Genomic DNA, 144,179 nt, shown 5'->3' with positions numbered 1-144,179 from the left:
CTGCCAGGGAAATGTCTGAATGTAGAAATACAAAAGCACATCGAATCACAAGAAAGTGCAATGATAACAAGTCACTAAGAAAGCAGAAAATATTTCAGTTAAAAGTAATCTCAAATACCACCAGAGCAATTTCAAAATTAGTATCTGCACTCATCAAAAGTCATCTTTATTGCTCATTTTGTCTTTTTGATTAGATTACTGACAATTCAGAAATGTGGTTTTGATTTATAATTCAGTCTACTTGTCATCAATAGCAGGTCTGAAAATACATTTGCAAAAGGAAAGAGTCAATCAGATGCAGAGGGCAAACTGCCAAAAGGCAGCCAGCTATTAATTCTTAGTAGAATTTGGTCTGATTTGATGTTAAATAGCTGACTCAATAGTTTCCTAGCATGCAAAGAAGATAGAAGATAATCATTGTTGAATCAGAGAATCATGAAAGTATTTTTAGAAAGAATTAGCACCCTAATTCTCTTTCATGGTATTTATCAAAGCTTCAACAATCTTGGGAGAACTGCGATCTTATTTATCATGTGATTTAAAAAGCCCTCTTAACATTGACTTGAAGATTATTAGCTGCAGCCATAACATCATCTTACTAGACATGAGGTATTCACAGGGATGCATTTCCCTAAGGCAGTCAATTTTAGGGCAACAGAAGGACAGAGCAGGTTCTTGAACTACCAGCAGTCTCTACCTGGAAAGCACATGGGATAAAGTCTATGGATGTTGCACACTGTTTTCATCCAGAAAAAATACAAGGATAGACTCCATGAGATATTAGGAACTAAAACATTTTAAACACTCTCCTGAAACCACAAATTACTAGATTATTTGGGGCCTTTTCTCTGCAGATTCACTTTGGTGTGTATCACATTGGATTCTACCCTGTAGGCTTTCTTAGCCAGGCTGTCTTCATAAATGTGTGTGGATTTACTACCAGGCATAGTGGCACAATTGATAGCTCTGCTTTGAACTTTACCACAGACTTGCAGCTTTCATCTTAGAATTGGGCATTTCTCAGGAAGATTGATTATCACAAACTGAACTTAAGCACTTGGCTAATTGTTGTCTGGAGCCCTGCTGAGTTTCAATTTTACTATTTGTCTTAAATTTAATTCCTTTTTTGTAGGAGTGTCAAATTCAATCAGATTAGTTTTTTCCAGTATAAACTTGTCAGAAAATAAAAAGTAGCTCCATTTCCACCAAGGCTTTTGTCAGTACAATAGAAAAGTACATCTCAAGTGATGTATTTATACAAGAAAATTACATTCCAAGCTCAGTCTTTTATGTTTAAAGTGTCAGATTTAATCCCTGAACAAATTAGAAAGCCAAAGTTTGTATTGTTTTCCAAAGTCACATGCAGATTTTACTGCCACCCATGAGTGGAGATAATACATTCAGCATTTCCTGAATGCTCCTTACACTCTAAGTAATGCAATTAAATAATAAGTACTAATGACTGCATTCTTCCTAAAAATATATTTAGGTTTTTAATTGAAGAGATTCATCTGTGGCTTGAAAAATCTAGACTTCTTCTAAAGAAAATTTAGACATAAGCCCAGAAGCAACCAAAGGCACAGTATTTTCTCATCATAATAAACCAGAGAGAAAAATAGAATACTGTTGGAAAAGACCATTAAATATCTAAAATATATGAGTCCCATTTTTGAGAGCTCTGCCTAAGCACAGACTACAAGGACAGTGGAAACAAGACAAAGCTGATAAGTGTTTACCTCATAACTGGTCGTTTTTCTCTTCTCTTGTCACTCTTTAATTCCATCTCTCATGCTGTTTTACTGTCTCTTCCCCTGCCATCCCATTCCTCATGCCTCCCTGCACAATGTTCTCTTCAGCTCTCTTACCATCTGAGTGATTTTTTGTCCTCTCCAGAACCAGAACGTTGCATTTTTGCTGTGCCACCCTCTTTCTTTTCATTCTTCCATCAAATATCTCCAGCCACAACCCAAGAAAAAACTTTTCTCTCCTACCAGTGCTTTTCTCTTTATTTTCCCATATTTTTCCACTCCAACTATTTTCCACCACTGTTTGCCCATCAGCTTCCATTTTCTTTTCTCTTATTTTCACCTTGTTTCTTGTATTGTTCTATTTTCTTTCCACAGGTACCCCAGATTCTCCTTTCTTTCATTTCTATAATTATGACTTATCTTATAATTTTCCTGCTTCTTTCACAGGTCTCTATGTTTTCCAAGATTCTCAATATTCTCCATATTCTCAGTTTCAAATATCCTTTCTGTACCTTCTTCCATTCCTCCATTCTTTCTAAATCCCTTTCCTCTCCTCTTTATCTCTCTACCATCTCGCCCTGTTCAGGTTCTGTTTCATCACTGATGTTGTAATGCTTCTACAGCCACACTGGCAGACTACAGAGGGAAAAAGGCAGCATGTCCATGGCAAGGAACCCAGGGTAACTCCTCACCTCAAAACTCACCAGCTGAACAAGAAAGTTAGTTGAACGTGCATTGAGAGCTTCCTCCTCTTCCTTAGAGAGCACAGAGAGACCTAGACCCCCAGGCTCCTGCTGTGCATAACTCTTTGGACTGTGGCTTATTTGAGTAATCTGTGTAAGTCTTAGGACCATATGCTCAGAAGGCTTACTCAGCTTCTTTTTTTGGTTTTGTTTTTTATTCCTGACAAATACTGAGGGTTTACAGAGAATCAAAGAACATTGCAAGGAACTTCATGAACCAGGGCTAGCCTTGATGTTTTATCAGTCTGCTTGAAGACTCATTTGGATACTCTTATTTCACAGTAGTCCTGCCTCATGAGCACTGCACTATGCAGATAAGCCCTCTGCCTTGCTGCCCTACTTGTAGTGCTTTCACTCCTTTCTTGAATGTTTGTCCCTCTGTCAGTCAGAGACATGCTTGACCATACTATGGAGAAACAGGTTTTCTTCCCACATCTCAGCTCTGATGAGACTTGGAGGGTACAGGAAAGCCAAGTTCTGCCCAGTGCCAGCCCACAGGAGACTCAGAGTTTCTTATCCTCCTAACGATGCTACTGAACTGCATGATGCATATTTCCTGCAACAGTAGAGTTATTCTCTACCTTCCTACTATTCCCCTTGCTCAACTGTACTGGTGTGAAACAAGCAGCTCTTGCTTATCCTGCTACATCTCTTGTATCTACTACCCCAGCTGAAGCATTGCTGCTACTAGGGTAACTAGAATTCAGAATAGATAGTCTTCAAGCCTATCTCTACTTCTTCCTTTATGGGACCATGGAGACGGTGTATGAAGCAGTCAGAATGCAGAGCATGATCATTTGTACAGCCACAGATGGTCCTAGATGATTCCTAATTATTAGTGAAGCCAAAAGGATTCTAATCTTTATTGAAAAGAGGAATCTCTAGCATGCTTTTTATATAATTCTTTCCAGTTTAGCTCTTTTAATGATTTTCTTGCAGCTGCTGCTGTGTGATGGTGTTTGTGGAAGATAAACACAAACAGTGATGGACTGTAGATGCAGGGGTCTAAATCAGGTGGATTTTGATCACACCCTGGTTGGTGAGAGCAATTCCCATGCATGATCAACACTCTCTGGGTTGCCAAGGAGCAATATTATTACAGTTAATCAAGCAATTTTTTGTCTTTCTTCCTAGCTATATGGTAAAGGGCAAGAAATAGTCAAGTGTCAATGAAGAAAAAAACAAGGGATTAAAAAAAATAATTTGTTTTTGTAGGATGACTCCTCTCCTTACTGTGATATAGCTTCCCATGCATGGTAGATTCCCCTGGGCTCTAAAGCTAAAGGCTGAAAACTGAGTTTAAAAATCTCAGATCTCAGCATAGAAAGGTGTCTGCTTCTGAATTCTCCCTCACCAGCTGACTTTGCCAGTCAAGGGTAAAGGGGCGACTTATCGGCTGTTACCTGTAGTACTGTATAATTATGATCCAAACTATAACCTCTCTATAATTTGAAGCTGCTCCTTTCTAAGGCTTAGTTTTGGTTTGGACTGCACCCCAGTCTGAAGGGAGAGGAGCAACCCATGTGAACATGAAGCTGGAATGACGCTAAATTTCCCCTGAGCAGAGGGGTCTACAGAATTTCAGCCTAAGGCACAGCAGCACAGATTCAGTTCCAGAGATAAAATTAGGGCAAGAAGGGAGATGTATCTGTTACAAACATCAGTTCTTTTGTCCACTCCTCCCAGAAACCTGCTCTTCAACACCTTATTGCCACCTACAGAACAAAGCAGACACTTATGTGAGTCAGCAGTGCACTCTTAATGAAAAGTATAGGGCTTTTTGGCTTTGCAGCTTTAGCAGTTCTCACAGCTATCTGTAATGAACACTTTTCAGTGACAGAAAATCATAGGAAAGGACATTTGATTCTGCACTAATCTTTCCATGAAAAAGGATACTTAACCAAAACAAATTATTTTTGTTACAGCTGCTAAAGAGGTGTGCAGGTGGCCCTCTCTTGCCTATCCTTTAATGTGAAATCGTTGCCTGCTCTTTGCTTTCTGAGTTGACAATGTGTACCTTTAGCATGTCAGACATTAAAGCTCAATCTTTGTCACTTGAACAGCACAGAGGAGCTATGGAAGGTTACATTTGGGGAGGGAAGGATGATATCACAAAATATGCTGAAACCAAGAGAAAGATGTTGTTTCTTTACAACAGAGTGCTATGGGTATCAATTCTTTCCTCAGCTGTTGTATTTTACTGAGGAGGGCAATGATAGCAGGTCTGGGGATCCATACATTGCAAGAAGGTAACAATAAGACATGAAATATTTAGGATCTTTGCAAGAAATAATAAGATTGCTACCAGCATTTTCCATTCTCAGCATATCTGACAAAACTGAGGAGCCAAAATGCAGGAGGGGCAGGTCTACCTTTTGAAATGTATGAATGGGCCAAAAGAGTTACTATGGACTTAGATCTAATAAATGCAAAATGCTACACATGAAAATGAACTCCATGTATTGGTACAGGATGGGACTATGCAGAAAAGGATCCTGAGGTCGTAGGAGGAAAGAAGTCAGCTTGAATCAGCAGTAAGCTCTTGTAGCAATGCAAAAATATCAAAAGTAGGTCAAAGGAAATGATGATTCACTTCTACCTGGCACTTGTGAGGCTACATCTTCAGTTCTGGGAGTGAGTCTAGAGGGAGGTCAGTAAGATGGTGAGGAGCTGCAGCACATGATCTTTGAGAGAATAAGGGAGGTGGGGAGAAAATAAAAAAATTTTATTAACTCTCTTCAGCCATCCACTCAAGCTATAGAGAAGACAGTTGTAGAGAACACAATTCTAGCCTTTTCTGAGACATGCACAAAGGACAATGGATAGTTATTACAGTTCACAGGAAACAAAGCTCAAACTGGTCATAAGGAAAAATCTTCTCTGTGACAGTGATTAAGAACTGTGACGGACTGATCCCTGTTCTCCATCCCTGGATATTTTCAAATTTGAGAGGAAGACACCCTGAGCAGCTTCATATAACACATCAGTCTGCTGTGACTTCAGCAGGGACACTCCTGACATCACTTCCTACCCAGAGTATTCAAAGACATGTATAAAATGGCAGCATCTGGAGAGCTACTACAGAGCACCTAGCAGGTTTGGGGCATGGGGCTGTTCAGTACTATTACAAATTGAAAGAAGATGGATCATGTTAGTTTTGTAAAAAGGGCTAAGCTTGGAATGGTATCCATGGCATCAACTGTCCTCTTTAGCATCTACTTTAAAATGGATGACATATTATAGTTATAAATGCAGATTTGGAATGACTTTGTAAAAGGATTACTTATAAAGCACTGCAATCTATTTCCTTCTCACCAAGCCTCTCCTCATGGGTATGACCTTTTTTAACGGTTCCTGAAGTGATTTGGGGAGAATTTCAGATTTTGTTTATAACAAAACATCGTGGAAAAACACTCTGGTAAATGTTACCATGAAAGACAACTGATTTTCTAGAATAAAAATAAAGACCTAGAATATTTTAAAACCATAAGGTATGCCAAGATTTTCAAGTGAGTCTCATGATTTTTCAAAGCTTAACTTGTGGTTGTGTGATACCTGTGATCCACAATATCGTACAGAGAATACGGCTGAACAAAAGTTATTTTGGAAATGTTATGTTGGAGTTCTTCCATCTCAAGAGCACGAGGACACCAACTCCCCAGGCTGTGAGCACCAAAGGCCAATGCAAGGTCCAGGAGGGAATCAAGAAATGCAGGCTCACCCCCAATATTTTAGGACCTCAGCGTTCCCATCAAAGTTGCTGATGTGACTCAAAGGTCACTTGAGATTTCATGAGGCTGGAAATAGAGCAAGAATCATTGTCCTCTGCTTGTAAGAGCAAGGGCCCTTCAGGCAGTGTTCACTTGGGCAGTGCTGTCAGAAGATGCTGACCTAGGGTAATTTTGTTCCTAGCACAGAGTGCTTCAGCAGGTAGGTGAGTGGGATGAGACAAGAGTGCGTAGAAAAACACTGCGGGGAAAATGAGTTGATGAAACACTTTTAGTTTCACTTTTGGAGATGGAAGGACTCTCTCTCACTGACTGCTTTTTTACCCTGTGATATTAAAAAAAATTAAAAACAGAAGAAGAACTTCCTGAGCAGTCTTGGCATTAGTACAGCATTTACACTCATTTAATTACCGTGATGAATTACATGCCTGACACTGCCCCAAAGTAGTTACAGGATATTCATTTTGCTTTCTCAAAGTACTAAGTTTGAAGTGAATTTCTGTTTACTTATGTTAATAACTAATCAAAGGAATCAAACTTAGGTGTACATGACTAATTGGCCAGTTTGTTTTACTGTCATCCATGGCAATGCTGATAAGGTTTTCTGACAGCATGCAAATCAAGCTGCTGTCAGCAAAAGGCATTCACTGTATGAAAAGCTAAAGAAGCAGTCAAGCTGCAGTTATTTTCTAGGAAAGACAGAAGCCACTTGGGAAAAAGGAGCTGCCTTTCGAAGGAAATGTCAGGGCAGGGAGGGGAATGGGATTTAATGAGATGAAAAGCCAAAAGACCTGAGGCATAATTAAGTCCCAGAAGATCTCACTGAATGTTCAGTAGAACCCCCACTTAGCAGTCCTTCCACCTTCATTGGAGTTAAAGTTTAATTTGGAGAGGGAAGACCTGCATTATCAAGCACAGAACTCAATGAAGCACTTGAAGGAAAAGGTCACACCCCCACTTGCAGCACAGAAGGTCGAGAAGGAAAAGGTGAAGATGTAAGACAGCTCAACACTTATGCTCAGTGTTGAGAATGGGAGAGGTGGAAGTTACCCCATAGACTTGTCACTACCTCTCTCACCATTAAAGAATTTCCATTTCCATTGAAGAGGGCAATATAGAGGTTTTTCTCTGTGCTTGTGGCCATTGTTGCTGTTTTTAAAGTCCAAGATCTGTTGCAGAACTTTTTACCTGGTTTAAGGCAGCAGACAGATGAAACACATTTTCATACACAGTGGACTTAAATATTTCAAGACAGCTCAGTGAATTTTCCTGATTCTACTGGGTACTTTATCCTCCCAGCTACACCCACAAATAGACCACCAGACACCCAGATTCTAAGTTTCCATGCAGAAACTTTCATGAGTAACAGCTAGCAACCAAAATTAGAGAAAGTCATGAGTAGCAGGTAGGAGCAAGAAGAGCAGACAATATGAAAGTACTTCTCACTGTCAAGTGAATGCAGATTGCCTGAACCCCATGCTTTCCCCAAAAAGGTGGAGCTCTCTCCCTGGGGAAACACTACTACTGAGAACAGTGGAAACCCAACAAATACATCTGCAAACTGGGTTCTGTTGGGTGTCACTACCATTCTACTGAAGCCACCTTTGCTCTTCCTGTGCTATTCCCCACCAGCCAGCCCTCAGCTCTCATTCCATGTCGTATCAGCTGCAGATACCTTGGACACTGTTCTACCACCTGATATTTTCCCAACAGCATGCCTGGGTGCACCATATATATAGTATTCTCATTATCCTAGTACTTGGAAGCTAAAAAATATTTTCATTCATTTTCAGAATGAAGGGAATATCAACGGAAAGAGAAGCCCATGTAAAACAGGTAATCACACAAACTCTCCCCAATACCTGGTCCAATAGGCAGGTAGCTCTTAGGAAAAGACGTTGGCTTGATCCACATGGTGGCCTTAGAAATCACCCGCATGGAGTCACTTCATGGATTACCCCACACAAGGGTGAGCAGCCAGCACTCCACTTTCTATTTGTGCAGAAGGCTGCCTTGAAATCAAATCAGCTAAAGTCTCACTGCTTGTTTTGCCAGCAAAACAAGAGGTATGGTTCATCCTGCAAAACACGTGTATGCCTCAGAGTGCAGAAAGAGTAGCTTGCCATTTAGCTTAAAAAATACCATATAATCTTCTTATAACAGAAAGGTTTCCTAAAGTGTTTTTCTTTACAGTTTCCAAGTACTTTGTCATGCCCAGGGGAAAGTGATTAAAAAAGGGAAATCTTGCCTCCATGTGAAAGGATTTTTCTGAGCTGAAATTCACAGCCTCAGCAGGCCATAGTTTGCAGGATGTCTGCAGCTGGTCTATCACCTTTGGTTGGATTTTCAGCACTTGTACCCCATCTCCACTAGAAGGTTGAAGTTTCTCATTTGCTTCAAAGCTTTCACCATGGCAATTGCTCACAATTGAGGTTACCTGGTCAGCATTGAGCTTTAGTAGGAATTCTGCTTCCCTCTGCCAGATCCTCCATGCAACAGACCTGCTACTACAGTTGATTTAGATGCCAGATTAAACTTTTACATGAGCTGTCCAAATTACAAACCTTACTGCCCATCCCTCACAAAATAGAGTGTGTGCTGTATTTGTAAGACCAAGCTGTAGTTCTCACCTTAGCAAGTTTGGCATCCCACATAATTCCACAGCAGAAAGCTGAAATAACTCCTATTTCACCCTGGTCAACGACACTGCTCAGACATGGATAGTTCCCCCCCAAGTCTGTCGGATCAAACCAAGCTTTACTCTAGGACTACAATAGAGCAAGCCTACACTTTTTTAGCTGCAGTTAATCAGAGTTCATCAGCCAGCCCCTGAATCACTTTCAGAATTAAATCTTCTTTTCTATCCTCTTGAGCAATAAACCTGGAATTAGACCCAAAGAAAGCACTAATCCTGCTACAACTTTCACCCACTAAAAACCTGCACCAACTTCAGAGCTCTTGATACATGATTGTGATGGATTTTAATTTCTTGGGTGTAGAGAAGGCCTTCATAATCATTTCACTGTAGACAACATAATGTTTTTTCAAGTGTTATTTCAATGCTTCCATAATTATTCAGATTCATTCATCCGATGAGAAAAATGTAAAAACTGAAATCAGCATCCATTCTCAAATCTTTGTACAAAGACTGTTTCAGAATCGGAGCCATCAGCTTACAAAAAACAAACCAAACCAAAAACAAATAAAAAAACACCAAAACAAACAAACAAAAAACCCCCAAAACCAACCAAACAAACAAAACCACCAAAAACCAATAACAAAACCAAAAAAATTCTGCTACTACTTTGACTTCCCTGCAAAATTCTTATTACAAATTTCATTGTACAAAATCAGATTTCAGTCATTTATTTTTTTGTGAGCCACACCAGTAACAAACTAACAACAGACTAACACAAATACTCTCAAAATTCCAAATATCCTTGTCCATCAGAAAAATGTCTTACTTTTCTTAGAACAACTGTAGAAAAACTATAACTTTCCAGTGAAATACACAGCATGTGCCAGTAGGTTTCCACAAACTTACAGAATAAATTAATTTGGGTACACAAAGAATTTAGCCAACAGCAACAAACCATTTGGGTAAGTATCAAAAGTGTCTATTAAACTAAATAAAGGAAGTTTTAAAGATGTTTGTTTGACAGACCTGTATAACTACTCTTCTCTTGAATGTGGCTAAAGTGTGAATTAGAGTTAAAATTGTAATTAAAACAGTCATTTTCATTAGCATGCATCCAAACTGACTGTGTTACCACAAGCTTGCTTTAATGATTTTTATAATCTTTACTTGCTTTCAACTGTTTGGACAAGCAAGACCTAGTTCACAAGAACATTTCCAGAAAGGTTTCTGAGTTAGCTCAGGTTATAAATTTTTGCAGTCACTTCCACTGCATAGTGCTGGTTTCAGATGCAGACAGTTCTTCGTCAAAACCATATTTATTCAGTGCCCATCATCCCACAATGACACTGAATAATTAATAATGCACCAAACAGTCTTGGCCAGTTGCCTATGGACAGCTAAAATGAACCTGTAACAAACACTCACTGTGTATTCTGGAGTACTAAATGTCTTTAAACCTCTATATAGTTATTTTGCAAGCAGAAAAATGGGCAAAATTCAAATGAAAGGGCGAAAGAACTTTTTAGGCCAGCATGGGTGGCCAGGTACAGAGGCAGAGGGTGGTATGACAGATCTCAGTTACATCCTATTATGTGTCCATACCAGAACTATTTGCTGGAAATACTGACTTCATTATCTATCCACTCAGTCTGTAGAAATTCAAGCTAGAGCTTCATTTACTTTTGAATTTTTCTACAGTGAAATTTGATCTTCTGAGTTGCGTAATTGCTTGTGCAGTGTTGAATGCAAAGCCCTCCTAGCCTCAAAAGACAGCAAACTGCTGTCTTGCTCCACTCCCACTATCTTACAGTGGGAGAAACTGATTTAAATGTAAAACTTTGCTGGGGGGCAGGAACAAAAGCTTCTGCAACAGAATGTTAATCTTAGCTTGAGACTAAAGGCAGAAGCACAGCCAAAAGAGCTGCTGTCCTCAGAGAGAAAGACAACTATTCCCTACCTTGCTTCAACTAGCACAGTCAGCACCTTCACAGGATCTTTCCTTCACCCCTGTGTCCACAGAAAAAAGAAGCACACACAAGTATTAGGTCATTCCTCAGCAGAAAGCAAGACATAAGGACACCACAATTCTGCTGATGGACAGTTGATGCGTACTGAGTCTCCCTATAATCCCGAGTAAATGAGAAGAGTTAACATAAGATGTAAGACCAGGCCTGTGGCACCAGAGCTACTGCTTGTGCTGGGGAGCTACCCAGGTGAAGAAAGCTGATCTCTGGCAGGAGGGATCTGGAAGGCGAGCTAGAGTGGGAGTAGTAGATTTTACATCACAAATAGGTTTTCTTGCATTTTTCCCAACATAAATATAGTTTTCATAGAAATCACTTATGTCAAAGCTGGTCAAAACCAAGCAAATGGCTATGCTTGGAGTGTGCACCTTGTGAAGTGCTATAGAAGAACTAAGACTGCTGTTTGCAAGCATTTAGCCACACAACGTAGCTACATCAGTCCCACTGCTTAAGTCATGCATGAAAATGAACTCTGGCTAAACTTTGTCTTCAGTTACCAGTGTTACGCCACAATGAATGGTCTAGTGCTAACTGTCCCTGCAGATGATGAGTCTTCATACTTCCTAGGGTGTATATCTCCATTTACAAACCCATGTGGAAACACTAACCAGGAACAAGTACTGCATTGCTTAAAGGGATGCTGGACCAAGCAACAAATGGAAGAGGTAATGCCTTGAGAAATTTTTGCATGGAAAAGGAAACTAGCACAAAATCTCAGGCTACATCATGAAAAGAGAAACTTGGAGGGAACTGTTTGAACTAACATTTTTAGTAATAAATTTCATAGACACACAACCTAAAACATTGTTCCTGTCATTGTTTGACACTGCCTTGATGCCAGGCACCCACAAAAGCTGCTTGCCCAACCTCCCCTGCCACACCTGGGCATAAAGAGAGAAAAACATTAATGAAGGGTTCATGTGTTGAGATAAGGACTGGGAGAAAACACTCCAAGGACATAACAGGCTCAAAGTAAAGGTGCAAAGAGAATTTATTACTAACAAAATCAGAGGCAGATAATGAGAAGTAAAATAAGACCTTAATACACCTATTGTTCCCCCAATCCCTCTCTCCTTCCCACCACCGATACAGACAGGTTGTAGGGATTTTTGTCAGTTCATCACCCGAGGTTTTCTTCTGCTGCTCAGGGAGAGGAATCCTTCCCCCGTGAGGCCATGAGGTCCCTCCCAAGGGACACAGCTCTCTGTGACCTTCCCCAGCACAGTTCCAATCTCACCAGCAGCAGTCCTCCCAAAACTGCTGCAAACTGGGTCCCTCCCACGGGCAGACAGTCCTCCCAAAACTGCTGTGGTTGGTCACTCTTCCATGGGGTGCAGTCCTCCAAGGACAGGCTGCTCCAGCCTGGAAGCAGGGCCCCCTCTCTCCACAGCCTCCCACGGACCACAGCCTCCTCCAGGCATCCACCCGCTCCAGCATGGGCACCTCCCCCATGGGCTGTGGGTGGATCCCTGCATCCCCCATGGATCCCCAGGGGCTGCAGGGCACGGTGCTTCACCATGGTCTCACCAGGGCCTGCAGAGTTATCTCGGCTCCGGTGCCTGGAGCACCTCCTCCCCTCCTTCTTCCCTGACCTTGGAGTCTCCATGTTGTTTCCCTCACACATTCTCATCTCCTTCTCTTCTCTGGCTAGAAAAAAATCCTGAGTGCATTTTGTTTTGATTTTCTTCTTAAATATGTCATAAACAGAGCCATTACCAACATCTCTGATTGGCCCAGCCTTGGCCAGCAGCATGTCCATCCTCAGAGCCATCAGGGACTGACTCTGCTAGACATGGTGGAACCTTCTAGCACCGTCTCACCAAAGCTGCCTCTGCATCCCCCGCTGCTTCCGAAAACCAGCCCATGCAAAACCAACACAGTTCCCCTGGGCTCATTGCATACCCAATCTCTTAAAATGCCTTCCACAGCCAAGTGAAATTTACTGACTGGAGGAACTTGTAGCAACAAACTGCAGCATACTGTTCCCCCCCCAATTCATCAAGTAAAATTAATAATGTGGAACCCGATACACAGTCTACACAAGGCAGTCAGAGCTTCAGCCCCTCAGTGGATGAGTCCCTCAGTAGCCAGTGTGGAGTGAAGTGGATCCTATTTCTGAGATGAAGGAAGGAGATAGTCTACCACTTCCACCCAGGCAGGTGCTGTGAAAAGAGGGACAGCAAGTATTACAGCAAGCACACTGCTACTCTTTTGATTCCCTGCATGGGGAAGAAAGCTCTTTAGACGTGCCAACCTACACAAATCCTGCAGAGTCAAGCAGAATGCAGCTGCTGATTGAAAAATAACAGAGTCCTAGATAAGCCAAAACACTTTTTGAGGGTTTACCACAGGGATCCACCCTCAATAAGAACTTTTGTTTATGCATGGACTCTGTTACTCCATCTGCTGATTACTACTTGAGACATGCATGCCACAGAGCAAGACAAACAAGTGCAGCGAGATCACTGGGAGCCCAGCTGATTTTAGATACTTTTAGTTTCTTGTAATTTCTCAGCATCAGATGTGGTGTATGGCAGAGCTGGGGTGTGAGCTGGGAGACAGCACTCTCTCCAGAGATAACTTCTGCCTTCCTCACATTGAGTCATATGCATCTATGTGATGTTAATACTGAGCTGGTCAATAGCCTAAGGAAAATTGCCTCCTAGGTGTAAAATAGTTTCAGGACAGTTAGGATAAAGCACAGACCTTAATACATAAATAAGTTACAATTTCAGCTGTTTATTCCATGTTGCAAATATTTCCATTCCAAAAAAATGACTTTGTGGCCTTAAAGAAAACTGATTTCTAAATAAAAACATTAATTATCACAGCTATTCCAAGAAGTTCTTTGAATATGAAGTAATTAGTGTAACTGGGTAAAAGAGGATGAGACCTGTCTGTAACAGAACTGTTAATGCATAAAGGATAAGAGTTAGTTTTGTCATCTGAAAACCACATTACTTTCTTTGGTTGGAAGTAGGTCAAGTGCCCTCAGGAAATAGCTATTTGGTTCTCACCAGGAAGTAATCTGATACTCACACATCTCCAGCCTTATTAAAACCTCAGTATGAGGTAAAGTCAAGGATGTCAGCTTAGTTTCTTTGCATTGAAAGGACAAGGGTGACATTTGAAAGCAAAAGGTTTATTATTTTTAATCAGACACTCAGGCAAATCACACTGTCAGTGAATCACATGCAGTGCTGTTTAGCTTTCCAGCAGCCCACACAAGACCAATAATGTGAGGAAAAACAGGGCAGCTAGAGGATGGATCTTGCAAGATAGTATACACTGAAAAGCTGTGCAAAAGCTTAGGTGTGTGTTTCATTTAAAGGCCATGAGCAGTCCTCACTACTATTTTTTCGATAGAAGCACTTGCTTCAACAGCTGGCTCAGAATGGGATGACACAGAGGATATAAGGAGAAACATCCCTGCACGCTAATAAAAGTGGTCATTACTGTGGAGGTAGCTACAAGGGGGTTTTATGGATGCTGTGTGTCAAGCCATCAAATTTTGCTTCTCCAGCTAGAACTGATGTAATCTATCAAGCATTCTCTCTATCCTGAGCCATGTTTTTACTACTATTAATCTTTACTTCTTCAGTGCTTGCTTTTCTTTGAGAAGAGGCGTTGAGGACCAAAATCAGGTGAGGAGAGTTAGATTAATTATGTAATTGTAGTGTGTGTTTCATCAGAGGATTGAAAACTAGGCCAAATGAGCTTCCTGCCATAGGTTTTATATTTTGACTTGCCAAGGGGAATAAAAGTGTTTGGTCTCTATTCCTCCAGTTTCAAAAGAAGGCAGAACCATTCATGTTGTTTTCAGATTTCATGCAAAATTCATATGATGCCTATGGGAAAAAAAATCCTATGAGAGAAACAACATAATGCATCTTCTAATGAAGATTAGTTCAAATTAGTAGCAATTCTCATTTCCCATAGCACTTTGCCAACCTACCTTGCCTCACTTGTCTTGCTCTGAAATGTCTTCTCCAATCTATTTTGAGAAGTCCAGTTTCTTTGGCCATTCAAGCTTCAATACACTACCTGAAGGCTACCATGAGGATGCCACCAGACATTTATAGTTGAGGACTTGTATGTCACCCATTCAAACTGAGCCACCCATCCCCTCCAGAGAAGGAAGTTCTTCGTGGATGGCAGATGGAGTAAGCCAGTGGGGATCCCAAGGCCTGGTAGGTCCTGTATGGCACATCCTACACACAAACTGATCTATACCTTTTCTGCAAAGCCACAGCAACAAACTCAAACCAAAAGTGAGGATCAGGAACCATTCCCTGGGGATAGGACGTGGGGAAGAGGTGCTACCCACCCTGCCCTGGGGGTTTGCAAGTGCAACCCTCCTCATGGCCACACTCAGTCTGGTGGCTGCACTGTGGCTCTGTAAGCAGGAAGATCATCTCCACTACCCAAGCCTATTTATTCCCATTGTGCAGCCCCTTTATAGAAGTTCCTTATGTTGAACCAGAGGGATGAGCCAACACCAGAGAGGGGATTAGTGCCAGAGTATGGGCTGGCTCTCACTGTGTCCTCTGATTGTACCTCTTTATCATGTGAGGTCTGTTTTTTGTCAAACAATATCTGAGGGAGAAAAGGAAAACAACAAAAAGACCAAGAGATTTCAAAATAACATGCACTACTTGTCAAAGACTTCTACATGTTCCCAGGTGCCAAGCCAAGAAACTCTCTTTAGCAGGTTTTGTTGAAAACAATTAAAGTTGAAATTAACTTCACTTGATAAAGTTGAAATCAACATTTCAACTTTATCTTTTCTTTTCTTTCAGACAGCTATGAAAATTTTGTCAAAAATAACAATACCAGTGTTCACTGAGGCTGGCTCAGTCTGCTGTGTTTGAGCCATTGCCAGTACATGCCTCTGCTAGGAGTGGGCAGTCTGAAAAGCTCGAGGAGACTATTTCTCTTGAGTTGGATATTCCTAATGTCAGGAGGGAAAGCCATCAGTGAGATGAAAGCAGGCCAGAGCAGGAGTGATGGGGCTGTGCAGATAACGTACAGAGGCTAAAAAAGAAATGGTTTCTTAAATGGCACTTTAGGCTTGATTTTCAGCAATAATGTTTTTCCCCATATTAATAGAAGATGCTTTTATGTAGATGTCAGCCCATTTAACAGCTGGCACTACTCTCAGGGAATCTGCTGAATCAGCGAGGCTGTTCTTTAGATGGGGTCAAGAAATATGAAGAGAGGGAAAACAAAATCAGGGTGCCTAACTCAGGGCTTGACCTAATACAGCTTCTGAAATGTGTGAACTGCAATTACTGGTAGAATTAATGCCTATTTTGCCTGCTAAAGTAGAAGTCAAAGCAGGTTTGTATGCATGAAATGCTGATTTGTCAGGCTTTGTTTTGCTTGGCTTAGCTGTGGTGATGGGTGCCGGGCTTATCTTTATGTGACCAGGTCCTCACAACTGTAGCTTGTCAGGGACAGCACCCATTTGTGCTTGTGACTCCAGCGTCATGTCCATTGTGTTGTGATTTTCTGGTGTGGATCTGAACTTTTATTATTATTTTAGGGGTGCACTTATAGCTGTAGCACCCTGCAATGACAGACACTGCTCTTAGTGACTGTGCCTTGAAGCCGTTCTTCTGCAAGTATTTAATTTCTGTAGTCTTTGTCATTCCAATAGTTTGTCATGGTCTTAAAATGGGAATGAAACTGATACAAATCTGACCACTAGGGCACAAAGACCTCCTGAGTGAAACAAATGGCAAAAATGGGACTTTTCTCTAAGAACATCTTGCCATCAAGTAAAAAGAATTTAGATTTGGAAATAAACAAGGTGAAAATATCCAATATGAGAAAAAGATCCCTGTCTCTAACAGTAATACATCAGTAATTTGAACATCTTGTTACCCTATAGTTTAACCAAAGTTTAAATAGTGGTGACTATTTCAGGCACATTCTCTTCACATATAGAGATTTAATGTTATGTTATTTAATTTAATTAAAATTAATATTTTGAAAAATGTATTGAACCAACAGTTCTAGAACATGTGGAATAAAAACAAACATGACAATGGCCACAAGAACAGCAGAAGCACTAATTTCATCAGTCCTCAGCTAAGTCAGTCTGATTAACAATACAACAAGATCCTCTGGAAAGCATAAGGAGGCCAATACAGAAACCTGGATCAAGGTATGACATACACACAGTAGCCTATGCCACTCAGGAGCCTGGCAGAGAATTATGTCAGAGCTACAACTGCTCAGTGAGCTTCCCTAGGGGAGGCACCAATACTACTGCTACTGTCAAAATGATGAGACCATGAAAAAATACAGGAGTGTTGCTCTTGAGAGTGATGTTTGCAGCCTTTGGGCTGGGTGCATGCATTGAATGAGAGTCTGGTAGCAGCTGTGGGTGCCTCAAGATTGTATTCTGGCAACTGGCAACATGAAATTGAGTGGGAACTGTATCGCATAAAGACCTGTGAGAATATGCATTTATGGATGCTGGGATTGAAGCAAATGCATTAACTTCACCCCTTTGGGGGAAGCAAGGAATGCAGCCAACATGTAGCAGACAAAATCATTAACATGCATGTAGATTTCAGTGCAGCAAAGACATGTACTGAAAAATATGAAATAATGCTGAACTGAGTAGTGTTATGCAGAGCTCCCATTTACTTTACTTAACTAAAAGAACTCCTTAGAAGTTCTGCCTGAAACAAAATGAAAATCTATATATCTTTAAAAATAAATGCAAATCTGTGTTAAAAAGTTATAGTGGCAAATTTTATGGGAAATTATACTAATAAAGAGCCTTGCTGGTGATATGGGTTATCATTTTATGGTATCAAAAACAGGTACTAGTGAGTGGGTGAATAACATGTCTCAGTTTCTTACAGGTTAAAATAAATCCATGAGATTTAGAGTGGTTGTTAAATCCAAAAGAAGTTTCAGATCAGTCCTGGTGGAATTTAACTATTTAAGATTTAGTTTGATTAATAAAAAAATCTAAAAACAAAACAGATCCTACTCCACACATAGCAAATAGCAATAAAAATGAAAATGAAGTGCTAGTCTTAGACCCCATCTATTAAACCACTGAGGTAGAACAAGTTTCTGTAATTAATCACTAACCCAGAGGGCAGGGAGTTAACTTCTGTATATTCCCTGAATATTGTTTTATATGGTATTCAGAAGGAAAGGTGACATGATGCATCTACAGAATTGGTCTGAATTTATCCTACTGATGTTCCATTTTGCTATAAAATACTTAACTACTCAGAAAACAAATGGAAATAAATTAACTATAATCTCATAATAAGATGGATGCTCCTTTTAGAAGTAGTATATGGAATTCTATATTAACTTTGAGAAAGATGTTCTGCAGAGTGAAAAAGCATACACAGAGGCGATTGGGGGTGAAACAGGAGAAGCCTGAAGAAAATTCCTACAGCTTCAGGATTGAGGGCACCCTCTGAAATGAGGGCAACATAGAGATTTGAATTCCAGGTATCATAGACAAGCATGCTCACTGCTCTCTGTTGAAAAGAAAGGGCAACCAATGCGTTCCCTACTTCTTGAGTGCAGAGAGCAGAAGGCACAAAGAACCAGCAAAAATTGTTCAGCCTGAAAAATTTAACTTGAATCCATAAAATGAGTTTCCCATGAAGCCAAGAGATTTGCACTGGCACAAAACTTATTAGTCACACTGGAAAATGAGGCTTTCCATCTACTAAAGAGATTTCACAACTGAGATTGACATGCTTTTGTAGCCATGCTGTTTCTCTCTCTCCTGATTGAATCTCCTGGGCTGTACAGTGGGAAGATTTACCCTTCTGCTCTTCTGTCTAACATTCACTGACTCTCTAGTTCAATTATAAATACTTGATCACCTCTGAGGACTGGACTATCAGACTGGAACTATACAGCTATACAAATTATCTTGCTTTTTGTTGAGAATACAGCTACAGCATGTACCCTAGTGAATCTCATCTTGGGACAGTATACAACATAGAAGTCACTAAATAAATGGTGACATGATGGTATTTGTCAGAAGTAGCACATTAAAGGTAACAAATAAGCTTATTAAACAAAATTTTTCCTCACTTGATGAAAAAAAAAAAAAGAAGGTATGCAAAAATTCCTTTCTGCTGTACATACCTTGATTAGTCAAAGGATTAATAGCTACTTACTGTTTTTACTGTGTGGATAGCACGTGATAGCTAGATGTCAGCTGAATTTCTTGAAAAATTGGGTCCTCATGATTTTGTTTAGCTTTTAGGATTATATTCAAATTCAGAGGATGTTCAGACAGTGGGCTAATATAAGAAGATTAGGAATAAAATCTCCCTGAGTATAGTGAAGTAGAAGGGATGCTCCAGCTCACATGTGAGGCAAGACCCTACAATAGAGATCCACCTCATCTCTAAGCTACAGTCAATTCACTGATTGATTTGTGACCTTATTAAATCACAAGTCCAGTTCTGGGACATCTTCCTAAATCTTTGCATGCTCTCTCTGGCAATAGGCACCATTTCCTGGAACATGAGAAGGAATGAGACTTGGTGAGTAGTCACATTATGTTCCATGTAAACTGGAATAATCCCAGTATCCAGTCCTTGTAACCCTTGTAATAACCAATCCCATAATGTAATTAGTCACAGAGTGAAAAAGTACTTCTTCTGCTTGCTGTAAACCCTTGTTAAAATGTTATTTTTCTCTATAGCAATACTTCACATGTGCAGAATGGGACTTCACCCGTCACTTTTGTGTATGGTCACTCAGATACCTCAGATCCTTCCTGCAAAAAAGCTTAGCACACAATGAGGTTCTACCTTGGGATAAGTGTATGCTAGTCTTTCATAACCCCAGACATAAATAATCTCAGTAAAGCAACAATGCAACAGTGTTACATCAACTGAAGGTGACCCAGCATTCCTTTTTTGGCTGTAAGGGGCTAGGACTACTAAGAATATCTTGGTTTCCTGTCAAAAGCATTTTTTTAGATGCTATTTTGCTCTGGAGTTTTGCCTCATGAGGTTTTTTCCTATCTCAGTCCCAAGCCAGGGCTCTGGAAAAAGGCCTTTTCAATTACACTGAAGTAATTTCATCCCCTTAACTCTGCAGTTAACAAAAAGCTTGTGTCTCCTAGGAAAGGTTGGCTTTACAGTGGACTTTTATGACCTGCCACCTTTGGCTCAGGAAAGAGCCTCTGAGTGAGGCAGAAGGTCTCTCAAGGTACACATATATTCACTATAGTCCACACACCAATACCAGTTTTCCCTTCACATGAAGTTGGTGACTGTAAAGCAGCACAAATTATTTTTTGTGCAATGGAAATATCCACCCTGAGCTTGCTGCCTAGGTGCCATAATATGGGCATCCTATAGGTATACTCACTCCAAATGGGAGCAGTACCCATTGCCTGTTGTCTGTCCATAAAACAGCCTGCATTTGGTAAAGTTGGATCATATTGAGGTAGAATTTCTCTTAAAAGCAATTGAAGATTATACTTAGTTATCAGAATCACTTTAAAGAACTTCTGGTTCAATGGGAATCAGCAGGTCTTCTTAGACTATGGCACTGCCCATAGGAGGTAACAAGGCTGGGCTCCAGAGTTGCCAGCTGACATCTACCAAAAGATAAAACTGGAGAAAAATACATTTCAGCTTGTGTTTACAAATGGGCAGAGAATACCCCTGAATTTGCAAAGGACCAGCAAGCCAAGCATCAAAAGACAGATACCTGAAAGCGTGGGAACTGTTGTTCCTACTGACTATGGTGTTAGTTGGCAGTGTTGGGACTAAATGACTTTCAAAAGCAGCATCATGTGTTTGCAGACTGACTTGCCAAACTTGTACCTGCATCTGTGGCCTAAGCAGGCTTCCACTTAATGATGTGCCTATTTCCATAAAAACACAGACGCCGCAGTAACGCAAAACAAGAATGCATTAAGTTGGAAAGAATAATGTCTGTTGCTTCAACACATACATTAATGGAGTCTGAAGGGACTTAGCAGTGTTGTCAGAGGTGATCTGGCTGCAGAGACATTGAAAGGTTGAGTGGAGCAGCCACAGCACAGTGCAATACTTGCTGTCATTGCAACACCACCAGCAACATTCTCACTTACTGCAATAGCTGGAGCAGAGAAGTGAACACAATAAGATGCTGCAACATGTCTAGGATACACAAGAGCAGGCCACTGAGAGTGAGATTCTGGCCAAATACATGTATTAACCTGTCATGTCATGACAATGTCTGAATTTCTTAGATGCACCTCTACAGACAGGTGGAAGTGCATCTGGTTAATCCTCTGCATTAACCCTAAAATGAGAAAAGGAAGAGAAAATCCATAGAGTAGTTAAATGAGAGAAAATAATCAAATGCACACCAGCTTTAACCCTGGGCTTTTATTGTGCATTTGCTGCTAGGAGGAACACAGCAAAAAGAGTAACTGTTCTGTTTGCTGAGGAAACCCAGAGACCAGGAATACCCATGCAATTAGCCCTGTGCTGAGACGGTTGTTTACTAGAGATGGTAAGAACACAATTTAAGGAATTTCATAAATGAAATAAATAGGCATGACATAAATAGGCAGGGCAAGATCCAACTCCAGTGACACAGGCTCTGATCAGCTGTAATAGGAATCACCTCTTTTACTCTTTGACCTAAATCACAAATGCTACCAAATTCTTCCCACAATGTTAATAAAGAATAAAGTAAGAAACTATGCTTACTTTATTACATCTGAGATTAATTTTTGAGACACTAATAGCACTACAGCTATCCTTGGCTTTCTAAAAAACATCAACTCTGCCCACATGCTGATCTAACATTCATGGGGACAATTTTCTGCCAAGCAACACTAAATTTCTATGGTCACGCATAAGTGCAAGTTGCTAAAGCAGAGGCACATGTGTAGTGCTGTAATGATGGCTATTTATTAGCAGTCTTGAGAGCTGAAATATGCCATTTTTAAAGCACTTTAATGCCATGGGAGGATTAGATGCCTCTTTCCACTGATACTTCTCTTACTTTATGTACTTTCCTATTTCCACTATATGCTGCATGACAGTTTACATCCTAATCCATCCTCTGCTTGTGCTCTCCTGGCTCCATATAGACTCTTTATCTCCTGTCATTTTTACTTTCTTTTCCTAGTATACCTCTAAGGTATTCTATAACAGCAGCAGACTGTGTACATCCTCCAGGTGGGCTGTGATAATGCAGAACAGAGGAAAGACCCCTGCCTTGGCATGCCTGGAGTGACATTCTCCATGATGGAAAGGTCCTGAAGAGCTGCCACAGCCTTGTGAAGCAGGTCTAGAACTGCCCATTGATTCTTGTGTGGTACCCTGGCTGCTTGTGGAAAGCACCTCAGTGGTACCTTCATGCCGTGCAGGCAGCTCTTTTGGTCATGCAGGAGTCTTACTGCAGATAAGAACAGTTCAGCAGTAGGAACAATCTCCTTGCCTTAAAAAACATGCTCTTCTTTCCCAAAGGCAGGAGGGAGGGAGGGAGGGAGGGAGGGAGGGAGGGAGGGAGGGAGAACAACATATGATCAGAAGGTTCAGGGATTTCTTCATGTTCTTATGAAATATCTAGCATTTTTCAGAAACCTCCTTAGGATCTCCTTTTCCTGCAGCTTCCACATTCAGCAATTGTGTTTACTGTCAATCTCATGCAGTTGTGTTTAGTGTCACCCTACTGTTCCCAGCACCTGAAAGAACAGCACTGTTCAGAATGCTTGAGGAGGCAGCTGGCAGCATTGCAGCAATTTCTCACCTCCCAAAACCCCTTGGTCTACAGACTAAAATGTTTTGTAGTGGGTACAGACCTGCTTGCTTCTTCACCCTAGCTGACACCAAGTTTATTCTGCACTAGGCAAAATCTATGGTAAAGGGGAAGGTGGGAGAAAAGTATTTTGAGTACACTTCTCATCTTTTCCCGTTGGAAATCAAGAATAGCGAAGACAAGGAAGTAAGAACTCCCACCTCACACTGTGCTCTAATATTTTAGAGCCCTCTTTGCTGCAACATTTAGTTGAACACTGTCAACTCTTGCATGTCACCAATGTCTTTCTGGTTCTTTTTACAGCTGTATGGCTGCCTATGTTACACATGACAACAAACTGCAATATTGCACGCTATATCAGCAAAATTTTTCTTTTCCAAGGCTTCTGTTGTTCTACTCTAGCAAATGATGCTCCACTTCTATGCCTCAGGAAAGGTATTTTTTCCATTCTGCAACAAGAGGATTTTCTTTTTGAAACCTCAGTTCTTACAGGAACTGTCTACACTACAGCTGCAAGTCAAATCAAATCAAATCAAACCAAATCAAATCACAAATAAGTTTATTTTTTCTACTTTCGGCAATGAAATGTGAACAAAAATAATGTTGCCAGGAAAAAAAATAGTTGTTTTGTTTCAGGGTTTTTTAATGAAAAAAGCAGGCACAAAGCTATCATGTTCAGGCAAATGAGCATATTCCTATTTCACCCTAGAATTAATTATTTTCTGCTAAGTTTAAATCCATTCCTTATTACCTCCCATTAAATCAATAAAGCAAATTTAAAAAGAAATTATGGTGTCAGAAATTACATCAGTTCAAAGTAAATTGTTTCTGTTTCTCTCTTTTTTTTTTTAATTTAAACTGATGCATCCAGATATTGAATAATTTTAATATACAAATACATACACCCAAGCACCTTATGGGATTAAATTTGTTCACAATTGCATGTGCATATACAGTTGCTTAGGCCTGGAAATAAGCATGTAAATTCCTGCACTGCCCACAAAGAGGTTTCTTACCCTGGAAGATGAATTAGGTTTTGTGGTGATTAATTCCTCTACCAAAGGTTATTTCTGCGGGAAAACAATATGGTATTTCTGAGATGGCATTCTATCTGATCTATTGTTAAGACAAAGTCTTGAAACTTCTGTTTATATTCAGGCTGCTTCCTCCCACCATCTTCAAGACAGCTTTGCATTGCCCTTTGCTGAATTTAGAGATGAAGCAATAGTTTGTTTTCCTAAGGGTGAAAGGCTTGTGCTGTTACATTGCCTATGTATACTCTCCAAAATGAACAGCTCACAAACCCTGTGAAGCAGTTTCAACACAACAGCAGAGCTCTCACAAGTGTTGAGTGTCTTATATTTCATGAAAATAGATGGTGTACTTATCACAGGGTATGGCTGGTCCAGGGCAGCTTGCTTCCACTCTGTTTCCACTCTCATTTTTTCACTTCCCTGCTACTGCTCTCTTGGGGAAGAGACAGTCAAAAAAAGGTAAGAGGGAAGCACAAATAGAAGGCAATGGTCTAAGAAGGAAAAGGTGCAGATAGCAATCAAAAATATGCACATGGACTACTCAGCTCATGACTTCCATCCACTCTACATCCATAATTTCTCCTGACAGACCTTACATCACATACAAATGCAATCACTGGCACAGGAGGTACACCCCAGATGCAGCAATGTGTGAACAAAAGGATTGATGAAGGGACAACAGATGAAAAAAAGAAATACCCTCTTACTTGTTGGCATTAAAAAATATTGCTCCCAGAAAATTTAGAAGCTGTGTATAGCATAAACTTGACTGGACACATGCAGGTCACTGTAACAGTTCAGCTGGATCTGGATTCTAACACTTTTAGTTTGTGCCACTCCACTCACAATCAGACATTTAATGAAACCTTCCAGCTGTGCAGTGAAGCCATTTCTTACTATCCTGTGTAATCATTTGGCTTCCCTGAATTGGGATGCCACACAAATACTCACTGTGCAAAACACAGATGCTTTTATTTGTTAGAATAATGTCTTGCTTTGCTGCTTCTCCAAAAGGAACTAAATTAATACATAAATTTTTAAAAATTAGAATACTTGTTTCAGCCAAAAACTATGGCTGCTTATTGGGGTATGGACACATGTTTGCAGAGCCAGAAGCACATTTTTCAAGAGTCACTTTTCTTCGTTTGCATCATGAAGAATATTCCCCTTTAAATACATACTCCAAAACTGCACTTGGTGGTTGCTAGGTGGTAAGCCAAGTAAACAGTATTGTCCATACTTGCATACTTGCATTGTTCTTTTTCAATCATATTTCAATCATATTTTCAAGTCTGGTAGACTACTGACTGGCATCATGTATGCACTCAAGGCTCAGAAATGAAAAATCACTCTGCCACAGACCTTCAACTCTAGGTATAGATACACAGATGAAGAAATACTCTATCTTCACACAGGAAAAATCTTGACTGATTGGACTGTGTCTGAATACACAACACCAGAACTTTGACATGGCTTTTCTCCTGCCCTACATTCCCAAAGATGTTGTCTGCATCCCTAGTGTCCCAGGGTGCCTACAGATAAATGCCAGTAAAAACAAACTGGAGCTCACATAAAACCAAACTACAGCTCACATATCAATCCTAGATCAAATAATTTCTATACTGTAGCTTTTGTATGGAGATTACAAACAATCTATCTGTGTTGCAACTGACAGGGCCTACATTTTAGCTGTTTTGTCTTTGGTATTATCTGTGAGCATCCAGGGAAATTCTCTATGTCCACTGCAGATCTCTAAGCATCCTACTTCTGCTGAAGTACTAAAGGTTTTGGTGAATGCCAAGTGCACTCAGTTTCCATTTACCCCAACTACCTGCTAAGCAGCTAGCAGCATCCAGACTCAAAGATAACTTCTGGCCAGTCTGCATCTAAACTTTGCCACTAAGGCCTAGGCTCACATGAAGTTAATGCTCCTCCTTCATTGGTATAAATATCAAGTAAAATCTTGAGATGAGAAAAACCCTTGCAGCAGAATAATTTGAGACAGTTAATGGTTAAAAGAAAAGAGAAGTGCAATTTGAAATCACTGCTTATGTAACAAGAACCTGAGAACAGCACTAATATTTAATTGAGGGAAAAGTAACAGAAGGAGAGTTGCTTGGAGATCTGCCAGAAGGATTTTAACAGCTGGAAGTTGAAAAATTATTCATTTTGACAGCAATAAACACTCCATGCCCATACGCAATTACGTTTAGGTTTCTGAGCTGTTTGAATTATTTTCTGTGTACTGTTAACATTTTATTATCCAGATAGGAATTTGGATTAATGTAATTTAGGAAATTAATTAAAACCCACATTTCCCCTAGCAGAAAAGTAAATGTATTCTGGAATGAATAATTCCTAAAAACTGGTCTCAGCGAAAAGTGACCACACTTAACACCATCTCTTGATAGAAGACAAGGTATGACTGCCAGGACAAGCCCAAGAAAAGAGAGAAACACAGAGTTCTCTTGAACAGGCAGTAGCTGCAATATACCTGCTACCTAGCTTTGGTATCTCTCCTGACATACAACATTGGCTACCAAAGCCATAGAAGTAACAAAATACAGTCTCCTTTGAACAAATACAAGCATAACCCTGACTGCATCAAGACAGAGAGAAAGGGCATTAAGGGTAAGCAAAAATAATTTTTTGAGTGTACTACCTAATTATATACAAGCATTGGAGTAGTTGAAGTGAAATACATTGACTGGACTTACTAACTTCATGGTGGACCTTGAAGATGCAGTGGAAACAAGATATGGGGAATGGGAGGTCTCAAAAGATAGGTATAAGGGATATCAGGTGAAGGGAGGGCATTCTCAACCATGGAACAGCCTGCAGGCATTAGTTAGTGGAAGATGTTGTATGGTCCTAGCCATACAGAATATTTAACCAGTAAACAAAGCCTCCCTGGACATGCTCTGCCTTAAGCACAGTCTGGTACAAACCTCCAGCCAGCCAGGAAGGATGGCCATCCTAATTACACCCCATTACAGGCAGACTTTGAGATTAATGGATACAGCTCTCCAGTTGTACATGACCATCTTCTGAAGCCCATCCTTAAAAGAGGACAAGGCACCACTGACAGTCCAAGTGGAAGAAAAGACAAAAGCTAGTCCTGCCCTCCTACCTGTGTCTGAAAGAACTTGTCCAGATGGCTGGGGATAAAAGAACCCAGAGGAAACAGATAAAACAACCTCACTTAGGGAAGAACATGACTGGGAATTTTCTTTCTTGCAAGTATTATGGTTGCAGCTGTAAGAAAGTTCTTCAAAATTAATAGCAAGAAAGAGCTGCTACAACAGCCAGTTCTGAGGTACTGCCTGTTCTGAGGTACTGCCAATTCCAAGGAGCTCACAATGAAATACAACCTCCTTCATCTGCTCATATTGGCTATGTGAAACAAAAGCATGCTCAATTTGCTGTGGTTTTCATAGGGAACAAGTTGTACTGATAATGCAAACATCAACCCTTAGGTCTGCCATCAGTGAAGCCTCACCACACCTCCTGTGGGACTGAACAGAGCAAGAGGTGGCGCAGCCTCATGTGCAGGCTGGGGAGCAGCAGCTCACAGAAAACGAGGCACAGGGTGCTGCACTGGCATAGCAAATGATAGGCACACATCACCTGCTAGATAAAGACGTGTGGAAGGAGAGACTACTTCAACTAATCCTTCTCTCTCTGCTGCACATCACCCAGCCTTTACAAAGCTGAGTATAGGCTGATTTGTTGCAGTGCACTTTTGTCCTATGATGGAAGACTCCCAAATTCGCATACAATCTCCTGGCTTTCTTCCTCATAATAAGATGAATTTAAAATATTTGCCAAGCCCTTGGCATAGTTCTTGAAACCAAGAACTAGTACAACAAGGTGAAGAATGCAGTTGCAGGAGGACAGTTACATTTAGGAAGTGGTACTTGGGAACTCTCTGGTGTTACTTTGATCCAGGCATTTGATGGGTGTTTAAACTGGTCTCTAAAGACAGTGATTTACTTAGACTACATACATTGTTCTCAGAGGGCTTTATTTCAGGAAGATGAGTTAGTTCACAAGTTGTTTTGTAGACTAGGTTGTCACTGGATGTATAGGAAATACAGTGAACTAAGAGGAGGATCATCACAAGTGTTCCTTAGAGTGGACTAATGCATGCTTAATTACACCTCCATCTAGTCAGTTTAAAACAGAAAATTCCTTCAAAATGCTTACTTCCACCTCCATTTTGCTCATTTCACCTCTAGATGCTCCCAGGTTCAGAATATAACTAGAAAGAAAGGAGGACGCAGTGAAAGTAGGAGAGAAGAAAAGGACAGGTGAATTATGGGGTTTGTTGGGATACACTTTATTTTTATGGGCATATTGAAATCAGGCAGAGATTGAACACAGTGTCTATCACCAGGTTTTTCCTTCATGGGGAAAAACATGGCCCCTGTAATTTGTCAGAGATCTTTCACAGGTGGAAGCTGAGAACAAGAGCATCAGCCCCACATGTGGAATGCCTGACTCACTAACAACATCTGTGCTGAGCCAGGGGGTTTATTGGGTAAATCTCCAGACAGTGTCAAAATTAAAGTTTGTTTAAAAGAGAAATCTGAGAAGCTGCCAAGAATGAATGGACATTTCTTTCTGTGTAACCTCCCAGGGTTTTATTTCAGGAAGGGCTAAGCAGGGTCTTGGCATTTAGCCCCAGGAAGCATCATACTTATTCAGTCCCATCCAACCCACCACATCCCTGCATGCATGGACATTTCTTCCATTGTAATTTCACAGTGTTTCATTTCACTAGGTTACTTCAATCTTAGAAAAAGAGGTTTTAACCAGGAAGATGGTTACAATGAGCATCATGTGCTATTAAGTGCTTTTGATATTTAATGTCATGGCATGTATAAGCACCGTGCAAATTGGATTCGATTCAGAAATAGACTTCTTTAGAGTGCACTAGTGCATGTTTATTGAACCTCCATCTAGTTAGTGTCAAACAGCAAATTCCTTCAAAATGGCTGTTTAGCTCATTCTATCATCAGCTTTTTTCATTAAAGAAGGAACAGTTGGTAAGAAAAATGAACAGTTAATTCAAAAATCCTCTTTTAAATACTTTGTTTTCTCTTTGCACTTTGGGGCTCACAGCCACAAAGAGGGTTTTATGTGAAAAAGGAACAATTCTAGTTTTCCTACTTGGACAAAATAATTTGAGTAAATATTTAGGCATGCCCAAATAAGTGCAACAATTTACAGTGGCTCCAGGACCAAACTTTAACAGACATGACACAGGAAGAAAACCTAATTACAATCCTGATACTTGTTTTGTTTACATTGATAATATATGTACCTCTCCTCTGGCAACATTTCTTTCCTTCCTCCTTATTAATATAGAGTCTTGTTATAGCAACTATCTAGTAATCAGTTCTCAGCAAACTATTTTTGCAGCCACTGCAAAATGCAGCTGCATGTTTGCCTTTCAGAGAGTGCAGAGGGGTAGGATTCATTAGGACATGTCACAGAATTGCACTGCTTTCCTTGCTGGCTGTTAGTTGTCTTAGATAATACCTAATGCTGGCTAGGAAAGCTAGCTCAACTGCTTGGAGCAGTAAGTGGGAATTTTGACATGGCCTTCAATAGAGCCAGTGTCTCAGGTCAGCTGCAAAAAAAGATGTTGCAGGATGTTAAGCATTTTGTCTTCTCATTAAGAATTGAAAATATTTCATGCCTCCTAACAGCAAAGTATCTTTGATGTGTTGCATTTTTTACAAGACCCATGTATCTAAAAATCCTATTGTCAGCTTAGCACTTGTTCTCACAGAATCACAGAACCATTGGGGTTGGAAGGGACCTCTGGAGATCATCCAGTCCAAGCCCCTGCCAAGGCAGGGTCACTCAGAGCAGATGACACAGGAACATGTCCAAGTAGATTTTGAATGGCTTCACAGCCTCCCTGGGCAGCTTGTTCCAGTGCTCTGCCACCCTGCAATGTCTTCCTCATGCTGAGGTGGAACTTGTGTTTTTAGTTTATGGCCATTGTTCCTTGTCCTGCCACTGTGCACCACTGAAAAGAGTCTGGCACCATCCTCTTGACACCTGCCTTTCAGATATTTATAAGCATTAATGAGAGTCCCTCTCAGTCTTCTGTTCTCTGGACTAAACACACCTAGTTCTTCCAGTCTCTTCTCATAAAAGAAATGCTCCAGACTCATTGTCTTGGTCACCTTTTCTGAATCCTTTGCAGTAGCTCTTGTCCTGAGGAGCCCAGAATTGGACATAGCACTCCAGATGTGGCCTCACTAGGGATGAGTAGTTCTCATTCTCCCTCTGACTATAAAAAGACAACATCTATTGTTTAATGGCATTTATAGAGAACTCCAGTAATATGTAAAATAAGCTATCACTGGGAAGTCCTCCATCTTCTTTCTAATGCTGTCTTTCAGGATGCAGCAGTGTCTTCATTGCCTCCCATGCTCAGTAACTCTGTTCCATCTTTATTATTGCAGAGATATCTTGGCTTTCTCCATGGAGGTAGTTAATAAAATTTATTGTTAGCTACAAACTCTTTAAATCCAATCTCTGGAAGATAAGCCAATGCAATATGCTGGCTTTAAAGCTGGCAGGATCAAAGTAAGCAGGATCATTTGGTGGGTTTCAGCCTGTAAGGGAGCTGAATGCCAGCTCATGCAAGGTTACCAAAGGCAAGTTAGTCGTCTTGTATTGCAAAGAAAGCATAACTTGAGGTCTCCTTTCGTCCTTGAATCTCCCAAAGTGAGGATGGGGTTAAAATAAAGGATTTTCTAAATCAAACTCTGTTCCAAAAACATTAGAGATAAAACTAGGAGCAATTATCTACTGTTATTAAAATAGCACCTAGAGCTGAATACCAGGAGCCTCACTAAACACATTGAGATGAATCCTGTACAAAAGAATTTTCAATATGAACAGACAAGACAAAGACAGTACTGTTATTCTCATTTTACAAACACTGAACATAAACACTGAGACACTAAGTCACCACAGCATGGTGATTAGGTCAATTGCCAAGGTCAAATAAGGCCTCTGTGCTACAGCCCAGACCTGAGTCTATTTGTGTAACTCAGTTACAGTTCTGTGCTTTGGAAGAGCTTACTTAACTTGAGTTTCCAGAATTGTGTTGATCCAGTTTTGATTTCCAGAATAAAAAGTCAGAAATCTCTGATTCCCACTGTGCCCAATCCCCTCAGCAAAAAAGTCTGAATACAGGAAGAATACATTTCTAGACAAAATGCCAGCAACAGGTCATCTAATCTTTGCTTGTTGTGCGAAATTTCCCATTTTTCATTGTTTACAAAATAGTGATAAGGAATCCTATCTAACAACAGCCTTGGGCATCTGGTCTGGCTAAAAGCTTTTGAAGTGATTTATTCCAACAATTTTATAAAGATTGTTTTAATGACTGTCTTACTTCAAAACAAAACCAAAGCCAACTCTTTATAATCAAAATCTCCATTCTGTGGTCAAAAGTAATAAACTGGAGATTTCAAAGGAAGAACTGCCAGTGTTTAAGTCTCACTTGCTGTCAAGGGCATAAAGAACTTGATGACTCTCTGTGTCCCTACAAAACTTTCAATATTTTGTGTCTTGCATGGAGAACACAACTGAGAATTACCCACACTTAGAATGCTGTTGGGCTATTTGGAATTACTGAGAAGTCTTTCACTTTAAACTCAAACTGAAATATTTTAAGTGTAGTCTACAATAAGACATTGTTCTGAAACAGATTGCTTATATCTTCTGGTTGTTACTGTTTTCTACCTTACTATTTTACAGGGGAAATTTTACAGGAAATGCATGGGGATGAGATAAATGTTTCTCCCCCACCTGCATTCCTTGCTAAAGAAGCAAAACTGTTTTCTTCCTAACAGGTATGACAATTCACAGCAGTAATTTCTGGTGAGACTTGTACAACTTGTTGACATGTCATTTTTTTACTATGAAGAGGGCAAAACAATTTATATTACCATATTTTGCAAACATCATTTCAGGTGAATTTTTGACCTCCACTACCTCTTTCACCACCATCTCTTTATTTAGAGATCAAGGTGATTGGCTAATTTATTTCCCATTACAACTGATAGCTCTTTTCTGATTATTCAAGGTAGCAGGAGTAAGAAAGGATTTCTGCTTTTCTTCCGGCACTCATTCATGCCTTTAGATAGAGCTACACTAACTTTCTCAGGGATTGTATGCCCCTGGTTAATGGAAACAACCCCTGAAAACAACCTATTTCTGCCTGAGACCACACATGGAAAGCAAATGTGAGATTAGCCAGTTCTGATGATGTAGAAGCAGAATCCCTTTTGTTCCAAGTTCTGAACCTCAGTGTTAAATTCACCTCTTAAATTCTACATAAGGATGAAAACAGGAAGGAGGAAATTATTTCTGGAAGTACATTATTGCTTATTATTTCAACTTATGTAGAAATACTATATAAGCTTGTGTCACATTTTAGAAATACTACATAAGTAGTATTTCCAAGTAATTATATTTGTAGAAATACTACGTTTGTGCCACATTTTTAAAAATTAGCAAATTCATATTTAATTAATAATGTAATTATTATTATTTATCATACAGACCACCTGCACATGAATCAGTAATTTCCAGCATGACTGAGAAAGAGTCTGCAAGGAAGTCCAACCTACAAACAGGAAATCCAACTCACTAACATAATGATGGAGGTCTGGCATCTGCAAAGATATCAAACAAAACCCCAAAACTCAAAAACCCCAAAACAAAACAGTGCACAATTGTTTTCTCATTAAATCATTCCAGCTTTGCAGATAGCATCAAACCATTACACAGGTTATGCTGCTTTTAAAGATGTAATGTTTCATTATTGATTAATATAGATGTTCAAAAAATCAGAAGGGTTTTGTTCACTTTGAAGAATGCTAACAGAATACTAAGCTGCAAATTAGAATATCAGATAAACTAATCCTTATTAACAAATTAATTATTTCTAAAATTCATTACGCTTTTTTAAAATCAAAAACTCATTAAGTCAGTGGTTGAGCCATCTGAGGAAGAATAATCAGAAGATAATCATGCCAGATATTAATAATTTTATCTCAGCTCTTCCACTTTAGGCTTCTCTAGTGATCTAAAGGATGGGATTTGAACTTCATTACAAACTGCTTATGAATATAATTCAGATGGATGGGAAAGTAATTTGAAGAATTTTCATCCTGTTAATGAGTTGCCTTAGAAGCTTGTGAGCTGGTTGTTGGACAAATTTGTAAACAATTAATGTTTGTGTACAAAGAACTATGACACTAAAAGTTTTGGATTTTATTAATTAAATTAGTTTCTAAGCAAAGACTAGAGAACACTGAAAACAGCTTTTTCTTTTGTCTTATTAAATTGCCCTTTCAATGCTCTGATGGCTGAAAGAGTTTAAGTCCTCCATCTCCCTGGGCTAAGACCATGTCCCTTTTTTTTCCAAGCTACACCCTGATAGAATAAAAGAGAGACTTTTTCACTTTACCTCCTTTACATCACTCAGATACTCAAAGCAACTTCATCAATATTCCTTTGAAAACCTGCTCATGCATCATGTGCTCACCCAGTGCTTTCACAAGGGCTGTATCTGCAGATCATGTTACCAGCACTATTCAGCTGCCTCAAAAGACACAAAAACCTGGCCTGGTGGTGCATCCTGATCACTAGAAAGGAGTGGCTGCACAGCATACATGCAGTATCAGACTCATAACCACTACCACCTGTTCATCTAATTTACCTTGCACAGAAAGGGTTTTGCAGTGTGTGCTACTAGGAGCAGGGATTCTCTGTACAGAATGACCCAATGCAGGCCCTGAGGATCCATCTCCATGCAACAACAAGCAGGCACCAGTACTGACTCAGTCTTGTTTGAGTCTCTCCTAACACTGTGCTCTGCATGACTGCTGCAAAAGAGGAAGGTTTCTGTAATGCACACACACACACAGACCTGCCACTCGTGGGCTACTCTCATTGAGGCATGCAGTAAAGGACAAAGGACACCCACAAACCTTTTCAATAAACCATTTTTCCTGCAGCTGGCCTCTCAGCACCCAACAACCATGCTGTAAACCTTAGGGCCATTCTTGGACAAGCTCCTTTTGCCAGAGCATGGCATACAGAAGTCCCAAGGCCTTAGACTAACAGCGGTGTCCTCAGATTAGTGCAGTGCAGGTTGGGCTCAGCTTAGCACTTAGTACCTTCAAGAAAGGAGTCTGAACAACATACTCCTAGCAACTCCAAGCTTTGGCAGGGCCTGAGTTTTGAAAATTGCCTGCTTCAGCTAGCTGTAGTCATAAAAGCACCAACTCAGTAACTGAGTTTTAAGACACATTCCAGTGTATCATACTAAGCCACTAACAGCCCTCAGGAGGCTGTCTCAGCATGTGTCAATGCTACTCCCATGTTCACACACCTGGCAGAATAAATGCTTCTTTCAATTAAAAATGTCTTTAGGAATGCTTAGATAAGAAAGAGGTACACAGTGCTCATTTGTACGCTGGTATCTACAATTTTCAGCCTCAGACTATCAGGCAGGCACAAAGAAAGCAGCAAACACTGAATGTGTCTATTATTAATACCCTGGTTTTCCTCTGTGCACCTGAAAACATTTTTTCCTGGAACACATACATAACCATCAGTACATTACAGATGTAAAATTCCAAAAGACTGTGGGGTCAAGGCTGTCCAGATAACATGTTTTTAAGTACAAGCATTCTGGTCCATGCTGAAGGCAACATCTTGTTAACATGCCTCTTAGCAGTTTTTGAGAAAATGTATTAGCTCATTACAGATAAGCAGTCTGGGCAATCTACGTGAGAGAAAGAATAGTGCTTTTCAAAAGGATGAGCTGACTGAAAGAGGAAATTTAACTTCACCAGTGAGACTGTCTCAGCAGCAACTCCTATAATACAAATCACAGAAATTTCAAATGCTTAATGTTTTTCCTTGATTTTTCTTCAGCTTGCTGTTCCTAATGGTACTGAGGACTCAGACAAATTGTATAGTCTTGGAATTGGTAACATACAAAACCTTTTCAAATTTTATTTTTAAACTTAGTTTCTACCTTAAAAATATCTAAGGTTCTTTATAAACCTTTGACAGGTCACTTGAAATGTTGTTAAAGGCTGTTTCATTTTTCCTAGTTAAAACCCTCTTAATTCCAAGCCTAAGCCCATTAAAGCAGGACGATAAGGTTTCTGCTAACATGAAATTCTGCATCCACAGAAACTAATGACAAAATTTCCACAGACCTTGGTAGGTCACAATATTGCTCCTTCAGACTTGCAGTATATGAATATTAATTTGGCAAAATGTTGAGCCAGAAATATATATTTGAAATAAGACTATGCAATATTGCATGCAAAGTGCATTATAGAAGGGTTAGGAGAGTTTATATGAGTGAATATATTTAGAGCTGTACATCAATTCCTGAGCTTTATTACTCATCCATGCTGAGGAGAGTTATTATTAATTGCTACAAATTCTTCACTTCTAAAAACATACATTGTCAGTATGTGAAAATAACTGATGCTTTCTAAAATGTTTATTACTGTCCATTATAAAAGAGAGCTCTAAACAAAAATATATTAGAGCAGTGTTCAAAAGATTGATTAAAAATGGATAATTAATTATTCTTTTTGAAAATTTTAATTGTCATACAAGAAGGATATGCATTTGTTTCATAGAATTTGGTAGTTCTTTGCTTCATCTTAGTAATCAGGTTGCTCCCCATCCTTTTTATATAGCACCCTGTACCTTGAGACTGCTTTTTCATCACACAAGGTGAAGAGAGATTGTTTTTGTGAACAGAACTGCCTAGATTTCTGATGGGATTTATAATACTGCAACTTTAACAATTTTAAATAAACCGGTACATTTTATTTCTCTGAAAACATCCCTGACACCTGCTGTTCCTTACTTACAGCCGTACTTGGGTTGTTTCTGTGCCAGCAGCGCTGAGGCAGCCGCCGCTGCTGCGCCAGCCCGCGGAGGTGTCTGCAGTCAGGTTAGCACTCTAACCTGAGCGCTCTCTGCCACCCACAACGGAGAGGCTGAGGTCCATCCAACCCTGCCTGCAACTGGAATGAGAACGTGTGATTGCCTGCCTGCATGCATGCAGACATGCCTTTTATCTTGTCATGATACGGCCAACACTTGGAGGATCGTGCCAGTTCGCAGGCAGTTCAGGTTTTGATGAGACACCCTTTAATGGGGAGAAGCAAGAAGGCTTCTTGCTATCCCAGGACAGATATTCATTGCATTCTGCTGACTGTAAAGGGCATCCAGATGAAGACATTTATGCTGTAGCTATCTAAAAGTGGGGAAGATAAGACTCATTTTAGTTTATAGGTATTCGTTTTGTACTTAAGAAAATTTCACAATGAACAGCTGGTGAGATCATCATTTTGCAGAGCATGTCTGCCCAGAGCACTAAAGGCTAACTGAACAAGCGTAAGATTAAGGTGTTCTTGAAAACTCAGCTTTGAAAACAGTAGCCTGTCTGGTGCAAGTCTGAAGACCTCCAGTAAAAATCCCTGATTAAGAGGGGAAAAAACTCTTCCCTGTCTGACGGGTTGCTGCCAGTGACAGCAGGGTGGAGCAGCCAGTGAAGTTCAGCCTTGCTGTGGGAAGATGGTGATGGACCTTCAGTGGCCAAGGCTCTGTTTAGGGAGGGAGGAGGTGGGTCTCCAATTAATTATAGACCTTGGCACAGGTTCAGATGGTGTCATGCCTGTGACTTGATAGGTTTAGAGGAAATATATATCTGAAAGGAGGATCTGTCCAGAATGATTGAGTTATACTGCAACTGAAAGCAGAACAGATGTATAAGCAGAAGTGATGGTGTCACTGAGAATCAGTTACATATCTCATGGGAAAACCTTCATTTGTTGAAAAAGGACAATATGCTATATTGCACACATATCTTCCTATAAATGTAATCCATTTGCCCTGCTCTGAAAGTATGTGTGACAGCTGTTCTGCCCAGAAGCAAAATGACATTTTATATCAAAAGCATTATTGATTTCATCTCTTAACTGACTTTGGTAAAACATCGAAAGCAAAAGTTAATATGCAATACAAATCTACAGAAATTGTCAGTCTGCAAAGTGGAAAGGGTTTGGCATTTTCTGCTAACTCTTCATATTTCACATCTTTCTGCATTTTCTGATTCTGTCAGGAGAAACATCTCCAATATTGATCAATCAGAGAAAAGTTGAAAAAATGTGAGAAAAATCTGCTCAGGCAAAATTCACAGACAAAGGATGTAAAATTTCTTGGTCTCAGAAATGCATTCATAATAAAAATTACCAAGAACAGGATGAAGGTAGCCAAGTTTGTCAGTGTCCAGCCTGCAGGACCAAAGGATTACCAGTGCCCACTGGAGTATGGTACTTTTGCCACAGGAATGGAATTCCTCTTAAAAGCAGGTGAGGATTAGTTCCACACAAAATCTCTGACCTGCTCCCTGCTGTAGACTTCTCATCCCAGCCCCCCATCTCCTGGGGGATGGCAGTCCCGGGCCATCTGCCTGGAAGTAATGGGCCTTCACTCTAATCCTCTTCTCCTTGGACCTCACTCCCTGAACTCAGACAGCCTTTGTATCTCATCAAGACTAACTTCATGTCTCTTTGTGCTTACCATATGGCCCAGCATTTATTCTGTCTAGCTGGTAGGATACAACATACCACAAAGAGGGCACAGGTGACTCTTAAAAGAAAGAATGGATGGTACCTCATTAACTTTTCAGTGAAACCCTACATGCATGCTGTGGGTTTCTGCTACAAACTGCTGAAAGGCATTGTCATCAGGCTATCTCAGCTATCAGCTTAATGCTCTGCAGTTAAATTTTGAATGCTTGTGAAATGGTTCCCATGTCCTGTGGCTGAAATTCAGTGAATGAAGCATGTGAGCAAGTCCAATTTTTCTGCTGCTTTTGTAAATAAGCTAAGATGATTGGAAATAGGTTATTATTTAAATAAAATTAAAGAACAAAAAAGGAGATGGTGTTCACTGGAATGGAGAAAACTATTCAACAGCAGTCATATAGGTTGAGAAAGATCAAGTTCTCCATCCAGAAGAATTGTATTTTTACAAAATGGAACACCTCTGGCAGATACTACAGCAAGAAAGCCAATACCAAATGCATTACAGTCTTGTAATCAAGCCACAGATGGGCTGTGGGAGAAGAAGGTTCATGTGCCACATGCATATATGAAAAATGCATTTCTCTTACAGATAACTTGCCTGTCAACAGGGGGATGTAACTTCACACTAAGTTGCAGTCTCAAAAAAAGTTTGTTTGATCTAAAAATTAAAAACTTTTATAGGGAAATTCCAAAACAGCTCAATTTCTAATATTTATCTCCTGGGAATTCATTTACCAGGTGCATACAAGAACTGGGAACATTTCCTTTTTGGCCAGCTCTCCTTACTTGTGCTGGCTGCAGGCCACACAGGTGAGCCTCAGCTGCTGTTATCTAAGCTATGAAATACTTCAGAGAAAGAGAGGAAGATACAGAATGATATCTGTATCATCAGTGAGCCAAAGTCAGAAGTTTCAGCTGTTGGTATCAGCAGGGAAAATGTAATGATGCCTTCAAGACTCCTATATTCATAAACATTGTTTATCTACAATAGTCTCTGTGGAAGGGTAGTTTTGCAGTAGCTGTTATATTTATCATAATGACACTTCCTTGTTTGGTGAGAAATTTTTTTTTTTTTTTTTTTGTACGTTAATGCACATATTTTGCCTATTTATTGATAAAAAAGAAATAGTGCAATTATGGAATGAGGAAGACTTTGGGCTTTTCTAATGTTGTAGGGCTTAAATCCAGCAGCAAATTAAATATGCAGCTGAAATGTTTTGATGGAGTTTCAGTTCAAAATTGAAGGTTAGGGAAATTGTGACTGATTCATAATTTACAGTGGTATGTTCAGTCTAAACTGTAAAAATATTCTACTGAAACCTCTCAGGAGATCTGTTTCTGCCAAATTGGCTGTTTTCCATTTCCAGATTTAGTAGTAGTTTTTTTAAAGTTTTGTCATCAACAAATTGATTTAACATTAGAAAGATGCCTTTGTCATTTAAAATGCCTTTGCACTCATTACACATGAATGATGTGTAATGGTTTCTAAAACACAATTCCCAGTTCAATGTAGATACTTGTTACTGAAAATATATTGGTGACTATTGTGCATTTTCAAAGATGCTACCAGTTTTATTTTAAACCCAGTAATTTTCATCTACTCCAGAAAAACAGTGATATTAAATAAAATTAATACAAACAGTTCTTGGCAAACATTCATTATGTAGCATGTTTAAATTCTGGATCATCCATTCCATAATCTCTTTGCCTGTTTTGTTGCTTTGGATTTAGGTGAATTCAATAAGAATATAAGTCAATAAGAGCTTCAGCAAGCCTGACTTCTCTTTTGTCTTACTGAAGCATTTCACACTTGTTTTTATACACATAGCATGTTGCCCCAACAAGCCCTCCACACCACTTCTGTTTTAATTCAGATTGAAGATGTCCTCCATGGTGCAGTGATGATATTATTTTGATTTTCATGTGTGCAAATTCTTTTTATTTGTTGATGTGATCAAAGTTTGTGTGAGGTATGTGGATTTTAATGCTATTTCTTGAACACATGATTCACAGAGGTGAGGGGTGGAATGAACTGAGTTTGTGTGACAAGGGGTTGGTTGTGAGGTGACGATGGCTGCAGGAGTGATTTCAATGAGAAGCTGACAGAAGTTTCTCCCAAGTCTGACAGACCCAGCTCCAGGGTGGACATGCCACTGGCCAGGGCTGAACCCATTAGTGGTGGCAGTAACACCTCTAGGATAACATGTTTAAGAAGGTAGGGAAAAAATATTGGGCAGAAGCAATTACAGCCAGAGAAGAAAGGAGTGAGAACATGTGAGTGAAGCAGTGCTGCTCACACTGAAGTCAATGGAGAAGGAGGGACAGAGGTACCAGAGCTGAGATTCCCCTGCAGCCCATGATGCAGACCATGCTGAGGCAGCTGTGCCCTGCAGCTCACCGAGCTCCACGGTGGAGCAGAGATCCACCTGCAGCTGTGCAGAACCCCACACCAGAGCAGATGGATGCTCAGAGGAGGCTGTGACCCCGTGGGAAGCCCACACCAGAGCAGGGCCCTGGCAAGACTCATGGCCCTGTGGAGAGAGGAGCCCACACTAGAGCAGATTTGCTGGCTGGACTTGTGACCCTGTGGGCAACCGAAGCTGGAGAAGCCTGTGTGTCTGAAGGGCAGCACGCTGTGGAAAAACAGGGTCCCATCTCTCTGGAGTACTTGGTGGGAGGAGGTAGAGAATAGTGAATAAATCTGAGCCTGGAAAGGAGGGAGAGGTTGAGGAAAAGTATATTTTATATTTGTTTTATTTCTCCTTATCCTACTCTGATTTTGACTGATAATAAATTCTATTATTTTTCCCAAGTTTTTCCCATGACACTAATCTGTGAGTGACCTCTACCTGTCCTTATCTCAATTTGTGAGTCTTTCACTATAATCTCTCTCCCCTGTCCAGCTGAGGAGAAGAGTGACAAAGTGGCTTTTGTGGGTACCTGGCATCCAGCCAGGATCAAACCACCACACTGCCTGGGGAGATGGTTTGAGAGAGGCAATCCTTCCCCTTTCCTTAGCCCTGGTGAGGCCTCACCTGGAGTGCTGTGTACAGTTCAGGACAAGAGAGACACAGAGCTCCTGGACGGAGTTCAGCAGAGGGCAGCCAAAAGGATTAAGGGATTGGAACGTCATTCTTACTAGTGAAGGCTGAGAGAGCAGGACCTGTTTAGCCTCAAGAAGAGATGACTGAGAGGGGATTGTATCAATCTATGTTAATACCTCAAGAGAGGGTATCAACAGGATAGATCCAGGCTCTTCTCAGTGGTGCCAAGGAATAGGACAAGAGGCAATGGGTAGAAACTGATATACAAGAAGTTCGACCTGAACTGATGAAGAGGAGGAATTTCTTTACTCTGTGGTTCACCAAGAGCTGGAACAGATTGCCCAGAGAGGGTAGGGAGTCGCCTTCCCTCAGGATACTCAAGAACGATTTGGATGCAATCCTGAGTACTGGGGGATCCTTCTTGAAGGAATTTAAAAGATCTGTAGACACAGCATACAGATACATAATTTAGTGGTGAACTTGGCAGTGTTAGATTTATGGCTGGACTCAGTGGGTCTTTTCTAAATTATTCTGATTCTATGATCTTGGTGGAGATGAAGAAGAAACTTAAGGGGAACCCATGGACTTACCAAGTGGTACAAGCTAGCCAGATGTGCTACCCCTTTTGTGTCTCCAGAGGCTCCGGCCACGTAACACATGGATGACTGAACCCCAGCACAGCAGTACCACTCCTACTGCCAGATCTGAGCTGTCCTCATGCGCTTGTTTCCTTGGAACCAAGAAGAGAGGTTTCCTCCTTCCATCTGCTCTGCCATCCAGAAAAAATAGCACTTTACATAAACAACTTTCCTGTTCATAAATTACTTCCCTTATCATCCTGGTACACCCAATAGATAGTGCCTGATGCAATTGCACGTGCATTCCTACAGGCAGGTGAGTATTAAGTTCTCCATTGTCTAGTACCCCAGCAGAGGAAAGAAAATGTTAGCTAGAGAGGAGAGTTAAAAGTGTCCAAAACTGTGCAGCAACTCCATTTCCTCCTCTTTCCCTTCTATACATATGATTTTTTTTTAATACAAAATAAAATTCCTTTTCAAGATGAGTAAATTCATTTAGAAACAAGCCTAGACAACCAAACCTTATCATAGTCCTTGAAATCAGCTTTAAGGAACCCTGTAATAAGCAGGGACAACAAGGGATTCAGACAGTGCAGGGGTCCTGCAATCAGTCAAAACTGGGTCTCTACTTGTAGCATCAGAGAGCAAACACTAGAATTTTTTGGTTTTGAGACAGTAGATAACTACGTACTGAGGACACCATTTCAGAAACTAAACCCTACAAAGTCTCCACTTCCCTGAGATGTAAGTGAACTTCTGTCATGCTTCTCCCTGCATGAAATTTTTCATTAATCCCACCTGATTCTAAAGAAGACTTTCCCATCACTTAGCTTTTTTTTTTTAAAAAAGAAGATTAGATTCATGCAGCCACTAACAGCTAGTCATTCTGTTGGTCCTTTAGGAATTGCAAAGAAATGTGTTTCCGGTGCTAAAAAAAGGAACCCTAAACAAGAAAAAAAATATCTCTGCCAGAGCATCTGTACAAGCCTGTGACTTATATCTCTTGTATGCAGTCATTTTTCCTCAACAATGACCCAAGTGTCCTTGTTTTATAGGAAACTCTCTTGTCAGGAACTCCCTCCTGCAAATCCAGACATGCAGTTCAGCACAGGAAGTCAGGCTGTCATGGCTCCAGGCATTGTTAATCATTTTTAAATGATCATTAAAACGCAGCAGCAGCAGCAGCAGTGAAAGGATGCAGCTCTGGTGAGGTCAGATAACAAAAATGCCTCTTTTTGGGGGGATGTGGAAAGGGGAGGCAGTGTAAAATAAAAACACATTTTGCAGACTGAGTTTTAAACACTGTAATCAATGTCTGGGAGTTTAGGACAGGAAAAGAAAAAATACAGTACTGATCTGACCGTTTCTGAGGCCATTCCTCCCCTGCTTCCTGTGGCCCCTCGTTCCCAGCAGACAGACCCACACTCCTGTCTCTGAGCAACCACGGAGTCTTTGCTGTTCCCAATGCTGCTCAGGTCTAATACTTCAGGTCTCCAAGACTGGACAATTTTCAAAATGCTGCACATTGAAATAATACTGCTCACTCCTGGGTTTCTAGGTACTGTGCCCTGCCACAAAAACTTCAAAAGTCTTTGACTTTTAAATCGTTTGTTAAAGCCTTTGGATTTTAAATATTAAAATTCATATCTAAGTTAAATCTTGTGAGGCACCCTATTTTTTGCAGTCTTTGTGTGCTGTACCTATGTTTTGTTATCATTAATTATGCCCACACATGAATTGTCATTTGTGCCATCAACTAATGATAAAATGACATGTCATTCACCCTATTGTTATGAGAAATGTACAGCACAATTTTCTTCTCTCCTCCTGAACCTCTCCTATATACTACCATATGGTTTCTGTACCAAGGGCACTCTGCCATCTGGACTGTGGAGCCTAATGCCCTGAAGAAGACATTGACATAAACCAATTGATGTTAAGACCCAGACCTCAGACATATGATATTAGTGTGCCATACGGCTGGGCCCCATAGATGAGGATGGATTGTCAGCTCCCCAGCAGCTTTCCCAGTTCTTGGTAGTCCTGGTTCCTGGCTGTACCAGGCATGTCTGTGTAATCCCCTGGGACCCAGTGTGGTCAGAGATACTGCCCACCCTGTCACAAGGCTCCTGCCAAGGCCCCTCACCAGCAGGAAAAGCCCTGATTGCCCATCTTGAAGACAGACAGCATTTTCTCATGGCACTGCCTCTGCTCAGCAAGAGTGGTCTCAGCAGGGGTATCAGAATCATATCAGTGGTCAGCAACCCTTTCACACCTTCTTTCTTTTTGTGAACTCTCCCAGTTTAACCCCATCGTTTCTGAGCCCTGATTGCTGTTCTGCCTACTCTTCCACAGATTTTGATCCCCATCTGCCTCTCTTTCTTTTACCTGCATGAAAAACAACCTCTGTTACAGTCAGGAGGAAAGTGTGGGTGTAGAAGAAACATTTTCACTGTAGATGAAGGTAGGACTTCTGTTGCTAACCTCTGTTTTTCATTGACCATCATACAGATGCTGCCCTTCACCAGTACAGAGAAAATACCAATAACCTCTGGTGGCACTTCCACCATGTGCTGCCTGGTTTGACACCTCAGAGGGTGCTCTGTGTCCCAACCCTCTGTTCAGGCTGCCAGCCCTGCCTGTACAGGGGAAGATCATCACTGTGCTAGCCAGCATAACCCTGCACCTCACTGCCAGGAGACCACAGTGAAGCTTTCAATCACAAATTTGTGTATTTTTTTTTTTTTTTAACAGAAAAACTAATGGCTGATGACCTTAAAAACAAGGCACAAATATTTGCTTATCAGCCTTCACTTAACTTCACAATTCAGTCTTAAACCTTTTTTATTATGTTTTTTTTTTTTTCTCTGCTTGCTTCATTGCAAAGCATTGAACCAGGCTGCTTGGCAACTAATTCACAACTGCGGTTGCTAAGAAACCACTGAAGAAAGTAGATTAGTATCCAGTAACCTGTTTCATTGTCAGAGATGTTTATTTTGCATAAAGGAATAACTGTACACAAAGGAGTTTATTGAACTTGGATGAACAAGCAAATTATGCAGCATTATTTTTCCTTCCAATAGCTTTCTCTGCTGACACAAAGCTTCACACAAAGACTTGAGCATTTCCTCAGGGAACGGGATTTATTTATTCAAACTTGTGCACTCTATTAAGACCAAATTGGAGGATGATGTCTAGCAGGTTGCAGTCCAGTTTCCCCAAGGACATGCATGAGGGAATGCATGCATGTGTCCTTTGCACTTTCTCTCCAGATATGCTCTCCTGCCAACCACAGCACCAGCACTCAGCCTTCTCAACACCTGACAACAGGCTGCCAAGTGACAACAGCCAAAACAGCACTGCTGCTGGCAGTGCAGACAATTTCAGCTGCTCAGAGCTTCCCTCGCCTGCACCACCCTGCAGCCACACTGCCCAGTGTTCTGTCCACCACGGGCTCTGCTGGTGACTTCCAGCAGTTCCGCTAGCTACAGCTGCCAGAGCCCTACTGGAACAAACCTCTTCCAAACACTTTGCCTTCAGTGAGGAGTAAATGCCTCATCAGCCATTTAACTACAGCAAGGAGCCTGACTATATTGCTTTATTTTACCTTGGGACCCAATTCCTCTTGCTGTCTTGCTCCAGCACTTTCTCCTACACCAGAGTATTGTCTGTTGTTGAAATGTCTGACATTTCTTCAAACGCTTTTTGGATATCAATAGAAGAACAAGAAGGGATGAGCTATTCAAGAAATACAGCTAGGAATTTAGAGATAAAGAACAAAAATAAAAATAAACAATATTAATAACTACAGCAGTACTGATCAGAGCTCCCAGGTAACACTGCCCCTGCCATATCTTACCCAGTAAGGTCATCTGTGGTGCCCTAACACTAACTGCTGATGTAAGCACATATTTGCAGAATTTTGTGCACAGACTTCTGGAGATCCATGAGCTGGTTCTAAGAGCCTTTAAGTCAAATGATAAAAACAAACCTACCATCAGCAAGCATAAATTACTCACTACATCTATCAAAAATCCACAGATTTTCAGATAAAAAACAGATTGCAAATCAGAAACCCGAAGTTTATATCCCTTTAAAAGTCACAGAGATCTCTGGTCCATGACATGAAGTGATCAAGAATTCCTCAATCCATTAATGAACCATACCAGTAGGTCATTTTACTTTTTTATTTGTTGTTTTTTTTAAAGAAAAGCAAGTCTTAGGATGACAAAAGGAGAAAATTTTCCAACTGTGAAATCTAGTGCTGATAATTATTATAAATTAATTATTATAGAATTATTAGTTAATTATAATAACTATTATAAATTTGAAATTTAAAATTGCAGAAATTCCCTGTGTGGAGCCAAGCTAAGTTCCACAGGCAGTATAGCACATAAAAGTGCACAACAGCATGTAAAACCAGCACATTCTTTAGTGAACAGAAAAACTGTCTGAGTTTCTTACAGATTTATATCCTCCTCTGTCCTCCCAGGTAGTAACTTCAGTTACTTTATTCCTTCATGTCATCAATATGTTATGGCCAGTTGTCTTCATGCATGAAGACTGGCTGACTACTACCAAACAGATTGTCATGCAACTGACTTATGTCTGCCTTTTTCTCTGTGGCACTAATTCAGACATCTTTCTTCTCTCCAGTTATTAATGTTTAAAAAAAACCCATTGGGACATATTTAATGTTAAGATTTCTGTCATCTTCTTCAAACTCAGGTGGAATTGGCTAGCAGGTTAGCAAAGCTATCAGGGCAGAGGGAACTGATACACAACTGGAGAAACTGACCATGTTATCACAGAAGCCTCAGTTCCTTAGGAAACTGGCTAAAAATTGATATATAAGCATTACAGTTACTAAGAAAAAACCACAGGTCTTGGAAGATATGTAATCCACAGTTTAAAGGAAAAATGATAAACCAAAGGTATTTTACTGTATTTAATTTTATATATATATATATATATATATATATATATATATATATATCTGTATGTATGTATGTATGTATTTATATGAATATAGGCACCACTGCAGGAATTCTTAGGAAAGGTTTCCTGGACCACCTCTTCCAAGTGCTTTGAATAAGCAGGAAAGAAGTCATTGTGGGTTTAATGAAGAGAAATATTTTGTGAAAATTGGTAAGAGCCACATCATCTCACAGTGTGTTTTGTAGGCCTGGGTTCATACTGCTCTAGTGAACAATGTGTAATTCTTCCCATCAGCACAAGATTACAAGGTCATTGTGGTACAGCTACTCAGGTACTAGCATGGGAATTAACTTCACAGCTATATAGCCATAAATAGAACTTCCGCCTGTCTTTACAGACTCTTCACAGATTACATTCAGCAAATCATGGTGTCATCAATCTCTCTTCTTCACTCCATTCTTTGCCCCATGAGATCTCTAATTGGGGATGTCTGTTATACTACCTTATGTTACAGCGTCTGGAGGCTGATGTAACTTTTTCAACATACTGAAAATCCAGTTGATAACCAGTCCTAGGTTTTCTTAATTTACCTTTGATTAATGATCAATCCAGCTGTTGCAAAATCTTCCCTATAGAGGGATTTGTTAGGTCAAGGAGAGGTGAAAAAACCCCACCACCTAAGTTAGAGATGCTTTGTAGAAGCTTCTACAAAACAAGTGTTACAAATACTAAATTTTCCATGTCAAATTCGTTAAACAATGGCTTGTGTTATATTCCCATGGAAATTTTCTTGTAAAAGGAGAGGACTGTAATTCTCTTCTCTGTTTTCAAAGTATGATCTCACTGTCCAGATCTCCTTAAGGACAGAAGCAGCCTGAAATTGTAATGGTAACAGGAAGGGCATCTGTGTATTCTTTTCACTAGTCCATGAAAAACTTTTCACACAAGTCTACACAATAACCTGGTGTGATCATCTAAAGCAAAACTATGACCACTGTCATGTAGCAGGATGTTCAAAAAAAAGAGTAAAATAAAATATTTGGATCGTATCACAAAACACAATAACATCATGAATAACTAGCAGTTATTCCTTTGGTTTGGTTGGAACACATCAGAAATTTTAAACAGTACTTCAATGAAACCATGACAATTGATACCAATGGTAAAAAATGTTATATATGAACAAAATTATTTGTTTTAAAATTAACCCACAACCAGCTTAACAGCTGGGCTTGATGTTCTTTGTGGGTCCCTTCCAAACCAGAATGCTCTGTGAGTCTAAGAATCATGTCCACAAAAAGCAATAAAAAAACCACCAAACTGACTAACCAACCAAGAAAATTCCCAAATAAATAACTTTTTAAAAATACTGTAGAATCAAAAACATGTAGTTTAAAACATGCTGAATTTCAAATGTATCAGAAGGTTTAAAAAAAGTCTCCAGTAGATCAGAGTATACATACTCACATATTCTAAAAGTTTGAAAATTGTTCATAGGAGATTTCTGGTTGACTTGATTGGTTTATTCAGAAGGTTTTCTGGAGAATTTAAAACTTAAAACAAGTCTCTGATCTTAAATGCTATTTCTACTTCCTTATAGAATTGTTTCCTGTACTCCACCCCTTAGATGAACATAAAGAAAGCAAAATCTTGGTCAAATACCAGGTGCTTACATATGTCAATCCTGATGGGGCATGCATTGCTTCCACAGTTTCTCACTTGGCAGAGCAGTGCTCAGTTCTTTTCTATACATGTTGACTATGATGTCAACATGACATCAGTAATGTCAAGATCAAGATAAGAGAGAAGGAAAGGAATTTTTTTACAAAATTGAAAAAAGAAGGATCAGCCTTCAGATATTTAGGAATAATGATCTGGAAAGTGAGGGTAGCTGAGACCAAAAAACAGGGGCAGGGACAAAACAGGAGAATAGTGCATGAAAGGATAAGGAGTTTCCATTTTCTGTTCTGGTAGGAAATTATTAAGGAGGAGCTTGCCTAAACATCCTTTTCTTTTGCTGTGTCTCTGAGGTACTTCTTGGGCTTCTGTCTCTAGATAAGTCTAAATCAGTTATCATTCAGAGCAGAGGTCAGTGACAAAACATTTGCACCAAAATACAGCTAATTCAGACCCTGGGTCCCAAATGGCTCTTCTGTAAGTAAATCTGTTTAGAGTTCTCTCTACAAAATGATGAGTGTGAGGATAAGTAATTTTGCAAAACAGATCATTCCATCAAAGCAGTAGCCCTTTAACTATACTTCATTCTGCTGCCAGCTTTCTTCTGGAATTACAGAAAAGCAGTATATTTAGCTGAGTTTAAAAATAATTTTAAAATACAAGGTGCAATATGTCCATGTGGATGTTCATTTTGGACCAGGGTAATGCTGCTGAAAGCAGTGGAGAAGCTTAACAGAATGTACTCTAGTGGAAGAGGAATTCAATTAGGCATGAAAATTAAGTATTTATTCAAATAAAGAAGTTAGTACTGCTGCTGCTGCTAAGAATCAACCTGCAAAAAAGCCTGGCTATAAACAATTCACCATTTAATAAATCCTGACAGAAAGCAAGCTGCTACTTTTGGGTGTTTGTATCAGCATGGTCTTGGACAACACATCGAAAGACATAGGTGAAATTTGGCACACTGCATATCAAAATTAGCAATGAATTGCTATTCCCTTTGTAGTGTCTCAAAGAGATCTAATTTTCTTCTAGTGCATGAATAATTAAAATATTTTGCTGTGAAGACAGAGCTCCTCATAACAGTCTCAGTTTTTAAGAACTACTCTCAGTTTTTAAGAACTATGCTAAGCATCCTGCCTCACTTTGTGCAGTAACAAAGACTGTAAAATGACATTAAAGGGCTGTTTTGCTAAATAAAGTGTCTCCTGCTTGGGCTGGAGTATTGTTCTACGAAAAGATATCCAGCCTTGATTTGAAAACATGAAATAATGCCAAATCTACAACATCCCTAAGTGAATTGTTTACTGGATAATTATAGTTATGTCTAATCTAGCTGGAGCCTTTCTTATTAAAGTCCTAAATTAAAGTCCTTTACAATCACAAATACTGTCTTCTTCCATGGGCTGACTGTCACTGTAGCAGCAAGTTGCACAGGCAGCTGCTGGCTGTACTGCCTAGTCTGGCTGAATGCAGGGGAGGTATGGTCAGCAATGCAGAGTGACCACTGAGTATACTGGTTTTGCTGAGCCCTCACAGTCTGCTCCTGTGCTGGAGACGCCACTTTCCGACCCCATCTAAGGGGTGGAAGCACAAGGATCCTGCAGCTGCTAAACTTGTCTAAATGATGCTAAACTGCATCTAGATAATGGAAGACCGTGAGTCTGACAATGGTCCATGGACCAAGTGAGCAGTGCTCACAGGCCACAGGAGATGGTCTGGAATGACAGTATCCAAATTAAGTTTTCTCTTCATTTGTCCACTTAGTTTTTAAAAATATTGGAGAGAACACTTTCCAAATACCCTGACTAATGCCATAGACAAGATCTGTTGATCCCCTTTTCCTACTATTTGTAATTCTGATCACACATTCAATGAACAAGCTCCCTTCCATACACTCTCACACTCCAAATTCATGCTCTGTTGATTATCTACCACAACCCTTGAGCCAGTCAGAGTCAATGCTCTGCAAAATACAATCTCAGGGCTTTGTCCTATGAATAGGGTGTATAGCCCTTGTTCTTTGATGGATGATGTTGTATTTGGGTGTTAAAGGGGGAACAAAACCAAGCATGTTCATCAGCACTAGGACGTAGCCTTTACTATGGGGAATATTTTCATTTACTCAAGTATTGAATCAAATTATTGTTAAATTACTGTTGCGAAGCTTCATAGCTTATTATTTGCATATTATTAAACCATCATGACACATATATTATGTGTCTTCATATGACTAGAGCTCACTAGGTTCACTTGAGTGAACAAAGATATCCCAAAAGATCATGTTAAAATTACCACCAAGAGGGCTTCAAACTCCATTCTCAAGTATTGAGGCAAAGTTCACCAGTCTAGAAAGAAGGGCATGGACATAGGAAAGAGAAGATTATGTAATGAAAGATTATATAATTCTTTACACTGAAATGAAAGTGTTGAAAGAAAACAAGAGGCTTCCCAAAAATCCAAACTGTTCTAAAAGTGAAAATATGGTGAAAAATCAAAAACAAATAGATTTTGACTTTTAAAACATGACTTCACTGCTTTGTGGGCACAACTGCCAGGTGCCCCTCAACCAGAGCTCCTTTTTGTAGTTTGCAACTACAACAGCTTTCTGAGGTAAAAAAATAATTATCATTCCACATATATTTTATGTTTCTCTTTGATTTTTTTCAGGGCATTTCCCTCCAAAGTATAGGTTTCTCTTCAGTCTTTCAGTATATTTGAGACCATTTTGTTGGTGTTGCTTCCATTCCTTGTGACATTCTTTGTCATACATGTTCTTCTAGGGGTGAAGTGACCAGAAATGCCCATGGTTTCCAAAAATGGATATGCTGCAGATTTTTGTCACATACTAGTGGCATTTTTTCTGGTTTGTTCCTTACAACTCCCATAAGGATTATGAGAGTTTTGCTCCTTTGGCCACATCCAATTATTGTGTTGACATTTTTCAGGGCTTCTTATCATAGAGGTCTATCTATATAAAATATATATTTGTATGTAAATAATGCCCTCTTTCTCCATCTGTCCTGCACACGTCTTTTATACTTAACATTCTGAATGTGCTGCCACAGTTATGTGTCAGCTTATATTTCAATAGCATGACATCACTCTGTAAGACCACTCTCCAGAGTCATATCAAAAGGTTGTGTCCTTTAAAACATGATAATAACAATTTGTTATGAAACCATCAATATGCACTTAGCTGCCTTTACTGCAGAGTCAGCCCTTTCCCAGATTTTCCTGTCTTGGAAAAAAAAAAAAAAAAAATTGTCTACTTATTGGCTATAAAACACTGCATTGTCCCTTACTACTTCTGACCTGTAGAAATTTCTTGCAGAATTTATAGCATTTTATATAGTTCCCAAACTTTTTAAGGAGGATTCTCATTCAAAGCAAATGTGCCCTAGTTGATCAACCTAGCTTTCCCCACTTTTTTAAAATCCAAGGGTCAAATAAAGTCAAGGAACACCAATATTTCCTTGAAGAAGTCAGTCAACTCCAAAGAGAACAATCTTTCATCTACTGTCAGAACAACCTTAACACGATCCACAGACAGCCAGGAAAAGCATATTGTTTGGGCAGTAAGGACTATGGAACTTCTTCTGACCTACATGAAGGATGTGCTACTAGCAAATACTGTTGAAGATTCTAGAGGACTGTACCACCTCCTCAGCAATGATAAAGCAACAAAGATAACTGATAAGCCAGATGAGAGAACTGCAGCAAGTGGAAAGAGATGTCCCTCTTTATAAGATGTGTTGTAAGATGGTCCCTTTGCAGCTGTGAGGCTGATTACATATCCCAGAAGAGGACAGGAGAAAAGTTAGGAGAAACAAGGAGTGACAGCTGGAAAAGAATCCACATCTGTACTAGTGCATAGGCCACTAGGCCTTCCATGGATATAGTAAAAAATTACAATGCTTTGAAGTCTGAAATTCATCTTCAAGCAGTGGATTTCCACTTGGCCTCATGAAATCAATAGGATCTTCCCACTTGAGTCCCTCAGGCCAATTTTCATCTAATGAAGGGCTTCTAACCTTTTCTTTCTGACACCTAACTCTGTGTCACTGGGCTAAGAAAGCAGACATCTTCTGGATAGCCAAATCACCCACAGAAACAGATGTGTATCATCATGTCAGATGTATACCAGTATATCAGCAAATATTCCAGCACACAGTACATATTCCATCAGCAGAGCTAGAGAGCTAGGCTGATGGTACATATGTGCCACTACATCCCACTTCTATTATAAGAATGTATTATCAGCTGTAGTTGAAAGCAAATGTAAAATTTACATTATCTACATAAAATTTACAAAAAATATAAATAAGTGAAAGGAGTTTATTCTCATTTCATGTGGATACAATGAGGTTTGAAACATTTTTGGTGAGCAGGTCTAAGAAAAATTTACAGTACTTAGAAATAAGAAAAATACAGATTATGATTAAGAGTTGTATGAAAATCATAAAAAGATAAAAATCATTCAGGTGGGAAAATGAACCCCAAATCCTGACCTGCTCCAAACTTAATCCCTGCACAAGATACACAAGAAGTTTCAATATTATACATAGGACTTAACCATGAAAGGCATTGCTAGTTCCCTACACTGCAAATGCTTGCATATTGAATAAACAATGGTCTGCATATCCCAGTAAAAGTGCACTGTCCAGATACTGCTGTATTTATTTCTGACCTACACATCAAGGCAGATTTTCTCATGACTCATGTAGAAAATCCATGTCTCCAAATGATGGGATAAGCCTGTGCCTAAGCAGGAGATCCTGTTGGCACAACACAGCAGGAAACAGCAGAGCCGAGTTAGCCCCCCCAGGATTTTGCAAGGAATTCTGAGGATTTTTACAGGACATTGGAAGGTTTACACCTGTCTCTATGCTTTTTTTCTTTGAAAATATAACAGGCAGAATTTGAGTGTGGGGTTTTTATCTGGTTTTGGTTTTTGTTTTGTTTTAGTTTTGGGGGGCTTTTTTTGCCTTAAAGCCACTCTAAATGGTCAGAGTAATTTGGGCAACAGAACTGACGTCTCAGAAATATGGAAATTATTTTCTGATACTAAAAATGCACATACTAGAAATTAAAAGTCCACAATGTACAACTTATTTTATTTGAGTGTTAAATATTCTAGTTTTTCTATGGCAATTCAAGAAATTCATGCCATATCAAATATCCTCCTAAACTGATTTTGCTTTGGGTAATAAATAGAACTGCTGATGCATCATAATTTCCAGAAAGACCGAGGACACAGATGGCAGAAGAAAATGGAGCTGTCAGAAACTATGATCATTCCTATGGACTGTCATGTTATCTATCCTGGTACCTTTCCCCCAATACTGTTTTTTGGCAGATGTGCAGTGCCACACAACTATTGACATTCAAAACAGAACAGTGTGCCTGGCCTTCTAGATATATGCATGGTTTGGAAGCCACCAAAGAAACCTTAAAAATCTATTTTTAAAGTATTATTCAAGATAAACATGACTAATTTATAAAAACGGTCTTCTGCAGTCAAGGACAGCAGTGATAAATACCATGACATCTCCTCTATAATACTTCAAGAAGTCAAAAGTCCTCAAATTTCAGAGTTTGGGCCTATAGCCAAGCTTGGCAATAGATTCATATCAGGTCCTTTATCCCCTTTTTACAAAGTGAGAAATTTAACCTAGTTATGATTTTCTTTGCTGAAATTACACCCCTAAGAAACTAAAAAAGTGGAAGTGGTCTTTCAATCATTTGCTCAAAACTGCACATATTTTCAACAGCATTATTGTCAGAAACCAGGCTTCTGTCACAGCCTTGCTCTTTAGTGAAAAACATCATGTAGCTTCAGATACTTGTAAAATATTTTAAGGTAATAAGAAAAAAGCCAACCAAAAAGCAGTAATTTAGAGGAGGTTATTTTTATACAATCCAAAGTTAACCAACCAAAGGATACAACTCCATATCCTCCTTTTAAACCCTCGGTGACTTCCTCTGGAATCTGAATGCTCATAACATCTCCTTGTGTCTACCTTGTTCTCACCACCAGGAATAAGCCAAACTCAGTGACTTTTAAGAGATGTATAGACAGAAGAGACCTTCCAGCAGTACAAGTGAGCAAAGCAGAGATTTCACTTTGGAGATAATGAAGAAAAAAGCAACAAGAAAGAGAATAGTATAAATACAAAGAAAATAGTCAAGTAACTTGAAATCATGTTCTGGTCCAATGTATATTTTGTTAATTCAAAAGCTGGGATTTTTGCTCTTGGTTAAAAAAAATCAGAGAATATGGATAAAAATAAGAGAATATGAAACACTAGGCCAGTTCCAGCAATGAGGGCAAAATGGAGTGAAAGGCAGTTTCAGAATTTGGAGTTACATGTGCAGGAGCTTCAGTCACCATATTTTGATTGGTCAAAATATGTTCTACCCCATTTCTAAACACAAATGGTACTTTTATTTACATGCTAGACTACTTTATAGAATCCTTTTTTCCAACCAAGCAGGTTATTAATTTATGGACACTGTAATTTTATGGAAACATCTGGTATCGGAAATTGTTTCCTTAGCTGCATGTATCCTGTTCCAATCTTTATGTTTTTCTTCTGCAGTGTAAAGAAGAAAAAAAATATGTGTATTTGAACTTAGTAAAATATTATTTAAGGACAGAAGAAACATCCATAATGTAATTTCATTTAAGTATCTCATTAATTGAATATGCCCTTCTCCACAGAAATATTAATTCCTATGAGCAATAAAACTTTCCTAAATACTTTGAATTACTTATTCCCACTATATTTCTTTCTCTCTGATATCTACTAATTTAGGAGACAGGGTCAGTAAATAAGGACATAGAAGCCTGACCAAGTCTTAAAAAGCTTTTTCAAAGTGTGGATACTGTTGGTATTTCAGACTTGCTCCTAGCTGTTTTATAACAAGGCCATTTATGATTTTTTTATGTCAGTACACAAGAGCAGTATGGCAGGAAGGAGATCAAAACCAAAGCAGACCCTAGACACAGCATTTGCTTTCCATTCTTTATAGCAATGCTTTCCCACCCTGCACCTACCTCCCTTGAAAATCACACAGGAAACTGGAATTTTACCAGGATTTAGCAAATGGTTGACAGACACAATTGTAACTCTCCAGAGTGGTAGAGAAGTGTTTTATAGACACCTTCAGTCTGAATTTCCAGACAGAAAATACAGTGTGTATTTGTCCATCTGATTCATATGCTTGGATGAGACTGTGAGAATATCTCTAGGGGGCAGGGAATGAACCACTACTTTGTTCCTTCATCCATTCTCCCATGTGGTTTCCCACCACCTGCAGGACATCACAACATCACTGTTACAGGCTGGCCAGCACGGATGTGAGCATACGCCTGGTATTATCAGCTTGGTTTGCAGCTGATCCCTCCTCATCAGCAGCACTGGGTGTCTGCAAGCTCATGTCTCTCCTCGCTCTTTCTCTCTCAGAAATGGTGTCACAAGGCATACACAGCACATCCAGCCCTCCTTTGCACTTTGTTCTCCTTTCATTCCTTCGCTGTTCAGTCTTTCCCTTGTTTTCCTCCCCACTTTGTCCCATACACTAAAAGCCAGCATTGGTTCTGATAATGAGATGCTAGCACTGGGTCCAGGCCAGCCTTGCTCATGTGTGCTTTAAGCGGATTCACACATTTTATAAGCTTTTAATTAATTTTAAGTTCAGTGAAAAGAGAGTTCTTTGAGGTTACTCTTGGCTCTGTTAATTCATCAGCATAAGTTTAGCAAGACAGGGACTCCATGTTTCTCTACCAGGTTAACTCCAGTTTCAGTATATTGTCTTTGAAAGCAAATAAATGCTAGTTTTCTAAAATGTCTTTGCAGAAAATGATTGCATAATCTAAAGTATAAGAGGATGTTTCTCCAAAGGATGACCCTAGTATATTCATGCTCATTGACTGAAACATCACAAAGTTAATACAACACATAATCCCTCCCTCTGCCCCTTTTACATACTTAGTAGAAAGTTAAAAAAAAAAGGTAATTTTGCATGTCTGCATGTCTGGAATTACAATGCTGGAGCTCTTTTCAATATTAAATATGCAAAAAAATAAACAACCCTGCACACACTTTCTACAAGTAGTGGTCTTCTGGGTTGTACACCTTACCTATGTTTCTTCAATTACTTTATGCTCACAGTCTTTATAAGAAAACAGGCCTCTGCCTCAGGACAACCTGGGTACCTGTGTGAAACAAAACACCACCTTCTTCAACACAGGAATTCCCATACTGCATACTCCAGCCTCAGCAAATAGGCCAAGTTCAGAGTTTTGAGGCTAAAGGACTTCCAGAAGTCCTCCATAGATGAGGTTTTCAAGCTCCCTGAGGAAATCCATTTGTAGATACAACAAGTCTGTCTAATACCAGGAGAATAATTCCTTCTCGTCTCTGCTAGAGTAAGGACAGTGAGATTCTCTACCTGACTTTCATTGTTATCTACACTATATCAGTGGCAAAACTAATGAGCCATGAAAATGGTCAGCAAATCTGTCAAAATTTTCAGCTACATGTTTACCTCTTGGCTATGCTCCACTCTCTGGGATAATGTGTACATGTGTTTCTGTACACACACAGAGCACACAGGCAAAGGAAGAAAACTGCATAAGAGCTACTTGAGGTAGAGACACAAGGACCATTGGCCAGAGCAATCAAGGCATCCTAGTCAGTGACAGAAGGAATCCTAGTGAGTATCCTGTCCCTGCCAGGACTGTGGGCAGTCAGATATGCTGAGGCTGGAAGGTGGGAGGTAGAGACCACCAGTGCAGAATCGCAGGCAAAAAAAGTGAGATGTTCCCGAGGGCACTTGCTGCCCTTGTACATGGGTTACAGGAAAGATGATGAGTCTGTCTTTATGTCCTGGACCCATCTCACCACATTCATCTGCAAATCTCAGAAGAGTGAGCAGGTTTCGGTTGCAGCAAGTGAAGGGAAAACCAGAAAGATGTTGAAGAGTGAAGGGTGGAAAGAGTCTGAAAGTTACACATTATAGGATTAGCACAAATAAAGGAAGGCTTGGTTGGAGAAATACAGGAGATATCACTATCTCACTCCCCTCAAGAGCCCCCACTGATTCTTCTTCATTCCTCCTCTTCAGCAACAGTCCCTTTCACTTCATTCCCTGTCTCAGAACTCAGCCTGCTCCCTCAAAGACCCAGTCAATACCACCAAAGGGTTTTGCTCCTCCAAAGACAGGGACAAAACAAGGCATCTTGGCTCCATGGAAACTTAAAGTATTCTGAGTGTAGTGAAAAGGCTTGGACACTGAGTGGTCTCTGGTTGAGGCCATGAACAGCGGAGATAAATCCAATAAATGCCTTGGCATTGATTTTATTTATTTCAAGAACTTATCTGTCCCTGGCAGGAACAGAGAGCAAGTGTGATTTTTAATCATCATTTCTATTGTGGCCAAAGATAGATGATCTGTCCCAAGATGATTTTCTGTTTTTCTTTTTTTTCTTCTTTTTTCTTTTTCTTTTTCTTTTTTTCTTTTTTCTTTTTTTTTTCTTTTTTCTTTTTGTTTTTCTTTTTTTCTTCTTTCTTTTTCTTTTTCTCTTTTTCTTTTTTTTTCTTTTTCTTTTTTTCTTTTTTATTTTTTCTATTTTTATTTTTTCTTTTTCTTTTTCTTTTTCTTTTTCTTTTTCTTTTTCTTTTTCTTTTTCTTTTTCTTTTTCTTTTCTTTTTCTTTTTCTTTTTCTTTTTCTTTTTCTTTTTCTTTTTTTTCTTTTTTCTTTTTCTCTTTTTCTTTTTTTATTTTTCTTTTCTTTTTAATTTTATTTTTCTTTTTCTTTTCCTTTTCCTTTTCCTTTTTCTTTTTCTTTTTCTTTTTCTTTTCTTTTTCTTTTTCTTTTTCTTTTTTCTTTTTTCTTTTTTTTCTTTTTTCTTTTTTTCTTTTTTCTTTGTTTTTCTTTTTTCTTTTTCTCTTTTTCTTTTTTTATTTTTCTTTTCTTTTTAATTTTATTTTTCTTTTAGTTTTCCTTTCCCTTTTTCTTTTCCATCTCCTTTCTCCTTACTGCAATGCATTTTCTGCCTATGTCCTTTGATGTGGATAGCAAACGTCCTGTTCATTTCATCAAGGGTAGGATTTGTCAGTGTGGTACAGTGAAAGCCAGCAGGCTCTCTGTTTAGCACACATGGGCAGGACATTTCATCATGGGACTAAACCTCTCTCCGTCTTTTCTAAGTGAACCGTGTGGTACAGTAGCTACAGTACATGAAGTAACTGGGCATGATGAGTATTTTAATAGACACAGTAGCACTGGGGTGGCGGCGAGACAGGAACCTCACCCCCATCAGTGAAGCTGAAGGCACATCAGCAGCTGTGGTGGGCTGGCTGTCACATCAGATCAGCTAACCATCCTCACTGGGCAAGGAGGGTGTAACACACATGATTTTTTGATTGGTTTTGCCCTGAGTCACAAGGCACTGTGTTTTTCCTTTATATTTTTTCAAGCAGTTTCCTTTATGTCCTCTCTGGTAGCAGACACAGACATTCATTCAGCAGACAATGACTCTTAGGCAGATAAGCATTAGCAGTTTTTGGCAGTAGCCTGTGACTTCATGTAACGCTGAAATTCCTGTGACAGGCTAAGCTTCCAGCACATTGACCTGGCAATGACACTCCCATGTATCCTGTGACTTAGGGTGCTGCTCTGTCAGGGCCTTGCTGCCATAACCCCAGAAAAAAATACCAGAGAAATTCAGATACCAGCTTTTCCCAATTATCAACAGTATCTTTTCAGACAGAGACCGAAGAGGTAAGAAGCTACTCAATAAATTATCCACATGACTTCTGGCTTTTCATATCAGATTACTGCACGATGTTTCCTAAAGGGCCTTTCAATGATAACAAGCCATGGACTCCAGTTATGCAGACATGTTCTGCATGCTTCCATCAAAAAAATAAATTACAATGCACTTCTCATAAGCAACATGAAGTGGGCATTGAATAGAAAATTCATTGAGCATGCAAAGGAAAGTTGCATCATAATCTTTTCTCATGATTAATGGCATTCATTTTGTGTTACAAGAGGGATACTGTTATGACCCAGAATGCTGTACTTTATCAGATTTTCTATTTTCTTGCTCAAAGAACTAAAAAGAAGATTATAGAGAGCTTTGGTTTGTTATAACTCGATTATATTCCATTTAAGTACATTTTTGAATGTGAAATGGTAAATAGAGTTAATGGTTACACAATATCATGTCAGATAACACAGAAAAGATGATGGAAGGGATCTATCAGCAGACCAGATAATTTCTAAAACAAAATAAGTTTCTGTTTAAAAAGAATCTTCTTTCCTATGTTGTTTATTTGATGGTATGAGATCTGCCTGTTGTTATTTCAGGTGTGTAGTCTCCACCAGAGTACCTAAAATTAGTTCCATAGACAGCCATATCCCTGATGGTGTGGCAAGAGAATGTGTGAGAAGAACAGCAAAACATGAGTGATTCATGGGTCATAACAACAGCATGTGGTGACAGACATGGAAACACATGATCATCAGGCAAAGCAAACTACATTTACATCAACATTTCTGAAAAAATCCCAAGTTCTCATAAAACCAGAATATACTTACAAGGCACAGACACCAGATCTTGTGATAGCTAATGTATCTCAGTGCTGATGACATTTCATTTCTAGAAGCTGGGTTGCATGTTTACTTGTAGGACAAAAGCAAGCTGCGAGACATCACAGAATGTCCCTACAGTACAAAAAAAAAAAAAAAAAAAGAGACAGCCACTGATGAGATGCTGCATTTCCAACAAACAATATCTTGATGTGATATCTAGTTCCCATAGTTTCTTCATTGTCCTAGTGTAGTCCAAGCACATACCTCCATTTTCTCATACAGATGATTAAATTTCAGCTTTAAAGATGTAGCATGTCTGGTAATGGCAAAAATGGATTTGAGGCAGGAACAGTAGTATTAGGACCTCAGTATAGTGACTGCACTGTAAAGCCTTTCAGATATCTGTTTTAAACCTGTAATATCTCTTTCAGAGAGAAGCAGCAGCTGTCACTCTGAAGTCCATAGTGATCAGGGCACCACTGGATGTTGTGGCAAGCCTCTCATCTTCTGGCAGGGTTTAGAAAGGAAACATTCTCTCCGTGCAAGCAGGGACTACATTTCTATCAGAAAAGAAATGGGATTTCCAGACCACTGGCTTAACTTGGCTGGTTTTGAAATCAGCAAGCATAATTCCCAATGGCAGCAGAGTTTGGTCAGTGAGATATAGTGAAAATAAAAATTACCAGTGCCTGGTAATTGTAAGTGCATGTAAGTGCATGACAGTCTTTTGGATACAAAACAGAACAGTGTCTGCTTAGCTTTTATCACTGTTTTGCATTGACAGTTTGGGTATTTTCTTTGAGCAAAAGTCAGGTTCTCGCTATTAATGCAAAATACCAGAGGCAAATTACTTCTTACTATTTATAGTTAGCAGGATTTTTATAGGTTTATTGAAAAAGTGATCCTACAGAATGACCTGTGAAATATAAATGAATATAAATTAAATCTAAAGCCATTGTTTTCACTCTTCACTTTACATCTTACCTGGAAATTTCTTCTGTGTGGACGTTTTGATAGACAAAAGCTGCTGGAACATGATACCTGTCAGAAGAACTGACACACACCACAAGGAGAGATGAGAATTGTTCCCTATTTTTTCCTGTCCTTTGTACCATATTTTCTTTCACTTTCTTTTACATTTATGCTAATGTTTGGGGTTTTTTTCTGATCACTGAGAATTTTTCTTGACATATGAACCAACTCTGCAAAAATTGCTTATGTGATCTTTTTTAAGCTTCAGTCGCCCAGATTAAACTGACACTCAAATACACTTTTAGATTCAGAGTTAATATCTTTTGATAGGAAGAAAGGACTTTCCCTTTACTGGCTTAGCAGCAAAAAAACTCCCAAACTCTAGGACATAACTGTGCCCATGCCATGTCTGCATTAAACCAGTAGAGAAGTTTCTTCTTATATAGAAACATTCATCTCAAGAAGAGAACCTACTGCAAATTACCATTTATAGAAGGAATCTGCTCCATCACGTGAAGGAGTTCTGCATGACACTGGGATGATCCCAGGCCTCAGGTCACTTTGCAATAGACCTCAGGCAGCAAATTGAGAATGTGCCTACAGAGAGCCTGCAAAGAGAGGCTCATTTTCATGTGTCATGCCTCATAGGAAAGCAGGAAAGATTTTGTGGAGAAATTCTTGGCTATGATTCTGAGCAGACAGAGGCAGGTCAATGGAATAAAAATAAGCTTTTTTAGAACTCTAACTTTGCAGACTATACCACATTCCAAATGTTTTCTGACTTTGGATGCTTGTCCATCCTTTCTGTAATAATAATTTGCAGAGCTCTAATAATTTCATTGGTTGGTTTTGGATTTTTTATAATGATGAAAATATAAGTATCAAACTATCCACTTTGCTATGATCAAAGAAAAATGTCATATGTATCAGCAGACATAAAATAGCTCTAGCAGAGATTGTTGCTGGAGGATATAGACCCTATTATTCATATGAAACACGGTGCTGCCACAGATCATTATCCCTAATAGCAGTAATCCTCCCTGAATGGGTTTATTAAAGTGTCCTCAGCATCACTGTGGGCTGTTAATAATCTGGTGGTAGCAGCCTGCTTTGCTATGTCTACAGCTTAACCTACACTTATTTCTGTCATTGCCTTTTTTTTTCCCTCTACATTAATCATACTCTGAAAACATTTTCAATAGTCTCTCTTGCAGCACACAGGAAAATGCCTTCTAATTGTCATTCTGAGTCTGCTTATTCTGGTTCTTCTGCATAAATATAAATGCAAAATCAGCAGCCTCTGATACCCCTGCCCTCCCCATCCTCCTCCACAAGCAATGGTAGTGGAGACAGTCAACTTTCCAAAGGCATGCACCTCTGTTAATGGAAAAAGGTTTAAAAGTCCTCAGTTTTGCAAGTCTCAGTTTCCAGTTTACCTCCCTTTCACAGTGAAGGCTTTTTCCCCCCAACAAAAATAAATCTAATAAAAGATCTAAGTGCGAAAATTTCTGTCAGTAGTTCAATTAACCCTGCTGTTGAATTCTTGCTATCTTAGATAAGGTGATTGGTTGAAGCTTTGCAGAGATGCAGAAGGAAAAATCCTAGCACTGATTTTTTTAATAGCTTTTCTGCTGTTTAGCATTGAATTCTGTTAATACCTGAGCACAAAAACATGACTCAATTATGCAAAGAAAATGCATATGATAGTCCCTATAATTGTTCTGCTTAAATAGCTTTTTTATTTTTACAGATGAAACAAACTGACAAAAAAAATCTTTGAAGTATTATCCTCATAGGCAGCAGGATTAAAGATATTATTCATAATGAATTATGATGTTATTTGACACCTCATAGGAAGAGTAGTCTTTATTAGAAAAAAAAAATTTCTTGCATTACCCCTTAGACAATATTAGAAGAATTCTTTGTCTTGCTTCTTTATTTTGAACAGTATTAGAATTGTATAGGGTTTCTCGCCTTATTGTTAAACTTTCTGACACCTTTTCAATTTGCCTCCTTACCTTAATTCAGGGCCACAGGAAAGTGAATGAATTCCTCTCAGTCACTTACATCCACCATAGAACATTTTAAAAAGCCAAGGCATAGAGGCTTGTTAGCTATATCACCTGCATTAACCACTAAGGAGAAAATGTCACCTAAATCCAACATAGACTAGATGGTCTCTTCAGCATTCAGACAAAGTTAACCTTTAAATGGATGCTATATATTTAGATAATTGGCAGTGAAAACAGGTATCAGTAAATCTAGCCCAATTGTCAATTAGATAGCTTCAGTTTACTACTCTGCCAGTCTTCACTGTATATCTTACTTTAGTCTTAAAATACAGATCTTATTCAGAAGATTGGAGAACAGATCAGTGCCTGAGGAAGTTCTGACGAAAAAATTGGCTGTGAACATACACATGAATTGCTTTTGTCTTGTCTAGATATCTCTGGTGTTCCTAGACTCATTTGGTTATAAACGTGCTACTGTCTCAGAAGGCCAAAAGTAATGGAAAGATCAGAGATTTTAGTGTGCCTGGAAGACATCCAAACAAATTATAGTTAGATATATCATCTTCATGTAACTGGCTGTCCAAGAATACTTTTTTTTTTCCAATGGCAAAAGATATGAGGGTGGTAAATTATTAAGTGAGGTTGGTGAAACACTGGGATAGGTTTCCCAGAGAGGGGGCAGGTGCCCCTTCCCTGGAAAAATTCACTGTCAAGTGGGACAGGACTTCGAGCAACCTGACCTACTTGGAGATGTCTCTGCTCACTGCAGGAGGACTGGGCTATACTATGCTTAAAGGTCTCTTCCCACACAAACTATTCTATCATTATATGGCACAACAAAAAAGTGTTGTAAAGCAAAAATTCTCATAGCAATTTCTAAAGGAGTAAAAGGTTTATATTTCTATTTTATGCATCCAAAACACAAGACCATAGCCAACACCTAAGTCTCTGAACATACCCTCACAATCAAGAGTTGAATCTGAATCCAAACATTTCAGCATTTATGCTCTACCATTAAACTGCAATACTCCAAAAACTGCGATATTAAACATTACATTAAACTGCGATATTCCAAAACATATCAGATTTTGGGGATAATTTTGTTATTCTTAAAGTGACACTGCAAGTATATGCTGAAAATTAAGTTTCTTCTCTTCCCTACTGTTTTCATTTGAGCTGAAAACTGTCAATTGAAAGCAACATTTTTATTTTAATTTGTTTTTATAAACTCAAAGAACAGAGATGGTATAGAAGGAAAAAAAAAAAATAAAAACCCAATAACACCCACCAATCCAACACCCTATACACAGTATCTTTTGTCCCTTTAGAGAAAGCTTTGTACTAAGTTCAAAGGATTGGTTTCCACCTTTCACAAATGCAATTATTTTAGTCCTGAGTAGCTTTAGATTCTTTGAGTGTATTTATGTTAAGCAAAGCAACAATTTGATAGTTAAGATGCACCAAGCCTACATTAGGAAGCTATATTCTAGTAAGCAGGGATATTCAGGCTTTCATTTGAAGCTATCATAAGAAATAACAAATTATGCTTTATACTTCCAGGCACACACCTTCACAGTTACTACAAAGCAATAGCAGTGAAATGCTATAAAAGAAAGCAATGGTATGATGTATGGGTTCTCATCCAATACCCCAACTTACTTAACTGGAACTTCATCTTGAGGCTACAGTAAAACCACTTACCCAGCAAAATCAGAGACAGCATTCAGAATGATGAATAAATACTTCTGACTAATTGTGTTAAACCCCAAATTGCATGGAGTTTTGGCAGGCATTTTATCAAAAGGTGTTAATGCACTGTGTCATTAGGTGTGCCAGCTTGTTTTTTTCCCTGAAGGGACTAAAGTGTACCAGAGGCAAGGATTTCCGAGGTTTCTGGGGAAGAACCACCTGTGATGCTTTAGAAAGACTCCTCTGTGATTTCACACGGTGTTCTGAAAGGCTTCATTGACATTCACTTTCACAGTGTTTTCTGACATTCACAGAGCACAGTGACACTAGTGTACTTATTTGTCCTTTTTCTTGGTCTTTCTATAAGTTGTTTTGCACTTTTATGTTTCAGTCTGAACTGAAGCCTCTCTTTAGAAACACACAGTTAATGCTGTGAAATGGAAGGAAAGTTAGGCATTGATGAGATGCCTCTTCAGACCACCCTCAGTATTTCAAAGCTGTGCTGTGCCGCACACACACAATTTCTAGAACTATTTTTTATAACCATGCAGCTAACTGCTCTTTTTTAAGAGCAAAAATCTGTGGATTTCTCTTTAATTCTCTGTTCTTCTTATAGGATCTTCAGCAAGTCAAAAGCTTATGTCCAAGAAACATCTCTCTCCTCATAATAACTTTTGAGAAGCAAGGATGCCATTTCAAATTGATAACTATGTGTGCAATAGTAAATAATTTCATATGCTGAGAAATACATGGGAAGCAACATACAAATCAATGCCTCTGCATTTTGGATGGTGTTATTTAGCTCATACAGGTTTATTCCCAGTGAATGGCACTTACACAGTTCTTGCCATTAACAGCCTATCAATGATTAAGCTGAGGTATGTGAAACAGCAGCTAAAATATCTGGACAGGGTTTCTCAGAGGAAATATAGAATTGAAAATCTGTTTTCCAAATTCTAGGTTTATAGCAAAACCAGTACCAAAGCTAGACTGAAATTATATCTTAAAGAAATTTCTTTAAGAAATATGAGGGTCATGTAGCTGTTTTTTTGCAACAGCTTGTGTTTCACTTGATTAAATGAAGGATTGTATTGATTGTATTATATTTCTAACTGAAATGTTTTTGAAATTATGTCCACGTGGCATGGTTTTTTAACAGAGGATTAGTCAAAGGAAGCCTTTGCAAGGGGACAAATCTTCACAGACTTGAACTATACAGACTTATAGAAGACACTCAGTCACTGGTTGCCCTTTGCTAGCGTCCAGTTTCTCCATAATTTGGGAGCTGCTAGACTACCTCACTACCTCCTCTTTGTGAAAAAAAGAAACTGACTGTGAGATACCTGGCTGTTTTGAAAACAGATAGAACAAGATTAGGTGAGCCACTACAACATAATTTGTGAACCCACTGCCCTTGTGCAGATGCACTGTGCTTAACTGTGCTGAAGGCTGTATAGAGGGCACATGAAGTATATCTACTGGTACAGCCTAGGGCTCACAACACTTGCAAAGGGTAAACTGCAGTTTTCTGCCCTTTGTAGTCTTATCAATCTGTGACAAGTTCAGCAAAAGGTTTTAAAATAGAAAAAGTGACTAAAATTGCTTTAGACAGCTGCTATGTGAGGTAGCAGACAATGAACCTACCTAGAGGTCCCTAGAAATATTCGTATTTAAAATGTTTTACATTTCACTAACTTCAGAGAAGTGTGTGGCACTGTCTGTTGCCTTATGGGAATGGCAGCCATAGAATGAGTAAATACATTAGCGAAGGGCTTTCAGCTTCTCTGAAGTATTTTTCTCACAGCATTTCCCCAATCTTGTTCTCCTCAGCATGTCATCAGCATACCATGCTGACACCCTGCTAGGCTCTTGGTGCCTCCCTCACTAACAGTCTTTGTCCAGGTCACAGCAAGCAACACATATCTAGCTAAGCACTGCTCGTTCCACTCCTGCCTCTGTGAATCACACATTTAAAATTATAATGAAAATCCACATTCATCACATAGTCTTCACTCATATTGTCATAGGTTGTGAATGTGAGATATGGCAGGGGGTGTGCATTCTATTGCCATCTGTTAGAGGTAGGGCAGCTGTCTTCTGTTAATTGGGCCACCTGTTAAAACCAGGTGGGGCAGTTTTTCTTTATCCCTTCCACAACCAATCCTCCCTCTGGGAAATATCTTCTGTTAATGAGCCATTGAGTCTCACTGCATGACTGATAAAGTTACATCACCCCACTGTGAGATGCTCCACCCAGGTGAAGGAGCCAAGCATTCCTACCTGGATATATTCTGAACTTTGGAACATCAGAGCAGCCTTTTCCCACTGTATTCCCAGAGGAAGACCAGGCTAATCTACACCACCACTGGACCTTCAGAGAAAAACTCCACCCTTCTATAGGATCACTGCTTCAACAGAACCACAGCTGTCACTGCAGGAGGAATGCAGGCAACATTTAATGGGACTGCTACCAGCACCCTGACATACAGGGTGTCAGGTTGTATTCTGACACTGTCAGTGTTGCTTTGTATTACTGCATTTTTATTTTTATTTTTTCCTAATAAAAACTGTTATTCCTACTCCCATATCTTTGCCTGAGAGCCCCTTAATTTAAAAATCATAATAATTCAGAGGGAGGGGGTTTGCATTTTCCCTTTCAAGGAAGGCTCCTGCTTTCCTTAGCAAACACCTGTCTTTTCAAACCATGCCAACAGTAAACACCAAAAAAAAAAAAAACAAATAGGTATTGCCATAGTCACTGAGGCTTGATCTTGAGCAGCAGTAGGATGGTCCTGGAGCCAGCTGGCACTGGCTGTGTTGGACAGGGAAAGCTCCTGGCAGCTTTTCAGAGAAGCCACCCCTGTAACCAAAACCTTGCCATGCAAACCCACTACAGCTACACCTTGTAAAGGGTAGTGCTGTAAAGTTTAGCTCTGCCATGGCTGTGGCTGGTACACAAAGACAGCAGGCATTTCTCAGAGAAGACTCTCAGCTGCCACATCAGTTTTGCCTGTAACAGCCTGTGGTTCTCATGGAACTGTGCAAACATGGAACGTGTGTATCTGTAGATGCCACCATTACTTTTTTTGGCTGTGTGGTGCAGATTGTTACTGTTCTGGGCTTTGCTTATAACTAGAGAATACTATACTTCCCTGAAATTCATGTAAACTCTGTTGAGAAAAAGCTGGCAATTAAAAAACACCCATTTTTTACCATCAAATGTCACACTATTATGTTTAGAATTTAAGCTGTGTCTCCACCTAATTCAGGTAAGTGGCCATACAATAGTATCATAATATCAACTCTCTCTGTCTTCTAGTTTAACAAATGATCCTTTTTTGGCAGGAAAAAAAAAAAAAAAAAAAAAAAAAAGGTACATTGTGGGGGTTTTTGCACTAGGTCTTGTTGGACCTATACAGGTGCTATGTCAATGGGAATAATGTTTATTAATCTAACACTCATAGGTGTTGATGGATTGATTATAAGGTTTAATTCACAGTGCTATAAATCACAATGTTTAAAAATCCAACTGATGGCACGTTTTTAGCATTTTAGATTAATTTTTTTTAGAGGAAAAAAGTAAATATCCTCTTTAGAGAAAGCCTTGAGAAATTTCAGTGTTTTCAAAGTTAAAGATTTTAAATCTTGCAGGCTACAATAAATTCAGGATTTTGTTTATATCTGTTTATTTCAAGAGAAGAAAATTACTTTCTAGTTTTCTAAATTCTTATTTTATATATATATATTATATATATATATATATATATATAAAATATACAAATATTATAAAATAAAGATTTTATATCATGAGTTTAAAATTACATTAACCATAGTGAGAATGCCACTAATGTGCTGAGCAGTGCTGAGACCTGTATTAAGACCATTTGTTATAGCCTTTTACCTGACAGGTCACTGTCTTAGAGAATACAGGTGCTCTTTGCAAATGTATCGGACATTTTTTTCTTGCATTTAAACACAAAACAAGGTATGACTAGTGCTTCTCTCAGGAGGTGTTTCAAAGGTGCTTCAACAGCAGCCTGACAGACAGTTTGTGCAGAATAACATTGTATTATGAAATTAGGCTAAGATTTTAGTACAGTCTAAAGGTAGGCAGTATGTTTTTTCCATGGAGTTCCTAGACTGCAGGCATTCAGGTTTCATCCTTTCAAGAAACCAAATGAGCAGACTGAAACACTACATATCCTGACAATGCAGCTTGAGAGGGGGAGGGTGGGATGGCAGGGATAGATAGATGCCAAATTAAAAATGTAACAAATTTTTAAAATCATGGAACATTTTAATGGGAAGCACTTCCCTGAGAGGTCTGTTCTGGTGCACAACCACCCTCTAGGTGAAAAAACTTTCCACAGTTTCCAACTTAAGCCTTCCATGACACAATTTCAAGCCATTCCCTTGGATCCTGTCACCACAGACAACACTGTCTTCCCAGCACTATATCTAAAGCCATATTTCTTAAATTTCACTTGGGAAAAAATACATTTCTCAAGTTGCTTCAACAATACAAAAAACACAAATCAGAGAAAGTAGCCAAGAACGATTTGAAACATTCCACTACCTCTCTTTTTGCCAGCATCCACTACTTGTGGGCTCGGAGAGGAGCACTTTGATTTCCAAATGCTCTGGCATGACCATAAAGGACTCCTTGTTTGAATAGTTTGACCTAGTGAGAAGTCACACTTCACTGGCCCATCCCACTCCCATCATGCAACTTTAATGGCCTGCAGTAACGAATAGTTCAAGGAATGCATATGGCTATCTACCTTTTGGTTTCTTCACTCCCCTGTTTTTGGGAAACTGAGACCTCTTCAAGCCCTTAAATTGTTGATATGACTGTCTCTCTCCTTCACCTATAGCAGTTTCTTCAAAAATTGTGTCCATATTTTACTTGCCTGTCAAATGTGGTTGAAGACTCAGAAATAAAAATCTCCAATAAATCCTCTGAAAATTCATGTTTTCATAGAAGTTTAAATCTCAAATTACCTTTTGAAGGGTTAGTTAATCACATTTTCATTATCAAACCATATAAGCTTCATCTGGACTGTCTGTCTAATCTGCATATGCCCATCTTTCAGGTAATAATAATGTACTCCTGTACTCAAGTGGACCAGTGTGAGAGGAACTGGGAAGGTACTGGGGTGGGAGAATGGAATTTCAGAGGGCAGCATCATGGTCATGGGTGATAAGGTGTTACAAAGAGAGGGTTAGTATGTGTTCAGGGCACACACAACACAAATCCTTCAGGAAATCAGACTGTCTTTTTCAAAGGATTGTGGTATGACACATATAAACAGAGACAGTAGGGAGGAATGCAAAACACACACTTTGTGGTACACTGATGCAATAGAAATACATTCTAACTCTCTGCCATATTGAAAAGAAGTGACTATAAATACTGATCAAAGAGCAGAGTCATGTCATCCTATGGAAATAGTCTTGGTCTAGACATCTGAGCAGACTTAGCTTATTAAAGAAGACACCACCCTCAGACAAGAATTTAATGAGGGCTTTCACAGCACACGGGCAAACTCAGTAACTGGATCATTGAAATGTCAGAGCTGATAGTGAGCAGGGCCCCATTCTCTGCATAAGGAAGTTAATATCATCTTACAAACCAGCAAGAACTCGGGATCTCCAGGGCCTGAATTAAAAAATCTTTCTCACAAATTACAGGCTCTCAGTCCCTGTAGTTTTGTTGGCTAGAGAAGATTCACACTGAATGTGCAGCACCAGTGACCTCACAGTAGATGTTACAGCTAATTTTTTAATCAGAATTTGCTCATCCAAAAGCCAGTCATTAGAGCAGCCAAGCACTATGTGCCATCACTAGCCTACTACTAATGCCCTATAGTTTGCTCAGAAATGGGGGATCTTTCCCAGGAATACAGGGGACAGTATCATGTCAGTATCTGAAAGAAGTTTATGCCTGGCTTGAAAGTAGATAAAAGCTCATCACTCCAGCAGCCTTATACTACACATCTTTATGAAAGAGAGCCTTCCATGTATATAGAAGAGTACAAAGTTCTGTATCACATCCACACCACCAAATTTTCAGATATTCCCTAAGCTTTAAAATAACACTTTCCTCCACTTTAACTACCCTGTCCAAGAGAGTTTTACACTTTTCTCTTTCAATATATTTAGTTGGGTAAACATGTAACCTCTGTCAAAAAATGTCAGGAAAGTATGGGAAATACCTACCATTTTATGGAATGCCAAATATTAGCATAAATCTATTAAAACTATTTTCTGTGAAGCTTGCTGCTTCTTCTTGGCATGACTGGCATAATTCACTCCTAAAATCTGGATAAAGTCCTATTGGTATAATTTCTGCATTTTCTGCAGTAAGACAACAGCCGGCAGCCTTGGAAAAACTCTTCCTACATCCAAACTTTGCAGTTTTCAAAGTGATGTCATCCTGAGCAAATTTTTCTAAATACAGCATAGCCTGATAGTTCAATGTTTTTAAAAAAGGAGCTGTATTTATTTGCAGTTAGAGAATATACATTCCAGCCAGCATTTAAGTCTAATTACATTCAGCAGTACCATAGAACTGTACTCCAGCGTTCTGGAAACATACTGCTGAGAATCCAAATGGTCTTATTAAAGGCCCTCTTTACACTTCTGCATTCTGTGCCACCTCTTTATTTGCTGTTGTGGACAAGGACTTTCTGGGATATTTGCAACTCAGGTGATGAAATGTTTGAAAAGACCAAGAAGTATCCTGACTACTCACTGTAAAACACTGTTGTGGTTTAATTTAGTAGGCAGCTAAACACCACACAGTCATTCACTCACTCTCATTCACTCATAGTGGGACAGGGGAGAGAATTGGGAAAAAGATAAAACTCATGGGTTGATATAAAGACAGTTTAATAGGACATATAATGAAGGAAAAATAATAATTATAAAAAGAATATGCAGAACAAGTAATGCACACCTGCTGACCGCCTCACCACCTGCTGACAAGGGCCCAGCCCATGCTTAAGCAGTAGGTTCCCACTTATTACCCTAGTCCCCCCAGTTTTATTGTTCAGCATGATGCCATATGGTGTGAAACATGTCTTTGGCTAATTTGGGTTAGCTGTCCTGGTTGTCTCCTCTCCCACTTCTTGTGCACCTCCAGCTTCCTCTCTGGCAGGACATGAGAAGATGGAAAGTCCTTGACTAAGTGTAAGCTCTGCTCAGCAGCAACTAAAACATCAGTGTGTTATCAACATCATTCTCACACTATATCTAAACCTAGAACTGTACCGGCTAGTAAGAAGGAAATTAACCCTATCCCAGCCAAACATCAAAGTCAACTTTAATCTGTGAAATCAAGATTTAACGTCATACACACAGGCAGGAAAAATGACAGCACTTAATATGTAGCTTCTACCCTGAGAATGTAAATACAAGCTTCATAGCAGGGGATAAGAAGGGAAGAATTGTAATCCAGAGTTCATAGTGACCATTTTCAATTTCAATATTATACAAAGGACCCCCATATTCCTATAGGCATATTTCTGACTCCCAGATCTTTTCCTAGCACTTTGTGCATTAAGCCTAGTTTGAGTATGCTTAAAGGATTAAAAGAACAGGTTCAGAGAATTAAAATGAGTAGTTACATATTCATTGGCCAAATATGGCCAAATTCTAGCAGAGCTGAGTTACTGTTAATGCTAAAAAGCAGCTTTCAAGGCAATAGCTTCGGAAGGTGCAGGTTCACCACCTAAAACCCTAATGGGTGACCTTGGACAAGTCTCTTACTTTTTGCCCCTTGATTACATGGGGAACATAAATGTCTTGCTTCCCTACAGAAATACAAAGATAAAATGAGAAATACAATGGAAGTTGGCAATGGATTGCACACTTTTGACATTTTCCATGATTAAATTTTTGCTAGATAAGGACCAATAGACTATTGGTCTAGGGAATGGTCTGTAGTTGTTTCAGAGGAGGTTTAGGTTGGACATTAGAAAATGGTTTTTCACCCAGAGTGTGGCTGGGCAATGGAACAGGCTCCCCAGGGAAGTGGTCACAGGACCAACCTGACAGAGTTCAAGAATTGTTCTCAGGCACATGGTGTGACTAGGGGACATCTGAGCAGGGCAAGAAGTTGGACTTAATGATCTCTGTGAACATCTTCCAATCCAGGATATTCTGTGATTCAAAAAGGCAAGATAAAATGCAGCCCTTTATAGTACAAAAGCAAATGTTCAAACTGCAAGTTATGTAAGGCAGAAGCTCATTAAAACCAAGATGATCTGATCCATGTTCAAAGGCTATTCAGGCTCAACAACAAGTTGTTCTGGTCACTTACAGAAATGCTTACAAATATCACTGCTAACAAAAGCCTTAATACTGTGGGCTGCAAGATTTGATAACAACATAATTTAGAAATTACTATTATCTTCCAATTTTGTAAATTCATAGCTGAAGTGAAATCTTGCCCAAGATGGATAATTCTGGGAGGTGTCAGTCACTCTGCCTTCAGCTAGAATGAAGTATAGTTGGGTTCTATACAAAATACATTAACAGGTCAAAGAAATTAAACTAGCTTGGAATTCACATGTGTGCTGTTTCATAAACATGGTCACAGTAAAGTAATTTCTCCCATTGTTCTTTCAAATACTGTTTTTCCTTCTGCTGACCCATGATTTCAAGCACATCACACTTTTAGCCTCTTCCTTCCAGAGGCAGAATGAGCTTCTGCTGCCTGTACCTCATCTGTACATTTCAAGGTGACACGACAACCACCAGCCTCAAACAGTGCCAGGCAGTGTGAGACAAATAACTTCTTCCTAAACTGAAAAGTGGTTTGCTCAAAGCTAAAAGCTGTATTGATAAATTATAGATATTAAATCTGCGGGAAGTCATAGCATTCCAAACTTATTCATGGTTTCATTGACTTGCAAGCAGAGAAGATTTTTGCTGGTTCAAAATATACTCAAATATATCCAGATTTCAGTTCAGCTAAGCCCCTGAATTAAGAGGTAGTCCAACACATCTGTTCATGCCTTTCATAAACACTGAAGAAGACAAAGCATAGCACAGCAATTCTGAGAAAAGCACCTTTCCTCAGGGCAGTTAAGTAGGTGTTAATGTTCAAAATTTGGGGATGGTGCTCTTTTCACTGGAAACTAACTTCCTTGGTAGGCAAGATTTGCTTTATAGCAAATCCATTTTCTCTAGTTCAAATCAAATAATGAGAACATCAAACCTAAGCATATTATTCCCAAACAATACTTCAAAAATAATTTTTAAATTCCAGTTTGGAATAATCTTATATTCCTAAATCAAATAATTTACAAATAAAGCCCAACAAGATTTATAAGAGCCAGCAATGACATACAAGCATAACTGCTGCTGTTGTGGAAAGAAAATAGACAAACATTAAACAAAAATAATCTTTCAGGTCTGAAACGGAAGCAGTAAAATGTCAAGATAAGTACAGGTAAAGAATAATTTCTCAGTTTCAGCTTAATGATAATCAAATAAAGACTGGTCAGGTTGTATTAATTCAAAAGAAGAGCATATGCCTTAAAGTAAATCTGGTTTCTAAATGGTAGCACTAAATGACTGCAGTAGGCTTGCAAAAGACTGATGGACTGTTTTCACTAGTGGAACGTGTATTTTTATTCCCATAAAGAAATCAGTAAAAAGTACTGGCACTAGCTGCATATTCCATATTCTTTCACTTTTTGGCTGTTTGTCCACAGTAAGTAACTTCCTAAACTATGACTTACTTGACTTTAGACTAAAACAAGACTACAGCTTTCTTCACTCAGGAGATTTTTCCCAGACTGTTGAGTGTTTTCTTTGACATTTATTTTTAAAAAAAGTTTTAGTAAGACTGAGCTCACAGAAAGTCTATATCTTATTAAAACATTTGAGACTACTACAGTAATTTTTTTCAGACCTGGCTTTTCTCCATTAAAGCTCAATGAAACTTTGCAAGGTCATGAACCAATTGCACAGCTTTCTCTACAAAGTGAGGAAAGCTTTTAAGACTCTGCAACACACAGCTCTTCCAGCATCAGTAGGCAAGTAATCCTTCAGCTGGCTCAGCTGAGAGATTTGTATGTTCTATGCCCAGTGCTGTTGTTTGTTTGTAATACATTAAGACTTAAAGGTACCATCTAGGAAATAGGACCTGCTTGTCTAAATACTGCATTTACTCATGCACGGGAAACAAAGGTCATTTAAGAATAAATTGGAATCTACACTATACACAACTTACTGTAAGAGATACTAGAAGCAGAGATCAATAAATATTAAGACTCTCACACTACTTCTGTGTTTTCTATTTAGTTCCCCAATGTCAATAGCAATTGCAGAAGTAAAATTGAATCAAAATGACAATACTGTTCATTACAAAAATTCTTTTCCCAGGTAAGGTATTTTGCTTGGAAAATCCTAACAAGCTCTTTTACTTCCCTCATGCCTAGCCTAACTATCATCACTACACCCTTCACAGGTCCCACAGTTTTTAGTATCATCAGAGGACTGAACTGTAGCTTTCAGCTGTCACTTGCAACCAGCAATAAACCTACAGCAGAAAGAATAGGTAAGAATGTTATGGTCAGGTTTATGATTCTGTTTGGTTTAGATCCTCTTGATTTACAATTTATGCATTAGTTATAATCAAAACAGGAAGTGATACTAAGAGAACAACTACCAGTATGTTGCCACAATGCAAGTCAAGGATAGATCTGGGAAGTGTATACAAGAAAACAAGTTAAATCTGATAGTGTGGTACAAGAGTTGTTAAACACCCCAAAGACACTTACTAGCACACTGTGATTTACACTTGCCTTAATGACATGGCCTGGTTACCTGTAATTTCCAGTAATAAAATCCAGAATAACATAGAATGTGTTCGTAGACAGTCCTCAAGTTGAGGTCTTGCTTTCAAAGTACAGCACATAGGTCTCATTTTGTTCCTTTTATTTGCTTTTCCATTATTTCCACATTTAATCCAGCCAATTCCACAATTAATGTTTCCTGATATTCCCACTGATACACAAATATGGTATTTCAGGCTCCAGGCAGAAAATAAAGGCATGAACAAGCTAGCCCATTTATTGATAAACTAAGACATAAAAGAAACTGAACAGTCAATATTTCTCAGATGTGTGTTGCAATGCAACCTAGAAAAAGGTCCCTGAATATCCTATTATATTCCCCACTGATGCATTTCCCATAACCCATTTTCTTATTTCTCACATTCTGCAAGTTTTACAAGTTGGACCTATGCAATTAATCCAATTTAAAGAGTAGTCTGGTTAACTAATGAAACTACACTTCATGGGAACACCTCTGACTAAGGCAGGATTACAGCTCTGAGCTCCCCACGCCTCTAGGTTGAGTCACACAACATCCCTTCCACTCATACCCAATATAGGTTCTGTTGTTCAAGTACAGGGCTCCAGAAATTAGTCAGATATCAGCCAATAAGTACACTTAATGTAGAAGTGAAACCAAATCAAAACAAAACAACATAGGGGATGTCTTTAAATTAAGAGAACCAAAGCTTCATGTGCTTGTTTTGGAATTCCTCAGAAAAGTAGCCACTACCTCAAAGTCCAATCCTTTTAAAGAGCTTCAAGCTTTGGAAACACAACTCATTAAAATGAATAGATTTTCATATGTGTGTTTGGCAAAGGATGTTTGGCTTGGCTTTTTAGTCCTTTTGTAATCTGTTTTCTGTTTAATTTTTCCTTGGGCCTTTTTAGCTTTATCTGAATTGAAGCCATACCAGAATTCAGGTCATGATGCTTTTTTTTTTTTTTAAATAATCAAACTTTATTCCTGCATTGATACCACAACTAACAACTGAGTTTTGTTCCAGGATTATGCTGGTACATAGAACTTCAGACTGAAGAAGTGACATAATAATATGTTCTTTGGACAATTTTATGTACAAACTGTATGGTGTGAGCCCGACATGATAACCTGATTATATAGAATTAATTTCTGTTGCCTTTTTCAGGCAAAAAATATTAAGAGTTCAGTAGTGTGTTTCATTCAAGTGCATTTTCCCACTTTCCTCGTCTGGATATTTGTTCTGTCTGATATCTACATTGCATAGAAATGATGTATTAAAAAGGAAGAGAAATCTTGACAGTTTGTTACCCAATATTCAAGATAAATGAAATCTCTTTTTGCAAAGTACTTTCAGCACTGAGCTTATCAGATCACTACAGACTGAACATTTCCAAGACTGGGAGCCTCCGGCTACAAGGCAAAGTGTTTCCTGAAGTGATTAATGTCCGCCTGTGAGGAAAGAAAACAGTGTAGCACTTAAAATTAGGGCAGAAAATAAAAAAGATTAAGCTCAGTTAGTTGCTCTAATGCCGATGATGATGAATTTAAAGATACCCTGAAGACAATAGCATGTCATACAGCAGGAAAACTAAACTCTGGAAAGCTAACTGTTTATGTCAAGATGGTAAGTTTGATTTTATCATTGTATTGTTATGTTATTTTCCTAGACAAAACAAGGAAAAAAAATTAAAATAAAATAAAATAAAATAAAATAAAAGGTTTATATTGAAATTTGCTTTTCCAAATGCATCTGCTGTACAAGCAGTGAAGTCTGGAGAGATATAATCAAGAATAGATTTTAGTAACCTCAAATTCTTATGTGATGCCCTCTTTTTCATCTGTAGGGACTTTGCAAGGATAGGGACTAATTATTTGTAGTTACTTTAAATTATTGTAAAATTACTAAAAAACCCAATAAAAAAGGTTCTCTGTCTGAAATTCCTCCAATAGAAGGATCCTTTTAACTCCTAACTTGTTAGCCAGTTCATACTCTGATAAAAGTCTTGGCAACATGTCCCTGTGTGTTCTGCTAGGGCTTGTATAATTATAGAAATATACAGTATTGCACAGTAACAGGAAAATTGGTCCAGATTCTTAGGAGAATTCATCAACTCTGCAGCAGGCTTCCCAGCTGATTTTAGAGAAGTGTTTTCAGAGATATTTTTCATTTCATCGTGTTTAGCATGATGATTTAACTCAATTTTGCCTCTGCTCAGTCTAGTTCATCTGTTGAGAGCCAAACCCAGAGATCTTCTTACATGTGGTTAGTTAGTATGAACCTCAATAAATCTCAAATATTGCCTGAAGTTTGTAGGAGCAAATAGTAGTTTTCTACTGCCATGATCTACATTCTTTGCAAAACAGACCCAGGAGTCCTGGTAGTTTCCAAAACAGGGCATTGTAGCTCATCAGGAAAAGAAAGAGCTTTATTCTAATCATGTATTTTGATGCTCATAGTTACATCAGAGTCATATCACCATCAAGAAAAGAAGTGAGGGCCTACATTAGCATTTTACTTTGGATGAGAGACACTTTTCTGAAACAAATTTCACAATTAGTCCCTATTAACAGTATTTTGATTTGCAGGTGCAGAGAATAAAATCAAAATCCTTTTGGATGAAACTAAACCAGAAAATACACTCTGAGAGTACAGCTAATACTCTTTAAGCTCGAATGGACTTTCAGCTCACAGGACCAGATGTGAGCTTCTCAAAAGTGTAATATACAAATCTACATATACACAGATCATCCACAAAATGCACATAATTTGGATGTTGAATATTCAACAACAAACATTTCAGTATACGTAGATGTTAGGAATGATCCTATAATTATATTTTAAAGTATTTTTAAGTTACTCAGCTGGTATTCATTATTTAGATAAGGGAGGCTGTATGATTTTTGGCAAAATCAAAACTCCCTAGAGAAGAAAGCATTAGCCACATGCAAGGACCTTAGCAGAACTAACCAGCTCATCTCTTGGAGAATCAAGATCTTAGTCAAGCACCTGGTAAGAAGGTTCAGGTATCTATGTGAAAGTTCAGCCTCTACAAAGTCCAATTTTTTTTGCATGGCTTTAGGCACCTTATAACTGAGTTTTTCTTCTACACAGCCAATAGCAACCATGTCAGCAAATGCAGGTCTCTGGTTGAGAACTTTCAGTTGCTGACTTCTGAAATAAAATATAGTTGAATTCAGAGTTGTACCTTGTTGTTTTGATCAACACATGCCCTTCTCAGAAGCACTTACCAGGATTATCAAGCAGCTATCCAGTTAAATGAGTATCAGCATCCTCTGTCACCCCACTTTCTTTCTCCTCCTTCCTTTTCTTGCTCCTGCTTTTGTTTGCTGGTTCCCACTCCCTCAATACACATTAAAAGCCTTCTTGAGCTGATTCATATTGCTAACCCAGTGGAAAACTGTTTTCTTTTCCAGAGGCAGGTAAGAGATGACTAAGCTAATGTTCCATAGAACAGATGAATTAAACTAATTCACAGGGACAAAAGGGACAAAGACAATTGAAGACAAAAAGTACATAACCACAATAGTTATGAAGAGGAAGAAGTCCTTCTCCTTCAGTAGCTTTCCCACTAGGACACCTGTAACACTCAATTTCAGCCCAGTTACCGCCAAACCCCATACCTTTTAGAGCCTTTTATGCTAGAAACTCTATCACACAACACTTGCAAACACAATTCATGTGCTTCAGAACTATGTTGCTACAGACAAATCATAATAAACCACAGCCTATCTCAATTTCTTCCACCAGCAGTGAGATGATGACCTACCCCCATCTCTGTTTGCCCTCAGCTGGGTTGCATTTCACATCTCGTGTATGAGCTTTTGGTGACCCTTCCCCAAAAGGGAATCCAGCATAGGTTTTGCACTCACAAAAATAGATGTTATAGCCCTTCTGTCATCTATTTGAATAATCACTCCCCTTAGGAACCATGGAATCAAAACTTTCACTGTTCAGTTAATGGATCAATTGATATTACAAAGTACAGGAATCCAAGCAATATGGCTTGGATATTTCTAGTACTAAGTATATGCATAGTCTGCTGAGCCAGTTGCTGTCAAAATCAGATTGATATTATTACCATTGTGTTATTTCAGGGAGACTTTTGTATTTCTTCTAATTCGAAGGTTAATGGTTTGCTGTATTTCTCCATATCTGAAATATTAAAAGTTTAGAACAAAGAACTGATAATCAGCTTTGACAATTGTTTTCCATCAGCTTTTGTAAAACAACTCAGTTGGCTTTTCTGTGCTGGAAATTTTTGTTAATATATGCTGATTTTTTACTACAGACTGATATAGTCAGTACCTGCCATATTACCCTATTCCCATGCAAACATATTTTTTCTAGTTTTAGTTTATATTATTTTAGAAATATACTATCAATAATTATTAGGACAGAGAATACTACTTCTTGAACCCACATGACTACAATGTGATGTGGGATTACATCACAATGTAATCAGTAAGACGTCTCATCATGCACAAAGTCTAAGATGTTCCAACAGCTTTCTCTTCTGGTTTCAAGTAGAAACCCCTAGGTGAACACTAAGAAAAATTAGTCTAATAAAACATTTTGCCTTCTTAAAACTAGCAACACTTTACAATTACACAAGTCTTTAGTGCAGAGGTATATAAATACCCAGATTGTTTCAACAGTATGAAAACTTCTGAATGTCAAAAGCCAGTTTATTTCTTTGTGCAACTGGGGAAAATAAGCCTTATTTTGATCTTCTTTCTTGATGCACTGTAATCCTATAAACAGGAGATTCTTTTAAAAAAATAAAATAAGCAATTTTCCTTGGGCATGAAGGGCTGCTGTGTGCAACATTCATGTTGCACACTCTGTTTTTAAGGGAGGTTGGGAAATGGAAGAGCAGGCCAAAGTAGTAAGAAAAAAAGCACAATTGTGAACAATTCTAACAGAGTAAGTAGTGCTGGCTTCTAAACTCCTTTTTTATATAGTTGGGAAAAACACAGAAAGAAGCAATAGGGTAAATAAAGGTGAAGACAGATAAAATAGCCTAACTATGTGATTTGCTGAATTCGGGAATAAGCTACCTAGTGAAAGGTAGTCTCTCTTCTCCTGTGCTTTTGAATAAAATTCTTATGTCTTTCTGAAGTGATCTCTGAAAGATATTCACCCCAGCCATGTACCAGTCTGCAAATGAAATTCAGTGTGGGATTAGTTTAGAGATCCAGTGTTCTGTCCCAAACTCTGCAGAACTGTGACTGACACCAAATGAATTAGAAACAGGATCAGGCTGCATAAGTTCATTAACTTAGTGAAAAGAGATCTAATGAATAAGTCACTCCACAAATACCCTGCACAATTATTTCTGTTTGCACCCTCAAATGCTTCTCACTCCAGCTGCTTGTCAGGCAGACGAAGCCTGTCATTCACTCCTTTATAACTACCCATTGTGCAAAACCTCTTTTCTTCTACTGAGAAACCCCTTATTTTCGTCTTATGGAGAAACCTTTAAGAGCTGAGAGAGGGAAAGGGAGCCTTTAGCTCAAAACAAAAGGAAATAAGGCTTCTGCCAGCAGGACGCTAACAAGTAAATGACAATTTCTGTATTTCTAAGATCTGAGAACAATCTCTGCAGGCAGTGTCAAGCCCTGTGTCAGTTTTCTGCCCTGCCAGCCTTCCACAATAGATCATATCTGCTTGGGAGAATAAAACCTTCCTTCCCCAGAAAACCAGCTCAGCTAGCTCCCAGGCTCGATGTTTCCTGGCCCAGACCAGTGTGCTACCCCCCCACAACCCTGGGGCTGGTTGACAGCCTAAATAACAGCAAACTATATCTGTGCTGAAACAATGAAGTACCAGTAATGGCAAAGGCAGAGCATGGAGTACATGTTATGTGGACTCTGTTTACCATTTAATGTTCTGCATTAACAGTCACTATACTGTAAGATGAGGTAAGGTCTGTGACAGATGGAAGCATGACTTGAATTTGTATTGTGCCGTACAGCACCAGAGAAGACCAAGGATGGCTGCACTAAGACAAGTCATTTAGCATCAGAAACTAAGCCAGCTACAGGAAGTCCTTTCTCTGAGATTTCTAGGCAACTCCTCTTGGTTGACTGGGAGGAGAGAGGAAAAATCACTTCTGTGCAAATCAGGTCTATTAAAGCTGTTTCTGCAAAGGCCAGGAGGAGTTTTCTTCCATAGAAAAAATGGAAAAAAAAAGAGAAAGAAAAAAAAATAGCTAGCTCACTCACGAGGTGGAGGAATTCCAGAGAGAGCAATTGTGACACATGTGCCCTCCTGCACCCTATGGGCACATTACATATGAGTGAAAAGATCATTAGGAATTGAACATACCCAATTGATACAACATGCCAAGACCTTTCTCAGAAGCATAGAGAAAAGTCACTGCACCTGTGGTGTTCAGGACTTTCTCTGAGGAACCATAATTCAGAGTCATCCTGAGAAGTCTTCTTTTAGCATTTTTCTAATGACATTTTTCTTCTACTTGCTCCCTTTAATTTTTTTGATTTCTGGACAACCATATTTGTAATGGAAGAGAACAATCACAGAAGAAGCAATGAGGTACATCTGTCTCAATTACTGCTTATAATATGCTATTCTAAATGAAGCTTAAGTTCTGTGAAAATGCATTACTGGGACATCTCCAGTGATCAGTGCTATTGGTATCAAGGGAAGAATTAGTTTTGCCCAATTCATGTAAGAAGGAACCTCCTGTTGACTTCCAAGAGGATTGAAGATTTTTATATTCAGACCTCAGAGTAGAAAGAAAAGTTAGGGAAAAAAAAAGTTTTCAGAACCCTTGCAGTCAAATTTGCCATTGAGATAAGCAAGAGTTCCTTCTTTATATGTCCCAACAAACATTCTTTCTTTTTACATGGTCTTGTATGACATGTTTCATAATGATTCTTTGGTACAAATAATTCTCTTTCTTAATTATTACAAGACAGAAAATAAAAGAATAGCTCTTTCTGTGGTAAGAGCATCTAAAAATGTAAGAAGTGTTCTTTTTTTATGGAACTGACCTCTTGTTTAGTAAAAACAAAAAGATCATTTATTATAAGTGATTCTTTGCCAACAGCCCCTGTGCCTGTTACCAATTTCAAACTCTTTATGTTCTCCCTCAAGAAAGGCTTTGTACTCTTTCCCACTCATTAGAAGATGGCTATTATAAATAGCACTTCCAGCATTAATATTAAACACAGAAAAAAATACGTTGAAACCAGGTTATGGCTGTAAGGCAAACTGATACAAGCCAGGAAATTCGTAAGCTAAATCCAGCCCTGGCTGTTGTGAAAACAAATACGTGGGAGTTAGCAAGGTGCCCAGGGAGAGTGCAGAGTGTGCATTTCCTGGCTTTTGTCAGACGATGTCAAAACATCAACCTGACCCAAACATTAGATTTGCTGTTTTGAAAAAGGGTGTTTAATGCAGGAAAAGGGAAGGCACACCCACCTACCTTCCTATTGTCCCTTCCCAGGATTCAGGGAGGGATGGCAAATGATCACAATGCCTGCCCTGGCCCTTAGGGACAAGAGAGCATGAACCCACCAGGTTGGTGACCCACCAGCACCAAGGATGAACACCTCACAGCATTGAGGGTAGTGAATAGTTTAATTTGTTTGGTTTGTCCTCACAGAGGAAAAAAAAATCCAGATCTTTATCATAGGCATGTCAAGTTTGTCTTTACCTCATGAACATCACAAGCTATTTCAGGTGGAAGGCAAGTGTGCAGGCTGGGTTGAAGTACCATGCTGCTGTGTTGCCCAAGTGAAAATGGACTTGACAGGTGAAAGGGTCTGCAGGGCTGGCATAGGGAACACCAGCCCTTTAGACACCCTGGTGTAACACAAGAAACAAAATGCTTCCCTTGCAGAGGATGCTTGGGAACACAGCATCCCTCATGCTGGAGCACAGCTCTTCAGCTTGGCAGCAGCTCTGTGCATTCCTGTGGGCTCAGGAAGCCTGTCCCTAGCTGGCTGGAGGTACTAGCTTTGCCCCACAAGTGCTCCAGCTGTGTGTCAGTAGCTCAAGGAGACAGAAAAAGGGTGAGCAGCCTGATAAATGTTCATTTCACCCAGAAAGTTAAATTGCTTTGATGAATATTGTCTTAGTCATTATTGTAGCAGATTTCCCCAGTAGGCAAAAAGACAAACTGAGGGGGATGGGAACTTACCTAGAAATAGTTTTGGTTTTGTAGAAACAAGTTTTCTTGTTCCCATATGGAAGTTAAATGTGTAAAACCATGTGTATTTTTTTCTAGACCAAAAAGGTGGCAGCTAACCTCTGCATTGCCCAAGAGGGTGGAGGAAAAATATCTTGGCCTAAATCCTTTTCTTTTAAGCAACACATTTGGGAAAAAAAGTTTCAGTATCATAGCTAGTATTTGATTTAAACTAGGTTAATTAAATGGCTTCATACCTCATATAATTAAAAACACACTCTACATAGATGTATTGATACTAATTCCTGTCAGTTCAAGTTAAATTGAAAAGAGGTTGAATCGAGCTTTGCTTAGGCTGTTGGTGCAGCTTTTTGGACCAGTTTGGCAAGCACACACCATCTCCTGAGTGCAGATCTCATACAGCATACCCTGAAGTCACAATAAATATTTAATTGTATGAGTTGTATTTTATCTGACTCAGGAGGCTGACAGAAATACAGGTGGTCAGCTGAGTGCAAGCTGAGAGAAAGCAGGTGAGCCAACCTCATGCTGAAGTGTTAGCTTATTATTCCATGATGGAACAATAAGTCTTTGAAGGAATACTTATTTTATAACCCAGGAGAATAATGAGGAGACTGCTTATGGAATTAAAAGTTCCCAGCTTCTAATTAAAAGGAGAATAATTGCAGTGTCATTTGTAGGGATCTTAGTAATTTATTTAATTTTCAAGACAAGTATATTTGTGCTGTATAATTTTCATTCATATGCCAACCAAAACAGGACCCTTTTTTCATTCCTTGTACTACATGTTTTTCTTCACTTTAACCCTCTATTGAAACTACCTGAGACAAAAAAACACATAACAAAGAAATACTGAAATTTGAAAGTGACAAAATGGAAAATTTAAGATGTTTCAGAATTTCCCATATTTTCTTTGGTTGGGTTTTCTTCCTCCTTACAAAACCTGTTATTCTTTGAAGTAGTGCGAACTCACTTCTGTAGCTGTCATTTACGTATTGGTGCTTTACAGCAAAAAGAAAGAAATAAATAAACCAATGATTCCTTCAGAATTACACTAAAACATTCTAACCATTTACTCATGGCCTGGAGGTGGTTTTTTTTGGTTTTCTTTTTTTTAATTTATTTTAGATAAGAAAAAGAAAAGAGCCTCTACTTTAGGCTCTAAGTCTACATTGGAGACAATATGATCTAAGTGCAGACTACATCAAATATGAAACTTCAATTAATTCCAGAATTATTTATTTAAATGCAAATTTTTCATTGGCAAGCTGCCACGGAAAGACCTCAAGAGGAACATGGAGGCAACAATGGGAATTCCATTATTCCCAGCCCACAAACTCTTCTCCGGGGCACAGGACCAACACCAAGAAAATAAACCAATCACCAAATATAGCACAATGGGCATTTTCCTCCTTAATTACCTTTAAAATTCCCAGCCGAGCACACAGAGCTCACACAGGATTTCTATACTATGTATTAGCACCGGTTCAGCTGAGATGAATCTCAGAAAACAAAATGCTTCACGATGGAGCTGCTGACACAGCAGAGAGCATCCCTGCACAACGGTGTGGTTTCAGAGGGGCCGGTTCACCCCTATCCCCATTCCCATCCCAACCCAGCCCGAGAGGCTTTTCTCCCTTTGAAAGCTGCCTTTTGTGTCTCACACCCTGATGGGCTGCTCCCGGCCTGGCTGTTTGCTGTTGTTTGGAGGCTTCTGCTGTTTCCTGCATCAGATGGAATTTACCTTCATGTAATTATTTGTTCTGGGAGCTTTGATCTCCACTTCCCTTGTAACTGCAGTGCAGTCACACTTTGAACTACAAGAAAGTACCAATTTAAGGCTCTTGATGAAAACATCATAATAGTTAATCCTAACAAAAAGGTGTTAATTGGTCTCCTGGTGTTTCTAAGCCGAGTCACAATAGATTCTTGTATTTGTTTACCACCACTGTATTTCCTCCTCATCCCAGTAAAAGTGCACTAGATCTGATAATTTTTTAGGCAAGCTTATGGTTTCTCAGCTTACTATTTAGGGCAAAACCCAAGTAAATATCAGGGTTGGAAGAGCAATTCTGGCCCAATCTTATGATGCTACAGACTGGTAGCTTCAGAGTCAGCCATTGGAACTGCCTAATCAAGCAGAAGTAAAAATTTTAACAACTTCAAAACTCCATCTGAAGCACAATAAGGCTCCCATATGACGTGAAAGCTGTTTCTTCATATAAATACATTTGAACCTTTGGCTCTGATATAGAGAAATAATAGTGCCAGGGAAGAGCATTATTCTTCATTTTGGAATCTATCTTATCCTGCTCAGAATGAAAAAAAGTCCAAAACACTCAAATTAATGAAAGTGGCTCATCATTCTGGACTGCACTAATGGGTTTTTGAAACTTTTTTTCCTTTTTGTCTTACACAAACAAGGCACTTTGACACTTAATTTTAATGTAACCACTGAATTTTAGCCATATTTAGGTACATTGCATCTGTCTCTCTCAAAAAAAAATAGGTTACATATTTGAGTGAAGACATTGAAAGTATCTTTTCAAGCCTTCAGGCTTTTTCTTCAGTGTTCTCAGTGCAGTGACAAAAGAACCAGACAGAACAGCAACTTCAGTACTTGGATTGCATATTTGTGGAGTGCACATGAGCCTGCTGTTCATCAAGAGGTTACCTGTAAGATAAAAAATGAAATGGTACAGGACAGCAGCCTCCAGTCTTGCTGTTCTGACTTCCTATAGATATTTCCACAGACTCAATGAGGAGGAAACTCTCATTTTTTCCTCCCACTTTTTCATTTGGTATTCTCACAGGCAATTAAAAAATTGTTATTCTTTTCTGCTTGGCCAGCTCTTCCTACTGATCAGTTCTCCTGAGGTGAGTTTTCCTTTCATCCTCTTCCTGTGATTACAGCACTTCAGAGTCAAACACTTCAAAAGTCCTGCTGCAAACACCAGGAGAGCCAACCCTGGCCCACTGAGGACAACTCTTGAACCCTGACTGAACTCCCAATTCCTCCTGGTGTAAAGGGATGCAGATTTACTGCAGCGTAGTTGCTGTCAAGGTACATCTCTGTAAGAGCACTCTTGAAGTTCTGTACAGCCTTCCTGCTGAGAGCCTGTCCACCGTGCCCAGCCCATGTGGAGAGGGTTCTGTCCCCAAGAACAGCCTCTCCTCTCCAGCCAAAGGCTGCCCTTCCTCTCTTTCCCCTATAGAGAAGCAAGAAACACCTGAAATTCCTCCAATTATCTTGGTAGATGTCCCATGCTGTGTAATGCCTCCATAGTGCTCTGCTGCATGGAAAATCCCACTAAACCTGTGGATGAGCAGAAAAATTATATCACCACAACATACTTCAAACTGCCTCGTAAGCATGGGAATTCAGAAGGGGAATATTGGTTTTGAAACAGGAAGCAGTGTCCAGCAAGCTTGATGAGGAGAGAATGATCTATGTACAGGATCCAGGCTGAAGGAAACAAAATATTTCTTTTTGCTATGCTGCAAACAGTGACCTCATATATCCAAAGCAAGATCAGGTACTACTACTTTTCTATCAGTAAAGGTGTTTGTGAGTTGTTAAATATATGTGTACACTCAGTTGCAAACAGCTAACCCAGAGTGAAACAGCAGCCCTGAAATGAAAACACCACTACAAGGGTTTATGTCAGAAAAACCTTTGTTTTCCTTTTTCATGTTTGTTTTGAATGACTTTCTAGAATACATCCAGACCCCATCAGCTGCAAGCTACAGTCTGAGGAACCAATAAATTTATTTTCCAAAATATCTGCAGTATTATTTTGTCACAATGCCCCCTGTGAATGAGGGGAGGGTAAAAAATCTGTCTGATTTCCCAGCAATGTTACCATTTAAAGCCTTCGCATTTTACCCTTGGGGAAGCTGACAGTCACTCTGAACATGTTTTTGTCCTCACAGTTAAAGTTTTAATCTATGCCTTACTTTTCTAGCTCCTACAGGCTGGTTTGTTCTCAACTACTTTTTCCATGTTCTTGTTTGGGTTTTTTTTGTTTGGGATTTTTTAATTTAATCCTATTAGATAATTAAACATTACATATTATTTTATTATGTGATAGTTGTTGGATTGGGATCTATTTTTGTTTCAAAGTTTGTTTTGGGGTGGGGTTTTTTGTGTTTCAAAAGGGAAAAAAAGAAACCCAGCAACAAAGCTTTTAGCATAAACTGGGCAATATCATCCCAGTGGTCCTGCCCCCAGGGTATTTATAGGCCCACCTTCCTAGGAAAACAAGGGGGTTTACAAGAGCAACCTGATACTACAAATCTAATCATAACCATAAATCTCACTTAGAAGTTACATTTCAGGATTATGTAGGTTTAGCAATGAGTCTGAGCAGTAAAAAAGAGTAAAATTCTTTCTATGACAGGTGACAAGATGAAGTTTAATACCTTTGTTTTCAAAGTGCAGTTCTTAGCTGGGAGAATGGGTCTCTTTTGTATCTTACATAAACATCCCCTTGCAAGTTATGTGTCTGCAAAAAGTCAATCACAGCACTTTTTTCTCATCTAGGTACTTCCTGGTATGTGTTTGAAGCCCACAGCTCACATTACAGCAAGAAGATGCAATGGGGGGAATTAAAACTATATGATTATCTAGAGAAGAATGAAAATTACTGAAACAAGTTTTTTGCTGTTTTAACTGTGTCAGAGTCAAAGTTAGCAAAGAATTTTAGTCATGCCTGGGGCTTGGAATCAGATAGGTTTTTTTGCTGAGGAAAATGACTCCTGGCTTCATCATTTTTTTGCTGGAAAATGGCTTCATCTTCAGATTCTTTGATTGATTTACCCTAATTGACAAAAACAATCCAAGGGAACCATATGTTTTATGGCTGTTGGCAGTCCTCAGTGGGTTCATCCTGCCAGGACATACACAAAGGTAGGAATTTAAGGTTGAGGCAAGAAAAAAAGGCTCAAAGAGAGTAAGTATCACTCACAGAGTTTCTGAGAAAACAATCCTTGTTTGTGGTCTGTTCAGAATCAAACACACACTTCAGCCAGACCCTATTCTCAGCCTTCTTTACAGGACCTTCAGTCTTAACCAGCCCTGATGCTTTGTTAAGAAAAAAAAACCAAAATCCTCAGTTTTAATTGCTGATCTCTCCTAAATCAATTTAGAGCAAAATTCTGGTCAAAGTCAGCAGTAAACAAAGGCATAACCAGTTGCAAAGTCACTGATAATGCATTCAGATTTCTTGCAGTGCTGTTGCAGTATGTGTCACTTAGACACCACAGTCACAGGCATGGCAGATATCTTAGAAAGTACCACTCTGTGATCTTCTAGTCACTGTTCCATTCCTCAGCTGAAGAAGCAACTCAGCCTCTCAAGCCACACTTCCTCTAAAAGTACTAACACAATTAAAATTACAAAACATTAAAAAATAATTATCTTCTCAGAGAGTTATGCCCAGAAATCTGCAACTGAAAATCTGTAAGGACAGGCTGTCTCCTTTCAAGTGTCCTGGTACTTCCAGCTGCCATCATGGTAATTCAGCATTTCTGGTAAAAGACAAGTGAAAATGATAGAGATGTAAACTCACTGTAATTGATACCATATGATAAATTAAAACAAATCTTTAAAATTAAATTATAATTGGATTGGTTCTGATTGGCATACTTTATCTAGTCTCTGAAAGCCTGTGGCTTATGCCATGGGTATTAGTCTGCACATTGCTATTTCAGAATAAGGAAAGAAACCCTATTTTATTTTAAAGACAGTATCCAGTGCAAGGCTGGATGTAGTCTGTACAAACAATGTTTGAAGAATTCCCCAATTCAAGATAAACATTAGGCCAAAAAGGGCATTATTTCCCAACACATGATTTTTTCCATAAAATGTGCTTTTCCCTCCTTCCCTCCTACACACCACAGTGTTCTCATATCCTTCATCACCACCTCTCCAACTTTTTATACACATTTTGCTTATGTTCCTTCCCACTTCGTTGCCATGTCTTTGCTTTATTGAGTTTTCCTACACCCCAGATGTCAAATACAGGTCACACTCAGGCTCCAGTTAATCTGCCTCATCTACATTGCCACTTAAGAATTCCAGGCTTGCCTAATTTCCTTAGCTAGACCATAACAAACCTCCTCAGTGCTTCCCCATGTCCCCAGTCTCCTGCAGTGATAGTCTCAGCTATCTCTCTCTCTTCTCTGTTCCCTACAGGATCTTCAACATCCCTCCACACTCTCCTACAACCCCAGCCTCAGCTGCACACTGATATTTGCCAAGAAGTAGTCTGCCTGAACCACAGCTGGTGTGGAGCCACTCAGGCACTAGCTGGTGTGGTGTGACAATAGGCCTGACCACCCAGGATTCCAGGAATCCAGAACACAAGGTGTGCACCAACAAGCCTGGCAGCTGACTCTTCTCAGGAAGCCAGAGTGACTCGCTGCCTACCAGGAGCCTGGCAGATGCAGCAGATGGCATCAAGGATGGCATCCCAGGCCTCTGCTGCTTCTGACAGGTCCCATTCAGTGCACCATGAGTTTTGCCAGCTATTTGCACAGAAAGTGGGATTGGATCTGGAAGAATAGAATGGGTGCCAGCCTCTCTTTCCTGTGATGTTAGCTTTGCATAGCGTGCTTATAATCTGACTGCACCCATAGAGCTGGCATATGCTGGCTCTACTCTGGTGACCTTATCCTTGGAAGGTACACCAAGCACAGCCACAGAACTCCTTCTTCAATGTCTTTAGAGAAGTCTTCCTTGTCAGGATGCAAACAACAGTCTGAGCCTGGGGGTTGGGATGCAGAGGGGCCGAGTTCCCTGTCACTCTGAATATTCTTCCAGAAGACACTGCGCTCATTTGCTCATCTACATGCCTCTGGAACATCCAGAGTGCACAAGCTTTATGGGGACAGCAACTATCTTTTCATCCTCTTTCTGTACAGAATCTAACACATCCTGCTCTCCTGCCCAGGATTACAGTCACCAAAAGAGGGTCATTAGCAATCCAGCAAAGTCTTACCAGACATTTTGTTTACAAACAAAATGCCTGAAAATTTGCTCTTCCTTTGGGAGAATTGCTTACAATGAAGAAAGGCCATTTGGTGACATTGGAGTGAGCCCTTTTTCCAGCTGTTGACAGATAGTCTTGGTTCAAAGTTTCCAATAGAGCATGTGGAGAAATCCTTTCATCTTCACAAAGGTGAATTCAGGCTGTTCTTGCCAAAACGACGTGGCTTCTTTTATTTCCTGTAATCATTTTATACACTTCTAAATCCACAGGAACAGTCTGCAGGTACATTCCATACAGAGGGGAAATTTAATATTTTATTTCCAAACAAGTACTAAAGAGCTGGCTCCCATAGCCACTATCTGCAAAAGTTTTCCCCACAGGGCTCATGTAAGCAGAGAGCATGTCCCTTTCTACACCCACTGTTCCTGCTGAATACAATGCCAGGAAAACCCACTACTTCCACTGAGACTCATAAATCTCCTTGTTGATCCCTGACAGTTTTGCTTGCCTTGAAGAAGGAATGAATACACATGCTTGAGATCAACATCCTAAGCCATTATCAGACCTTTAGAAAGGTACCAGCTGCATTACCTAAAAATAGCTCAGGTACCCATGAGAAAAGATTGCCTGCCAAACTGTAAGCTGGAGAGCCTATTGCCCAATAACTGCTGAGAGGCAAGCAACACACACCTCAGAGGTTTGCATATGAAATCTGAAGAGAAGGTATTTAAAGTGAATTCATTAGGGTAAATACCTTGTTACTGGGACAGCCATCAGTGCACAGTTCTCTTTGCACTTGTCATCTTTGAGGCTGTCTGTAACCCACCACATCTGCATTGGATCTTGCATCTTATAATGCAAATATTTTAGAATCATGATGGTTTTCAGCACAGTACAGTTTTACAGCAAGTCACATGTGTACTCATTAATGCTGCCTGATTGACCACAACAACTCTCTTATCCCTCCTATCATGCCAATTCAGTGAATTCAGTGTATAGGCAAGACACCAAAAATGGATCCTTAATTAATGAAGTTATTCACAAGTCCTCATTTTTTTCCCCACATCAATCCCAAGCCATAGCCATGCCAAACAAACAGAACTCACCAATGTTCTGCCTTGCCACATTCTCCAAGACCATATGCATCTTGCTTTGTTTCTGTTGTATGTTCAAAATACCTCTGTTGTATACTGTGCAATTCTCATTCATGCAGTCATGTACATGCAAGAAAGGCTATATTAGCAATGTTGAAGGATGCAGTTCACAACATATTTTCTACTTGGCAAAGATGGTTTAGAAGCTCCAGTTTCTTCATCCCAAGAGCTGCATATTTCTTTGCTATGCCACAGCCTTGCATGACCTTGGTAATGCTATGCACTTCTGTCTGCAACCTGGTTTGCAGCATGTTCCATGAACACTTCTACCACTACCACTGCAAAGGAGCTAGGAAAGAATGACTGAATGAAGAACTGAGGATGAAGAGAGATTTCCCAAGCTGACTTTGTTGTTGAAGAAAACATGGAATGACATCCTCAGATGGAAAAGATTTTTCTTATCTGCCCTCCTGCCAATTACCATCCCTCCCACATCCATAACATGAGCCAGCACAGCTACACAAACATGTAAGGTATCACAGAATAATCAGTTTAGCTGCTGTGAGAGGCCTTAGATCAGATAGGTTCTTAGGAAATGTTTGGTAAGAAGGGAGATTATACAGCTTCTCAGAGTAACATTGCCAAGCATGTGATTTGAACACTGACATTTTGAGACAAAGTGCTTTTACATCTCCTTTCAAACTGTGCTCTGAAGTCACACCCAGATGATACATCAGTGGTGTTCTGCACAAAGAAATTCTACCAACACAACAAAAGCCACTAAGGTGCTATCACCAGATTAATTCAGAATCAGCTAGTGGCCACCTAAACCAGGTTGAAAAACAGGTACACTGCCTCTGACCAGAATCACTATGCATTCCCCAGCCCATGCCCTGAAGTCTCAGATCAAAGTCCATTTGAACATGCAGTTTATATGCATAAGACTCTCCAATACATCCAGAAGACATTGGGACTCTAGCAGATGTGTTGTGCTGTACATTTGGGTATGCGCATAATTCCCACTGCCTAAACAAATCAAATTAATAATTTTAAATTAATAAATTTATTGTGCTTGCATTAACCAACTGTGCAGAGTGTGTGCAATACCAACAGCAGATTCAGGTATCCCAGTGTCCCTGCCTGGAGCTATTACACAGAAATATGGGTCACATGGAAATGCCTCTGCCCCAGCTTTCTCCTAGCCCATCCACTGCTAAAGAAAAACAAGTCAAAAGGCACAAACGTTCAACTTCAGTGCAACCACACAATGTGCTACCTCTGTTTGACCACATCTATTAATTCTTCCAGCCATGGGCAGGATATTCTGGTTGTTTGCAAGTAGCTTCATGTTTTCTAGAAGAGTGAACAGCACAAGTTATGAACATGGGCCAGAAACAGACTGAGGGGATTGCAGAGTCAACATGAATTAGTATTGTTTTCCAAGTATTGTGATCTCTTGATCTGATTACTGGAGAAAGTAAAACATGTAGGAAGAGAACAAAATTAATTTTGTCATCCTTTGGGCAGAAATTATACAGAGAATGGTTATATTTTGATCAGTTACATTACCATTGAGTAGATAGCTCAGTTAATTCCAGGGAATCAGTGGCAAAACTCCATTGATTCTAATGGAGACCAGATACAATCCAATAATCAAAACCAGTTTGGTCTTCTTTAGACTCTGTTTTGACCAAATGTTATGTGATAAAAAATACAGTGGGACAAACAATCTAAGGATAGAACAGAATTAAACATAATAGCATTGTAAATTGAATAACTCTTAAAGATTTAGTATTTTTCTGTGCACACAAACCATGGATTACATATTTTACATACATAAAAGACTTGCATATCCATAAAAGAGGAAAAAATATTATTTTATTAAGATAAACTTACCCTTCTTTTACTTGTATAACCCATAACCCTGCCAAATTACATGTTTACTGGTGGAGAATATGTAAGTACAAAAAGGCTGCATTGAAAATCAAAACAAAAAAAAAACATTCTACAAAAACAAAAAAACACCTTTCACAATATAAAAAATGCCCAGTAAGACTCTTCTCTTGTGGCAAAAATTGATGGAGACATTTCGACAGATCTGTTAGACATCAAAAGGAGCTGCAGAAACACAGTGATATAAATGTGAGAGCACAAATGTTATAAGCCTCTGGCTCTCAATTAGCTCTTTGTAGAACCAAGATTATTATGGGTTAATGAATGAGTCTGCCTGCTTGTACACAAACTGCACAAGTAAGAAGAGTATCTCAAGATACAAGACATTTACTAGATCAATACAAGAAAGGAAGGTACTCACATTTAAATTATAAAACTGCAGGAGACAGAATAGATGAAACAGGTTCTTTCAACAAAGTTTCAAGGAAAGCAACTATGTGGATAAAACAAATATTCAGGAAACAAACATGACAATGAAGAGACACAGCCAGAAGAGGAACAAAAAAAATGGTGAACATAAGCTTTATATTAACTCATTCTAACTACAAGATAGCCAGCAGTCCCTTCCAAAGTAAGCAATCATTATACCAACAATGAATGGGCAAGATACAGTAAAAAAAAAAAATAAAATAAAAAAAGACAATGGAAAGACTAAAGAAAAAAAAAACATGGCTGAAGATAATGACTGCTCAAAAGTCACTTGTAGGAAACATTTTAAAGGATCTCAGTAGTAGCTTTACAAAGTTCCATAGATGAATAATTTCAAAGTCCATCATAGAAAAAGGCTGAGGAAAAATGGGGAGCAAAATGCATTAAAAAACCCAAAAGAAACCAACAATGCAAACACTAAAGCTCTTCTGTTCTGCCCTATCTTTTTAAGAGACTTTGAAATCATAATGTGTTCTACCACAAGGACAAAGCAGATCATCAGTGTGATTGCCACCAAATAACAAGAGATATTTAATAATTTGCTTCAGTAAGCTTGGAAGCTTACTTTGAGGCAAATTTTAGAAGCATAAATACTGTTCAATGAAATGTCAAATGACTAGCTCAACTGCAACAATATTGACCCAGCATATGAGAAAACCCTACCTCTAGAGACCTCTGCATTTGTATAACCATTTAAAGAGGTATTTCCTTCTCTACTAATATGAACATGAGAACATTCATAAGCATTTCTTACATAGCCTGGGAGAGAAGAAATCCAAGTCTGGGCACACATACTTTGGTTCACCAGAAAACAGAGGACAAGCAGAGAGACATCATGTGGGTTGTGGGATGTTTCTTCCCAGGATTATCTTGGTGAACTGCAGCAATTAAGAGTTCATACGAGCTTGGAAAAATGTCACACTCCTAACCCTGGAATTTTGATTGACATTTTCTCATTGTGTCATCTGGTGGCTACATATTTATCTATCTCCTTCTAGTTTTGCTCTCATCCTGTACTAAGGAAATCTGCAAGGGTGGCTCCACTATACTCACCTCACAGCTCTCTCCTATCCATTTATCAGTGGGAACAAAGCCAGGCATCAGCCAAGACAAATCTTATGTGATCATTCACTTCTGCATCCCTGGTTCTGAGAGAAAATAAGCCTTACTAGTAGGTTGGGTTCTTAGAAATGGAGATAGTTTCCTGCTGCTTCCTACAAGTAAGAAGTTATCTGAACTTTCTCCCAAATGATGCACAAACAAATTGGAAGAGAATGAGCAAAAAGTCCAGCAATCTACATCTTCCTCCAGACATGAGTTTCTCCTTTAAATATAGGATGATCTTACAACATCAGCTAGAATGGTAATTACCATCAGAGGATTCATTAAGTTTTCACTGGGAGCAAGCAGGGTACCTCTACCACACACACAAAAAAGTTGGGTCCCTATGCTGGAACTGTTTTAATGCTTAGTTTCCATTTCCTGTTGTTGCTTATGGAGAGCAGAACAGCACTTGCCTGGTTTTGACCTGTGTAAATATTGACCCTGTGTGAATTTTATTTTTAATCATTTAAATAAAAAAAAAAAAAAGGCTCAAGATGATTGATATGGGGACAGTGCTGGAAAAAGTCATGTTACAAGTTAACCATAACAGATTTCAAATGGTGCTATTCTGTAGGAAATTAAATCAAATACAGTAGCAGAGCAATCTGTCAAAGAAAACTGGTTTCACTGAGCAGCAGTATCCACTTAAAAGTACATAACTCACATGAATATGGAATGAGTGACTTTTTCGTTTCTTTAATTTCTTATGTCTTAAGAAAATGGGATCTAATTCATAAATTGCAATATACAAATCAGAAAAACTGTGAGTAAGAGGCAATGTTATGGGTTAGTCTGTTAATTCAAAATTGTTCAGCAACTTTATCTTCTTCCTCAAGGCTTATCTCTCAGACACATTTGTCCTAGTAAGGATTACATTATGTGAAATTGTTACAGATTTAAAGAATGTGCAGGGGGATAACTGACTAAAGGACTAGTCATTGCACTCCTGTGATCCACCAATAATAACAAGGTACGACCTTTGCCACAAAAAGTAAGTTTTCAGAGTGACATTAAATGATACTAAGCAATTTGGAAGAAGAGCAGGCTATGTAAAATACTGGCTTTTATTAAAAATACAAGAACAACAGAAATAATTGGTCATTCAAAGTCACTTCTGCTGACTCCACAGTGTAAGTCTTGCAGGAGAGTCTGTCAGTAAGTAATTTGGCTTGAATTTCTCAAGTTTACCCATGCAGAATAAAACAGTTCAGAAATGTGTTGACCTCCTGAGTGCCAATGTTGATTACTCAGTGCTATGAGGAAAATTATGCTGTTCTGGTCTTTCTTTTTATTGGAAAAGAGGAAGCTTTAATTTTTTGATAGCTTCAGGGTTTTATTTGCATTTCCTGTTGGTTTCAATGGCAATGGTTAGGATGGACTAAAACTTCAATCCTTCATGAGCTGTCATGCAAGACATCACTTTTATCACTTTTAAAGAGGCAAAAAAGGTTGCCCAACAAGTTGAACCCAAGTGGTTCAACAGTAGTTTAAATTAGTGGGCAGAGCTGTGCAATGTGGTTCCCTTTGCAAGAGGTTGGCTGGAAAGGCAAGAACAGTAATCTCCTTAGCCATTGCAGCCAGAGCAGGCAGGAACCATGGCTTGGAAACCTCAGCAAGTAATTTTCCTTTCTGCTACTCCACATCACCTCCTTCCATGCATAATCTTTTCACAGAATAGTCTCATTTGGACCTAAAGTGGCAAATTAGTTTGTGGGACTTGAGTTGGTATTAAATTCCTCACCTTGTCATGATAAACCACCAAAATACCATAACCAAGCAGCAGCTCTCTCCAGCTTGTTTTAACCTCTCCTCTGCCCCTCTGCCTTCTCTGGGCCTGCATTGCTTTGGCAAGTCATCCATGCAATGTGAACATGTACATCACGTTCTAACACAATAATGTGCATTTCTCATGGCTTTTCTTGTACTGATGATGTGTTTCCATCACGACGCTCTGCCTGTCACTTTCTGTTAAACCTGAATATTATGTTTCAGCAGCAAGGAAGAAGTCTTCTCAGTAGCAAAAGTATTTTATCAAGAGAAATGTGCACAAACACATCAAAGATACCTTTGACTGCAACCTTTCCTATTACAGTACTTTATCATATTATTTGAAATCATTGCATTTGGAGACTGTTTATAGTCAATCTATATTAACTATAGACCATATATATTAACTTCAGGCCTAACAATATTATGGTTCACAATGTCACTCTAAAGTCAGCTAGAAATTAAAGACATTTAGATCCATGCTGTTGCATGATTAGCAACATATCACTTTTCAGATTTGCTCTCCAAACTATTTTTCTACTGCTGAATACACATCAGAATTTAGTGCAAGTAGCACCAAAAAAAAGTGCTAAATGAGGATGGAAAAAGGGATAAATTATTTTATTGTGTCCTTTACTTATATAAAATCTAGCACAAAAGTAGTATAGAGGGAAATATATATTTGAAGATATCAAAAAAGAGGCCCACCACTGTAAAATGGCATTGCTATAATTCCACATTAATTCCTTGTTCCAAAATCTTTGATTTCTTGCTGTTACACTCAGCATATGTCATCAGGCCAATTAAATGTCTTACCTGAATCACTGGGGAAGGGATCAAGCTCTGAGGTGAGAAACATTGTGGTGGTACAGCAGTGAAAATAGATAGCAACACAAGTGGATGTGCCTCGCAGCTTGCAAGAGAAATCCAGATTTCCCAGTCCTTGTATGTCCCCATTTGTAAAAGAGCTGTGCAAATCATTTGCCCAGACTGTGATAGATGTTGCACTTAATATTTACTCTTTTTTACTAGGTACTGTTCTCTTAGCCAGGTAAGTAACACTTCTGCACTGCCTTTGTATCAAAGGTGCCAATGGTCTTCTTTGACATTGTACCACCACACCTAAGAGCATGAGGAAAAAACTTATCTGATGATCTGATGGGAAGATCACAGGAGATGATCCAGACAGTGCTTCTATACAAAGCTCCCTGCCACCAGAGTAGGAAAGTTGTTTCTTACTCTAGAATGATTGCATGTGAGAGTTGTGGTGGAACAAGCCCAGAACTGGCCACATGATGCAAATCCTACATCCTGGGGAACCGAGCAGTTTTGGAAAATATTTTCTTTTTACATCTGAATTAATATTTAATGAAAGGCTAAAGATGCACACACACACTGTCAGTGGCACTCTTCATGGCTCTCACTTGCTGGGAAGCCCAGACTGCAGCTTTTGTTATACCTGACCTGAGGCCACGCTCAGGACCTGGTGGTGAGAGCCCCTACCCCAGGGCTGCTGGGTGACTTGAATGTGCTGGTCTTCCTTCTCTTTGCATTGCCTTTCAGCAGAGAACATGCAAAGAAGGCTCACCATATGTATTCTATAATCTTAACCTCTTTCTATTCAACCTGACAAAAAATAGGATCTTTAGTCTGATTCAGTAGGATCAGATGTATATATTTCTCCATTTCTTCCTCTCCCTTTTCTCTGGCACGCACTCATAAAGTTCCAATTCTTTGTTAGAAGCCTTTGCTAGCTATGTCTTCAACAAGGTCACTGTGTTTCTCAAGAAAATTCATTTTCAATAACTCAGAATTTTGCGATAATGTTTCTCATTAGAGAAAAAATTTCCAACTCAATCATTTTAAGAATTTTCTCTTACAAAGGAGATAAGCAGAAGTTTATCCTTACATTTTGCTGATACCATTGAGCTTGTCATGCTCAAATAAAGTCTCCCTGACGGTGTGCAAGTCCTTGAAGTTTAAGCCTTGGCTTTTTCTTATGTAGTAGCTCTTTGTCTCAGGCAGCAATGTTCCTGGCATCCCACCAAAGTCCATGGAAAAACTGTGATATGTCTCAGAAGGCTCTGGTTTAGACTCTCTCTGCATTAAGAGAAGGCTAGGCCAGTACAAGGTATACCTATCTCCATTTTAAAAATCCAAGCATATTAGAACTCAAAACCAAGTCATACCTTGAGATTATCCTACTTTGACAGTTGTGTGACCCTCTTGAAGAGATCCTGATTATTTCAAGAACATTCCAAAGAAGACCCAGTCCTTGATACAACATTGAAAACCAAACAGATTTGTTCCTCAATGAAACTACATGTCATGCTCTGTGCACCCATAAGGAGGTGGTGTATAGAGATGGAAAGTGTCTGTCATACTTCAGTCCTGGAGCTGGCCCAAGAACTGACACCATAAGTGTGGACAGACTGCTGCCCTCACCAGCCTGTTCCAGCATGCCCATGGTTCAGAACAGGAAGAAAACAGCACTGAGCTGTCATAGAGACTCCTCCAGGCATTTAGTGCATCAGAAAAGGGCTATAGATGTTTTAGGATCCCTTAGCATTGAAACACTCCCTAGGAATGAACTGGTTTTCAGTGACCTATATAGCCAAACTTGAATAGATCAATTAATTACTCTTACGATATTCTCCAGTGACCCACAACCCAGAACTGCAGCTATAGAAACTTGGTCTACTTGAGCTTTGCGACGATCAAGTCCCCAAACAGCCACAGCAGGCAGTTTTGCAGGAATAGTTATTCTGACCCCAGGCTCCTGACAGCTCTAGTAAAGCTGCCTTTTTCCTTGCAAGCCATCAGGAATGACTGTGCTTAAGGCAGCTGAAAGTACCTGCTGCCAGAGCAGCATTGAGCACGGAGTCCCACGGTGTCCCACAGTGCACCATACGGCTGGCCAGTGCTCAGGGAATCCCATAGTTTCTTTAAATGGCAAAAATTCCACAACTCATCTCAATACATGTTCCAGTTATCTCAAAGTACAAAGATGAAGGGGAAGTAAATTTTTAAATTGCAGATAGGATTCAACTTCTCAGTTTTAAGAAAAGCTTCATAGATACAGGTATGACAGCACAGTCTTTTTCACATATTTATATTGAAAAAGAAGGAGGTCTTACAGAACAGCCAACAAACGAGTGTAGGTCAGTAGTTGATCTGTTCTGAAATTACAGCCATAATTCTGGAATGCTATTCCCTCTACACTAATGCGGCTGCAGGCACTTACAAAATACCTGTGATCCACCTGAGTGCACATAAGTGAATTGGCTCTCTGTGCTCTGCAGAATATCCTTCAGCTGCAACACCAGCAAGGTTTCAGCCTCAGTGCCTGACAGGTTTGAGTTTTGAGAGAGGTCTCTAATGAGACTTTCATATTTTATACTTTTGCCTGAGAGCAATAAATGTAGACTGGTGTTGCCATTTCTGTAGGGTCTTTCCTTCTCTCTGAGACAGGAGGAACACCATTCCCCTGCAAATGACAATGATTTCTGCAAGTGATATTGAAAAAGTGAACAAGAGACAAGTCTTAAAGAGGTCAGCTCCTGGTTTCAGCCTTTGCAATCCCTGATTTTCATTCTCCTCGATGGAATTAAAGTGATCTTAAAACACGGATCCTATTTGATTTCAAGATGATTTTCAGGTGGAGAGGAAGAAAAAAAGTGTGGGGGGAAGAATGGCCTTTCTCACCAACAGTAGAGTGGCTGCATGTTGGTGGTATTGAACAAATTTAGAGTTTCACCCCTCAATCTCTTAAAGTCAACATATCTTGAAGTTATCTTCAAAATAGTCCAATTTATAACATTTGGAAGCCTGCAAAATAGATATTAGTAGAAAAGTTAGGAGAATAGATAGTTGATTTTAGCATAGTTAGACAAATCCATTCTTAGAAAGAAAGGAAAAGATAGGATGACTAAAATGGAAGTAGTGGAGTTTATAGTGGAGAACACAGCAGAGTGGGAGAGAAGCTACTCTGAGACCAGTGAATTGACAGGCCTCATCCAAATAAAACACATGATGAATCAGCATCCCTCTTCTCCCTGGAAAGGCATGGTTAGCTGAGACCAAGCTATGAGCTACCTCCAGTCAGAAGAGTAGCTCCCAAGATACATGACTGCCTTGAGTTCACTGTGTAACACTAGTTACCCAACTCTGGATGCTCCAAATTTTCCCCCTTGCACATGGGCTGCAAGTTGCTTTTGCAATATCAGTGACCTGAATATATGAGAGCAAAACTCTCAGAGAGAATTAGATTCAAGAGGCTTGAAGCTTCCCAGGAATCTGAAAGAACTGGCATTTCAGTGTTCATGGCCCACTAGAGCCAGTTAAAAGGTCAGAAATAAAAGGTTATTGACCTGTAGATTTTCTTGAGACTCAGAGGGCATCATGACTTCAGCCCTTGAGTTCTTCTCACAACATAGGGATCATAAAGGTTTTCCAGGTCACTGGCCCCACAGTGTATGAAATCAGGAAAATAACTGGTAGATTTACTCTGCATTTTATATTATTGCAATAGAGTTTAACTAAATTACTAATCAATATCACTAATTGGAAAAGCTTATGAAGGGCACAACACTAAAAAACATTCTTTACCCTAAATTATACAGCCAGACAAATTAGAGATCATAAGGTCCTATCTGACCTTACAGTCTATGAATCATAGTTGTTTCCCTATTGCAAAACTAACTCCCTCTATGTTTGATTTTAGTTTTTATTGTATTTTTTAAATTATATTTCTCATGGTCCTTCTAAAATCTATGCACCTACTAAAACCTCTGCAGCTACTACTTCTTCAAACAAATATATCCATGCAACAAACTATATTATTATATATTACGCACAATAAGGGTTTGTTCTTGACATGTTGCCAAGAATGCTTGAGAATACAAGTCTCTCTATCACTTTGATCATGAAAGACAAGTGGTTCCAGTTATTTGAAACTTTATTTGACAGGATGGAAGTAAGATAGGAAGTGAAATGTTGAACTCCACTATAAAGATCAGTGCTTGAGAAACATATAAACAAAAACGAACAGAAGTGGATTTTCAAAAGGCAAAACAAATGGAGGGAATGACTCTGGTATACATTTTATCAAATACCCCTTTAAAAGCACTGCCCTCATGCAAGTGAACTCTTGATTGTTGGTATGCCCAAAGCACTCTCACTAATTCTAGAAAGCCCTGGCTGGCTGGCAGCAGATTGCTAGTGCTTAACAATGCTAATCAGCATCAAAATGCTGCTGCAGCTTTATGAGCACCTTTTCACCCACATTCTTCCCTCACAGCAACTAAATCCTTGAAGTCAATAGAATTAGTCCTGATCCAGGCTGGTGGAAATGAGAGTAGAATAAGTACCTTGTCCCTTCAACTGATAATCCTTGTAATAGTCTTCTTCTAAAGGAAAGCAAAAGCCACTGCCTGAAGAAGTTACCACAGCTTTCAGCTAGATTGAATATTTTGCACACAAAGGAAAGCCTTGGAGAAATTACATCAGAAGTGGATGTTTATTTTAGTTTAGTTCCTCTGACATTACTGAGCAACTCTAGTTTTGCCTCAGGCCAAAAGCATATTATATAGATGAAAGGCCAATAGCTTATCTAGCCAGCCTGATCACAATTAGGATAGGACTAAGCAAGAGCAAATTTATAAGATGGAAATACTTGCAGTATTTTAAAAGATTCAAAGAGCTGAGGAATTCTTTGTGCTTTCCTTTGGATGGAGTTTATGCTTAAAGATGATCGGCAGCCAATATATTAAACAAGACAGAGCAAGCATTGTGGCGGCTGCTGTTGTGATCTTCGCAAAGTCACCTGGGTTAATAGCCCCAGAGGTATACATTTTTCCACTAATCAGGAGAGAACTAACCATTGCTAGGGACCACTGCACATGAGGCAGAAATGCAACACAGCACAGCTGCCATAGGCATTAATATTTTCTGAAGTCTGCTTTGTACTCCAGGGGATGATTCTGTGGAGAAGAACATGTAACATGTAGCCACTGGATACTAAGGTAGTAGTAATTTTTTTCCCACAGTAGCTGCCCCTTTATGGATGCTTTCATCTCACAGTATCACAGGGCAAATGAATTTTGGTTCATCCATTTTTCATCAAAGGGCACACAATTTCAAACTAGCTCACCCTGACCATGGAGGAGGAGCAGGCATGGGAACCTGCAGCTCAGATGGCTTCCAGTAACCTGTTATATTCAGTGACTTCTTCACACATCCACTGCTCAAGAACTGTCATGTAGTTCTGCTGCAGTAACACCACACTGCTGGGAAATCCATTTTCAGTTTACATATAAGAAACAAGAATTCAATAAATGCTAACTAGAGATTTATGAGTCCAGAGACTAAGCCACTAACCTTCCTGCTATTGTTTTATCTATGAAAATCAGTTTCAGCTGTTAGTCTTTCTTTTCCTCTAGTGAAAACTTGATCATAATTCCTTTGAGACTAAAGTACACATCAGTATTTGCAATATGAATTCTGTAATAATATATTAGGACCTCAAGTTCTTGTTGAAGAGATCTGTGAGATAAAATCAGTGACAGAGATCATTGCCAATACCTGGCTGGTAAGCCGAATAAGAGTCTGATGTGTCCACTGATCTGCTCTCAGTGTATTTGATTCTGAGCAGATTTTGAAGAAAGAAGGAAAACAGAGCATTCCCATCTTATTCCCCCATAAGGAGGAATAAAAGAATCGGAAATTCATCAGTAGGCATCACAATAAGCACTTAAGAATCAATAGTGATAGCCTGATGTCTGTAATTCCTCCAGAGCACTATAAAAGCAGAGCCTCCCAAATATATCTCCACTTGTTCCTTCCACTGTTTCCTTATGCTCTGACATCTGAAAACACTTGTTGTTTTCTTGTTTCTTACGCTGGACATCTTGCTCTGGGCATAGGTTGAAACATCTGCATGCTGTGAGGTGAGATATATTGACATATGGTATTACAACAATAACAGATTACATTTTGCTTTTGTTGTATTTAATAATGGATAGAGATACTGCAGCTAACCTCAGCAGACCTGGATCTTTTCTCTTCATGTTTTTCTCCACTTAGTGCTGAATGTCTCCACTCTGTTCCCTTCCCTGTCTGTGAATTGTTCCCAATCAATAGCCATTGATCCTCTCTATCCTTTCCTTCTATAATTTGGTCATTACTAAGAGCTAAAAGCCTTCTCCTCCATGGCTCAATATTTACTAGCTGAGCTGACTGATACACACCCTGAAGCAACAGAGAAAGAAAGAGCAGGAGAGCATTCTCCTGCAGAGAGAGCCACAGGATTGTATTTTTCCATAGCTGTTTCAGTTAAAAATTTTCGTCCCACTCCCTTAGTTCTCAATCCCATGCTTGTAAAGCTGGGAATTTGGGCACTGCTGCTGCTGACACAGTGTTTGGGCCAAACCCAGGCACCAATGCTGCTCAATAATTCTTGGATCAGAGGTAAAGGTTCAATCTTAGAACACTGGTGGTGACTGAAGCAATAGGGGTATTTTCAAAGAAATTAATCCAGCAACACTAGTATGTAACTATTCAAAGAGTTCTCTGAATTGCAGTAACTGGTCAAACCCGTTCTAACAACACCTTCTGGCATTGAGAGCAAGCAGTTCCAGTGAAGCTGCTGCTGGAGGAGAGCTGATGTTTCAATGGAAGTATTTTACTAGTTTGGACTTTCTCCAGGCAACTGTAAATGATTTTTGGGACAGGGCAAAGTCCTTCAGCTATGTCCCTAGATCAATCAGCATTCTTAGTTTAGCATTCAGTACATTTTTTTCCCACCTTAGCAAAACATTTAATTGTAGGCAGATTGTGTATTCCCACCATGTAGTTTAACACAAGCTGTTAATGACTTCTGATTTCCTCATGCAATCAAGCAAAGAACACTCACTTCATACTAAACAGGTAAGCAAAATTTAAACCAGATGATTCCAAAAAGGACAGGCATTAAGAGAAGTTAAATTAACATAATTTTATATACCTAAGTAGTGGGGACAAAACATGGGAGGAAAACAGCAATACAGTGAGAGCCCTCAGTGCTTACTTGGAAGACTCATGTTCAAGAAATGACTGGATATGGACTTGCTGTCATAGTTTATCATAGTTTATGTCATGGACTCAATGATCTCAGATCTGTTTACTAACTTAAATGATTCTGTAATTCTGTTAGATAGAAAAACAGCTCAAGGTAGGAGTTCTAGAAAAATATCAGTAAGAAAATTCTCCAAAGTACTTATAAACCTTGACTTAGAGAATTCATTTAATATAGCAGAGTTCTTGGTCAACTTCTGATTTGTTCAGCTGGACTGTCAAGACACACTGTGAGACATTACTCACATGACAAGAAATCAGCTGTGAGAAAATCACTTTAAATTTCATAAGCTGTCATGTGAATCCAATTTCTCCTGCCTTTCCAGTTCAAACAATTGAACTACATGAACATATGGATGTAAACAAGTCCTCCCTTTATGTAATAGCAATGTTGGTTGGAGTGGAGGGATGATGCAAATGAAAGCTTTTTGTAACAGTTTATGAGAACCTCGCTTCACTTGAACAGGGAACAATCTGGTATTTGCAATCAATCTAGTTGCAGTAATTAGAGGGATTTTCTAAATTTACTCCTTAGTGGCAAGAGATTCTATTTACTGGTTAATTAAAGACTCTTTCTTAAGCAATTTCAGAAGAGACATTAAAAAACAAAAAAAAAAAAACAAAAAAAAAAAAAAAAAAAAAAAAAACAAAAAAAAAAAAGAAAGAAAGAAAGAGAATGCAGGGCTTAAAATATTGGTTAGGCTATAACCAAAAGAAGACGTTTTACATTTATCCACTTGCTCATGTGTGTCTCTGTTTTGAAATGTCTTGTTTCCTTTGCTAGAGCTGGGGCTGAAAAGGAAGGTTCATGTGTCCTGACAGCTTCATGGACACAACTGAGCTCACCAGAGCCTTGTGGCCCAGCAGTGGTGGCACACTTGGGCTCTCTCTCGTGTGTGCTGGCTGCATGGCAGGTCACTCTGCCATCAGTGCTGCCGGGCACCTTGCAGGTACTTCTAGGCATTTTCTATCTGAGAGAGGTGCAAGGGCAATAAGGGATTGATTAACATAGGTACAATATTAGCACAACTTCATGACTGTCAGACTGTTCAGGGAAAAAGTATGTTGTGATACCTTTACCTGTCAAGATATTTCACTTATAACAAATTTTCTTGTGTTTTGTTCTAGCCATCTAGCTCAATATTTTTCAGAGTAAGGTGGTCCAGAAGTCTGCATGCTATTAAAGGCTCCAGAAAATCAGAACATTTTTGTGTCCCTCACCACAAACTTCTTTTTAACCCCTTGTTATCACAAAATAAGCCATAAAACATAAACAACATATCAATATAAAACATAAACAGCATATCACAGTAAAAATTACAGTTTGCACAGTTATATCCTGTGACTCCTACTGAAGTGATTGCTCAGTAAAATCACCCACACAAGAGTCTGTCTCTCTTTGCCAATGTGTAGCATGAAGCCTTCCACTGTGGATTTGTTGTAAGAACAAACATATCAGAAAACATCTGTGTCAGTGGGCACAAAATAGATATATCATCTAGGGGAGCACATTTGGGCTGTTCTTAGATACTAATCTTAGACTGCAAAATCAGACTTCCCAAAGGCAAGATTTAAATGCATTTTGGTAAGGCATCTAATCAGTTGTGGAAAGTTCTTTCAGATGCAGTCCTGGGTGTCATTCAGTCAGGCAGAATTGAATTGTCTTCCTGCCCCAAGCAAACAAGTACCACTGGGCTTAGGTTGGTACTCTCAACAAGTTGCTAGTGCTTCAGCTAATGTAGTCTGATCCTCTACAAGGCTTAATTCCTCAGATTCGGAATAGTGTTATCTATCCCCACACAACTTTGTGTCAGCCCAGGCCATGAACAGAAAAAATTATGGTCTAGCCATAGAATATAGCACTAACTGTAAATTTTGTCCATTTTGCTGTTAAAAAAACTGTTCTGCACTCTTCCTCGTAAATGTAATACTCCGAACATTTGCAGTAATCTGCTGCATAATAAAATATTTAATTTGATAATACTTTTCTAGCTCACAGCCTGGATTTGAAAGATTTATTCAAGTCAAATACAGATGTCTCTTCTGCCCTGTGTAACTTCTTACTCAGTCCTTATTGGCATACAAATGAGTGAATTCAAGCAGTGTGCTGAGCACATATGGGTGCTGCAAAGGACATGAGGGCAAGGGTGCTTTTTATGTTTACACCTGTATTTTTATGTGTGTATATACACACATGCTGGTTAGCTTTAATTCAGTTAAGTCAACAATGTGAGCAAAAGTGCAATTTATTGGATCTTTGATTCAAAGGAAGTAAATTTCAGGGTTTTCTAAAGAGCCTGTTCTTACTTATTTCCTCTTGTATACCCACTCTTCATCCCCAGAAAAGTTCCATTTCCTGCCTGTGTAGTCCTAACCTTCCTGTGGAAGGGCTTGGGAAGCAGACTCCAGTCAGGTACTGCAATGCTCAGTGAGCTGACAGACTAACCAGGCAAGAGTCACACACCATGATGCAATTTAACAAAGAAAGCCTTCTACTACTGTAGTAGCTGTAATACCTTAGCAGATAGGTGTGAAAACAGGATAAAACTGATACAAAAGCATCTTAACTGCTTGCATTTTGAACCAAATCAGATGCCATTTTTTTTTATAGTAAAATCTGACTGAGTATTTTGGAATAGAGGCTACATAGAAGACCTCAAGAGACAAGTTGTAGGGTGGTGGTCCCTATACTGGTTGTGTTCACAGTCCTTATTTCAGCTGAAAACTGCACTGCTGGTCTTCTGAGGGCCGTCTGCCTTGTTCCCAGTCCTTGCTCTCTCATAGTGATTTGCTTTCCCAGCAGGAGTAGTCTTCTGTGTCTGCTCCCTGGCCTCTTTAGAGTTGTCACTGTTGGGAAGTCTCTTTCTCCATGAGTTAGGTCAGCTTTTGCAAAGCTCTACCTCAGTTTCTTCTGTCCTTTCGCATATCTCCTCTAAGTAATTTGGCTTATTTAATCATCCCTTTGGACTCCTTCTTCATTCATAGGAGGGAAGTGTGACAGACAAACAAGTCTTCAGCTGTCATCACTTCTCCCCTTGCAAGAAGAACAACTGACAACCAAGGCTTTTCCCATGGCTGAGCAAACTAGAACCCATGGGCTACACGTTTGCCAGTAAATTAAACCACTAATCTGTTGTGCTTAGCTGTTACAACAGGTCTAGGCATACTTTCTGCCAGGGCAAATTTACATTCCCCTAAATTTATTAACTTACAGATATTACTGATTGAGTAGTAGATTCTGTCCATGTAATGGGATGTTTTTAGCTCTTCATTGCATACTTTCTAACAAGAGCGATCTGTCTCAATTCACTGATCAAAAACTGATCACAACATGCAAAAGGCAAAACCTGCTGTGGTTAAAGTCAGCAAAGAGCAGTGCCATGCAGCTTGTTCTGTTTGTGTAACTCCAACGCCCAGCATCAATCATGATGTGGAAACTGCTGACAAAGGCCACCTTTCATGAACATTTCCACATCCCACCATTTTCTCAGCCCTTTGTTTCTTCCCTGGGAAAAAAAGAAGCTTTTTTGCTTTGCTCCCGAATTCTCCAAAAGAGTATGTTTCCCAGCAGTGCCTAATGAAGTTCCCTTGGAGCACGTCACAGTTCCCCATCACCTTCTGGCGATGAAAGAGTTATGAAACCTCATCCCTCCAATATTCACAGGGAAGAGCACAGAGAGGTCAGAGAGCGTGCCCTCTGCACAATGTCCTCAGCAGCAGTCACATGCAGCCCAATCTCCTCCTTGCTGACAGCTGGGACAGTCATGCAGTACACAACTCTTAACCAAACTCTTCAATACTTTGTCAATGGGAACCAAAACACAAGGCTATTCAAAGCAGGTCACAGTCAGCATCTAGGAAGATTGTCTCCAGATGGGAGACACAATTTTTTTATTCTTCATTCATTATGTGGTAAAACAACCTGTTGCTTCCACTCATTTATTCTACATAACCAAAACTGAAGTTTTCACTTGATTATTCAAGCAGATAAGATTCTTAGCAGTAACAGTCATGAATCTCATTGCCTTTGCAGAACTTGGGTTTATATAATGGTACATTTTCACAATGCTCAGACATTCCTGTAGATTTAAAAACATATATCTTTTTGGTAGACATAGCAGCATCAGAGGTTTTTCCAATTTCTTAAGCCAATAAATACCAATTTGCATTAATTTAAATGCCAAATTCAGTGTTGCCAGGAAGTTTGAGATTTTTCCATTGGAGGCAGAGAGATATAGATCCTGAACACTTCTAGCAGGCCTTATTAACAAAAGGCTGCAGAGAGATTATGTATGATCACATGAAAGCAGGATTTGATATGAATATCTGAATCACACTAAATAATACCTGATGGAGGCTTGAATCTGAAATTCATCCCTGATTTGATAGACCTACAGCTTGTGAAACTCTTTGTAGCTCAGGTCTGTGGGACTATGATCACACTTGTTTAATGCAAAGAGAAAGAAGTGAAAATTCTACCTATTTTAAGCATTTTTCTTAATAGCAAATATCTTGAAGAAATACCATTTAATTTTTTGGTTGAAAAAATATTTGTTTAAACTGTTGTGGTCCAAAAACAATAGGTGAAAGACTATGGCTGAAATTCATGGAAAAGGGAAAAAATATAAATCTCAGTGTTGAATGTGCAAGGGCTCTTCCCTACAAAATTGTCCCTGTTTTGAAGATATTCTTAACCACATACAACTGTTTGAGAGAAGGTTTGTGGGCAATGGCCACAATCAAGGCACCCTCCACTATTTTGTCTCCTAAAAAGCCTCTCATACTGCAATTTGAGAATTTTCAACACCACCTTCTCTGCCTACAATATATCAGTGCCAAAAGAATGCACAATTAGCAAGATTTGTACTTTGTTGACTGTAGGTCTGCCTAAGTTGTGCTCTGTTTCACACACCCATTTCCTACTAATTTCTTTGTTAGCACTGTGTTACCAAAGGATTCAGAATCAAGATTCAGCTACAGGCACAAAGTCACTACTGGAAAACAATAGGAAATATTTTCCTTCCAAACCTTACAAATTTTAATATATTTGCTAATCAACCACCCCCCATCCCAGAGATTATCTACCTGTCCTTTGGAAAGATACATCTTGTTTATAAAATAACAGTGATTTTTAGGTGCCTTATCAGAAAAACATTGATCCTTTCTTTATTGTACTATGAAAATACATACATGCATGTGGTGGAGCAGCAGACTGTATTGTGTATACATGATCAATATATTCAGGGTTTATAGAGTAAAAGTCCTTGTGAAAGAATCATAGAATTATTAAGGTTGGAAAAGACCTCTCAGATCACCAAGTCCAACCATTAAGAAAACACAATATATGGAATTTGTGATTTGATAGATACTACCCACTCCACAAGAGACTCTAAATTCAGCAGGTATATGATAATACATCATTCTTAATTTAACACCAAGTTCTGGTTATATGGGTCAGAGGTAGCCTCTACTAGGTTACATAAACCACACACATTAATTGCAAATGTCACTAAAACAACCTTTCTACTATTGTGCCATTTCAGCAGATAATTTTAAAAAGAGAAACATTTATACATATTTAAAACATAGTTAAACTGAAAAGATATGTGACTGAAATGTAACAAATTCCACTTTTACATAAGCAAAAATATTTTACTGTGAGGGTAGTAAAACACTGGCAGGTGTTGCCCAGAAAGGTTGTAGCATATCCATTCTTGGAGATACACAAACCTGACAGGACGTGGCTGTGAGCAACCTGCTATGACTGACCCTGCTGAAAGCTGGGCTGGAGGTTGGATTGCTCCATTTCCAGAGACCCTTCCCAATCTCTGCCCTCCCGGGATACGGCAATTGCGTGATGCTTGAAGATGCTGGATAGGAACTAATTTTCAGTCTTCACACCAATAAAACTACAAAATTATTATGTGCACCACTTTCCAGTTCAAGATCTTCTGTCCCTTACTGCAGGCTTAGGTGAAAAATGAGATGGTGAAAGAGCTACTATGTCTGCCCTGAGCCACGGCTGCTGGCAGACATAACTCTGACACTGGTTACAGAGTGCTCTGGGAGAGGCAGTACACAGTCTCAATGACTTCAAGAAAACTTTCTCATACCCAGGAAAGCAAAGAAAAACTCCTCAGGAAGGTTAGCTGTGTCACAGGTTCCTGCTATAGCGTTTCTCACAACTGCTCTGATGCATTTTATCAGTGATTAATCCATGCAGGATGCTGATCAAGACTCACAACTGTCTGCCCCAGCCTGACTAGTCCTAGTTCAAGTATTTGATTCCAGGATATGCTCAGTGCCAACAGCACATTCACTGAGCACATCTCCATCAGAGGTGTTGCTGGTGTCCAACAGCAGCAGAAAATGAGTGGATCACTAGTTCTCATCACTGTAAGAACATAAGGAAATAAATTTAGGATTTTATCATATTATTCTTCACAAATATTGTGAATTCTCAGACTGGGCTGTCAAGATCACTAAGTAGTTAGTCTCTTCCTATTTATTCAGAGAGAAAAAAGAAACATCATCTCCCTCTCTTCCAATACAGTTCTTGGCAAACTGGTGGAAAGTATTTCATAATTTTTTTAAATGCACACATCACTGTCTAGACAGGGTAATATTCAGTGAACACTTATGTTTCTGCATTTTATGAAACTAATAAAGCATATTAAAGAGGCTAATACAGTGTAACGAAAAAATAATGATAAATTCTGAGAGTGACAATCTAAAAGTATTAAAATTATACTGTTTAGATAGGACTTTCCAAGTCATTGTAGTTGATTTCTGCATATTGTGTTGTTCAAGCACCCTTAAGTGAAAATAAAATCTGTTTGTCCATGGACCAATCTTTTTGATGGCCTCAGTAAAAAATTACACAGCTCAGCTCTTTTTCAACACTTCATTTTAGTAGACTGCAGTGCTCCATCACAAAATTGTTTCCTGTTAGCATGTGCCTCAATCCTGCAAGTGATGCATGCTAACATTGTGGTCTCAGAATTAATCCACTGAACTCAAAAGGAATACTCAGGCTGTGTGAAGTTAAGCACACACAGAAGTGCTTTCAGGGCAAAGATGGTATTTGAGATGACAGGGAGAAACCTAAGGCATTTTATAGGCCAGCTTTTAACCAGATTAGCTTAACAAACATCAGGGGGGAAAAAAAGGTTTTTTCTGTATTAGCGATCAAAATGAATCCATTATTAATTAGTTTAAAATTACTGTTATGTCTTTTTATTTAAATATTCTTATTATGGGGGTCTTGATTGTACAATTGTCTAAACAGCCAGCTAGTTTGTATCTGAATTTATAAAACCCATACCACAGTTTTTAAGGGTTTTTTTACCACAAATACTATTTTCATGCTTGTAACTTTGAAATTATCTGAAGCAGGAGAAAAAAATTACTTGTACTTCTAAGGCCCAAAATAGCTGCAAAGAGTGAGAAAACATGCCTTAGCTTATGGGCAGCTTCACCTGTAATTATCTGAAGTTGAGCCTCAGTGTAGAGTCAGGATCCAGGTCCATGTCCCCAGTTTCTGGGGTTGCAAACAGCTGTGGTCATTTTCCCCATTTACTGCCTGTTGTCTCAGTTAAGAAACACCAAGCAGCAGCTCAGCATGACCCTGCATGAAGCTTGAGGTGAGTGTGCTCTACCCTTTCTTGACAGCAAGGTGGACCATAGATGTCTATGGGCTTTTGATCAAGAAGTTAATATTTTACTGCAGATATCAATTTATTTGACTTTAGATATTAATTTTTCAGATAAAATACATTTTAAATAGAAACCCAAATGCAGTATGTGAGGTTAACAAAGTAGATTTGTTTAACAACATGTTTTCATGGAGGAGGAAAAGTGCATGACAGAAAAATGCTTTTTTTTCCCCCATCCAGTCTTGCCCAAGTCCAGCAACTGTGAACATTGAAGAAACATCACAAAATCTTTTCTAGGTTCCTAGGAAACTTCCTCTAGTATCTTGGAGACTATTAATTTTGCTCTAACTGGAAGAAAGTTCCTATGTTTCTCAAGGTGCCACTCTCAAGACTTTTATTATCAACACCTCCATCCCTGGGCAGAACCAAAACATCTCCCATAAGAAGCTGCTTTTAAGCCAAGTAGATGTTCTTTCATCTCCCACTACCCTGCAATGCTGTGGCCAGGAGGACACAGACGGGTGGGTTTCCCAGCCACTGTGAAGTCACACATTAAAAAAGCTCCACCTTTGTATAGAAAAATCAAGTAAACTGAACATCCATCACAAGAAATAAATCTGGCACATAAATCTGAAAAAATACACTGGGTGATGGAAGACAGACTGCACTGCTCTGTAACCAAAAGGAAGGAGTTTTCACTAGAGTGGGAGGTGGGGAAAAGGGAATTGTTTGTATCAACTAAAATTTTTTTGTTGAAAATGTAAAGTAGCCAATAAATCAAGACATAAAATACCCCCAGTAATTGGGAAAGTGTTTGGAGACTTAAGAGCAAGGTGAGACAGTCCCTTGTGAGAGCATTTGCATCCATCCAGCTGTTCCAGAAACCCATTTGCAGGGTCAAACAAGAAAGGCATGCTTCAGCCAAAAGAGGACATACAGAGGACATCCATCAGCACTGATGACTAACCCTTTTACAGCCAGCAAAACCCTGGCTAACACATTATGTCAGGTGTTACCTTATGACACAACTACTTCCAGAGTTTTTAAGTTAACCAGAAACAGCTAAGCACAGGTCCGTGCCACATAGGGCTGCAAACATCTAATAGCTACAAGCTGTGTTGCTGAGACATACAGGTAGAGAGGGACAAAGGCAGATACTCCGCAGGATTGTCAGGCCATGATATATAACTCCTGGACTATAGTCAGTGGCAATATGTAAGCAAATGCTTCTAAAGTTTTTTACCTCCCTTCCTCCTAATTCTGCAATACTCACTGCTCCCTGTATAACTATAATGGCTGGGGCAACAGCCCCATGAGGAATTTACACAGATATGAACAAGAAGAGCAAAGATGGGCTGAGGGCACATTCACATGAAAATGAAAGCTGGACCACTATCCTGTATGTTCAAGGACACTTCCACCAGCCACTAGTCTCCTCTCACTTCCCAAACCTTTAACCAAAGCCACTCCAGGCAGCCAATTACCCTTGGAGGAAGGCCACATTGACTTAGTCCCTTTATAGGACCCCCAGGTTTTAAAACACTTTTTCCAACTGTTTTAAGACAAGATGTTTCTGTTCCTGGGATGGAAAAGAAAGTCTATTGCCTCTAAGATAAAAAGTCCAATCTGCATCTTTCTTTTGCTCAGTATCTCTCCATACTGGGAGGGATGCCAAGGAGCAGGATATCATTTTAAATTTGTGTAAATACTCTGCTACCAGCAGTTCCCTAAACTTGTCTGCTTCCTATCAGTGCTCTTTAGGTAAAGAGTAACCATCTGCCTGAAAGAATTATTGTTCCTCACTACTTTGTAAAAAGTCAGGTTGCTTGTGTTTATCTGATGGCACGTCCTTCCTATTTCTTTTAGACCTAGTTTTGTTCATTTTGGGAGACGATATCTCTCTAAATAGATATTTATTGGCTTCTCAAGCCAATTAACAATGTGAATGAGTTTTTCACAGCCAGTCTCACAAAACAGCCTTACATCTTGTTGATTGGTGCAGTGCACCTGATGCCTCCAGGACAAGGTGCTGGGAGACCCAAGGAGACTCTGCCACTACTTCAGTTGCACCCTTCAATGAATTCCCCATGCCCCAGCTTCTCAGTCTGAGGCTGGGATTAAGTGTTTTTGCTCCTTAGTGAACCTATTGTTGGGATGAAATGTGATGAGGTATGTTAAAATCCCCTAGAAAAAGCTGCAGTTTGTAAATTGCAATCTTAGTTTGTATTTGTGGCTTTGGCTCGTATAAATACGAATTACAAATAAGTAACACAGCCATAAAGCTTACCTTTGAATCAGAGCATGGACTATAACCCACAAATTCCAGAATGATTATAAAATATCTAATGAACTTCATCTACTGCATAGAGTTAAGTAATTTGCTGAATGTCTGATAACATAAAGAGAAGGATTAGGAGGGGTATTGGAAGAAACTCCTGTGGCTTTGCCTCCTTCACAGCTACCCCTTGCTTCAGAGATACAGATAATGGTTTCTAGGGTAACTAGACACACACACACACACAAAAAAAAAAAAAGAAAAGGACACATTGTCTAGTTCGGTTTCCTGAGAATGTCAGAGCATTGTCAGGCCAGAAGCATTGCCTAACATAATTATGAAAGATATTTGTAATTTATTTACCCACTTATTTTAATTCACAGTCATGATTTATGTACCATGTTTTGTTTTAAGGGTAATTATCATATTTGAATGTACAGTTTCTAATAAATAGTGAAACTTTAAAATTCAGACCATTATTAAAGACACACAGAAGACAGATGGTCTTTGCGTGCATTGTGTATGTGCATATGCTACTACTGAGTGAGTTTGTATTTGGCTTTGTGTCACACACAGATATAAAAATTTGAATAAACATATGATTTTTCTATGGTATTTATGTTTCTATAGGGTTTACATGCATACACACACCCAGATGACAGACCATTAGACAGCCTTTCACACTGCAGAGGGGAGTAAATTATGTAAGGGCCAAAAATGAGGCCATCCTGTGTAAAACTGGGGACTAATAATCCTTTATAGCAAAAGTGATTTGTCTGGTGTTTCTCTGGCATTTATCTGGCCCAGGTTATGGGCACACATATGTGTTCCCATGTGCACACTTGTGCTGTGGCTCTGATAGAATTGTGCTCTTTTTTGTTTTGGTTTTTTTTGTTTTGGTTTTGGGTTGTTTTGTTTTGTTTTGTTGTTTTGAGACCAGGAGTCACCATGAACCTCCTGCAAAGCCCATAGGGCACTGTCACCAGGAAGGGTTTTCATCTACAGTGTGGACACTCCTATTCTCTTCTCTCTGCACTTCCAAAGCTTCATGTTGTTGCATCTGAAGAAGCTGCATGACTCCACCTCTTCAGGACCTGTCTTCCCCACTTACCAAGGTCTGTGTCACTCAGAGACAGCATTCCTTCCTCCCTCCACTTTCATCAGCATTTAGATCACTGATGCTGGGTCATGCAACCACTTATCATTCCACCCAGCTACCAAGGACCTAAAGGTGATGTTACTCATTGCTCTGGCTGGGACAATGGCAATATACCAAACTGTATTTGGGTGTGTTCCCAGGCCTAGATCAGACTGCCAGTTCTGCTCAGTCATTTGAGAAGCCCCAGTGTGGTTTTGGCCCATGCAAACTTGCACTCCTCTGGAGTGCTCCTGGGTAGGGTTCAGGAGCCAGAGCACTCCAGCAGCCACTCCAAGCAGTTTGCATGCAGCCACCCTGTCTTGCCAGGACAAGAGGCTGCTCAAAGTGCTCAAGACTGTTTCCTGCCAGCTGGCCTCTATGCCAGACCATCCCCAGGCATATTCAATTTAATAGCATAAACAGGGCCCTTGAGACTTTCACAGGTCAGGGCTGATCACCCCAGGATACTTGATGAAGCCTTAGTCAATGCTAATGAGCTGATTTTTTTCTAATCATTCAAGGCATTTAGTTTCCATACTTACCATGAATAAAGCAAATGCCTTGCAGATGTCTTATACAGATTATCAGCTGTTTAGAACCTAAATGGAATTATTTTTTTACACTCTCATCATAAATATCAGAACCTCCAGTATGAGGAAACTTCCAAGCAAAGGAGTTTGAATCCATGACCAGATAAATAACTCAGTGCCTAAAATGACATCAGCTGAATCATTCTACAGCAGTTTGTTCATGCCCAGTACTGCTGTAAGCATCCCATGCCCTGATGAAATCCAAATAAAGGAAACCAACCCAGGTTACTGTCCAGCAAAGAGCTTGCAATAAGCATGGAAACTAATTTAACATTACCTTGTTCTGTGGAAAGGCTGACTTCTTCTGGTATTCTTCATATTTAAGGATTCTCTAAGTGTCCCACTCCCCCAGCCAAACTGATGGCAAAGATCTCAAACACAGTTTAACCAAGACATGCCAAGGCCAGAGAGTCACTTAATACTATGGCCCCAACTCTTTGGAGTAAAGACCACAAAGAAACCTGTGGCTTTTCACAGGGGAGCTGCAGGAGTTTTAATAGAGGTAATTTAGAAGATGTCAGAAAACTTGCTATTTTATATCTGGACAGTGTACAGCAACATTTTCAGGACAAACAGGTGCTAAGCCAATGTAGAAAATCAACAGTATTAAAACGGTATTTAAACAAACAAACAAAAAAAAACCAAACCAAAACTTAGAAAATTATGACCACCATGTACATACAAAAATATAAGTAAGATGAAAAGTTCAAAGAGTTTGACTATACATGTATACAGAACAATTTGAATGTTTTACGTGCAGCCAGGATTTTCTGACTTGAGAATAATTAGAAAGGATTCAAAATGCCTAATTCCACTTCCAGGTGGTATCAGGCACTAACTAAACTGTACTACAAGCACTAACAAACTTGCATTTCCTGTTCTTAAATGTTTTGAGGCTCTCCAAGTTTTAACTGCTGAACTTTGAGATAGAGATCATAGTAAGAGAAGCAAAAGAGAACAAAGGGAAGGAAAGTGCAGTTGAAGCAGAGGCTTAAACCAAAGCATTTAATTGCATGTTGCTGATGTGCTTCTTTTAAGAGGACATAAAAAAGGGCATTATAAAGGATTCAAAGCATTTAGTGGTAAGGAAAGAGGAGAGGAAAACACTTCAAATAAACATTCCATGGGGAGGAAATAACTGATAATTTATTGACCTTCCGTTTCACATTGTAAAAAAAAGTGAGTTTTACAAAATCTTAAGACATAGTAGCAAACAACACAGATAATTTTACTTCTTCACTTGCGGTTTTCTTTTAGCACATGAACTACATCTTCAATGGCCAGGAATGGGAACATTATTCTGTTCTAATCACTCTTTTTCAGACAGGTGTCAGACATACAGAAAAGGGGCTGCACAATTACACCAGAAGAGGAAGGCTGTCCTTTGTTACATGTTTCTACAGTAACCAGCCTGCAAAATAAGAGGAACCTTCCCATCTTACGCCAGGGTTTTTGTGTGCACTCTGCTGTGAACTGCTTCTAAGTCTAGGGTGTTTTGCAGGGCTAAAATGGTCAAGTAGTCAGCCAGGATTCCCACAACAATTCATAGAAAAAGAGCCTCATGTAGTCCCTGCAGAGCCAGAGGCCCACCCTGACTTCAGTTTCCTTTGGCCTACACACAGGAATTAATTGAGGACTTCAAAGCAGACCACAAGTTTGGAAACAGCTGCAAAAAATCCATCCCACTTTTGGAAGCTGAACATCCCACTTTTTGTAGCTGTGCTACAAAACAGATTTCATAAGCTAAATAGTCAGATGCAAGGCAGCTTCACCTCTGGACTCTGATCAGCTTGACAGAGAACACACATCTCAAAACTACATGTCCTTATTCAAACACAGGGGCCCCTGGAGACCCAGTTCTTTACTTCCTGGTATCTTATGTAAATGCTAGTGCCTGGGTAGAGGACATGCAAAACACAGGAAGTCTGATTTTATGGTTCCCTTCACTCCTGAGAGTGATCCACAAGATGAAAACGCAACAAAAATTCAAGGCTGTTTGCTTCAGCAGGGCAACCTGCACAGGTACAGGGATATAGAAAGGATCCTATTCTAATCTGTTTTCCTATTGCTAAACGTCATCTAAGGGGGGGGCAAGGGTAGAGAGGCTGTGGGTTTAAATACTTTTTTAATCTACCACTTCAAGGAATCAGTTTAATCATTGGAACTATAATTTTATCACATCTAGCTGGAACTCACCCTTTTAAAAACTGCAAATGACTGCTTATTGAATCAATGTTCTCTCAGTATTCACAGAACTCCAAATACTTTATTTCTGAAATGTAAAGAGTCTACTCCAAACAGCAAATCAAATGTAAGGCAGCGCAAGAGAAACTTCCAGTGACCAATGTAAACACTTTCAGATGACAAAACTTTCACAAATACAGCTACATCACTTTCACACCAAGAAAGGCAAGCATCACAAACGTGACTATTTTTGTTTAGCATGCACACATGCAGCTGTTTACTTATACCACAGCACACACCAACCATGTTACACCATGAATATGCCAGTTTAAGTGGGCTCCAGAAACATTTAAGAAAAAACACAATACAATACAAGCTTCATTTACAGGATCTGGCAAAGAAAGTACCTGTGAAACACAAGCTTCTGAAATTCCTAAGAAAGAGTAGCTTCATCTCTGTCCAAAGAGCAGAATAATAAGAAACAATTTTATTTAAAAATCAAAGTTTGGTTTCTCAGGACTCTCTGAGGCTTCTGAGCAACCAAGTGATTAAAGACACACCTGCATAACAAAAATAAAAAGCAGCAGAGTTTGAGGGCTTTTTTTTATTTTTAAGATAAGAGGTTTGAAATTCCTTTTCTATCCCCATAAGAATTTTTCTAGAGCACTTGGGTCTTTGACATCCAGCCACCCAGATGATCTGAAATCCAGTCAGTGCAAAATTGCTGCTCTTTCTTCTTTTTTTCTTTTTTTAAGACTTCATCATTAACCTATGTTGAGGTTTTTTGTTTCTGTTTTTATTCTTGAATCACCATTCTCCACTCCTTCAGGACAATGTGGCTATATTGTAGATAACCCTCCTCCGACCCAATAAATAAATAAATAATTTTGTACAATGACTTCATCTGGGCTTGGTATCCAGAAGCTCTTCCACAGTATTTGCGTTGCAATCAGGAAGCTGCACAAAGCGAGTGTTGCAAGAGACTTTGGCTGTTTCCAGGCTAGAAATTGAAAGGCATGACCAACAAATGAAATGTTGCAAGGACACCATCTACAAGACACACCACATGCAACCTGAGGAGCTGGTGGCCTAAGAAAGTGACCTCCATGGCTTCTTCCATTAGTACATGTGTAATTTAAAATCCTGTTTTATAATCCTTCAATTTCCGACTGGGAAGCCACTGCTCCCTCCCACCTCCAACTGTTACCAAATAGTTTTCTTTCTTTGTGCAGCAGAGCAAGTCAGCAATCACAATATGTGCAAAACATACAATTCACACAAGCCCTTGCAACATGAAGACAATTGCAGGCATTGTTTCAGCATGCAACCACTGAACAATAAATAACTATATCTACAACAAGTAACATAATAGGAAAAGGACAGACTGAATTATAAATACAGGGAAGAACAGGAACAATGAGCATTTTGGGGATGTTGTGTTTGTTCCCCACTGTTGCAAAAACATTTCACCACTGGACTGATCCTTATAAAGCAGAAGGTCACTTACTGCAAACAGGACAATGCAACACAGGGTGTAACAGATGCTGTAGGCACTGCCCACAGGCAAGCACACTCCAGTCAGCAGAGTTCAGCAGCCATGCTGCTGCATCTTCATTCACAGCAGCATCTTGCTGTTTCAGACCTGGCATTCTGCCTCTGCAGCTGGCACTGACACTTCAAATCACCACAAAGAGAGGTGACAACCATTTCGAATTTCACATAAAAACAGTGGGGTCCATGGAAATCAAGTGATGTGTGGTGCACAGTTAAGAGAAGTTCTGTCTGTTTTTTTCATGTTTGAAGGACTGATTAACATGGGCATTAATCCACAATTACTAGCACAAGGACCAGATCAGAGGTTTGTCCATTCATATTTAAACCACGTGTTGAAGCATTGAAGACAGGGGTTTCTTCTCCCATTCCTTCATGTCTAGGTTGGATAATTTACAAGGTGCAGATGTTTTTCTTCAAACCCAAGAAACGCTGGATGACTTTTCTTCATAAAAACTTCTCCAGATCTGAGGTTCCGATTCTCTTCTCCAAATAAAGGAGTAAGCTAAAAGCATGGGAAGAGGTGGAAGGAAAGGAGAGAGAAATTACTTAAAAGGTTTTGCTGCAACAATATACCATAAGGTTTTTGTTAGATGTCAATCTAAAAGCTAGGCTTAGGATAACTCAGCTGATGGGCTTCCCTGCCCACCCTGAACCTCAAGGTTGTTGTGCAATACCCAACTATTAATACATAAACAAGTCAAGAACATAATTATTTAGGGTCAGATTCTGACTTTATTATTCTAGTAACATTACTCTGCAAACCATCCTATTGACTGCAAAAAGACTGACTAATGTTTTGGTTGTAAATTCAGTCACTTGAAACCTAAATCAAAGTGGCCTGATACACTTCAAAGTGATAGACTATGTATCCTGCATACTTCCACATTTTTATGTTCCCCAAAAGTCTTAAAAGTTTGTGGACTTGTTTTAAGCATACAACCTTTTATAACTTCTCTTTCACAAAAATCCACATGAACACTCAGTGCAGAGTTTTTTCTATACCTAAACCAAAACAAACCTGGTTGGAGCAAAGCAGAAGGGAAGCTGAAGGTGTCTTGCCCCAATACCTCTGTTCACCTTAAGAAATTCTGAACTGAATTTACTAACAGAGAGAGCCATAGAATTCCCTTACTTAAAATACATCTACTCTTCATTTAAGCAGAATTCTGCTTAACTTGTTTTTAAACAGCAGTATACCATCCACCAATAAATCCATCCTAGAGTCCTTTATAAAATCAATTATTCAATGAGAAACTCAGCCTCTGGATGCTGAGATTGTGCTTGTTTTTTCACTGTGGAGCTGTATAAAAATTCCAGCTTCCAAACCATGATCAGTTCAACACAATAATTTCTGACAGCACTGCTAGAGGAATTTTAGAAGGCAAATACTACTTCATTACAATGCAAATGAGCTCTAGTGCACTGATAGATCCTTTGAACATACCACATCTCTCTCAGGCTGTGATGTCTAAGAACAACAGAGAACACTCACAGGAAACAACTCAGCCTACATAACAGTCCATAGTGTTTTTGAAAGTGTGGGCTATTTTTTTTATGTCTAAAAAAGGGTCCACTCAGTGTTGATTAGTCTTTTCTAGGCATTCTTCAGTATAGCATGACATTATTCCCATCAAAATAGACTATCAACACTCAAGTTGAAACAGTGTTTCTTGTCATGGGATGAACTTAAAAAAAAAAAAAAAAAGCTATAAATAAATTCAAAACAGAGGGGAAAAAACCCAACCCAAAACTCCCGAGTTCAAGAAATAAGACAAAGCAGACTGAAATCTTCCTAAAAGTTGTCAGATTGGGGCCACACAGCACCATGAAAGCAGAGTAATCACAAGTAATTTCCTTTTTGGCCCTCCCACCCACTGACAAAGCAGCAGGAGTCAGTAGGAAAAAAAACAACCTACTTGCTGGATGAGCACACAGCACCAGAGCGATTTCAGACTACAGCTACATTCAGTTACCCTGTGTACTAGTTAAGCCATATATCTGGTGTGTTAGTGAAGATAAAATAATGGCTTTTAACAAGATACTGCAGAGTAAAGGAAAGCTTTTTGCACCGTTATATTCGGAGAAGTCTTTTTCAAAATAAAACACTCCCTCATGCACTGTAAACTCCAGAACAATTAAGTGAGACTCAGAAGAGTAAGTCAATATTTTTCTTGGCACAGACCTGAGTCCAGGCATTCAATACTGCTGTTCTGATAACACTGAGAAATGCACAAAGTCAGTAATAACACAAATTAACTGAAGATACTGAGATATAGTTCCCAGCCAGGGAGGAAGCTGACACACAGAAATGAGGGCTTCCATTTGCTGTTGGGGAGCAATTACTGCCAGTAACCAGGACGTGGTAAGTCTCTGGGATTTGCTCTGCTTTCCACAGAAAAGTCTGGAACAATAAAATGGACAGAGGGAAGAGTGTTTTCAAGGCAAACAACCACCTGAGAGCAGAGCATCATGGCACAACACTGCCCAATTTCACAGTAGATTTCAAAGCTGAGCTCCTGCTTCAGATGGGCCCAACCTTGTATTCTTTACTCAATCAAAACTCTCAGTCAACTGAAAGACAACTACAGGAGTAACTGTCTGCCCTATCCACACTGCTTCAAAGACTTTTGGGGTTGCATTTACTGCAAGAGTCAGATAAATGTCTACTGCTGAAAAAAACACCAAAAACCTCCCCAATGATCTGTCCCAAACAGAAGAACCTAGAGAAGTCTTTACACACAAGTTCTTCTTCCTATATGTTGGAGACAGTCTGAACTTTCACATTACCCAGAGACACATGTATAGCTTGTTTAATTATTGCAACTCTATTTACTTGCCTTTATCTTATAAGCGGCCTGTATTCATGCGTACAATATACACTGCTCAAATCCAAAAAGAAGCCACCATTCACAGGGCATTGACTACTTAGGATCAAGGACATCACTATATTTATTTGGCTGGCAGTAACTGATTTTGTATTAAAGCCACAAGGAGGAAATGGTGAATAAAAGCAACACAACACAAATAGAGGTCTGCCAGGTTTGTTGCAAAATACCTAGATTAAGAGCAAAAATCTTCTCCCCTACTCCCAAAAGTAAGAAATGCACAACAACCCATCAAGCAAGACCAAATTCAGACTTGCCTGTGAGAAGATACAATGCTGAAGTTGCATCTGGTAAGAACCTGGCCCATTATGTATAATTAAATAGTTTTGGAACAGTGTGTGCTATAGACTAGTAATTATTTCAGGCTGCAATATTAATTGCTTATCTTCCTGACACTATACCTAGTTCTTCATATATAAGCATAAGTAATTTGAAAAGTTACAATGGAGAAAATGTAACATTAGTCCATGAAGATGCAAACATGCTGTCTATCTGAGATTGAAAATTAGGCCTGAACTCCTTGTAAAGCATCTACCATAAGATAGCAGCCTTCTCTAAAGACTGTCTGCATGAAAACTCAAGTGAATTCACTATCAGGCTTCAGATCAGAATGAACTGTATCTTTTTCAGGTAGTGCTACAGGATGCAGAGTGACCTAGTCTCCATCATCAGACAAATGGCAGTGGAACCTTTGTTTAGCAAGCATTTGATACTTAAGAGCCAGAGTAAATTTTCAAAAGATTACCTGCATTTCCACACAAGTTGAAAATGTTATTTTTGCTCAATCCTTTACATCTAAATCATATAGGAAAAAGCCTTGTAAAGGCAGGTGCACGATATGTGGTAGACTACTTGCAGGATCTGGTGCTGTCACAGACGTAGTGCCTGGCTTACAACAGCCCCTGAAAGTATGTGTCTCAGGTGATCCAGATGTAAAATTGCATCAAATATACTAACCCCTCCACAGAGCTGCTGCTGAAAAGTTTTTTGAAAAGCATTATTACACTGAAATTCAAAGGTGTTATTTCTTACCTGATAACTTGTAATTGCCAACATATACACAATTAGGAAGGGAGGTGCTTCCATGTGCTGACAAATGCCGTGGGAATTAATGAATAGGGCACAGTTGTTATGCTGTTCCATACATCTAACGTGGGATCGTAGCAGTCCAATGTTTTGCACCTCTGAATGCCAAAGTAGCCTCCAACCACATACAATTTGTTTCCAGATGCCACTGCATGGCAGCTCATTCGCTTTGCTGTCACATCTCCCACCTTAGTCCACTGGTATGCCTCACTGTTGAATTTATAAGCAGAGCATGCAGAGAATTCAGTATCTCCACCCATAATAAAAATCTGGTTCCCCAGAACAGCTGCAGCCGTGTAGCGCCAGGGCTGGGGGCAGGTGGCTGGTACAGTCCATCTGTTTTCACACTGATCATAGCACTGGACTTTGGGCAGCTTGTCATGGCTAACGCTGGTACCACCGAAAGCAAACAGCTTCAGCTTCGCACTGACTACAGCTGCATTGCTTACTCCCTCCCTCAGTGGGGCAACCATGGTCCATTTGTTGGTCACGGGGTCATACTGTTCTACTTGCTTTAGGGATACTGAAGGGGAAGCTGGAAGGCAACCAGTTGCTGCAGTGTGCCCTCCTACTACATACAAACAGTGCTTAAGTTCAGCAGAGCCATGGCCAAACCTAGCTACCAGCATGGGAGCAGCCTTTGACCACTCCTCATGAAGGGTGTCATACACCCAAACATCTTTGGACACCCCATTTTCTGATCCTCGCCCCCCAGTGATATACACTTTGCAGCCTATGGCACAAGCACTGAATTCTTTCCGTGGGCTTGGAATGTCAGCTTTTGGAATGATCTCCTTTGCCTTTTGGTCTACCAAATACAGCTTGTCACACATAAAGGTTTGGCCACCCAAAAGAAAAAGTGAATGGCCAGTTTTTCGGGGTCTAGCACACAAACTGGTGACCACTCCATCATTCTGTAAGATCTTCAACTTGCATCTTATTGATTCTTCTACAATCTCCTTGCTTTTCCTCTGCTTGGTGATAAGTTCTTCCATGGCCACATTCTCCATAAGGTATATGGCTGGCAGGAGGGCCAGTCTCACTGTCTGCAGTAGCTCTGGCAGGTAACAGTGACGCTTACTCAGGTCATAGTTGACCCAGTTGATAGCCGATTCATATACCAGCCTCTCATCTTCCGTTTCTAATTCTTCACTGGAAAGGAGTTGCACTACCATGTCTTTTGGCAGCTGGAGGAAGTCTTCGCTTTTACTGATACTCTGGAAGTTGCTAAGGCACATCCTCCAAGAGAGCTCATACAGCTTGGTACACTGATGAGCATCTGACAGCAGCAGCATACCAAGACAGTTGGTGGGATGAAGGTTTTTCTCTAGAAACTCTGCACAAGCATCCCTAATGTCCTGAAACTCCAGCATGTCACCAGCCTCCAGCAGTGACTCTGCATTTTCCTCATTGATGATAACTCTGGAGGAATATGCATAGTCCAGAAGAAGCTCCAGAACTTCTGGGTGAATAGAATTGTGAAAGTTGACTTCACTGTCCTGGCTCTCTTTCAGTCCTCCACTGAACATTGCTTCAAAATAGCGGCTACAAGCAGCTAGAACTGCTCTGTGGCAGGGGAACGACCTGTTTCCAGCGTGGAGAAGTACATCTGTAAAGAGACGCTGCTGACGCAGGAGGTTTAGGTGAGTAAGGACACTATCAGCATAGGATGACTTGTGGAACAAGTATATGTTTATGGAGCCAGTACTGGCCCTAGACTTGCGATTTTCATGCATGCTGACCGACATTTTCTTTCAAACCTATAAGCAAAGAAAAAATTTAAAATAAATAAAAGTCAAAATCATTATTAGTTTTACATATCAAGAAGTGTGTCTATTATTCACTATAGGATGGGAGAGAAAAAGCCTTAATTTACAGCTGAGTGGACAGAGAATTACATCTCCCTTTGGTATGCATTTATTTTTTTGTAAGCTGAGATTCATAAATGACATAGTCTAAATTTGTTGCCCAAGAGCAGGTTTATCTTGGGAAACCTGATCTCCAACTTTCATAGCAATACAGCAAGCAAGTAAGTTGGAGAAAGAAAATGAACCACGACCAATTTTCTCACCCTTCCCCAACCTAGACCAGCTGATTCATTACATACATACACATGCACATGCTTGAAACATTCTCCTGTACTGAATCATAGCAGGAAGAGCTACTAGACAGAATACCTAAGGAATGTCAAAAGCTGCACAGAGAACAAAAACCTACTAATCCAACTAGGAAGCTTCCCTTTGGTATAGTGATTCCATATGCAACAACACAAAATTAAAAAAAAAACCAACAACCTAACTTTAAAATAAAACTCAGGTATTATACATTTAGACTTGTGTAACTGTAAAAAAGCCATGATTAGTAAATTCTACAGATGCCATCCTTATTCCACAGAATTCGGTGTCTGCTTATTATAGTGACACAGCATATACATAGGCAGGGTCAGCAGAAGCACATGTTTTGACCACCACCTGAAGTGACCGAGACACTGCCTCTGAAGGCATCTGGAGAGTCGGGTCCTCAGAGCTTAAGCCATTGTTCATTCTGAACTTCTGAGGAGGCATAAAACTATCCTATCCTATCCTATCCTGCCCTATTCCTAATAAACAAAACCCTACTCAGATTCTATTTAGAGGTGAATGTTACTGTTACCTGCCATGACATGCAGGTCTCTGTATAATTACAGCAAGTTTCCAGATTTACCTAAGAGTCAAGTCAGAATAGTATGAAGTATAGGGTAAGGGAGGTATATTGCCAGTGATACAAAGCTAATGGCCAAAAAGCCACAGTGCAAATAGTAGCAGATGAAACAAAGACCTCAGTGCAAGCTGTGGCTGTGACTGGTACTGTGATAATCTCACTTCTCTCTCTTCAAACTGCAGAGAACACTCAGCGAAAGTCAAGAACCAAACTTGACTAATTACTATGCTATTTTCATATCCAGTGTACCTTTTACTGCACTTTCCAATAAAGAACTGGCTAAAAGGTCTACCTGGAAAGCATGCAGTGTCCTAAGCCAGAGCACCTGGGGCCACTTGTGAAGGTTTTTAATGTGGATATACTTTGCTCTCACACAAACATTTCTGTATATTTGAGCATCTTTAAGCAGTACTGAATTGTAGAATTTCATTTCCACATTTCATGCTTCAAGATAATACAAGAGCTTTACAACTTCAAAACCAGCATTTTTAATAGATGTATTTTTCTCTATTCATATGACTAGAAACATTGAGAAAATCAAAACCACACATTTAATTTGGACAGCAGACTCCATTTCAGAACAAGCAATCTGTGTATATGGAACATGCAACACCTGCAGTCTAACTGCAGCACAGCCAGTACCATGCTCCTCACTATCTGTGCTAATGTAATTGATTAACCATATTGAACAACAGCAAGTCTGTGTTACACCTGTCCCTTCAGTTACAGCAAAAAAAGCCCTTAAACCCTACTTAAAGAATAGAGAGACACCTTACTGTAAAACTACCATAGCCCACTTCCTTTAATATGAAACACAATTTGCCCTATGAAATTTAACTGGGATTGAAAATAGCAAGCAACACTGCCCAATCCATGGTGCACAATCCAAAGTCCTGCAAAACAGAGAGGAGTCCCACACATCAGAGCTACAGGCAGAGTATCTGTCTCACCTTACCATTTTCTAAGCAAAAGCTTAGAAAGGGATCATACCAGTGCTCCCTAGACCAATGCACTAAGCACAGAACAACTTAAGGCAGCTGGTATGTCTTCAAAATACAAACTCTTACAAGAAAAATTAAATACCTTTACTGAAGTTGTTTTGTCTGGCAAAAAAATGCCCAGATGGCATTTGAGGATCTTGAGCACTAATCTTAGGATAAAATAACTCACTTAACCTATAGCCAAAAATAAGACACTGACCATTTACAGGTTGAAATCCCCTGGAACTGAAGGATTACAGAAAGGTCATGGACTGAAATACTAGCATACAAGCAGTCTGGTGACACAAACAAGAAGCTGAACACGTTACTGTCAAATTTTTCAAACTTTTCCAGGCACTTCACTGTCTTAAATGCTGTTATGATGTAAGGCGCAGCAGCCATTGTATCTCTACAGTCATGTTTTCCTCACACTGAGGACTTACTCTTTCAAGGTTCCTCACCAGGGAGCAGGATGGGAGCTGAAAACCCATCAGGGACAACAGAATAACCAGTATCTGAGTATGCTCACTGCCCCTCACACTCCATTCCAGTCAACTGAATGTGAGTGTAGACATCACAGTCTAGGCATGTCAGGATCTCTATGAAAACACACGTTCTCTTCTTAGCCCCCACATACTGCAGGAATTCAGAGTTTACTGAAAACTTTATTTCATCATGCACACAGGGTTCAGGTATAGGGCAAGTAAAGTTCACATCAGAGGCTGCAGATACAGGGACTTAGATCTTTCACCAGGCTCCGTACTCCCATGAACGCTTGTTCAGCACCATTCAGAATGAGCCCATAACCACAACAAAATAGAGGCAAACATAAAAAACCACCCTGCAGTCATGCATACAGTGGAGGCTAGTGAACTACAGACCACATGCAGAGGGGAGGAACAGATCCTGTCTGTTACCCAAAGCCCACCCACAGCCAGGGTAACAAATACCACTGTAAAAGAAAAAAGTAAAAAATGTGTAGAAAAACCCCTCCCAAACAGTTACTGAATAAGGCACTCAGCATTTCACCCTACTAAAACAGAAGACTTAATGTCTTGGTGAGAAGTAGATTTCACATATGCTGGTCTTGAACTGTGCCTGTAAATTGCCTTTATCATCACAATGTCATCTATTGAGAGGAATTCAAAATATGCCAATTCACATTTAAGATAAGCTAACACATTTCCCCAAACAGAACAAAGATACATATGTATACACATCTTTTTCCTCCAGTGTGGTGCTGAGATGAGTTTGCACGTGGACTAGCTAAACACCCTTAGAAGCAAGCATCATTACTCACTATCAGGCAGTGTTTCTGTAAATTGCCTGAGTCTCTGTAAATTAGGTCAATCCAGAATCTTGGAAGAATACTAAAATGCAAAAATGACATCTCTAATTTCTCCGTTTGGTGTTGGAAATTATGCAAGCCCCAAACACATAGCAGAGGTAATTTACTGTCAGTGATCAAGTGTTCATCTTGAATAATATTAGTCAATTCCCTTTAGGCATTTATTTCCTTAGAAATAGTATTTGTATGTAAAAGACAAGAAGTGGTCAGTAAATTACAGATATAGATTTTATCTAGGAACAGAGGTTGAACCAAGACTTTGATTTATAATTACACTTCAACAGGCTACTTGTCACAGCAGCCCAGTAGTAAACACTACTTTAAGACTAAACAACAGGCTCCTTGTCCTAGTTAACAGTTCTATAGCATGCAGGTCTCAGCCTAAATCAGATGAAAAAATAAGTATTTTCAAATTACTGATGCACGCTCATATTAATACGACAATAGTGGTTGTGTTTTTCTTTAGAATCAGTCAAACAGCTGAAAAAGAAGAAATCTGCTAATCATCCCATTGCTTTCAATTGCTAAACCTGTACCGATGTGTGAGGCACTGTGTGCCTCAATGTGGCAGAGGCAAACCGTGACGCTGCCTAAAGTCTTCAAACTCTGTGGCTGCCTAGGACCTGCAGCGAGACAGAAAGCAGAACACGCTGCTAGGAATGCGCTACAGCTCACCACATGCAAACAAAGAAACGCAACTCTAAATCCCCCTCAATTCGCCCCATCAAAACGCCTAAATAACTCCGTTTCTGAGAAGAAAATTAGAGCTTCTTCCCAGACTGATACAAAAACCAGTGCGAGAAGCTAAAATGCATTTAGTTTGCTTTATAAAACAATAACCACGTGCAAAAGTTTCTGTACCGGCGCAGGGAGAGCAGCGCCGCGGCCAGCTCGGGGAGCAGCGAGGCGCTCACTCATTCTCTGCCCTGCCTCACGCCCGCTGAGGGATGCTCCGGACCGCCCGAGGCTCCAAGCAGCAAGCTGAAGCCCAACGGGGAGGCTAGCAGCCTCCCTAGCAAGAGTCCACGCTTTCCAAGGGCAGCCGAGTACAGGAGATAGCGAACTACCGCGAATGCCTACCCCGCCGTGCCCCGCTGGTACCCGGCGTTCCCGACAGGGCGGAGGAAGGCCGGCCTCCGCCTGTGCCGGGGACCAGCAAGGCAGCCGGGCTCCAGCCGGAGAAGCACCGCCGCCAGCTCTGCCCCGCCGCTGCCCTCCCGCCTCCCCTCCGTGCCGGGCACGGCACCGGGCCGGCGGCACCGACTTACAGCAGCAGCGCGGAGGTCCCCGGGCGCAGCGCCGCGCATGGAGCTGGGCTGGGCTGCGCCGGTCCGGCGGGGCCGGGAGACGCGGCGGGCGAGCAGCAGCGCCGGGCGAGCAGCAGCGCCGGGCGGAGCTGGGGCCGCTGGGGGAGGCGGGTCGCGGGAGGAGGGCGGGAGGTAGGGAAGAGGGACGGGAGAAAGGGAAAGAGCGGCAGCTGCTTACTGCTGGCACGCCGACCACAAACTCTGCCCCGGCGGCGGAGCGGAGAAGGGGTATATGGGCTGGGGGAGGCGGGGGGAGGCTTTATGCGAAGCCTATGAATGACAGGCAGGGGAGGGACGGCAGGACGAGGGCGGCGCGCTTGCAGTTGCTGTCCCGGCGGACGGCAGGGAAGGTGTAGCGGGCTTCTCGTATCGCCCTGGACGGGGGTTTCAGGATGGCCTCTGCTTCCTGCGTTGCCTATCCTGCCCCGCGCCCGACCGGGACGGCGCGGGGGTCCCGCGGGGCCAGGCGGAGCAGCCGCTCGCTGTACGAGCTCCGAGTGAGCAAAAGGTGCGCCCCGCCGCGCAGACACCGCAATAGCTGCGCGGACGGGACGGGTGCCGCTCCCGGCGAAGACCGGGCAAGGCAGGCGGTGGGGAACTTCTCCTCGGCGCCCTGGGACCGGCTGGGAGGGCGCGGAGGAGCCCGGGCATCGCCGGCTCCGAGCCCGCCGCCGGGCGCTGCTCCTGCCGCGGCCGGGCGGCCACGGCGCCCTCGGCCGCCTTCGCGGAGCTGGCGTTTCAGAGCTGCCCAGTGGAGTGCTCCCGCAGCACAAAGGGAGCCTGGCTTCAATTATTTCCCAATTAACAAAGTATGTGAAAAACGCATTTTGTGCAAAAGGCCAATTTCAACAATAAACATTTTCTAGACATGTCAGCAATGTTTACAGAAGGGTATTGTGTGGCTCTGTACAGGAAAAACATAAGGTACCTGCTAAACATTGCACATATTGCTAGTTTACTATTTGCTAATATCACTTATTAGTACCACAATTGTATAAGTCTAAAGAGGCTTTAAGGAAGATAAGAACAATTGCACCAGCAGGAGGCTTCTTCTTTTGACTATAATAGTTTGGAGAATTCACTTATACTTCATAATGAAATGTCACCCAAACTCCTCCTGTTGAAAAAAAGAATGCCCTGCAAGCAATTTGCTAACATGCAGAGCGTTATTTATATTTGTGTTGCTGGACTCCGGAGTCTGCAGATTAGCACACACTTAATGTACAGCAGGACACATCTGTAATTCTAGGCATCCTGTGGGCATATGCAAGCCTGGAGAGCATAGCTGAACCGGGAGCAGATTAAAGAGTAATTTGTTTCGTAGATTATTTCTTTTTACAATATTGTTTTATTATAATATGAAGGCTGCATGGTCTGAAAATGTTGCACCTGTATGTAACAAAGAATGTTTCAGAGTTGCTTAGGTGTGAGAAGCTGTTGTAAATTGTAACAGTCTTGCACAAGGAGTATTCACAGACACCAATGTTCACTTGAGTCATGTACCTGTTGAGGAATTTCGATTAGACTGTGAATGTTCAATCTTTGTTGCACCTTTGTCCATTTTATGAGTCCAGGTTTTTCCTTTTATCACAATAGAACCATAAAATGCCTTGATCCTATGTTCCCACATTTCCCCCCAAGTAAACGTGAAAAGATTCCTCCCAAATCCTGTCCATTATGGTGAATTGTCCACAATCTGGTGTCAGAAAGATTATCTCAATGTCCTGGGGTGACTTTATGATGCTCATATCACCATTATTTTCTTTAGCCCAGAAATAAGTTTTGCACCTTTAAGACAGGTTCAAGATTGAAGGGGGAGAGAAGAAGCATGGAGTTTGTTATCAGAATCTGCACTTGCTGCCCCACATCCTTTCCTGGACTGTGTTGTCTGCAGACAAACAGACAGTGGGAAAGAGCTCTCATCTATGCTTTTTAGTTAGTTTTTAGCTAGCTGAGACAGAGAAGTTCTCTAGACTGTGGTTTCTCTTTCTCTTGGAACTGTTTAAAACTGATGTGGGCTGAACTCCCAGAAGAGCAGCAGCAGCTCACACCTGTAGCCCACCAGGCAGGGCCTGGGTCGTGGCATTTCCAGTGCCAGAGGGACTGATGAGAGACTGAGTGAGCTGAGCTGCAGCCCACCAAGGGGACTTTCTGAGTTTGTCATCTCTTCAGGTTGGCCAGAGGTTTTATTGACTAATATTGTTCACCTTCTGTGCTGCTTTGCCTGTGAAATAAACATGTTTTTTCCACTTTTCAACAAGGAAATCTTTCCCCAAACCGGTTGGAGGAGGGGCTCCTTTTTGCTTTCTAGAGGGACCCCAATTCAGAGGTTTCCTCCAAAATTTGCCCTAAACCAGGACACTCATTCTATGCAAGTAAAAACACAGGAACACATTACTTCATACAGTGTTAGGACAAACTTTGAACAGGCATAGTTATCACTATGGATGATAAACTAAAATGATAGAATAATGTTAACTATCTATTGCTTAGCAACATCTGAACAACAGCTGTAAGCAATGGTCAGCAAAAAACGAGATCCACATCAGGGGACAACATATGGGATTTATGTGGATGCCCACAGCATGCAGATTTGGGCAGTACCCTCCATGAAAAAAATGGGGCAATAATCCTGTAAACAAATGACCAGATGAAGTACTGATCTTCCTTTTTCTTCACGAAATGAGGAACCTCTTGAAGTTTATCAGGGCAGAATGATTGGATGAAGCTTTAAGTCATCTGTTGGGGAAACAAGTACACAGCCAGACAGATCCTTCTGTGTGTATAAAGCAGTGGTAGTGGTGAGAGCAGGGAGAGAATGACGAGAAAAAGGAACTCCACAGTCTATGCTTACAAACCACAGGAGCTGTTCTTTTAGATGTACTCAAATGAGCTCTTATTTATGCTTAAGTGACATAACACCCGAAGTGTTTCTTCTACTCTCTGCACATGAGTTAGAAATAGACAGGTTTGTCTGAATACAGCTTATAGCGTATTTAGAACAAGAATGCTTGTTTTGCTAGCATGGAAAAAACACTTAAGAAATTAACTTGGTCCAAGCAAATCTTTGGCCTGGTTTATGTTGGTCTGAGAACTAAGTCAGATCACAGTCAAGCAGTATTCTGGTTCAGCCAGTTTTGTAGATGGGCCAATCTTTATTTTGACATTGCTGAAAACAAAGCTGGCCTAGCCTATTCCAGGACATAGTTTAACATGCCCGCTGAACTAGCTGAAACATGTTTCTCCTAGTAGTAGTATGCCAGGATGGATAGAATCTTTGCAGTGTTGCTAAATATCATGATTTTATCACAAATCAAAAGATAATTGGCCCTTTTCTCAAAGCCTCAGCTTCTAGAGTCATGTGAAATTGATAATCTCTTAGGTTTTGCTGTTTGTTTGTTTCTTTGTTTGTTTGTTTGTTTTTAATAAGAAGTCTGAAAGAATGAGTATGTCAATATAAACCCCTAAATATTTTTATTTTAATCTCTAGAATTAAGTGCCACATTTGACTCTGAAAACACTGGGACAGGAAAATCTTCATAAATTCAGCTTGCTTGCTATGCAAAGACCACTACAGTTTTAACTAAATTATTTCACCTTGCTCTTTATTTAAGTTGGTTTGGCTTCTGTGTTGAGACAAGTACTTGGAACCTTGTACTATAGCAAACTGTATCATATGGCTTTATTGACACTTAAATGTTTTGCAGGCCTAACTATGTAGCTAAAAGATCTTGCAGATTACCCTAGTAGCACCAGCAAGAGTTCTAACACAAGCAGAGCTGTACTGGTAATCCATTTATCAGAGCAGATTATTTCACTTAGGAGATGGAAATATGTATTTTGTTTTATTTAGTTAGTATCAGATGCATCTAAACTAGCAGGGTTTGCCAGTACAGCTATCTTGGTAAGCCTTTTAAATGCAAGCAGGCAGTATGTGCCTGCAGCACAGTCTGAGATCTCATTTTTAATGCTATTAAACAGCTGTGTCTTGGGCTTTTGCCTTGTTAGATTCTTTTTAACCACATTATTTTGTTCAACTGCTAAATAAACAGCATGGGGTTAAATGTATTAGTGTAATTTATCTTCTTTCCTTCCTAATTTACACTTTGAATGAATTAATTAGAATGATTTAATTAACAATGTACAATAGCAGTACCAGTGCCAGAGCTGTCCCAGGGGGATGGAGCCTGGAACACCCCTCAGTGACCCACACCTGCTTTTCTTATCATTTGCCTTTGATGTGCTTCTCCTGGCTGGCCTGCAAACAGAGATTTGTGTGGATACAGCACAATGCATTATAGTGCTTATTTAGTCCTAGAGACATACTAAAAGTGTTTGGGGAGGTCAACATTCAGTATTTCTTAGCAGCAATTACACCAGTTTGTCCACCAGTTCCAGGGGTGAGAAATCCCTTTTTGTCCAGTTCTGCCTTTCTCATCTGTGTGTGCGTTCGTTTTTAAAAGGATTACATTCAGTCAGGCTGGCCCTTAGATGTCATTCCTTCATGTCATGACAGCTCAGACCAAAAAGAAGAGAAAATACCTGCTGCTATTTAAACCAGCACCATGATGGGGCAAATACTGTTGTATGTGACACATAACTGCTTCTCTCCAAAGTATCAGTGAGATAAATTGTTATGAGATGTGAGTCTTTTGTAACTTTTAAAGTATACGAACACTAGCCCATTTGAAGTCAGTGAGTTATGCCATCATATTATCAGAAAGAGACAGGAAAAGTCAGGTTTTGGTTTCCATTCCATGAATGTGTTTTCTACAAAACATTTTCAGAAGGACCAATTTGGGTATAAACAACATAATAAATATGAATAATGTCTAGAGTGAGAAAGCTTTCCTAATAAAATTTCTTGATTCTTAGGAGAAACCCTTGTAAAGCCTGAGTATCGCATCTAGTCCAGAATCCATACTTCCAGCAATATACATTTACAAAGATTAGTAGTATGGAGAAAAAAATGTCTCAAGACTCTATGGAGAGGCCACTCACTTCTTTTTTGTAACTCCTCTGCCTATCTTAGCCTTTTCCATTTTGTCTCTGACATAAAAGCACTTTTACCTATTCCATATTGTCTGTTTTTCTTAATAAGAAAAGTGAGTCCTGTTCATAGAAGACAGTGACGATGATGACCCATTTTTGAGCAGGTTTGGTTAGTAAGGGGTTCCAATTATTACTGATATGCAAGCCCTTCCCAAAGATATGTGGATCAGTACAGGACTGGGAATACCATTGCAAAGGGTGAGTGGTTGCTGCCACTCCTGCCATCATGCATGATGACATTTGGCAAAAGTCACATATTCATTGTCAGGAGATTTGAATTCCCTGTGCATATCTCTGCTGGCTATTCCCATCTCTTAAGCGACTCCATACTGGATCATTTTCTTTCCCCTCTACAGGAGCTATCTCCAGTAGTGCAGACACCAGGCCATGCATCAGCTTCCTTTTCCTTCTCTCTTGCTAAGTAGCAGTGGCCCCCAGTGGTGACAGCTAAGCTGGCTCCTTATTTCAGGTTTTACCACGGTGCAGTGAAAAGCCTCCATGCTGCAACAACCTTGGTATAAGAACTTAGGAGTTTCCCACATCTTTCACTTCTGCAGGGACCACGGGCCAGTTTCTTCTAACCACTCCTTCCCCCCACCCCAGAACTGACCAACACTAATGAGGCTTTGAGAATAGGGGTAGGTATTGTATCATTTTCTAATATGTTTAGTCTTTAAGAAGAAACTATATTACTTAAATGGTACATGTCACCTAGAGAGACCCCTAAATGATGGAGGCATTTTTATTGTATTCATCTTTTATGTTAGTATTAAAAGCAGGAAGACAAAAATGTATTCATTCAAACAATTGCTTTGGCATTTTAAGGACAGTAATGCACCTCTAAATAGCTATTTTTACATTGACGACTAGCATTACACATTGAAATACAAGATATTTAAGGACTTTTAATACCTAAGGACTATTTAAGGACTTCATTGAATGTACTTAAGGATGAGGATTCCTGAGAAGGATTTTAGATGGAAATACATATACTCTTTTGGAGGTGCTACTTCAAGTCACTGAAGTCTGCAAACACAGACATGTATGTCTCAAAACACAAAAAGCCCCAAAACATTTTACCTATGGGACTTGATTTCCTGTTCCACTCATTAGATGATATTTTGCCCTTAAGTCAGAATGGAACAAATTTTTCACTTCTTCAGGCCTGCTGAAGAAAAAAAGCCATATACAGATAGATGCCAGAGAAAAAGAAGACAATGTGTAGGGACTGAAATGCCTTCACTCTGTCTCATACTGAGAGACCTTATCAAATTTATTCAGATGAATAAGAGTAAACATGAGTGAAAAACTTTTTTTGCTCCTTCTGTTTTTCAGCACCCAGGAGACTCTCATTTGTCATTATTGATATATGCATAGGTAGATCAGGATCTTCACTATAAGTGAAGATTGTTGCTCATCTGTCAATAGTCTATGCCTCAATGCTATTATCATCCACTGCACCACACGAAAATGAGAGCAAACAAACCGCCTGTTGTCATGCTTTCCATTATCATATACCTAGATCTTAGTTTTCAGGCCATAAGGTTATGGGAAGTGGTCCACAGAACCAAGGAAAACTGTAAAGTGTATATTGTTTCCAATTTAAAAAGTTTGATAATAAGAACACATAAGAAATTAGGAAGATTCACATGATTTGTTGGAGACCACTGCTTTAGGGAGAAGGAGAGTACAGAATTCTTTTATTTTAGTGGGTTTAGGACAGATCCAGACATGTATTTTAAAGCAAGCTTGTTTGTGTAACTATGACTTTATTCATTTTCCTGCTCAGCAATTCACCACAAACATTTGGAACAGCATTATTAGTAGTTTTGAGGCCACATTAATTCTGGATGTTCATAAATAGCGTTTTTACACATACTTCACAAGTATCTGTAGAAGGCTCTTGGCAGAACATGAGAAGGTTAAAACAGTCTCACTCACCTAGTTTTAATCTGGGAAGTTTGATGGTTGTGAGGACTAAGTAATCTGATTCCAAACTCTTTAACAAAATGAAATGTGTCCTATGGAGTTGGTATTTCTGTGGTTTAGATCAAACTTTTGAACATGTTGCCTACAGCAGGGGTTGTTTCTCAGGCACTAAATGCACAAATAGCCTCAGTATCCTCATCAGGCTGTGCCTATTTAATGAGAAGGACTTAAAAGGACATATTTGCTTGTTTTAAAAGACTTGTTTATGTACTTTGACAGTTCATTGTTCTTCTGTACAAAGGAAACCAGTGAATTTGATTCTGCCAGAGCCCATATATTATAAAAAGGTTTAAAATCCTCCATAGTTGTGATTTGAATTATTTTATCTTTTTAATGACCTAGCTTTTGTAGAAGATTAATTCACTGTATTTTTAATTCACCGTTGGTGCAATGTGATGAATTTAGATCTGCAGCAAAACCTTTTCCTAAAAACAAAAGTGAACTTCTGAGTGAAGAAATGTCACATTATAACAGGCAAAGCCTTGCAAGTTACATGTTCAATAGGATGAGGAAACTAGATTTCTTAGGTGAACTGTATTCCAAAAAGGCCCATTACTCCTCTTTTCTAAATGTTAATTTGGATGACTATAGCCAAGTTAAGTCAGAGGGCATAACTCAGTGTGGGCAAAGCTTCAAGAGTCTCTTAACACAGTGTGGCATTTACAAGTTTATTGACTTGTGTCTTCAAAGCTCTGCCTTATTTTAGGTTAATGGAAATCTGATGGCTGCTAAAAGTAGTAAAAATGAAGCTGTTGATGCTTTATTTGAGCTAAACATTTTTTGCCATTTTTCCCAATCTCTAGGACATGTCTGAACATGTTTTTACTTTCCTACCTGAAGAGCCACTTGGCACATCAACATATGTGTATTTTGGCTTAAAGAAAAGACAGTAGTTTGGAAATACAAAAGACAGCTTCTGTCTTCTGTAACAAGTCTTGTGTGTTTAAATGTAAAAGAGGTAATACATTAAATTAAAAAGAACTTGAAGTGCATAGTTGGAAGATAGCTGGCTGATCACTTGTGCTTTCATAAAGAAAACTATTTAGGGTTTCAGTTAACAAGCAATTTCCTTTTCAGAATCTGCTTTCATCTATATGTGAACTTAGAATTTTGCTCAAATAGAATAACAAAGCCTAGTGACTCACACATCAAAATAACTGATTAGAAGAATCTTGGATTTTCCTCAAAGGCCTAATGTAGATTAAGCTGTGGAATCAGTCTTATTCTCTGATGGCTAAAATAATAGATTTCCACTCATACATTCTCTAGACTCTGAAATTAATTGCTTATTGTGATAAACTGCACATATCGTAAGTATTCTGACAGAAAAATATGTGGAAGCTTTGTCATATCACAATAAAGAGATGGGCTGAAAGCCTTGAAACAGTGGTACACACACAGCAGTGGCCAAATAAGTGTAAATTGATTTAGTAGTTCAAAAGTAATAGCTAACTAAAATATTTAGGCAGATATCTCTAGTGCTCAGTAGCTATCTCAGTAACTTGTGTCACATGCCAGTACATTTACAGTACATGTGCATACACACATAGAGCCTATTGTATACACAAGCCCAGCCAGAACTTGTGTTTTTATATGTGTAGTCACATTTTCTTATTTAGAAACAAACAAAAAAAGGAATTTATGGATTATCAATTATATGAAAATTCACCAGATTTGGAAGTCTAACATCAAAATTATCTCAAACAAATTTTACATGATCATTGCTCAAATGAAGATTGGAAATAACTGAAGAACTCAATAAGCATTAATAGAACTACCAGATTTTAATGCAAATGAAAGCTACATTTATATGCAAACAGAATCCTAAGATTTAGCTAGGGTAACACCTGAGTTCCTATGATAGTTCAGAAAAAGCCTCTATTTCTCTTCTGCTCAAATACTTTTGAAGAAGCTTTCTATTTGCTGGGGGTCTTTGAGATTCCATTCCGTTAAGTGGGGAAAAATCTTAGACATACAAAATATCTGACAAAAATCTTAAATGGTTTCATTAGATGCCATTGCTCACACCAGATCATAGGCAGATCAAAAGAAAAAAATAGAATTAAAAAAAAAAACCAACAAAAAACCCCCAAAAAAACCCACATCCAACAACTTAGAATTCTCCTTTATGATTGACATAGCAGATTTCATTTATTTTCTATAAAACCAATAATGATAATTATTTTATGATGCTCCTCTGAGCAATGTAGTGAAGCTGTGTTTCTGCAAGAGTTGTGTTGCCTGAGAGCAAAACAGTTTTAAATTTTCTAGACTTCCTTCATCTCATTTCCCACCAAAAAGCATTAACATGTGAACTTCTCAAACATGCAATAAGTAATGTGATGTGGTCTAGCTTTTTCACGTTAATGCACCTCAATAAACAGACTTTAGAAATTAAAATACATTTAAAACACAGGACTCCCAGCCCATCCAAATAAAAAGCATAAAACTTTGTCCATGATCTTTAGAATAAATTTAAATAAGGAACAATCTTTAGATATCTTGTCAAATTTTTTCCTTTTAGTATAGTCTAAACATTTTTATATTTCAACCTATCTCAATATATTCCTGTCTGAGAAAAAAAAAATTCAGTCCATTGTTTAAGTAGCCAAAAGAAAAAGATACTTTAATCATTTATTACTTCAATAAGGCTTATAAGAAGAGGAAATACCTTTAAGCCTTCATTCTTCTTCCACTGTTAGTTACAGCACCTACTACTGTGGAATTAACATCACCTTCAACTGTGTACTTGTTAGGTATAATATTTAGACACCACTTTTTAAAGTTTGATAGCTGTAAAATCTGGGCTGAGTTCTGCAGCCATCTCTCCCCACTCTCCCTGTGGTGAGGTGGCCTGCCTAATTCAGCACCTCCACAGGAAGGGCAGGACAGGCACATCATCCCTGCCTGACTGGGAGACAACCATGTGGCACCAGGCAAGGCAAGAGACTGCTCAAAGCTCATGAGAAAGGATATTAAACTCACATTTAGTCAATCCATTATCATGAACAAACTTAGACATCTGTAAAAGGAATAAGTACATCCTGGCTTTGTTGAAGATAGTAGATGGATGATTGGAGACGTGGTTATGTCTCCCTAATTATCATAGAGTTAGGCAACAACGCTTAGTGAAACAGACATGCATTTATATTACCTAGGCTCACTAATGTAAAACTATCTCCACCCTTCCCTCTTTAAATACATTCCTTTCCCCTTTTTTATTACTTATGGTAGAATTACTTATTCTTTATAGATAAACACATTCCTAAGGGACTCATTACAATGGCATTTTTCCTTTCTTTTCTGCCTATATTCCTCTTTGCACAGTTCCTGTTTTGCTTCGTCTTTGCACAGTACAATCACATGCCTTAACTCTTAAAAACATACATTTCTCTTAGCTGCCCTCCCAGCTTAGCTGTATTTGTCCATAAGGGTAAAAGGAGCTGCAGAGAAAGAAGCCTGCCAATTGCACGGCCAAAATATACTCAGACACACCCTGGGAATGGACGGATTCTGGAAGGATTGCACAGATTCCACCTTGATAGGTTTTGGTACCACACGCCCTATCTGATCCACTTATTTCAGTAAATCCCATAACCATGAAAAGATAGGTCTGACCTGTTAATTCCTGCAGGCAGTTATCCACTCTACCCTGATCTGAACCAACAGATTTACCCAAAGTTTTTCAACATTATTTATTTAAGACTCTAACCCAACTCCTGTGAAGTCAGAGGGAATTTGCCAGTGAATGTCAACACCTCTGCTATTTTATTCTTTGGCTTCTTAAGCAGGAACTACCAATCATACCATATTATCATTTTATTAGGCATCTACTCATGCTTTCATGAAGTAGAGACAAGTTACCATTTGCCTTTGCCAGCTACAGAATTGGGCGCCTTCAGCAAACCACCACATTCTCTACGTGTTTCTCTTCTTAGAAGACACAACTCTAAACTTCAAACCATTCTGTCTTATGAATGGAAAAAACTCCAAAACATTATTCTATCGTGTATATATAGTATCAAACTCCTATCTTCAAGCCTATTTCCTGACATTTTTCCTCTCTTTCAGAACTTAAGTGTTTTTCTATTTCTTTCTGAATCATAAAGCCTGTAAAACAGATATTGAAAGATTCAAAGTTATACAGTTTTGCAGAACTAGAACAAAGAGTCAAGAAAATATATATATCTAAATCCTGTTTTTCATCAGAAAATCATCTTGAGCTTTATAAAAATGTGTAACTATGACTTCAGATTCTTTGTCTAGAGGTGTTTATTTTTGACTGAAGTAACTTTTTGTGTGATTATTCTTAAAAACAATAAGTCTACCTATAGCAAAACATGCCTAATAATATTAGGCAATCTTCTTAAAATATTGGCATGTTAGCATAGCAGTTCTTGGCAAAAAGCAGCAGAAAAATATGGCTTAAACTGTCTTCCTCTCTTTGTTTCCTTTTCTCCAGTTCCAGCTACAGCCAAGGCAAAAAGCCACCTCCAAGCTTCTTTTAACATCCAATAGCCCTTTGGGAGGGAAAGCAGAAATATGGCAGTAAACATGCACTACTTAAGGAAAACAAATTGGGAGTAACACAGGACTCCTCCACCCTGGGGGTTGTTTTAAAGCCATTTTGCACTGTCAGCATCAGTCGGAAGCTCTAAACACCATGTGCCATTTGACTGCGCATTTGCCCTATTTACACTGTTGACTTGAACAAAGCTGGTTTCTAAGCACTCTTCAGCTGATCAAACAAAGAGCTGAAATAAAGAATAAAAGATATTTTATATTAGTACAGTCTAGTTTTGATACCACTTATTCATAGCAGGCTTATGAGGAACATTTACACAAAACATCCAGGTCATACAAGTACTAAGGTCCAAAAGAAGCAGGAGATAAATAACATGATATGACCACTTCAGACAAATTAAACTGCAAACACAATACACAAGCCTTAGAGCTCATTGAACAAAAGAGATTACTTACAGATTGCCAAAAGAAAAAAAGCAACATCTGTTACTGGGGTCTATACAAAGAAAATATTACTGTTTAACTGCAATCAAAACCATTCTGTAGCTCTTAAAATCCATAGTTCACTTTAAATGTATTGTCTGGGGTTTTGTTTTTTTTTTTTTTTTTGAAACTTGATACTTTGTAAGGTTTTCTTTATCACTTTAAAAAATGCTTTTCTCCAAAGTATTTCCAAATAAATCTTGAAATCCTTTTCAACAGGTCTAAGTATACTGAACAATACTGCTTACAAAAGCCTTTTAGTTAAATTGTGGTAGCTCTTTGGATTGTGAATCAATGTTTAGATATATTTTCTTTGAGACCTTCAGCCTCTACACTGTACTTTTAAAATGCTATCACGATAAATTAAATATTCACAGTAAAGATAAAGAGTTTGATCATATATTAAAGGATTAATTATTCATTTAATGAATATATAGAAAGTTTAAAATATTTCAAATCCAAAGCCTTTCTTATAAACAAAGAACTTAAAATATAAACTCCATAAATTCCATCAAATTTACTTTGCACTTACCCATTAATTGCCTAATTAAAGTTAATTTTGACAGCTGAGATTGCAATGATGACTAAAGTATATCAGATTATTTTCTCCATTATGGCAGAATCATAAATTATTGGCTATAAAGATCTTCAAGGGCTCTAGTCTAACCTCTTGCTCAAAGGAGGGCTATTTTTACAGTTAAATCAGGTTGCCTACAGCCCCTTTGAAAATCTCCAGATAAATCTTGAAAAATCTTCAAGAATGTTGAATATTAACTTCCCTTCACCCACTGGTGGTGTTGCTTATACCACCCGGAATGCCATTCACCATCATTGCTGTGAGGTCATGCTGCTGATCAGGTTCAACCTGCTGTTCACCAGTCCTTTTCTGCAAAGTCTGGTCTTGTGAAAGCCAGTGCCCAGCTTGTACCAGCACATGGGGTATTTCTGCCTCAAGTGCAGGCCTTTACACATGTTGAACTTGTTTCTGCTTGTTCCATGGTTGCAAAGTTCCACAGGTTTGTGTACCTCCAGCTCATTTAAGTATATTCTAACTTGACCCTTCTCTGAGCTATAACAATAGTATACAACAGAACACTATAGATTAGCCTAGTTCTGTTCAAAGAGATCTATAGTGATCATCCAGTCCAACTGCCTGAGTGAAGCCAACCAGAAGTGAAAGTATGTTATTAAGGGCATTGTCCAAAAGCATTTTAAACTCTGTGACAGGCTCAGGGCATTGACCATCTCTCCAGGAAGCTCGTTCCAGTCTTTGATTGCACTGTCTGTAAAGAAAGGCTTCCTAATATCCAAATTGACTCTCTGCTGGCTTTGTACAATTCCCATACATTCCATCACTGGGTCCCAGGGAGAAAAGATGGACATTTCTTCTCACTCCCTGTGCTCAGGAACCTGTGCAGAGCAACGAGGTCACCCCTCAGCCTTCTTTTCTCCCAACTAGAGAAGCCCAAAATCTTTAGTAACATCTCCCAGAACTCTCACCAGCTTTGTTACCCTCCTTGGGACACATGCAAGAACTGCCACATCCTTTTTCTCTGATTCTATGCTTTTTAAATCACAGGGCCCAGAACTGCACAAAACATTGCAGAAGAGGCTGCACCAATGCTGAACACAGTGATAATCAGCTCTCCTGGACTGGCAGTGCAGTGTTTGATGCATCCTGGGATACTGTTTGCCTGCCAGGCTGTCAGGGCTCACTGCTGACTCACACCGAGCTGCTGACAACCAGCACCCCACATCCCTCTCGCAGGACTGCTCTCCTGCTGCTCCTTTTCTAATTTGTACTTGTGTCCAGTCTTACCCTGTCCCAGATACAGAACCCAGCATTTGTTCCTGAATTTCATGCCTTTGACGATGGCCTAATGCTCTATTTAGATCCCTCTGCAAGGATTCTCATTCCTCAAGAGAGTCAAAAGCACCTGCCAGTTTAGTATCACCAACATAATAATGGTGCATTCGTCTCCTGCATCCAGATCACTGAGGAAAAGATCAAACAGAACTGACAGAACCTGGAAGGCTTAGCAGGAGATCCTGCTAGTAAAGGCTGAAATAAGTAAAGC

The 144,179-nt window shown here is 39.4% G+C and overlaps 1 protein-coding gene across 3 annotated transcripts; it reads right to left on the bottom strand.

Annotated features, from left to right (window-relative positions):
• Positions 1–59,319: 59,319 nt before the first annotated feature.
• Positions 59,320–130,133, bottom strand: ENC1 (ectodermal-neural cortex 1). 3 transcript variants are annotated; one of them, XR_002465562.2, is made up of 5 exons: positions 130,015–130,133; positions 123,665–125,478; positions 119,701–120,249; positions 60,184–60,252; positions 59,320–59,331 (listed from the first exon to the last, which is right to left on the bottom strand). XR_002465562.2 is itself a non-coding variant. In XM_021531797.3 (3 exons), exon 2 carries the CDS (start codon positions 125,464–125,466, stop codon positions 123,697–123,699), a length of 1,770 nt encoding a protein of 589 aa, XP_021387472.1. In that variant the 5' UTR covers positions 125,467–125,478; positions 130,015–130,133; the 3' UTR covers positions 117,134–120,249; positions 123,665–123,696. The 3 variants fall into 3 exon arrangements, 2 of the variants coding, with proteins under 2 accessions (XP_021387472.1, XP_077646406.1); XM_021531797.3 differs by lacking the exons at positions 59,320–59,331; positions 60,184–60,252 and having other exon boundaries at positions 117,134–120,249; XM_077790280.1 differs by lacking the exons at positions 59,320–59,331; positions 60,184–60,252; positions 130,015–130,133 and adding an exon at positions 129,827–129,855 and having other exon boundaries at positions 117,134–120,249.
• Positions 130,134–144,179: the final 14,046 nt, after the last annotated feature.

This window comes from Lonchura striata, chromosome Z (genome assembly GCF_046129695.1).
Source record: "Lonchura striata isolate bLonStr1 chromosome Z, bLonStr1.mat, whole genome shotgun sequence".
Classification (NCBI taxonomy): Eukaryota; Metazoa; Chordata; class Aves; order Passeriformes; family Estrildidae; genus Lonchura; species Lonchura striata.
Note: the sequence above shows the minus strand (reverse complement) of the source record. Positions and strands in the feature narration are given on the sequence as shown.

What these genes read in the sequence shown, in the direction of transcription:
- ENC1 (XM_021531797.3), bottom strand. Translation starts at nt 125,466, where the DNA reads ATGTCGGTCAGCATGCATGAAAATCGCAAGTCTAGGGCCAGTACTGGC.